This window comes from Papio anubis, unplaced genomic scaffold (assembly GCF_008728515.1).
Source record: "Papio anubis isolate 15944 unplaced genomic scaffold, Panubis1.0 scaffold53, whole genome shotgun sequence".
Lineage (NCBI taxonomy): Eukaryota > Metazoa > Chordata > Mammalia > Primates > Cercopithecidae > Papio > Papio anubis.
In genome coordinates, this window is record NW_022165509.1 from 56,182 (window position 1) to 200,360 (window position 144,179).

Sequence of the window (144,179 nt, forward strand, 5' to 3'; positions counted from 1 at the left end):
TTAGGGTTTTACAGTTTCACTTTATAAAGCTTACATGACGTTTTTACCAACATCATTTACTTTACCCCTAACAATAAACTTCACGTTAAACATTATCTCAACATTACTGAAGAGGAAACTGAAAGTTGGAATTGTTCAGAGCTCAAAGCTGAGCCAAAAATCAAAACTTGTGCTCTTTGTACTTACCCTTGTAAAATAATTAAATAAATGTAATACATGGCTTAATAATATTCATAATTTTTGGCAGTGGAATCTAGAATTCATTCTTCCCTGATTTTTTACCCAATCTCTCTCATTTCCTCCTTCAACCAGAGAATCACCTCTTAATCACAACAGGCCTTTCCAACCCGTGTTTTTCCCAATTCTTCTGAAGTACAGGGATATCTAAGACCAGTCCCCCAGGAAATTCCCCGGGTTCTTGACGCACAGTGACTTGTGCTATCAAGAGGTAAGAGAGGAAGTGCTCAAATCAAGGCCAAACTCTGTGCTGCAGTACGAAGAATTTTGGCTTTCTATCAAGCCCTCAAGGCTTACGGTCATTACCAGGAAGCCAACACCTTCAGTGGATAACCACACTCCTATGGCTTCCAATCAAGGGCAGCCTGCTCCTTTTCCAGAATGAAGACTGCTTCAGTCCCAGAGCCCTGGTCCTAATCTCCCTCAGTTACAGAGCACACGTGAGAGACTGTTTGGGTAAAGGATGTTGTGTTTTTCTGCCTCTTTGCAACTTAAGGAATATGAGAGGAAGGAAAGTGGTAGAGGGAACTCAGGAGGCCGGATCAGAAATTCAGTCTTTGCTGGAAACTGCCCCAGATCTCACTGCTAAAGTGGGATCTTGAGAGCCCTCTGGCATATTAAATATTCATCAAAAGCCAAACACTATTTTTTCAACATTTGACTGAATAAAAGTATAAATTTGTCCTATCTCTACTCTTGGATTGCTCAGTTATACATAGCACTAAATTACAGTTTTAATGAAGTCAGTTTAAAAGATGAGGAAAAAACCCTTTGTAGTTTACTCCTGCCTTTCATTTTCTCTTAATTTAATCATAAACTAAAGAGATTCATAAAATGTTTATGGAGAGTAATAAAGTCATATTTTTAATACAAAGGTTGCTTATGTAATTAAGCATACATTCTATGACATTCTATGTAAGTTGAAATGGTTTGCATGAAATTAACAAATACTTAATATCTATTTTACTTCTCTCTGCATTAATGACAAATCATAAAACAAAAAGAAAAGAGAAGTAAGTTCCTGGCAATGTAAGTACCTACACTTCGCAAATTGAAACTGCAGATGCTGCTAAAGACTTTATCTTTTTCTTGGAAATGTTCCATTAAATTTAATTAGATTTCTCATTTGCTTTCCTTTTCACTCTGTCTCTCGACCTCTCTCTCTCTCTTTCTCTCTCTGTTTTTTTCTCTCTCTCCTCTAGATATTAGGAGAACACTATATAAGTTGTTTTAAAATGACCCACATAATATGAATGAAGAAACAAATCACCATAAGAAACAAAAGTGCCCATTTTGTAATCCTATAACTATTACATGATAAATTGTCTTGAACATGCTGCTACCTCAGAGCACCCTAACCATTAAATAATATCGTGATGCTTATGATATCCATAGTCACTTTTCATAAGTTTTCCTTTTCTAAATAAAATGGAAAACTCTGCTTAAATTATTAAATTATATCCTATATATTTCAGGGTTTTGTGTTTTTTTTTTTTTTTTTGTAAAGAGAATTGGAAGTGATCTAATCTTTTATTGTTATAGTATTTTATCATCTGGCTGTCAAGATGTGATTCTTTTTCCTCTGAAATGATCCACTCTCTTTTATGTTTCATGTTAGCATTTCAAATCAAGTAAAATGACATGTTCACGTTGTCCAAGAAAATTGAGAGAAGCTACTGAATTGTATTTCCCCAAGTTCATTTACACTTTAGCAGCAAATCTTGATGATCAGAGCCTAAGGATGCCTAAGTTTACATGGAGTGGTAATGGTTAAGCAAATTGATTTGGGTAATTTTTCAACCTCATCTACACCACACTAAGACCAAAGTTCTCTTAAAATTTCTGAAATAATGATTTTTATATAGTTTCATTAAAAGTTTTAAAAGTATCTATCAGCATTTTCTGTAAAAGTGTCAGGCTGAAAAGATATCACTAAACAGTCAGCTCAAAAAAGATAGTAGATAAAATATGATGAATTGCCACGTCTGCGTTTCCTATGTTTGCAAGCCACCAGTAAGACTGCATGATTTCCAAGTTGGAGGACAGAGTCTAGGAATGTGAAGGATGAAGGGTTTCTTGCGCAGTTTCTCCTGAGCACGTGCGCCTTCAGAAGGTAGATAGGCTAACCCGCATCACTGGATAAAAACTAGATTTCCTCTTACTTTTTCATATGTTTGTGGCTCAGGTAGATTTTGGTATTTTTCTGAAAAAATTGTTCCCCTTGTCTACTGAGGTAACTGTGTAATAATTTCCAGTTTTCTGCTGGGCATCACTTCATGGACACTATGCCAGCCCTTTAAACTCCATTTACCCAAAACCATACTCAATTATCCCCCATTAACATTTTCCCCCTCATGTTCCTTTTATCAAAATTCAACTTTTCTTAAATTTGGCCAGACTAAGAAACTTGGAAAAATCTCCCACATCCCCTACCCTGACACTCAACCATCTACCAACTCTGTTGTGTCTTCTGCTGTATGTTCCCACTTTTCTATTGATTTTACTTCCATTAATGTTATCTTCTGTCCTGACCCCTACACTAGCATTCTTACATCTGAAACCTCTTGCTTCTCCAAGCTGTACCTCCTCTGGCTTGAGACAGCTTGAGAGCTGTCTCTCACTCAACAGCATTACAATCATCTTTTCCTAAAAAATCTGTCTTCTAAACACATGAGGAAAACATTCAAACTCTAACACATGCCAATTAAGGAACTCGGTACAATGATCTCCTCCTGTCTTTTCCATCACATCTCCTGTTACTTGCCTCCAAGAACACCAATCATGGCCCCAGTATACCATGCCCTATCACCCTCCCCTGATTCTGCTGCCCTCTCTGCCCAAAGTACCTCTGTTAGAGTTTCTACCTGTAGACATTTATCTTCCCATGTGACTCAGCTTATAGGCCCCCAGGTCATGAAGCTTTTACAACTTGCAGTATTACGCATTTCCCCTTGTCCTATACATCCAAAGTACATTTTCTCTACCTCTGGGTTTGGTATTTACAATATTCTGCTACATGTGATGTTAACTCTTTGCACATCTGTCTCCTCAGTCAGGTTGCATGTTCTCTCACTTGTTATTCCATCCATCAGAAGTCTCCTGGGTTACTATCTCAGCCTCTAATTCTAGACAGTAATGACACAAAGACCTAGTTCTCTCTCTTAGGGAGCTCTGTCTAGTAAGTAATAAAACATGTTAATAAAGTTACATGGTGAGATAAGTGTAATAAGGAAGTCCAAAGGGCAAAGAATAGGGAGACAGTGTGATAAGCGCCAGACTTAGATTCAGAAGACCCAGGTTCAAGGTCTGGCTCCGCTATATAACTGGGTTATCTTTATAATAAGCACATTTCCCGGTTTCAGCTTTCTCATTTGCAAAAGGAGCACCCCTACCACATAGTGCTCTATAAGGATCAAAATTAAATAGTAAATTTCCATTTGTGCCACCAGATCTACTCTTAATCCTTTCTTCCCTTCTCCCTAGAGGTTGACCATTAAGGGCTACATCAATGGGCCTCCTTGCCCTTTGTCTTCAAGTGAGGTTGAACGAATGAAGAGCACCTGCAGGGGATCAGAAAGAGGGAAGAGAATGGGTGGTGATATTTATTTCCCCATCCCCTTCCTGTATGTCACCCCAGGATGAGAGAGTCCTTTGACTGAAAGACACAGCTGCTGCAAGTGGGTCCTCTCTACAGTCTTCATATCTCCAGGTTCTGCTGGAGCAATTACCTCCCTCATCTGGCTCCTTAGGACCTAGAGGTAGTAAAGGCCCCAGAGTACAGGCCCTTATAGTCTCCCTGTACTCTACCCACACCTTAATAAACAGTCCCTTTAATAAAGGCTTCTTAAATTACCAAAGTCAAGTGTGCCATCTGTTCCCTGCCACAACTCTAAATGATAAAACTGCTTTTGAAATTTTAAGTTGCTGTCTAAATGCAAGGTATTTCTCATTTATCTCTGTGTAGCACTTTACACAAAGCAGATTGCTGCTATTAATAACAAATGGCGAAATGAATATATGCAAGAATGAATGAGTGAAGGATCCTGCCCCCTTCCACTTTAGTTACAGTCTTATGCTGGGGATATATCCTTGTCACCTTGATTAGATTTTGTAATGCCCTGATTTGATTTGGGAGGTCCCCTTTTCCCTTGGAACTCACCGTCTCTTAGACTATCTGCAGAAATGTCAGCCCTTGTATATTTCTAGTGGTTTAACTTGAAAGGGCCAACTTTGTTTCCAGTTTCTAGAAATATCCCCCTTCTATAGGCTGCACATTTACTTGATATCAAAAATAGGTTACTTATTTGTTTATTCATATTTTTTCTTCTTCAACATAAAAACTGGCCAAAACAAAGTCAAAAGCAAGCAAATTGATTGTTCCTTTACTACGTGAGAACCGAGATCATATTTAAGGAGTCAGTAGTCCAGACTGGGGTAGTTTTCTCAAAGCACAATAAATAAACATCAGGCAAACAACTTCCTCTACTGCCCCCTTTTACAAGCAAAAGCCTAGCCAATGACTGGGCAATTGGATAGCCTAACCAAAAGATCTAAACAAAATAAATCACTGGATTCAAAAGAATCCAGTAGCTTGATATTTATGAGGAACTGAAATAGTGGCTAATGGATTAGCTTTTTATATTAAATTAATTTATTTCCATCAATTATAAATTATCCTTGTCTCCTGAATGCTCACCTACCTCAATGATATAGGAGACAAGCGTTTCTTCTTCTTTTAATATGACAGTTACTGAGGTTGATGGCTTACAAATGAGAAACCGACCCCTGGAAATTGTCTTCAGAAAACAAATTTTTGAGTAAACATATTTAATAGTATGCCTTGGAACTGAGTAGGTATTATTCATTAGCAAATAATTGCATAACTGGAATTCTTAATTAAAATTTGTGATGAGAAATAAATCTGTTTATTTTATAATTATGACCCAGAAATTCAGAACGTATTGTGCTAGTTTATGAACATAATTCCAAAGATTTTATTATAGCAAAAGAATTCATAAAGCCTTAAACAGAAACTCTTGGAGGAAAAATACACACACACGCACACACACACACACACACACACACACAATGTGTGCAATGATATAGTGGCAATAACATTTGAAAAGTCAGCCATCCAATACAACTATAACCAAAATATTCCAATTTAATGGGTGCGTGATATTGTTAAAAACCTCTAACCAGTTCTTCTAGACCTTTTTGGATTTTCCAGAAAAGCTCTCAGCCAAATAGGTTTTCATTTTAGCTGTACTGTAAGTGAAACACAAAGGCAGACGATGGCAAATTCTACGAGGCTCCTGTTTTAAGCTTTCCTTAAAAATATAAATTTGAAGTGATCTTTTCAGCATATATCACAATTCAAACTTCTAGAAGACAGCCACCAAGGAACATACACCCTAGCAATTGTCAAATGAATCAGATAATGTTTAAATCTAACTTGGTTGCTGGGGCCAACCTACTAAGAAAGTTTGTTGTAAAAATGTATAGGCCTGAATTATTTTTACTTGCTGGCTGGCAATTGATTAGGTTCGAAGGCCAGAAGGGTTTGGGAACCAGAACTTGGGCAGTACACTTTGTGGAACCAAACAAAAGTTAAACACACTAAGTTTCTCTTAAGCCTCCTTCTAGGACATAAATGAACCACCCCCCCACCCCCCGCCCCCGTAACTGGGACTGGTGGAGGGAGCACTTCTTGCCACTTCACCACAGCTTAAGAGGGCATTTTGGACTTTAGACAACCCCTATTATTAAAGCTGAACTCTAACAGTGTATGCTTTTGATTTTTATCCCAGAACATCAGCTTCTTCCTGTCCCCAAAACACACACCACCCTTTACTCCCTTGCATATTAGCAGTGTAATTTTAACAAATTCAATATATTAAACGTTAATAAAATGTCCATAATGGTAAACATCCTATCTGAGAAGGCAAACAGGAAAGAAAAGATTGTTTTCATTTAGTGCCTTTTACTTGGAAAGATGGAAATTACCCAGAATTCTGTTCTCTTTTCCTTAACCAGTAGGTGGCACTAGTGGTTTCTGGCAATGAATCAGCTCTCTGTACCTGTAATGTAGGGGTTTTTGTGTGTAAAACATTCAATGATTAAGATTTTGGGGAAGATGAGGAGGGTGTGAACATATGGCCCTGAACAGTAATTGAAACATTTATAGCTTAACCAAAGAGGTTTATTTTAATATAAATTTGCATGGTATGAAATAGGTCTTATTATTATTTACAAGTGATTAAGAACAGTTATATGAATAATAGAATGTATATAATATACAGAGGTTTAAACTATGCTATGAATCCTATCACAGATGTCCTTACACTGGATTTTATGTGACACGCAAAAATTATTTAAAATTTTGACATGGAAGCACACATTTACTTGTAGTCTAGCTTTGAATATCTGTGGGTTTTTACATTTATTTCCTGTGTATCCAATATATAGTTTTTAAAACTTGTGCTTATACCATTTTTCATAGAATGGTATACTAGAAAAAAAGTAAGGATTGAGGGGCAAAGAAACCTGGATTAGAATCTAGGCTACCACCTACTAGGGCCGAAAACCCTAATAAGATAGTTATTTTAACCAAGCCTAGGTTTCTTTGTTCGTAAAATGATGTCTGTCTCAAAGAGCTGTGGTGAGAATTAATACTACTGTATCTGGCCAGGATCTGGGATGAAACAGGTATCCAGTCAGTTCCTTCTCCTTTTGTCGGTTTGAATTTTTAAGGTTGGCACAAGCAAATAATAATAATAATAATAATATTAGGTGGGGAGGATTTGTTTTTAAAAAACAAGTTTTAAGTATATAATTTTAAAAGTAAATAAACTATTTTAATTCTCTACCACTTTTAATTAGTTTCATCATCTCTCTCCTTGGTTAAGACATTCTAATATTTGACAGGTATTATTCAGCTCCAATCCTTCAAGGTCAGACGCTTGGTTACTGTAAATTTGTAGAGAGAAGTCTGTCAGGAATTTGGAGTCTCAGTTCTTTTTTGTTGGGATGTAAGCTGGCATTCCAGTATCCTGAGTATTCCTTTTCAAAGTACAGATAAGCACAATGAAGTGACTGACTGAGTTGCCAGCTTTTTGTATGACCCACCCTTCAAAAAGTTGGTTTTGCTTCTGTTTGTTCAAAAGATCTTTGATAAAATGATGATAGTCTTCATATCGCTTGTCTGTTTGCAAAAGAGCTAGTGTTATTAAAGGCTGTTTGCTGTTCATCTTTCTTATGGAAATAACAATACTTTTTTAAAGCCTGATTCTTATTTGACTTGGGCACTCAGTGTCCTTCCACACAGTGACACCTACAGAGTCATTAGCAAAATTAGATAAGTAACTGATTTATTAGTTCCATAAATGCACAGTGTATTCCCTTTACTCAGAGTGTAGAGCAAAAATTATTCATGCTGAGGTAGAATAATCAAAATGACTTTAAAAAGCACATTTTTATCATTCTAAACATATAAGCATTGCTATGGTGGTATACTATCATAGTACATAATAATAGAAATGAATTATGTCAGTAAAATCTTGAGGCTTAAGATTTACTGTGATAAATATTTTTCATTAAAGTGAAATATCTTGGCAGAGTCACTTCATATGCAGACTATTGACACAAGGAGGCCAGCTGTGCCTGTGCAGATGCCGAGATTTGGGTCTATATTATTAATGACTTATCATGTCATGGAGAGCTTAGATTAGTTTTGAAAGCAATCCCTTGCCACAAAAGCACTTTCTATAATGTGCAAACGCAAGGAATACTATATGTGCATTCCAAATTAAAGTAATCACAGAAGCTGCAGCAACCTTTGAAATTTCAATACCTCTTTTTATTTTGAAACATGAAATTCTACATCCTAAATTTTATTATTCATTAAAATTCATACAAAATGTTATTTCATATCAACTGGATAGTGAGTGGTGTGTGTATCAGAATTAATAGACATATATACATAGATAAGAAAATGAAGGAGATGGAATGGAACAAAAATGTATTGCAAACCTATTGTGTAGCACAGACTTTTGCCCTTAATCTCACATTTAATGTGAGGTTGGATTAAGTTTCGAATTCAATTCTGCGGGATTCCAAGATGCTGCTGCCTTCAGAGAATCTATAAAAGCATTGTTTAATATTTATTCAGTGCTTGCTTTGTTCCAGGTCAGATGCTAAACACTTTACATGCGTTACCACATTCCGTTTTTATAAAATCCATTTGAATATTATTATCATCATCCCTGTTTTCCAGATGAGAAGACCGAAGCATGTGTGGCTAAATAAATTATCCCAAGTCACAAGTCTAGTGAGAGGAGGAGTCTGGATTTCAATCCAGACTAATATTCCAAAGACTTCATTATCATCTATTGCTATTAACTATGACTTCACTATTCACTACTATTACAACTAAGTAAGGGGTAGAATTCAACTCCTACTTGCTTACTACCTCTGTGATATTAGGCAATTCGTTTAAACTCTCTAAGCTTCAGTTTTCTCATCTGTAAAAATGATAATGATAATAATAATAATAGTACTTACCTTGTGGTACTGTTGCAAGTTAATATTTGTAAAATGCTTAGAACAGAGTTTGGGTGCATATTAAGTACCGATGTTTTGTTTAATAACTAATAGTTAAGAAGTTGTACTTTCTGATGACTGATGAACTTTTATTAACAATTACACACACAGATTTTCTGTAATTTTCAGATGACTGTTATGCTTCAAACTAGACTGTAAACAAAATGACTACTTTCCACTGATGGGAAATGTATGTAGATAATGTTTAAGCATAGTCACTAACCATGTAAAGCGTTGAGCCCTTTACAATTTCTTCTGGTGAAAACGGTCAATTATCTCCATTCATCCATACGTTCCTTCTTGTACTCATTTAACATTCTCATGCCAGTACTTTGCTGAGTCCTGGGGACACAAGGTGAATAAATTGAGAAGAATCCAATCTAGAGCTGACGATATTCTCTGGTTTAGCACATAAGGGAGTGTGAGAAAGTCATAGGTTCCATTATTAGATCTGTTTAACAGGTATTTATTGGGCATCCATTAAATGCCAGGCACTGTGGTAGGCACTGGGACTGTCTAGGTAAATAAAGATTTCTGTTGTTAAGGAGCGCCGAGTGGGGAAGACATGCTAAATCGATAATTCCCCTTCAATTTACTTAATTACATAAGTGAACTGGTTAGGGGAACACGGAGGAGAAGCACTTACGCCCATTGCAGGGGCTAGTGGGATGAGGCAAGTTTTGACATTTAAACAAATTGTTGGCTAGAAGTCAAGAAAAGCAGAAATTAAACTACATACCAATATGGGGATGGAGTACCCAGAAAGCAGAGACACCGTGAACCAGTGTGGCACAGTGGTCAACTGCAAGTTTCTGGGTAATGCTAGCATCTAAAGCGTAAGGTAGGGAGAGTGGGGAGTCAGGCTAGAGAAGCAGGCAAAGCTAAAAGGTTAAAAGTGTGTAAAATCAACTGATGAGCCCAAATGCTAATAAACCACAACAATGGTAGCTGCATAAAGACACTTCTTAGACTTCTTTCCACTGAAATCCAAATAAAAGGAGCGCTGTTTTCCTATCAAGATTCTTGGAACCAGGGAAATGATAAATGCTTAAAAGTAATATTTTGGACTTGACCAAAAGGTAAAGGATACCATTCTTACCATGCCACAGTGAAGAGCCTACTTCCCTACCTCTCACCCCCAGCAGGCCAAATATAGGGATTGACTGTGAGGTCTTCACTGATATGTAGACTGAAAACATGTCTAATCCATGGCTTGAAATGACCTACCAGCATATCCTTCTGCAATCTAAAAGTTTCTTTTTCCTGGATTTAGGAACTCAGTCTGGGGCAAATTGCACTCTTCGGGTGGCACCCTGGAAAGCTGGTCATTGTGGCATTTTAGCAAGGAATTTAGGAATCTCCAGAATTGATTTTTTTTTTTTTTTTCATCTTTGCTGCTACTGCAGACCCAGGACAACTCAAGAGCTTTCTGTCTCCAGGTGGGTGGTGATTTGATTCCTCATCAAGCCAATGGCCACCCCCTTGCAATCTTTATGCAATGCACAGTATCCTCTGCCTGCAGAGAGGCTTGCTCCCTTGATGGAGAAAATACAGAATAACTGGACGCCAGGAAACAGGCACAGCTTTCTGGGTCAGAAGTTGGCTGGGGAAGGGCCCTGACTGCCAAGTAACTTGCAATGATGTCAGAGCCCAGCACAACCAGAAAACACCAACTAGCCAGCCAACAAAAGACCTAATAACAGGAAAAAAATCACAGAGCTGTGTTGCCAAAGCTGTTCTTTCCGCCCCCTACTCTTTTCTTCTAATTGGAAGAACAGCAGGAAAGAGTCTATATTTTAAAAGACTCCTCATCCTTCTCTCCCCTTCCTTCCTTGGCTTACACAGTGTTAACTAGGGAGGGAACAGTTCTCCGGATGAATCCCGCAGCCGTTGCTGGGGGTGTCTTTTTTGAGTTCCTTTTCAAGGCTGTCCTTGGAAGTTTCAGAAACAACGAGGACCAGGGTATTTTTCCTAAATGTAAACATGTAACTGTGTTTGGGAGAAAGCAGGAACCATTGAGGAAAGGAAGTCCTTTCTGCGTCCCTCTCTTCTCTGTTTCACGGTAATTAACCATACTCAAATGAAAATTAAAAGTTTGGCGGAAAAAGCTCTCTTCTTTCTTTTTCTTTAAACAGGGGCATCATGGTTCATTCTAGCCATTTAGAGCCCTCAGTGATCCATAATTCAACTGGAAATTAATAAAACACAGCCCGTTCTTGGAAATGAAGTTTGAATTAAAATCCTCTTGTTTTGGAATAGGTGACTTTTTTTCCCCTTTCATTTGTGACAGTCAATTTTAAATGATGCCACTTCAAGGACATTTTCATTTCTCCCACAACATATTACACGAAACACTTGCCTGTAAAACCGGCTCATTAGCCTGCAAAATTATACTGTACAGAATGGCTTTCATTCAAAGTAGAAATGGGATTTTTAGTAGGCAATTTCTGTATTTTATAAAGATAAAGCAATGTTTGATTGCTTCTTCCCAGCTGTTTTGCTTAGTGGTTATAAAGAGAAATGGAGTGGGGGGAGGTAATGTGGGGGCGGGTTTGTAAAGATGTGCTTAAAAAATAAATCTTACACTGAAAAACTAAGGCAGAACTTCACGAAACAACTGCGTCCGCAGCTCTCCTGGGCTGCAGTGATTTGTCCTCTGGGTGTCTGGAGGAAAGCTCTGAAAGAAGTGAGCGAGAGGGAAAAAGAGGGAAAGAGGGAGGGAATCGAAAAGGTTGCTTCGCAGGCTGCAGCACCCACCGCGAGCTGGATGACTGAGACACTGGGAGTTGCTGGAAGGAGCAGCTCCTCAGAGGTGGGGAGAGGGAGGGTGCGCAGCAGAGCGCCGGAGAGGAGGGACGCGGAGGCCACCGAGGGGTCAGCAGAGCCGCGGCGCCAGGGTGGGGGCCTCCAGGCGGCGCTGGCCACGGCTCACCCGCGAGGGCCAGCGCGCCCGGCCGGCCGCGCCTCCTGCCGTCCGTACCCGGGGGTGGGACCCGCGCCGCGAGCTGCCTAGTGCGTGGAGGGAGCCAGGCTCCGGCTCGCCCGATGGATTGACTTGGAGATGGATCGAATTACACCATTTGCCGTGCATCGGTTTGTTTTGCTCCTGCTCTGTCCGGCGGCGGCGGCGGCGGCGGCGGCGGCGGCGGCTGCTGCTGCTGCTGTAAGGGGTGGTGGCGAGTTTCAGGATTCTATCAAGAAAGGCAAGACCTAAGGAGACAGAGGGATATCTATTTTTACAATATTTTTCTTTATTTTTTTTCTTCCTTGCGCGTGGCAAGCTTTTTCTTTTTTTTTCTTTTTTCTTACCAGCCTCCCCCCAATGAGGTAAGACCGTTTTCAACAATTTGCTAATGCTCTTGTGGCGCCCGCTGGGGGTCGGAACCTGAGATCCCGTATCGGGTGTGTGTGTGTGTGTGTGTGTGTGTGTGTGTGGCCAGTGGACGGTTGATTTCTTTTCCAAGCTGCTCTCTGCCTGCCGTGTAAGGGACGCGCGAAGGGCTACAGAGGTTTGGCGGACGCGTCAAAACTGGCAAAGCTGGCGGCTTAGGGGGAGGGGCAAGTGGACTTGGAGGCCCTCCTCCACTGTGCACCCCCTTGGAAAAAAAAAGCGGAGGGGGCACCAAGTAAAAGTTTCTTGCCAGGCAGAGCCAGCTCGGCGTCCCCTACACATAGTTGGGGGGAGCAGGGGTTGCTTCGGTGCCGGGCACGGCGTCTCGAGCCAGCCGGAGAGAGCTGAGCCAAGGCCGAAGGAGCCGCCTGCAGGCTTAGCCGCCCCTCCCGCCCGTTGGCCCTGGAGCGGACGCTGGGACGGCCGGGGTCTGGCAGCTCCGGCCCGGCTAGGAGCGGGCGGGCGGGCGAGCATTATTCGCCTGCGTCCTGGAGAAGGGGCGCAGCGCTGCAGCTGAGGCCGGAGCAGCCCCTCGCGGGCGCAGGATACCTGTCAGTGAGCCCCGGGATTGCACGGCCCCCGGGTAGTGCTTGCCGGCGAGGGGCAGGGACTCGGGTGACTTGGCCACCCCCATCCCCAGCCCCCCGGGCCCGGGCACCGGCTCCGGCCCGGAGGGCGGCCACTTCCCACCGTCCCTCTCCCCCTGCTGGCAGAGCGCGCTGCGGGCGGACTCACGGGCCCGGAGCTGCCCACCGCCCACCCCACCTCCCACCCGGCGCCCGGTGTCTCCTCCCGGCCGCTCTCCCCAGCAACTTTCCGTGCTTTGTTCCCCGGCTGGAAATGCTTTACGGAAGCGTCTTGGATAGGGTCTCCGCCAGGCGGCAAGAGCTCGGTTCTGAGATGTGTTACGTTCTCATCTCCCCATCAATTATGGATGGAAACAAATAAGGAAGAGTCAATTTTGCATGAGCCCCTTCTCCGGCTGCAAGAGGCGTCCTGCAGCCGGGAGGGAGCCGCCGCTCGCGCCGGCAGCCGCTGGCAGGGGCTTGGTGAGGAGGAAGGTAGGGAAACTTTTATTTCCCGTCTTGACAGCGGCGGTGTTCTTCCCTGGTCTGCAGAAACTGACACAGCAGCCGCCTTCCTTGGGTAATTTAGGAAGGCTTGAAGCTTCCTCTGTCGTGTGTAATTCTTGGATTGAAATGAAAGGTCATAAAGGACTTGAAAGTGTGGACGAGAATTGGGTTTGAAAAATTTGTGTTCCATCCACTCTTGGGACCACTGCTGTCAGGTGATTGTTTAAATCCTGAACTTGTTAAAAGGCGAAATGTCAGGGAGCTGGCGGGTCTGGGGGTGTGGAGGGGGACTGAAGTCCCGGTATAAATCGCAGCGTTTGAGGAACTTAAGGCAATACTCTGTGTTCTGGGGTAACCAGTCGGTAACTGATGTTCCAGCATCCCGAGCCCTCAGCGCCGTCAGCTGGGTGATCTCACACAGAAGGCGCAGCACATCGTTACTATAGATATATAGACTTCGTCAACAGTCATTGGACCTTCTGTCTGCCACTACAGCGGGGCTTTCCTTTAAAAATAACTGTAGTGTTTCCTGTTACTTGGGGTGAAAGGGCAATGAGTGGGACGATTTTTCCCCAAAACTTCTGGCCATTAAGAATTTTAAGTCTGTAGTAAAAATTATGGGTGCTTTTTAAGGTTGCCCTTCCCCCTGCTTGATATTTGGGGCTATGAAGTGGATTCTTTTGTTGATTCCAAAGCTGAAGTCCCAGGGAAAGGTCTAACATTTTTCTAAGCTGGTTTGATCTCTGTCCCTTAGAATAGGAAAAATACTTGTTTGAAGAAAATTTTCAAGGTTTCTTCCTTGTAGTATTAAGAAATCTCATCTCAGACCGCTCAAGGGAAGGATTTTACTATCCTTTGGTGGCTTAAAACAATAGGTTTTGATACCGGTTTACTCATGCTGTTAAAAAATAAATCCCCTTACTCTCTTAGGTGTCTAACTCAGGAAATTAAGTTGTGTGTAGTCATGTTTAATGTAGTGAGTGACAGGCATATTCTGTCAAGCTGGCAGATATTACACAAACATTTACTCTGGTTTAGATAAATAGAAATTGCCAGATAAGCCCTGAGATTTGGGTCTATATTACCATGAACCTAAACATCTAGAGATAAATAAACCATAGCTCAGTCATAGCTGAGTTTTGTTTTTTATAGTTACTGCCTGTGCTTTGTTTGGTTTAGGTCTCTAGAATGTACTTCCAGAAAGACAGTTAAATAGATAACCCCAAGGCTTCCAAAATGTGTTGTTGAGCAGCCTGTTTTCTTCCATTGGCACATTTTGTTAGATTAACAGCCAGCAACTATTTCTTACTGCATCCTACAGAATATTCCTACCTGGCCTTATTTCTAGTAGGGATGCTATATCGATAACCTTTTTTTTTTTTTTTTTGGAACGTTTCTGTGATTCAGGAGAGTATGCCAGAAATATTGTGACTTCTTCATCACCGACAGCTGGTTAACTTGAGTTTGATTTAGATTTGTGGGCATTCTGCCCTCTTCCTCTTCTTTCTCTCTTTTTTTCTTTTGGTGCCCTTTAATAGCACCATCTGGTCATGTCTCCCCTGGTTTGATGGGTTGATGGATTTGAAAGATGGCTGTGATGTAAATCCCTTAGTCCTTAGAGTGAGGGCAGCTTAGAAATCCAGAAGACTTCAGTTCTGTTGCTTGCTGCATGCACAGAAGGGCTCTGTCCAGTAACTGTGATTGGGGTAAGCAGGCCCCTACATCAATGTCGGGGTTTCCATTGCTTGAAAGGCCACAAGCAAGTAAACAGGAATCAGAGCCTTGATTCACAAAGATGGCCATAATTGCTAAAGACTTACTGAAACTGGAGAAGTTCTTCACTTCTTGCTGCTCCATCATAATAAACCTTGGTAATTAGCTTAGTCATTGTTCTTGCATGTGAGTTTCACTAAGATACAAAAAGTGAAAAATGCATCTGAAATAGGGTCATTTTTCATCCTTTTGATGCGTTTTATGCAGAGTTAAGAGCCTGGCTGAATGCCTAACCATTAGTAGTGTAACCATAGGAGGTGAATTCTTTCTTTGGCATATTGCGAGATAAAATATTGTCTTTTATTTTAATTAATAGACTTCAAGCCTGCATATTCTAGATGCCTTTCTAGAGGAAGCAAGAAGCGGTTGGGGTATGCCAACCAGGCAGTATTTATTGAATATTTATCATTTGCAAGGAGCTGTGCTAGCCAGTGTTCCAACACCAGGTGAGCCAGATATGTTTCTCTTGTATTTTCAATTGAGCAAAAATAAAAAGAAATAAAGGATGGGAAAACAGACCTTTTGACAAGAAATGTAGATATGCTCCTTTCTTTAGAAGTGTAGTATTTTATCCTAGAGATTTTAAAGCAAGATTGCCCGTATCAGATACTTGCAGTGGTGCAGCCTACCTGCCTTTAACAGTAGTGAATGATTCAATGTACTGTTAGTGTAATTCATGCATTGGATCTGTCCTTAGAGTGAGAGATCTCACTTTCTGTGGCTCATGTGAATGGAGACTTAGTGTTAATATCTACCAAAGCTAGTGTCTTAGGTTGCCGCTGATCCTGTGAACAGCTGCCAACTTCCAATTGGGAAAAAAAAAAAAAAATGTTCTGATTTATTCCCATGACACACGGAGAGAATAAAAATCACATAACTATTTTAAACATACCATAACACTTTCTAGTTGAGGTGGCTATTGTCGGGCAGAGTTTTCCTCCTCACACCCTGACAGCACTGGCAGTGCCACTGACAATTGAAGCTGCTTGCATTTCTCCCAACAGGAAAACTACTAGACGTTCTTACTTTGAAAAACAACCATTTATGTAACCAAGGGCGATCAAATCAGTGGTCCACACAGATACCACATGAGGTGTACTTATTTCTCAAACTTTCCTTTTCTATTAAGCTTTTGTTAACTCACCCAGATTAGCATTTTAACAACCCTGAAGTGAACTTCTGCCATTCTCTCTACTTGGACACAGTATGTAGATCATCCATCATCCCGTCCTTGGCTACAACAGGCTGCTGGCTCCATCACCATTTGGAGCTACACGGAATCCATCCGACTGTGAACAGCACAGCTGGCTACAGCAATTTTTTCTTCCACACCACTGGCAGTATTGTCTGGCTGTGGTAACTAAAGTTAACACCCAGAACGGGAAGTTTCCATTGTTTAGCAACCTGTCCCAGGCCCCTCATCCAGTTCTGGGGTGGCACCTGCTGAAAGACCCTGCCACTTTGCAATCGTGTGTTCCATTTAAAAGGAGGCTTGCCCCAACCTTATACCACCACAGAAAGATTCTTGAGGCTTGTAAGATCAAACCACCAGAATCACAGAATTAGAAGGAGTCATTCAGCCACCACTCATCTTACACCTTCAGAACTTAAGTCTACTTGAAAAGGGGAAGAAAGGAATGAAGTAGCCTTCAGCCTGTGATCCCAAATGACTGAAGACAGAAAAAGACCTACCTAGTTTCTTGGTGAACTGAGCATGTTATTGCTATATCCCTTTTCACAAAGAACATGCAATGTACCTAAATATGGGGCCCTTGTCTACTAGTGCCCAATACTTTCTGTCACCTTTTTTTTTGTTTTGTTTTCTTCTTTTTACTCAATAAGATATCTGTTATAGTGGCCATTGCTTGTTAAAGCAAGAATAACATGAATTAGCTGGCTACATCTGTAGATTCTGTTGCCAAACTTTTTTGTTTGGATGTTTAAACTTTCATAATTAGGAATCTAGTTTTTGGAGATTGATGTGTCAAGGGGAGACTGCCTCATGTTGGGTGTGAGTTAGCATGTAGTCTTCTCTCCATAACATTTACTAGTGAAATCAGCCACAAAACATCTGAAGGATGATGGTGACGATGATGGAGGCTGAGGAAGAAGAGGAGAAAGCAGCAACCACAATACTAAACACTTGATGTTAGCTTACTAAATTCTAGGCACCATCCTAAGATCTTTATAATATTGATTATATCATATAACGCTCAGACAGCTCTATAAGGTGAATTATGTTATTATTGCTGCTTTATTGGGAAACAAAGTGAGGTACTGAGAAGCTGTCATTTCCCTGAGGTTACACGATGGAAAGGTGGTAGGGACAGGATTTGAATTCAGGCTTCCCGACATCTCAGCCCACTTTTTCCCCACTGCGCTGGATTGCTTCCAAGAACACAGACCGTCCTGCAATTTTCTGACTTCCTAATATTTCTGACATTTGTTTTTCAATGAAAAAGTCATGATTTGGGGGAAGATTGCATACTGAGTGAAATGATACGTACACTGTGGATATGCTCTTGAAGCACCATCTTTTTTCTCATCTAAATCATATTGTTATACTTTTTAATTTTTTTTTCCAATTGGCCATATAATTATTACACGCCCTTCTTTTCAAGCATCCTAGAACGGTATCTTCTCCCACCATTTTTCTCCATGTTAGGCTTTCCTGTCCAAGATTGCAGTGGCATAGGACAAATGGTAATATTCATCACTCTCCACCAAAAAGTGCTTCTGCGTCCGGGTGCGATTGACATTCATTTCCCTGATCTTGGCAGGTGAAGATCCATTACGTATCTTTGTCCCATTTCCCAGGAGTATTTATGGGCCCCATCAGCAAAGACAGTGAGAGCTGCAGCTGTTCAAGCATTAGTGACACCAGTATGGAAAGTGTATTACTGAAGTTAAAGTCTCTATTAGATTGTACTATACATTTTTCTTAGTTATGATGGAGGGAAAATCTTTCAATCTATGTGAGTAATCACATACATTGTTGAGAAATTCTCTCTCATGCATCAGCATTATTTTTTGTTCTTTTTAATTCAGGATCTCTATGAGAGGAAACAAAGGGAAATATGCATGACCACTACACATAATACTGAAATGTAAGGTTCTCAACATATATTTACAGGAAGGAATATGGGTTTTTAAAGCCCAATATGTTGGTACATATATAATAAGGCCTCAGGAAGATCTGCAATTACTTAGCCTATTATTGGAGTCTGTACTTAAAAATAACGTCAGGAGATTCTACTCAGCTGAGGAACTGGCACATGAGAACCAGAGCAGACGAAGCTCTTTGAGAAAATAACACTTCCACTCCCCAGGAGCAGGCTGTCAGGAAAGCAGGGACTGAGATTCCCCTCTCCATTGGCCTACGCCTCACTTGTTATTATAAGGGTCTTTGCAAGCTTTTTTTTGGTCTACAGAGTTGTCTTTATTTATCAGTAAGTCCTCAAGCCTCCTCTGGGTAATTGGTGGATCAAATAAAGATGTTTTTAAAAGCTACAGAGGGAGAAGAGGAGGCAGAAGAAGGAATAAAGAATGTTGCAGTTGTTCTTGCCATTGCTGGCACTAACATTTGTTCATTCGGCTAACTTTTACCCTGGGTCTACTCTGTACAAGTGGGTACAGAGCAGGAGAGGGCTCAAAGAGGAGCATCACACAATTCCCGAGGTCAGGGATCTCACTGAGTGCTGTAGGAAAAACAAGGTGTACAAATAGCTGAAATGCTGTGTGTTTTAAGTGCCAGAAAAGATATACACAGTCTTAGGGAAATTGAGAAGAGTGAGAGGTTATTTCTGGTGAGGGTGATCAGGGGAGGCTCTGTGGAGTCACTGATATTTGAGCTGGTTCTTGAACTAGGTAGGATTTGGACAGGTGGACAGTGAGGAGTGGTCGGCGGGGGGGGGGGGGGGGGTGTTGAGAGGGAGGGAATTCCAGGCATACAGAACAGCTTAGGCAAAAGCCCAGGGGTGGGGTGGGAGTGAGGGTCTAGATCAGTTGTCCATATTTACGCCCTTACCTACGACAGACTTGTAATTCAGGTGTGAAGAGGCAGTTTGCCATACAATCCACAAATATTTATTGAGCATCTCTGGTCTACTATACTTAGCCATTCAGCAGATGGCCCTACGGCTTAAGCCATCAGAATGAATAGGATCAATCTTGTGGCAATTCACTAGATTGCTCCGTGATCAGGACTAAAACCCGCACATCAGCTGCCAACTGGTTCAGTGATACACATGAACGTTGCAAGGAATAAGATGATTTGCCTCAAATTACCCAGCATCGAGTTCCTCTCATAGAGTTGTTTAGCAGAACCAAACTGGAAGGCTGTGGCTTCATTGGCTTCATCTTTTTTCTGAAACTTGAAAAGGTTCTAGACATAGATTCTATAATAAAGAATATGTTGCATATGTATATGAGGATTTTTGGAGGGGAGATAAGGGAATGTGAAGATAGGAAGTGGAAGAGAGGACAGACACAAATTGAAACCATGCTCATATGAGTTGGACTCTAGTTGCTGCTTAGACTGCAGGTTCTTTGAGGCTATATTGCGCGCTCATCACTGTAAGTTAGCAGAGGGAGTGACACGTAGTAGATATGCAGCAAGTGTTTTAATAAATGCACTAATTGAGTTTAACTTTTCATTACATTGCAGATATAGCTTATCATGGCTGGTAAATGGAAAGGAATGAGGTTGGAGCTATGACAGCCTTTTCCTAATAGAGAAAGGGGAAATGACTTGGAACGTTTTTAATACTTCCTTTTGGAAACTTTCATTTTAGGGTTCCCAGGAGGAAATCATACCTCTTTCAGGGCCTGAGTCTTCCAGATAAACTCATCTGCCACTAATGGTCCCCAATCCCCCACTTTCCCACCTCCCTCACCTCCCTTTGTCCTGCCATACTCAACCCCCTCACCCAAGATAACCTGTTTGGACATTAGAGTTTCCAAGCCATCGTTAACCCTTTGATTAACACAAAGTATAATCAATCCATTGTTAAGTTTAATAGTGGAGGTAATAAGCTTCATGAGAGGAAAGACCAGAAGTTCTGTGTAGTGTAAGTATGCTTATTAAAACACATAATAAAGGAAAAATAGAATGAAAACAGTTACATTAGGGAATGATCAAGTCAATTGCTTTGCCAAGAATTGCTCCAGTGGTTCAATTTTCTATGGTATATTTAAGTCTGTTACAAGTTAATCGTTATATGACAGACTGTGTTAGAGACGAATCTTAAGTCTGAAGAATCACTGCCAATTAAAGATCAATCAGAAATTATAAAATAGGTCAGTAGGGAAAAAGGATTAAGCATATACAAATTCAATATTGGGAACTTCTCAGGAATATTCGAGTGACATAAAGCAGATAACCTGTTTAGTTTAGTAATTGGTCTGGCTCCCACCCAGTTGCTTGTCGAAGTGAAGGGCAGGCTGCCTCCCCCTGCGCAGAGCACACTTGCCTACAGACAGGATCTAAAATAAACTGGCCTGGTTCAACTAGACTAATAATAACAGCTAGCACTTACTGTGTGCTTACCATGTGCCATGGCACAGTGCCTAGCACTTCAAATATGTTATCTAATTTAATCCTCACTCTACCTCTGGGAGTATAGGACTAATAGCTAACCAAGAGCCAACATATATTGAGTGCTTGTTATGTGCCTGATACACTTTTAAGAACATGTATTAAATCGTTTAATCAGCATTCTTTGACATGAGTAATATTATTGTGAATATTCTCATTTTGTAGAGGAGGAAACTGAGTCATGGGTGATGAAGTCATTTTCCTAGGGTCAAACAGCTAGTGACTAGTGGAACCAGGGAACTTGGACCCATGATAGGCAGTGTGAGTAAGAACATGAGCTCTTGGAGTCTGCTTGTTGTGGGGTGTGAGTCTTGGAGTGTGACTCATATGCTGTGTGATTTTGAACAAATTACATCACCTCTCTGAGACCCATTTTCACCTTATAAAAGGTGGATGATGATGGTGGTACCCACCTCCTAGGGGTATTGTGAGACACACATGAATTAATATTTGAACAGCACTTATAATAGTGCTTGGCATGTAGTGAGTGCTATAAATATATCAGTGTCTGTTAAATAAAAATAAATGCAGGCTGGCTTCAGAGCCTATGCTTTTAGCCCTTGTACTGTGCTATCTTTTCACATGTGATTTTATCCTATCTCTTTAACCAATATATGTACCTTAAGGCCAGTTCCACAACAGCTACCCTGCACTCCCACTCGGTATACTTGCCACACATTCAGCCAAACTGGAAAGGGGAATTTGGAAGGAGAGGTTCAGTGGACTGGAGATTTTACTCTAGACCTTGGCACCTTTTTGAAGATCCCTAAGCCTGAGGTCAGCTGTTTCAGAATTGTGGTGACAAAAGCCTGGCTTCCGCTATCGGTTCTGTTGAAGGACAAAATATCGATAATTAGCACATGTTCTATGCTGGTGGCCCCAGGGTTGTTAAAAATGTGAATAATGTCATAAAAATTTAAGCACACTCCTGACCATCTCTGTCATCACCCACATCTTCAGTCTCTACCAGGAGTCTTCAAACTTTAAATTTCATCACAATGATATAGGGTTAAAATGCAGATTCCCAGAGCCCCAACACCAGTGGGTCTGTTTTGCTGCATCTGGAATGAAGCCCAGTAGTCTGCATTTTTAAGGAACACTTCAGGTAACTTGTGCCCATTGTCCCTTCACCACATTTTGAGAAATGGTGCTTTAGTTTAGTCAGAGCTCCTCAAACATCAGTGTGCCTACAGATTGCCTGGCATCTTGCTAAAATGCAGATTCCCATCCAAGCAAAGTGCTAGACCTCAGGGTTACTGTTGGCAGGCCACTCCGTAGTAGATCTAAGACCTCTTGCCTACGGTGCGAGGAGAATGATTATGAGCCAAAGACATCCCAGCTAGCTCATGAAAGACTAAAGAAAGTAATAAAATCTGCTCAGAGCTAAAGTGGCTTTCCCCCCTCCCACCCTCCCAGTTTGCAAAAGATCTTTATAGCGAACAGAAATTTTGAAAGAAAAAGGGCACTCACTTATTTCTGCTGACTGGCCTATATCATTTCATAAATGAAGTCCTGGGCCAGTATTCATAGCAACAGTTTTTGATTTAATGATAAACTGAGATAAGGGTAATCAAACTTCATGCTTCAGGGCATAAGGTGATTGCCTGCTGCGGTCAGGATGGAATTTTTTCCCTTGTGCTTTGCACAATTGACTAGATGCATTAGAGAGAGTGCTCAAGCCGTGCTTGGAAGAGCTGGAGGCCCAGCAGAAAGCTCCGCTGGCTGAGATCATATGGGAAATGGTTTGGGTTGCGATGAACAACCCCCATCATCATTTGGCTTTAGCATTTTTATGTCATATTAAGATTCTGTGTACTGTATGTATGTATTTCTATAAGCCACACAATGAAGCTGGGAGCATACTGTATTTGGAAGCAGATGCCCTGTACTCCAGCCCTGGCCAACAGAATGAGCTTCTGAGTTACTTAGGGGAAGCACTCCCCACATGGAGACTCAGTTTCCTCACCTGTGGATGCCTTACTGACCCTGCACAATTATAATGAGCATTAAATAAGACAATATGGATAAAAGTGCTTCATAAAAACCAGATAGTTGTTGCTCTAGTGAAAAGTATTATTATGATACAATGAAATATACTTTGTGGAATCACTTTATTATAATCAGCCATATGTAAATTCACACTCTGTGTGGTGACATCATAAACATAATGACAGCAAACATTTATTGAGTTCTTAATCTGTGCCAAGCACTGAAGTTTTATTTACATTCTCTCATCTAATGCTCATGTCAGCCTTTTGGGGCACATACTTTTACTTCCTATATTATAGATGAGGACACAGATGCTCAAGGAGCATCACTTAGCTTCCAATCGCTGTTGTAACGAATTTCCACAAACGCACTGGCCTAAAGCCACACAGATGTAGAATTTTAGTTCTGGAGGTCAGAAGTCTGAAACGGGTTTCCCTGAGCTAAAATCCGGATAGCGGCTCCAGGACAGAATGTGTCCTTGCCTTTTCCAGCTTCTCAAGCTGTCCTCATTTCTTCACACGTGACCCCGTTCCTCCATCTTCAAAGCCAGCAATCCTATGACTGAGACTTCTTCCGTAGTCACTTCTCCCTCTCCGACCCTCTGCCTCTCTCTTCCATCTTCAAAGAACTCTTGTGGTTAGCTTGGGACCATTCAGATAATCCAGGAATCTCCCTATTTTAATATCCATTACTTAATTATAGATGCAGAGTCCCTCTGGCCATGTAAGGCAGCATATTCACCCATTCCAGGGATTAGGGCATGGACATCTTTGTTTTTAGGGGTGTGGACGTTATTCTTCCTCCCACAGTGAAGTACCTTGCTAGGAGCGTGCTACCAGAGTCAGAATTCACACCCAAGGCTGTCAGTTCAAAGTCCACCATCTCAACTACTCACTATAAACCCTTCAATGTAATCAGTGAAGGAAAGAATAAAATTATAGAATGTGAGTGGTGAGGAAAGCCCTGTTGCTTTGAGAATAATCCATTGGGGACTTTTAAATATAATCATCATAGTATTAACAACACAAACATTGACCTGATCTTCAAGTCCTGCTTTGTACTAAGCATACTACGTGGAGTCATTCATTTATTTCTTCTCAGCGTGTATATTGTTTATCCAATTAACCAGATTTACAGGGATCCCTGAATCCATTTGTCTTTCACTGGATAACTGAAGGAACAAGGAGCATTTGGGGGGCCAAGGGACCACTTTGGAGGTCTATAGGAATGTGTTTTGATGGAACTACTACTTCAGCAAAGGGTAGTTGAAGAAGGATGGCAGGGGCAGTTGGGCCATCATTTTCTGGCTCTCACACTGCCCCTTGGCAGATTGGATGGGGTTTGTCAGGTAAGACCAGCCCACTCCATCCACTGATAGCCAAGACCATTTCCAGCCTGTGAGGACTGATACCCACAGAGACCAATCAGACAGTCAGGAGCCTGTATTCTGCTAGGTTTCCAAAGAACTGTAGAAAGTTATCAGAGATCCCTCCCTCACTCTCTTACCCATCTCTCCCGCTCTTCTCTTCACCACACACTTAGCTAATCTCTGAGGTTTAATGTAATTTTCAAGTTCAAAATGTGTGCTCATTACTGAAAAGGCTGTCAGAGCAATTTGAAAAAGGAGTAGGAACACAGAGCTGAGAGTCTGGAAAAACACAGCCTAGCTGAACTGTTAGACAACCAGATTACCTGTGGACAAGGACTGGCCTTGCTAGCCTTAGTTTTCTCCTTAGAACAAAGAGAGGTGGTGATGGGCGGGAGAGAGTCTATATGACCTCCAGAGTTCTTTCTAGTAGTAGGATCCCTTCATGCTATGTTTATCTTCCTATTTTAATCCCCTAGGCAGTACAATCACATACCATGCTGATTTTAGAAAATATGAATCTACTTTATGAACCTGCACGTAGCTACCTGCAAAAAGAGACAGACACACAGATAGTCCAACTTCTCAAATTTATTATTGCCATTTACATTTTATAACACTTTGCCCTTTTCTTTTGGGATCACTTAAACTTCATTGCTGCTAATATAGTTTTTAGACTCAATTTTCAGAAATACATAGATAATATTTTCAGTTAGCAGTAATTGCACCTCATTCAGCTCTCTGGGGTTGATGCGTTACCATTGCACAATTTCCCAGTAATTTTCAGTTATATCTCCAAAGAGCCACCCTGCCCCTCCCTGCCATTGAATACATAGAACTGAGAGGGCAAATGAGTTTCAAAGTAGAGAGCCAAACCTGACTTACTGGTAGTGGCTGTTGCAGCTTGTGCTACAGAAATTTGTAGGCCTGCATCCAAGGTCAAAGAGAAAGAGAATGCCTTCATAGGTTGGCAGTGTTCTATGAAAAAGGGAGAGTGTATGGTAGCCCTCAGTGAGCATGGTCTTTGTACAGGTTGATAAGTGTTTAATGCAGATGTCATCTGAAGTGATGTCCCAGCTAGCTGCAAGAACAGAGCTTCAATTATCTGATCCATGGGAAGGCAGATAAGTAACTTCCAATGCATAAAAAATCTTGGCAATTATTACTTTACCCAGTTCTTGCCATTTGATTTATTTTGTTGCCTTTTTCCTCAATTATTCCTGCTATCTTTAACCATCAAAGATTCAAAATATATGGTAAATGATTGTGCTACTATAGATATCGCCTTCACTCCACATATATGTATATGTAAGTATGTACGTTTGTCCATGCTATACATAGGTATATGTAAATATAGACATATATAAAAATATAATACACCACACATGTGCCCCTACAGAGATTTTAAATGATAGTCTTCAACATCAGACAGACGTAGGTTGGAAACCGATGCTGTTTGCTTAACAGAGTTGAGAAATTGGGTATATCACGAGACCTCTGAGTCTAGTTTCCTTTTCTGTAAAATGGAGAAAATATTCTTAAAGAGATGTGATGTCAGTTAAAGATAATGCATGGAAATTGACCGTCACAGTTCCTAGAACACAGTAAGGTGCTCAATCATGTAGGGTTTCCATTGTTAGTATGCTTTGGACTACAAGTAAGAGGAAACCTAATTTAAAATTGCTTAAACAATTAGGGTCTTATTAAGTCACATAATAAGAAGTCCTGAAATGTGATTGCTCCAAAGTTGGTTAATTCTTTGGCTAAACAAAGTCATCAAAGACTAAGGTGTTTTCCATGTTTCTTTGCCATTCTCAGCCTGTTAATCTTCTCCTTTGCTAGCTCCTTTCATGTTCCTAGTAAGACGGTACACTCCAGGTGAGAATCCAACAGATCAAGAGACAAACTCTCCCAGGAAACCTTTCCTACTAACAGATTTCCCCAGGCTCTCATTGGATAACGTCATGTCACCTGCTCATGTATGAAGCCTAAAGCAGTCTTGGTCAGGGGAATGGGACCACTTCAGTTGACCCAAATGGGAGAGATTGGCTTACCAGTGGATACATAAACAAAATCACCACTTTGTTATAGAGAATTATACATTGTTATTTATACCATTGTTATTTATACATATTACCTATACACAGTGTACATTAAACACATTTGTGAATGTGCTTAAACTATTCAAAGTTTGGTGTTTGGCCAGCAATATTTTTCTGCATGATTTGAAAATTTTGCATACTTGGAACAGAACTTGAATTTGATTAGGTAATTTAAAAAATAAAAGATATGACATTGTAAGAAAATGCTACAAAAATGTAGGCAGGATTCATAAAACGATTTTACTTTCACTATACTTTCATATTTTTTTTTTGCTTTAGCTTCTTTTAAATGAGAAATAAGATACCCCTGCCAGATTAACACTTTGAAACATCATAGTAAACACAAGCCATAATTATGAAGGCACTTTTATCTCTTGAGAGGTGGAGACACAAATGCTAACTCGATTCTCTTCAACTCTGTAAGACATTTCATGATTATAAATTCACATTTTCTCATGGTTCCTACTTCAAAAAGCTCATTAACCCTTAAAGCTCTAAAGTTAAAGATTTGTAGTATTTCTGTTACATGTGATAAATTCTGTATCTACTGAGGACACGTACCCACTCACTTTTTTTTAATCCTTCTTATCACTTAATGAAATACACTACAGACTACCTGAGTGGAACTCCTGGCCTAGCTCTGAGTCTCCTTCACCCTGTCCTGTTTAACCTCTTTTCCTGGTACAATAATACAATAAATCAGTCCTAAGACATCATAAAATACGGGTGAGGACGCTTCTCCTTTACCTCTCTTTGTACAGCTGATATTTCTTTGCAAGAAGCTGTAAAAATTAATCACCTAAATTTTCAATATTTGAAATTTCTACTTTCAGTGTTTTATAGTTGCGTTTTTGTTCACCAAGGTAAAACTTCACTCAGGCTTTATTGAATACAAGTCTTGTTCCTTAAGGGAAAGCAATAACCCTTGCTTTGCTACTCTCTCTATATTCAGTTTGCATAATTTTCCTTCCCAACTGTGCATCCTTGTGAGTCCAGAGAGTCTGGAGTTCAAATTCTGAGTCTGCCACTTAACCTCACAGAGCCTAGTTTTCCTCACTGGAAAATTAGGATAGTATTTCTACCAAATAGGGATGTTATTGGTCTTCAGGAGGACATATATGCAAGGCACTTAGCATGGTATCTGACATAAACTCAGTAAGTTATAGTAGTTTTGGTTTTTATATTTACTATTTTCAAATCAAGGATGTTTGGCAATATACGAAACATTCTTTATGAAAGGCTTATGGATTTTATACATGGATTGGTTCCTCCCCCAGAAAATGTATTTGCATGGCTACTTCTAAAAGCATAAAGAGACAGAGAAAATGTAAGAACAATTCTGCATGTGGCATTTCTTGAGCCCATCAGAGCACAGAAGCAGCACCACATATATACACGGCCACTCATTATTGAAGCTGATTCTGGAGACTTGTTTGTGGTGGGTTGGGAAGGTTTATCATGTTGTGAAGTGTTTTCAGATGATGAATTTTGGAACTTAAAGGATGAACTAAGTACTCATAGTAACTTTCTGGATTAGCTCAACCTGACCCTCAGTCTTAGTAGTAATTTTTAAGATGCTTCTAGGTATAGAATCATCTTATTCACTTATACATTTATTCATTTATCCATGCAACAGATGATTTTAGAGCATCTTCAGTGTTCACAGAGCTTTTCTTCCCCTTTGCTTTCAAAGCATCAAAGGCCAGTAAATCATGGAACAACTACATGCAGCATCAGTTTTCCTGGGTATGTGACCTGCAGCTGCACTTGGTCCCATGCTTGGAATGTTCTGCTGTCGCCATCTTGAAATCCTTAATTTTTTTCAAACAAAGAGAATCCCATTTTTATTTACACCAGGCCCTGCGAATCACGTAGCTGGTCCTGACTTCTTTTCACCAATGACATTTACTCTGTATTGAGCTGAGTAAGCAGACATGAGTTGAAAAGAACCATAGACTTTGGGTCTTGAGTTTCCACAGTGTCTCATACTCAGGAAGCTACCTAACTTCTGGCCCTTGGTTTTCTCAGCTGTAAACGAAGGCAGACTACACATAGTCTCCAAGAACGTAGCTGGTAATCTTGATACCTTAGGAGAATGAGACACAGGTAAAATAATGCCAGGCCTGGGTTTGAATTGTAAGTGTGGTGACTCTACTTTCAAAACTAGAAATTACGGGGATTATGGGCATTATGGGGCCAAAATAAAAATGGAAATTAGCACTCTTCTTGAGAAAGTTGAGCTGTGTAGTTGAAATCTTTGACTTCTAGCCTAGGCCTACATGCAGTTTGGTGGTTTTTAAAATATAAAATCAAATTGATTGAGCACTGGTATTATTCTGCTCATTTAATTTGGATCTGTCCTTTCTTTTCTATAGATTTAATGCTAATTTCCCAGGGGAGACTTAACTCACTCCTGTACTTTTGCCACACTTAAAAAAAATCTATAGCCAAGACCTTAAAACTCTAATATACAAATATTGACATCCCTGAGGATCTTCTGATTTTCAGCCCAAGAAGTTTTGTGTGTTGGGAGATCATAATAAAAAATATGTTGCCAGCCCTCTGGCATGGGTGCTAACCAATCAAAACAGACCCCACAATGTGGTACCAAGTGATTGGCAGCCCTACAGTCTTACATGTCAACGATAACTTTTAGAGAAGGCACTACAGTATAGTCATCATGGCCCAAATATCTGTTCTCCAGTGACCCAGACTCTCCAAGATGCAAGAAAGAGGTACCACTAAACACAGTGAGTCTGTATTGATTCAGTGTGGGAACCAAGATCTCTCCTAGTTCAGTCAGCTTGCACCTCTGCAAGCATTGCTGCAAAGTGCGTGTTAAAAGTTATAGCTCTTCAATGGCAGACACAGACTTCAGATACACTTGTTTTTCATCAACTTAAGGTCATGGACAAATGGAAATGATAAAAGACATTTCAAAGAAAACAAACAACTTCAAATTAACTGAGATTCCGCAATCATTTTTAGATACACCTTCAGTTCTGCTTGAAGCCATCATTTCCTTGAGCAAATTTGAGATCACAAGAGAATGCAATGCTCAGAGTGTCTCTAATCACCCGCCTAAACATTTGCATCATTAAGTTAGTCTCTCCACTTTACAAGCCTGCTGTCGGCCTGAAGAGATGGAAGAGATGGGGAGCTTTTCCATAATGGTAAAAGTCCACAAACAACTCCAGTGTAAGTCACAGTATCAAGCCAATTAAGATCAAACCTGTGATGCTTAGTTCTACACATTTCATCACTTAACTATTAAGCAATTTTTACTTTGACACTAATCAAGAGGTGTTAATGCAGATTATTTTAAACAACTCAAGTGATTTAGGGTGTGTGTAAGAGACAGAAGGAAAGAAAGGGAGTGATTGTCTTTTCTACTTTCCAGAGCTGTCTTTGGGCCTCTTAAAATTTGTTATCCAGTTTGTGGGGTTTGTTTATTTATTGACTTAGTTTAATTTAATTGTGTTTAATTTATTTTTATTTTATTTTGGTGGAGAACATTCTGACTTGAGTCTGTTGGTCTGTTTTATTGTGTAGCAGTAGGCTGTTTAGCTTAGAAGCCTGCTAAGAAATGAGGGAGTTTACATTTTAGCTCCCAAGCCCCTAATGGTTGGCTAACTAATGTGTTTACATTTGTATTAGCATTGAGTGGGCTGATTTGGAAAGAGCCACAGAGATAAGAGAAGTCTGACTCCTCCTTGCCATAGCCCAGGCAGAATTGCGGAATCACCCTTATCTGCTATGATTATCTTATGACTGAGAAAAATGCTCAATGTGACCAAATTTTGAAATAGATTCAGTGTTCCAAGCAGCTATTTATCTTCAAAGTAAAATATAAACAAGTCATATGTAGAAATTTGTTTGTGAAAACACAGATTTACTGTTTTGCTACATATTCAGATAGGAATTTACTTAATGCTTAGTTTGTTGCTTATTTGGATGGTGGTGATGTAGGGTGATGACTACAGCAAAGAGCAAGAAGGCTGGCACAGAAAATGTCCTTACTTCCTGCTGTCATACACACAGGACTTTAAGCGGGATTTTGGAATTTAAATAAGCCAGGTCTTCATTCTCCATTTCTCTGTGCATGTTTCAGAGTTGAGGAAGATCTTAAATGCCAGTATTTGAACAACTGGGATATAAATGTTTTTGGCTTTAAATATTCAAGTACACAATTGCAATCAGTTTTTTGTTTGCTTTTACTGGTGTAGATTTGACCACTGAGAAGTTTAAGCCAGGTTTTCTTTCTCCTGTGTGACTGTAATTTTAACTTTTAATACAAAAGACAATCCCTGTAATACCAGCACCAAGAGAACAGCAGTGAACAGCAGTGATTTGGAATTGGCATGGATCTTTGTGAAAATCAGATTAAAGTTCACTCTAAAAATAGCAATTGCTATTGCTAATTTTACTTTAGCACTTTATATTTCAGAAGCTTAGGAAGGAAAAAGTAGGAGGTAGAAAGGAAAAAGTAGGAGGTAAGAAGGAAAGAGGGAGCAGAAATTATAATATGCTAATTTAGCTGAAATCTCTTAATTACCTTCGTGTTTTCATAGCGTACACCCACAGTACAAATTAAACAAAACATAATCAAGGACTTGTTCTCTAGGAAGTTATCCTCTAGAATAAATTACATATTCCAAAAATCATATCCCATAGAACCCCAGTACTAGTTCTTGATTTGATTCAACAGACAATAACTGTCTTCACCAAGAAAAGGAGCTGTTTATTTGGATGGAAGGTAACTTAATGTTCTTTAGTGGAGCATTTTCCCATGCTCCCTTTTTTAAATGTTAAAAAAATTATAAAGTATTACTTTTAAAGGGGAAAAAATCTAAAATAACTTAAATTTTTAAAAATCTATTTCCTTCTAGTATTTGTCTATATGTATCTCCAGTTTTATAAAGTTGTGATCAGTGAACATACAACCTTATATTTTGATTTTTTTTCATTCCTAGTATTGCATCATAAGCTGAAGATTACTGGTTTTCATTATTATTATCTGAATGATTGCATCATATTTCATGAGGCTAGTGTAATATACTTTTAACTACTTCTCTGTGTTTACAATTTTAAGCTGTTTCCAGTTTGTTCACCATTATAAAATAAGTTTCATTTATTTCCTTCCTACTTTAGATTATTTGCTAAGGGTAAATAACCAGAAGTAAAATTACTGAGTCAAAGGTTGGTTTTGAAAGTGTGTGTTGTGTGTACGGGAGCATGTGTGTTACACATTGCCAAATTATTTTCTAAAATGATTGTACTAATTTACCCTGCCATGTGCAATGTATTGATTTCATCCCAACTTTACCTGTATTAAGTATTATCTTTAAAACAAAGAAGCTAATTTCACCAGTGTAAAATTGTACCTCCTTTGTGACAATTTGCATTTCTGGTATTGCTATCAAGAAGGCTGATTTTTTTTTTATTTCTTCTAAAAAAAGAGGGGGGGATACATGTGCAGAATGTGCAGGTTTGTTACATAGGTATTTGTGTGCCATGGTGGTTTGCCGCACCTATTGACCCATCCTCTAAGTTCCCTCCCCGCAGCCCCCATCCCGCAAGAGGCCCTGGTGTGTGTTGTTCCCCTGTCTGTGTCCATGTGTTCTCAATGTTCAACTCCCACTAATGAGTGAGAACATGCAGTGTTTGGTTTTCTGTTCCTGTGTTAGTTTGCTGAGGATCATGGCTCCAACTTCATCCATGTCCCTGCAAAGGACATGATCTCATTCCTTTTTATGGCTGCATAGATAGTATTCCATGGTGTATATGTACCACATTTTCTTTATCCTGTCTATCATTGATGGGTATTTGGGTTCGTTCCATGTCTTTGCTATTGTAAATAGTGCTAAGAAGCCTGATTTTTTAAGACTGGGACAAGACATTTTAGGGACAAGTTTCTACTGTTTGACACATAGAAAAGCAACCTGAAGACTATTACTAGGGAATTGTCATAACATCTGTATTCTGACCAAAGACTCTGTTTCCCTGCAATATTTCCAGCTCTGACAGCTAATTTCAATCTTCAGCTGGACTGAGAGGAAAGAGCAAAGGAAGCAGGATTTCAGGATTAAGAGAGTGCTGAGGGGATCCAGGGAAGGATTCATTTACCCAGCCACCTAAGAAACCATTCCACAACCTAGTGCTTAAAACTACCAAGATCATTTGTTTAGCCCTGAATCTACAATGTGGGCGGAGCTCAGCAGAGACTCATCACTACTCTGTGTAGTATCAACTGAGGTGGCTCCAGTAGGTGAGGGGGGGTTCAATTCTAAGGTGGTCATTCTCATGGAAGGCCAGTGGGTGCTGCCTGTCAGCTCAGGGCTCAGCTAGGGCTGAGAGCCATAGCCTTAGTTCCTCTCCCTATGGGCCACTTCATGAGGACGTCTTACAAGCACTTTGACTTTTTCATACTTCATTAGCTGGGTTCCAACAAGTGTCCAGAGAAATAGGAAGTGGAAGCTGCCCATGTATTAAGTCCTGGGCCCCAAACTGGCATAGCATCACACCACCACATTCTATTATTCAAACAGTTGTAGCCCAGAATCACAGGGAGGATATATACACCCACTTCTGAATGGGAACAATATAAAAAACACTTAGAGACTGTGTTGTGTTTATAAACTGCCATACAGAATTTTCAGCCCTTTGAGAAGCTGAAAAACTAGATAGTTGGAGCACAGTGGGCTAGTAGATATTATAGCACCAACCTCCACCTCTGCTTTCCAGAGTCCAGCGATGGGTTCTCCATTAACCTAGTCTACCTTTTCCACAACAAAGAATTCGGCCAACTGTCTCTTGGACTGACTTTTGCACTGTGGGGAATCTGCAGTATTCCACCACCCCCCGCCCACACAAGCAATCAGGTCTCAGGGCTTTTAATCATCTGTGTAGTTGCTCTTTCCTATTAAGATAGATTTTAGAGGTGGGTCTGAGCGTGTGATACATCTCAAGAAGAATAATGACATGAGGCATATTTGGTCCATGTACACTGGCAAGATGCTTAACTTCTAATGTGTTGACAGCCATATGTATGAGAATCCCACCTGATTTCTGAGTGGTTGATTTAGGTGTCTCTATTACTAGGAAAAGGGAAATTATTTGAACTGCAGTTTCTTGGTCCAGTCTTCCAAAGAATATTCCAAGAGACAATTTGGAACATAGAAGAAGATGTTGAAATCATCAGAGTGGTCTTCAGAAAAGGTTGGAATATGACAGGGCAGGGAACACAGCAGAGAGGAAGCATAATGAGGCTAATAATAATGTCAACACAATAACCATAATAATAGCTAATACCAATTGTACTTATTTGCATAAGTTTAAGTTTTCCATATATTAAGTCTGCAACCCTGGAAATAACCATTTTAGATAGCTTCAGTTATTTTCTACTTTTAATAGATGTGAAGTGAAGTAGCTTTTCCAAGATCAAACAGCTAGCGGGTGGTAAAGCCAAAATATTCATAAAGTAGAGCCTGCTTTCCCATTGGTTTATATGAGGGTGCTTATCCTCCAGTGTGGTGAGAGGATGACCATCATCCAGGAACTCCCGAGGGTGTCATGCATTGCCACTCCTTTTTCAGCCATTTTGTGGGGTTGGGTTACAGTATTTTTGTTGATAGTTGAAAATAGAAAGTAAAAAACATGGCCAGGCATGGTGGCTCACGCCTGTAATCCCAGCACTTTGGGAAGCCGAGGCAGGTGAATCACGAGGTCAAGAGATCGAGACCATCCTGACCAACATGGTGAAACCCTGTCTCTACTAAAAATACAAAAAGTTAACTGGGCGTGGTGGCATGCACCTGTAGTCCCAGCTACTCGGGAGGCTGAGACAGGAGGATCACTTGAACCCAGGAGGTGGAGGTTGCAGTGAGCCGAGATTGCACCACTGCACTCCAGCCTGGTGACACAGCAAGACTCTGTCTCAAAAAACAAAACAAACAGAGAAATGTAGACAAGCCTTCCAGAGATAGAGACTTGCCTTCTGATGTACTTCTCCCTCATATCCACTCTCCCTGGTCAGCCAGATACTTAAAAGAAGGGTTTCAAAGGGAGCCTCTCTTTAACTCGGAAGGGTCCAGGAGCCAGAGGAGCGAGCCGTGGGCCCTCAGTTTATTTCCAATCTAGAGCACCTGAGCAGGGAGGTACCCAATATACTCTTCTCCCTGACGTTGGGGTAGGTCCCTGCTGCACCACTGCCCTGTCATGCCTGGAAACAAAGGCTTCAAGTTAGGTCTAGGATGATAAGGAAGAGGCCTCTGACCACTGAGGTCCCTTAACTTCAAAGATAGAAAGGTAGGAGGAAGAGGTGGCAACCAATAAGGAAGACTTAGGGAGACAGGATCCTCGCTAGCTCCCTGCATGAATCTTCTCTTGTATTTGACTTTTTCATAGAAACTTTTACTTATTTATTTTTCTGACACAGTTACCTGCTAGACTATTAGTCTAGAAGGGGGAAATAGTGCTGTTCATGTCTTAAAATAACCATCAAAAAATCAAGCTAAAAAACTATGACAGTATTCTTATCTTAATAAATTCTTAAGTTCCTCTTTGTCTTCTCTGTTCCTTTTCCTCTGTGTTACCTTTTTCTGCTGCAGGGATTAAGATCACAGACATTGGAGTCAAACTGACTTAAGCCCCATTATTTAGTTTTGTGACCAAAGGCAAATTACTTCATTTCCTCATCTGCAAAATAGCACCAACCTCCTAGGGGGTGCTTAGCATAATGCCTGGTGCTTTGTTAGCATGCAACCCTGGCTTGTTATAATCAGCTCTAATTTTCCAGTCTGCGACATCTAAGTATTACACCTAATTCCAGGTGTGTCCCATGAAAACAAAATAAGAAGGCCGGGCACGGTGGCTCACGCCTGTAATCCCAACACTTTGGGAGGCCGAGGCGGGCAGATCACCTGAGGTCGGCAGTTCGAGACCAGCCTGACCAACGTGGAGACATCCCATCTCTACTAAAAATACAAAATTAGCCGGGCATGGTGGCACATGCCTGTAATCCCAGCTACTCAAGGCTGAGGCAGGAGAATTGCTTGAACCCGGGAAGTGAAGGTTGCAGTGAGCCAAGATCGTGCCATTGCACTCCAGCCTGGGCAGCAAGAGTGAAACTCTGTCTAACAAACAAACAAACAAACAAAAACAAAATAAGAAGGTTAGCAAGCAAACTCTTCTCTTAGTAGAGCAGGCATGTGAAATATTTTCTATTTGGGCCTGGGAAGTTATTCCTACTGACAAACCATAGATCCTGCCTTCTAGGAGTTCACAGTCTAAAGAGGAAGACAGGAGGTAGAGGAGCAATTCTACCCACTGTAGCAAATCCACAGTAGAAATGGATAGAGTGTCCTGCGAGGAGAGCAGAGAGAGGGATGGAGAAGGTCTCAGAGTGGCCCTGGGTCCTAAGGATGACTAGGAATTTGCCAGTCAGAGGAGCTGCAGAAGGTGTTCCAGGTGCAGAGAACAACAGGAGCTAAGGGCAGGAGGCCTCAGCTGAGCTGGCCACTCACAGAGGAACTGCAGCAGTAGAAATAAGCTTGTGAATACTGATTTGAGCAAAAGTGTAAGCGATGTCAGTATAGCAGGGTGATGCAAACTGCGACTAAATAAAGCAGTGATAATAATACAACTTCTTCGCACTTGTATAGCACCTTTACAATTTATAAAGTATTTTTACTCACATTTTCTCACTTGTCCCTTTAAAAAAAAACCATGGTGAAAGAGGGAGTCAGCAGATGCATCCTTACCTCATCTCAGAAAAGGTGAGGTAAGGAGGGAGGAGGGAGCAGCCAGCAGTGCTGGAGGGATCCCTCCTGTCCTTCACACTGGCCTCCATTCCCTCTTCTCCCTTGGGCAGCTTGGATGCTGCTGAAAGACAGTAAGCAGAAGGTATAACCGACCCACTTGAGATAGAGCCTAGGGCCTGGGGACTGGTGATTAGAGCACCCCATAAACCAGGCCAGGCTGCGTCTACTTCTTGAATGTCCACTGATCTGAAGGCTGTCTGGGACTGTCAGCACACATGACATGAAAGAGGCGGCTCTACCTCTCTCCCCAGCTTGGAATAGATGCAGCCCCTCGGGAAGAAACCCACAGGTCCCTCCAGTTCTTTCCCCCAGTCCGGCTAGAGCGCCTTTCTTACTCTGGTTGTAATCCTACCTTGTCCCTGTATCCTTCATACAAAGGACCCCACACCCTTTGTGTTTCCTGGTTTTGTAATCCTTTCTTTTTTGTCAAAGAGCTGCAAGTCTCTAGAGTGAGAGTAGGTGGGGAAAAGGAAAACCAGTCACACTTTTCCCTCCAAAGATAATGAGGCTAATTTCTCTCAATCTTTTCACCAATGTTTAGCCTGTTTACGTGTCTACAGAAAGCAACATTCTTTTTTCTCTGTACCTCCCCAGGATGCCTCCTGTGATTAGAATAGAATTTGGGTCTCTAGGTCCAAGGCATTGGTCGATTTAGGAAATGGGCCAGACAATATCACTGGCTCACTGCTAAGTCCTATATGTCCTTTCCAGCAATTTCAAAATCAAGGGAAGTCCAAATCTCACTATGGTCACATCTGCAGCTGCAAGGACAAATGCCTACCAGAAATACTGCTACATAATTTAATGCTTAATTTAATAATTTAATGCATAATTTAATATGTTGGTGTGTGTGTATGTTCATTACTGGTGATTGTGGATGACCTGTCATTAGCAGTTCACCATCAGTGGGTAAAGGGCTCTGTGGAGATTTTTCAACTTTTTTTTTTCCTTGAGAAGGCACAGGGTCTCACACAGAAATTCATTCAACAAGAACTATTAAAACCCTGTGGACTAACCACTTTTTTTGGGAGTTTATTTATGGACATAAAAGACAGTTCCTGAACTCAAAGAAACCTACAGTGCAGGGGAGTAAGTTATGAAAAGAAGGAACATACTATCATGTGATATGTGCTCTGATGAAAGTGAGCCCAGATTTTCATGGCCGAAGAAGGAAAAGAAGGAAAATCCTGGTGGGAAGTGATTTCTCATGAGGAATCAGTCATGAAGAGGAAGGGACAAGAAGAGCACTCCAGGTAGTGATGGGGACAGCACATCCAAAGGCAGAAAGGTAGGAGAAGCTGAGTTTGCACTGGAATGAGGGGGTGCTTTACCATGCCCAAAATATAGGGTGTTCAGAGAAGTGGCATCCAGACGCTGTCCTCTGGTCCCTCTTGGCCTCATAGTTGTAAGACCAATGCTGAATGTCACTGTGGAACCTAGTTTTGATTTTTGTCAATGCAAATCCATTTTGAGCCTCTCTGAGATTAGCCGTGGAGGTCATAGAGCAGTGGGCCTGGAGACACATAACCCAGAAGCCTCTTCTCAGCAGTATGACCTCCAGCAGTTCTTTAACTCCTTGTCTGAAAAGCATCTATTTACTAATTCAGCAAATATTTGCCAAGTAGATAGTGAGTTCCAGATGCTATAGTGGGTAATAAAGATAAAGTATAGAACAGACAGACACGACTTCTGTTCTCCTGAAGCTGACACGAAGTTCAGTGGGGAAAATAGCTTCTGCCCTAAGCCTCTTAAGGGCAGCTTTAAGGACTAGAATAGATAAAACATATTTGCTTTGAAGAGCATAAAACACTGTAAGTGAAAAGCTCTTCCCCCAAACCCTGGTCTAGGCTGAATATCGATGAGAGCTAGGCACCCCAGTCCCCACCCACACACAGAAGTTTATTAAATCTCAGCTGCAAAGTACACTGGGAATGCAGAGAGGGGCTAAGAAACCATTCAGAGGTCCTGAGTGTATGTGAACTGAGCTTCCCACAGCACATCGTACAATTGTGTCTCCTTTAAGGAGACACTTAAAGGCCGTATTTCCCAAGGCCACATGGTTGTGGGGGAAAAGTGCACCCTCTGCCATTTCATCTGGGACGCCATCAGAATGCCAAGTCCACATTCGTAAGTGCCAGCGGAGGCTCGGTCGCTGTTCAAGGCATCAGTCAGTTTGTAGTACAAAGCCCATTTGTGGTTCGGCGTCACAGATCAGAGGCAGCGATCGCAGCGCTCTCCTGTCTCAGGGTACAGAGGGAGCACATGTACTTTGTATCCTAGGCAACGGCAATGCTACAGCAAAAAACTTAGACATGTGAATTGGGAGGAATTTTACTTTGAGTAAAGAACCGTTTTCAACCCAGGCACCAAACTCAGAATCATAAAATGTCACAACTTGGAAGGGGCCTTGGAGATCACCTGTGTTCTCATTGTATAGATTGGGAAACCGAGGCTGGAAGAGGCAAGTTGGATTTCTCATGGTCTGTCGGATCCTTAGAGGCTGAGTTAAGAGTAGAACCCAGATTTTTTACCTCCCTGTTATTTCCAGGTGTGTTTAATGTCTGGGATAAGACTAACATCCTCCAAGGTGATTCATAAGGAAGGTGAGAATAAATGTAGATAAGGGTAATATAATAGTGTTTGAAGCATAGTTATCTCTGGCATTAGAACCACACACCCTTCCTCAAGGTTGTACCTTTTGCCTTGAACAGGCTTCCTGGTACTCACCTCGTCTAATAGTGATTTTTATGGTGCTTACCATGTGCCAGGATCTCTAGTAAACTCTTTCAAGAACTCCTTCAGTCCTCAGCAACTCTATGAGGCAGCTGCTAGTAGTGTGATCCCGTCCCCAGTGTACAGGATAATGGAGGTACCAAGTGGTGAACTCGCTCACCCAAGGTCAGATCACTGGTTGCGCAGCAAAGCTGGGGCACCTACCTGGGTAGCCTGGCTCCAGAGCCACATTTTCTGCCCCATACTCCACTGCCCAACGCTCCATCCCTGGCAGCAGCAAGGGCTGAGTTTGCTTAATACCCTCTTGGTCTTGCATCGATTTAGTAAAAATTAGGAACTGAGATTTTAAGAACGTGCATGGATTGACCTAAACTCCCATTTTGCCTCTGTGGACCCAGAGGTTTCAGAAGTTCATAGTCCATCAGATATGGAGCCTAGACAAAAGGCTGCAGGCAGGCACAGGTGTACTGACTCAGGCTTAGCCTGGGCCTTCCCTGAGCTTCGCAGGACATAAAATTCACCTGGGCTGTTTATTATTCTCATTCTTGGTCACAGCTCCATCTTTAGTCCAGAACTATCAAATGGAACCTAAATGATCATGGGCCACATTTCCATCAGTAGGACAAAATATATTAAAAAATAATTACTTTGTAATAATTATGAACTCACAAGAAGTTGTAATAATAGTACAGAGAGTTCCATGTCCCCTTCACCCGAGAAGTACATTTTGAAAAACAAGTTAGGATTGACTTACAGAATCCTGATAAGGTTAATGCTCTAGATCCTTCTGAGCAATCAGTAATCTTTCTCTGCATTTGTTAGAGACGGGCAACTGTTACTGTACTTTCAAATACAGAAGGCAAATATTAATACAAAGGCCTTATTTTTGGTGACCGAAAACCAAAGGACTTGGGACTAAACATTCTTGGCTTTTAAAATTTCACTTCTCTTCCTCTGGGTCGTTAGAGTTTTAACCCTTCTGAAAACTCATCACCAACTGTTTTAAAGCATGACATCACCTGAGAACCCCTGATGAGGCACTTTGCAGAATATCAAGCCTGAAGACATGAGCCTTTTAAAATAGAATGAAATCTCGTTGTTGGCAGTGAGGCTAACATAGATCATTGAACTCTGTTGTGACATCTGGGTTCTGCACTGGCTTCGCCACTCCTGGATCGTGAGTCTCTTAATTTATCTGCTTGTCCTTTGTCAGACAGGAATAGGAGCAGCAGCCCATCCTCAGTCCTTCTTTGCCAGGGTATTCATTTCTTTGAAAGCCTGAAAAGGCTCCATGGAGTACATTGAAAGCTATGGCTACACGGTGGTTGCATCAGACAAGTCACTAGCATCAGAACAAACATATTCTACTTCTGTCATCCCAGCCCAAAGGGCAGAACCAGGCATAGACCCAGGCCCTATTATCCTGAGCAGACTGTCACATGCAGGCCATATGGCAGCCTCAGCAGGTCATCTAGTAGAATAGGCCAGTGTTCCACAGCCAGGCTGAGTCCTTTGGCATCTGGGTCATCCCTTGGAACCTTGAGCCCTTCCTTTGTCTAGAATGGCTCCTTTTCCTGGAGGCTGAAGGGGAGGAGCCTGGCCTGGCTGGGATATGTGTATGGAGCAGATAACCAAAAAAGAAGGCTTTTAATTTCTCTTGTCAGTTAGCCTTGAAAGCCCTTCAGTTCCCCTGAAAAAAGGAGACACCATTGTTCATTTCTGCCACAACAATCTCCTGCTGCGTGTGTGTGTATGTGTGTACATATATACACACACATTACAAATGGTGTAAACGACATACCATACACAAATACAAAATAGTTTTGTATTTTTAGTAGAGATGTGCTTTCACCATGTTGGCCAGGCTGGTCTCGAACTCCTGACCTCAAGTGATCTGCCCACCTCAGCCTCCCAGATTGTTGGAATTACAGACGTGAGCCACCGCGCCCGACCTAATTATTGAATTCTTATCAGGCACAAGGGGTTTGGCTACATGCTTTACATAGGTTATCGCATTCTATATATATATATATATATATATATACATATATATATATATAGTAGAAGGTTCCTTATGCATTATATTTTCACAAAGCAAGTTATTATCTTGATATCTTAAGAGGCTGATATATTTTGTCATCTTCCTGGATAGCAGATTTTCTGCTTATGTATCAGGCTCATATTCTCATTAGTTTCTTGTATTATTTTCACTTTTAATGAGGATTGTTTCTAGGACAATTTTGCTTTAAAATGAATGTTATTCAATTTGAGTTAGGGCAGACAGGCAAAAACTTGTAGGCAAATTGTCGCTAGAATTGTGGTCCCCAGAGCAATGGTTCTGATCAGAGGTCAGATCCTGGGATTCTTGTCCAGGTTTGCTTAGAATTGGCAAAGACAGGTTAGATCCTGTTTTCTGTCCCTTCCTACCCAACTCTTGTTAAGTTCAGTTCCTTTTTGAATTATTAATATGTGACCAAAGTATTACTGATTCAGATATTCATGTGCTTTGCTTTAAGAAAATCCAGACTTAAAGTGAAAACCTTGCATAAGAGGTTTTTAATTTTCAGAAAACTTAAGTCGACAGCTTTATCATGTACATAAAATATAACTCAAATAAAATTGACCCAACTTTGAGTAAGACACGATTTTAAGAGCAAGGCATTAATAAGGATCACCCAGACTTCCATAGCCTCAGCCTCCCCTTTCTTCTCTCCCATGGTATCTACTGCCACCTGCGTTTTTTTCTCTTCTGTCAGAATCCAGCATGTTCTGATTCGCTGGGTAAGATCAGATCTTATAAATGTCTTCATACTGGTTTCTGGCTTATGGTATGTTCTATCGTTACTTAATTTATAACTGGAAAAAAGGCCATTGGCCAAAGAAAAGAATTTCCCATTGCAGAATTTCAGGCATAACCCAGCCATTAGTCAAGCTGATTTTCATTTTATATTTGTTTGTTAGGTAGTGAAGAGTCACATAGGATCCTTCTCTGCCAGTCCCATATACCCACTCTCTAATCTCAGGAATAGCCCTGCTTTTCTTCCCTTTGCTCTGGGAAAGCTGCAAAGTAAGCAGGAATTTCAGTAGTGGAAGTGGGGTGGTTGACAGAAATCATTTAGTTATTTGGCCTGTGTTGCCCATTTCTGGTGCGCAGTTTGTTAATGATGGGTAGGTGTGAAAAGAGGCATCTGTTGCCTTTTATAGAGAACCTCTTGGTTTTGCAGCACCTGAAGCTCATGAACTGGAGGCTAATGAGGATGCCGTGCCAGTGCTGCAGGAGAATGATGGTAGACTCAAGATTTGCTGTTGGGTTGATGGTGGAGAGCTGTTCATTTTGATGTGGCCTGTGTGCCACAACAGAGTCCTGTCAGTGTTCTGCCTTCTTTCTTTATTCCTCCATTCATTAAGTATTTACTGAGGACCTGCCAGGTGCCAGGCCCTGCGTCTGATCCTGGCAGTAAAGAGGAAAATGATCCCTTGAGTAGCACAGCCCAATAGAGAAAATGTGAAAATCAGTAACATTGCTGTGGAGTGATAAGTTCTGCAATAGAAGTATTTATACAATATCATAGTATGACTAGCTGTCCTGAACGGAGCAGTGTGGCTGAAGAGGGAAGAATGAGAAAGGGGAGAGGGCCAGGTAAGTTTTGAGCTGGTGAATAGACAGTTTTCAAGAAGGACATTTTAGAAAGAACAGCGTGTGCAGAAGACACTGCTTTGGGATCCAGGTGGGGACGTATCAGTAGGTGAAATGGAGAAGCTGGCAAGAATAGAATTGTGACGGATCTTGTAAATCTTGGAAATGAATTTAGACTTTACACATAGGCCTTCAGGAACCATTAAAGTGCTTTTAGACAGGGATGTAACTTGATAGCATTTGTGTTTTAGAAAGATCATTCTGGTGGCATTGTGGAGAATGCACTAGAAGTCTAGGAGAACAGAAACCAATGAAGAGTCAATTCTAGACCAATGAAGAGATAGAAGCAATGGGACATACTGACAGGTTCAAAGGAGAGGATGATGGAGAGGGGGCCGTCTAGGAAGACTCCCAGGCTTAAAACACAAGTGCCTGAGAAGGATATGAAAAATAGCAATAACAATAATAATAGTTGTAAATCTTTTTTTTCTTTTTCTTTTTTTGGAGATAGAGTTTCATTCTTGTCGCCTGGTCTGGAGTACAGTGGCACGATCTCAGCTCACTGCAACCTCCGCCTCCCAGGTTCAAGCAAATCTCCTGCCTCAGCCCCTCGAGTAGCTGGAATTACAGGCACACACCACCATGCCTGGATAATCTTTTTATTTTTAGTAGAGATGTGGTTTCACCATGTTGGCCGGGCTAGTCTCGAACTCCTGACCTCAAGTGATCTGCCCACCTCGGCCTTCCAGATTGCTGGGATTACAGACATGAGCCACCGCACCCAACCTAATTATTGGATTCTTATCAGGCACAAGGGGTTTGACTACATGCTTTATATAGATTATCTCATTCAATCATCGTAATAATATTAGTGCTATTATTATCCTCATTGCAGCCAGGAAAACAAGAAAGTTTGAAAGTGAAGTAACAGGCCCCAAGTCACATGGCTGGTAAATGGTAGTGCTTACATTTGAAGCCAGGTACTCCGAGCTCTAAACCTATGCTCTGCAGGAAATTCAGCAGGAGGAGACATCAAGGCAAAGTATCTTAAGTTCAGTTTTAGACTACTGAATTGAAATTGCCTATATTTTACCAAGGTCAAAATATCTAGCGGGGAGTTGGACAGCTGGATTGGAAGTGAGGAGTGTGGTGTGTGCTGGACGTGTGATCTGAGATTAGGGAACTGGTGGTAGTGAAGAAGGTAGGTGTCATGTGAGCACATCTCTGGAGACCCGGGATGGAACTGGGAAGAACGATATCCAACGGGCAAGCATGTTAAGACAAATTTGGGAAGACGATGAAAAGGAGCAGCTAGAGAGGTGGGGAGAACTAGGGGAGTCAGAGGTAGAGTTTGAAGATCGGATGGAATGACCAGTGAGATTAAATGCCTCAAAGAGATGAAGGAAGATTTAAAATGAGGATTGCCTTGGATTTGGCAATTAGGTGGTTGATGCATAGGCATTGAAGTTAGGCTAGAGTAGGCTACAAATAAAATGAAAAGTGAGAAAATGGAGAATATGGACTCAGGCTTCTTTTCAAAGAAGCCTGGCTGACAAAGGAAGTGGGAGAGAGAGAAAGCAGAGGCAGCCTCAAGGTCAGGGGAATGGCAGTTTGTTTATGATGATAGTGACTCGAAATGCTTGGATGTTGAGGAGAAAGAACCCTGGAGCAGTGCGAATTACACCAGGATGTGTATCCCACTAGATAGGGGAAGTAGGAATCCCTCTAGCTGTCAGGAGAACATGGATTCTTAGAGAAAAAACAGGTTTCTACAGTTGTAATTTAGCAGCCCGCTTGTATTGCATAAAATCAGTCCAGATTGGTGAAGTGACTTGTCTCTGGCCACCTAGCCAGTCTGTGACCCCAGATCTCCTAGTTCTTGGCCTCTTTCCTCTCTCGCTGCCAGTGTCGGTGGGAGAAGAATCATCCCTGATTTGTTCCTCATGGTGTGAGTCTCCACTGCTCCCATCAGAATGCACATCTTCACAGATTCTGATGTGTCAGCAGGGCTTCAGCTGTGTGGAAGGTGAGTCACAGAGCTGCTTCATCATTTCCTCCACATGCCATGGGGCAGAGTTTTAGATGGTTAATTATAAAGTGTCAGTAACATAACAGTGCTAGAAGCCTCTTCCTCTAACCTGGGAACTCACATTCCCAGAAGGAGGAAGGGTCTCAGAGTCAAGGGCCTTTCAGCAATCTCCTTATGGCCCACAGTGAGAGAGGATGTATGTATTTGTTCAGACGTGGCACCTGCACACAGAACCTGTGTGCATGAGGTAGGGGTGGGAATGGGGGAGTAGCAGTGGTGATTTCTTAAATGGAAAAGCCTCTGCTCCTTTAAAACACCACATCAGCCAAGAGTTACTTGGTGAGCCTGGAGGCAAGGAGCACCCATGCTTTTCAGAAGGGCCCAGGGTAGCCTGCCCCAGCTCTACTTAGGGGTCTCCTGGAATCTGTTTATATATAGTGATGATTAATAACCTAGTCGTCTTAGCACGCATGGAAGGTGAAAGAAGGCCTGCAATTCAGTGGATATTACCTTCTTCTATTCCAAAGCTTGTGGTGTCAGCCAAGCTGTTATACCATTCTGATTAAATACTGACAGTGATCATTAAGCTCTAAAGCCCTGCCCAGAACACACTGCTTAGAATCTAGGCACACGAATGCTATATAAACCTAAACCTCCCTTTTATAGTTGATCTTAAGTTATAACCCTCCTTGTCTTGGTAGGCTCCAAGGTATAGCAATCAACGTGCTTCTCTTTGCTCGCTCTCAACTTACCTAAACCCACTGCTCCTTTTTTGTTTAGTCTCAGGAGGCTCTCGTGATCCATAGTTGGTAAATGGATAATTCCTGTAATGCCAGGTGCCATCATTCTCATTGACTACAGTGTGAGCAGTGCCCCCTGAAATGTCCTAGACTACAGAGTGAATGGTGCTCTTTGTACCACAGATCTAGTTCCACCCCCTCTTCTTCCTTTAGTTAGTTACAGCATTCTCAGCTAAAAGAGTCCACGCTCTTGGGAAGTGGAAGTGCCGGGGGCCCATCCCCCCTGGGTCTGCTGTCCTCTGTTGTTTGTTTAGCGGTATTAAATCAATCTAAATTAGACTGGAGTCCAAAATGCTAACCTTGCACTAAGAGATTCAGCGGGGATGTGGTGATTCAGGACACGTGGTTCATTCTTCTGTTTATTCCTTTTTTCACAGGTGATTCACAGTTGTCTTGGGAATTGACAACTATGAGATATACTTGACCCAAGGGACTGAAAAAATCTTCCCTAGTTTCTGAAAAGTTAGAGGGACTTAACTAGGCCAAGGACGGGAGGCAGAAAGGGCCATCTAGAGGGAAAGCAGGAGCAAGGCTTGGTAGGTGGCATGACATATTCCAGGGCTCAAAACAGAGGCAGGGTGGTAGAAGCACAGGAAAAAGAGGGATAGAGGCCCAAGGTGAGACAGGACTCCTTGTGAGAGGGGGCAGGACTCAGAACCTGAAAAGCCTTGAAGGCCACATTTAAAAGATTTGGGCTCCATCCTAGGAGTAATAGAAGGTTACTGGAGGATTATGAGATGCCGTGATTAGGTATATATTCTGAAAAGATCATTCTTGTTGTATCTAGAAAACGAATGGGAGATAAACAGGCAGACAGAGAGGTGGGTAAACCATCAGAAGAATGTGGTATGAGGAAAAGCAAGGAAAGGCGGTGTTTGGAAAAGCTGTGAACTGTCAACTGCATCTAAAGCTACTGAGCAGTCAAATGAAATAGGACTGGAAAATGTCCATTGCCTTTAGGTACCTGTAGATCATCAGTCTCTACTGAGAGAGGAGCTAGAACACAGAAAGTAGAAGAATGAGCAGGAGGTGAGGAAATTATAGCAGAAGAGCAAAATTTGTTTCAGTGCCAGTAAAGAGCAGTGAAGACCCCGGTGATAGCTTGAGTGGGCTCAGGGCTACAGAAGGTATTTTCCTTTTGTGTGTGTGATGAGGGAGACATGGACACATTTCAATGCTGATGGACAGTATTTAATTGGTTAAGAGTTACAGAAAACACCAAAAAGAGAGAAATATAATCAGCGTCTTTTTATTCCAGAAAAGAGTGAAGAGATTGGATTTAAAGTGTATGGGGGGCCGGGCACAGGAGCTCACACCTGTAATCCCAGCATTTAGGGAGGCCAAGGTGGGCAGATCACTTGAGATCAGGAGTTTGAGACCAGCCTGGCCAACATGATGAAACCACACCTCTACTAAAAATATAAAAATTAGCTGAACGTGGTGGTGCACACCTGTAATCCCAGCTACTTGGGAGACTGAGGCAGGAGAATTGCTTGAACCCAGGAGGCGGAGGTTGCTGTGAGCCAAGGTTGCACCACTGCACTCCACCCTGGGTGACAGAGCAAGACATTGTCCAAAAAATAATAATAATAAAATAAAAATTTAAAAAAGCACATGAAAAAGAGTTGATGTATTTGGCAATGGGAAAGGAGAAAATGGAGGAAGCTCCCATGTTACAGCTTTCATGTTCTATGTGAAGTAAGCTGTGGGTCAGGAGGAAAGAATGTAAGTGGCAGAGTATGGAGACAGCAGATCAGGGCCTTAAAGAAAGTGGGAAGTTTACATTTATGGATTTGGGGAGTGGTCTAATATAATTGAGAAACATAGGATCTCCATGGAGTTTTTGATGCTATTTGTAGTTGATGACAAAGAATTCTGTTCTATTACTAGCGACTTGTCCCAGAGTGTGGTTGTCTCAACTAGTGCTCAGCTGCTCTGGGGAAGGTGCAGAAGGTGAGTGGCAGAGTTCATTCGAGGTTAAGATGTTGCAAGAAAAGCTGACAAGGACACAGAGGATGGAGAAGTCAGCAGCACAGGCAGAATAATGGACATGATCGACTATTGACTATTGTACCTAAGATGGATAAAGAGGTATGTCAAGATCAGAGAAGACTAATGACCAGCAGAGAAGAGAACAGTTAGTGGGCTGAAGGTCCTGATGAGAAGAAAGTAGAGCAGTATGAGCAAGCTGGAAGAACAAGAGGATAGCATCAGAGCACACAATGCTTTACTTTATGATTCTGAGGCGGAAATCCCCATATGGAACCATGGGCTGAGGCCGGTGAAGTCTTTGTAAAGCTAGAGAACATGACTGGGAAACTATCAGGTAAAAGAGAGGAGGAGGGGCAGGACTTATACCAAAGACTTTTTGTAAGATCATGGAGGCCCAAGGTCTGGAAGACTCATCAGGAAACTAAAAGGAAGCAACTCCACATTCAGATCCTGAGGCAGGAGGAGTAGGAGAGTCTAAGCAGATCCTCTTTGCATAGTGACATCTTGGGACGAGAGCTAAGGGATAGCTTTCAAATCAACATGGTTTCTCTCTGGGTTCTTTGGGCTAGTGATAAAGTAGGTCTACCCCATTTCTACATTCTCATTTCCTTTGAGCTATCTAGTTTTCAGGAAGACAAAGACTGTGTACCACTTTCTCCATCTGGGATTTGTTAATTTCAAATTTGGCTACTATGCTGTAAACATAAAAAGAACTTGTGGCCAGATATGGTGGCTCACGCCTGTAATCCCAGCATTTTGGGAGGCCCAGGTGGGAGAATCACTTGAGGCCAGAAGTTCAAGACCAGCCTAGGCAACGTAGTGAGACCTCATCTCTACTAAAAGTACAAAATAAATTTTTTTTAAGTTGAAAAATTTGCATTAACCTTCCTATAAATTCCCCTGCCCAAAGAACTCGCCTTCAATATTTCTTTTAGTTTGTATCTGGTAACAACAAATCTTTGAGTTTTTATTTATATAAAACATCTTTATTTTGCCTTCGTTTTAGAAGACTATTTTTACAGGTTGTAGAATTCTAGGCTAGAAGTTTATTTTCTTTCAACAACTTAAAAATGTCATTCTATGGCCTGCTGGCTTCCATTGTTTCTACTGATAAGTCAGCTGTCTATATTATTCTTGCTTTTTGGAAGGTAATATATCTTAGTGTTCAATATTTTAAAAATTTTTCCTTGTTTCAACATTTTGAGTATGATGTGTCTTAACTGTTATTTCCTTATATTTAGAACTTCTTAGAATTTCTTTCATGTGTGGCTTATAATCTTATATCGGTTTTGAAAATGTGCGCAGCCATTATCTTGTAAAATATTGCTTCTGTCCATTTCTCTCTCTGCAGTCTCAGGGACTCCAGTATGTTAATTCTTTCACAAAATCCTATGTCTCTTACTCTCTTGTCTGTCTTTTTCAAACTTTTTGCTCTCCATATTTGTGTCTGATAATTTCTATTTGTTTGTCTTCTTACTCACTAATCTTCTCTTCACCTCTGGCAAATATGTTGCTAAACACATCTATTAAGAAGATGTGTTATTTATTGTGCCTTTTTTTTTTGAGACAGTCTCTCTTTGTCACCTAGGCTGGAGTTCAGTGGTGCAATCTCAGCTCACTGCAACCTCTGCCTTCCCGGTTCAAGTGATTCTTCTGCCTCAGCCTCCTGAGTAGCTAGGATTACAGGTGTGTACCACCATGCCTGGCTACTTTTTGTATTTTTAGTACAGAAAGGGTTTCACCATGTTGGTCAGGCTGGTCTTGAACTCCTGACCTAGTGATCCACCCACCTCGGCCTCCCAAAGTGCTGGGATTATAGGCATGAGCCACCGCGCCCAGCCTTGTTGTTGAATTTTTATTTAATTCTCTTTTATAGATTCCAGTTCTCTGGTGAAATTCTCCATCTTGTCATCTTTTTTTCTTGGATAAAAAAAGCACAGTTATTTTCAAAACATATATTTGGTAACTCTAATATCTGGGTTACCCGTGGGCTTATTTCTATTGTTTTTTTTTTTTCTCTCTCTCTCAGTTGCAGTTTTTGGAATTTCTGATAATTTCTACTTGAATGTTGAGCAATGTATGTAAATAATTGTAGTCTCTGGATGATGTTATCTTTTTCTCAAGAAGTGTTATCTTTTCCGGCAAGCAGCTGGAGTGGGAGATTATATCCATTCAGTCTGGGACTTAGCTTACTGGATTGGATTGGAATTTTTGTAAATCATGGTTTACCTCACATTTTTCTCCTCTTCTAGAGTGTAGCTTGTCAGGGGGCAAGATGATAGCCTTTGGTTATTTACTGGTACTCCCTTCTTGGTGGGTCCAAAACTTGTGACTGCCAGAAATTTGACTTTTCTTTATAGCTATACTCTCATTTTTATAGAGCCTTAAGCTCTATGAAATTAGCAAACATAAAATTATAAAAATGTAACAGTATAATATAAATATAATATATTATGTATAATAATATAAACGTAAATATTATATAAAATCATCAAATCTCCATAAGGTAAAATCAAATGCTGAGTTTGGGGCTAAGCTCCATGTACCTCCCTTTTCCCAAGTATCCTGTCACTCACGCCCTGGTTATTCTGGCAGCTCTGAACTCCCATTAAGAGCTTTCCTCATCATATTTAGTATTTAACATTAACAGTGTATGGGAGAAGTTCATATAAAATACCAAAAACTGAATAAACATACCTAGTCAGGCATTCTTGCTCTCTGACTGTGTCACAAACAGGAATGACTTCATGTAGGAATGTTCTTTACCCTAAGCTTGCATGTGAGGAAGACGGTTTCCTCTTTTTAGGAGGCCTGTCCCTCTGTGAAGCTGTGCCTTATCCTCCAAGAATGCTCCTGTCATTGTTAGGACGGTATACATAAACAGTTTGGCAAATATCTGTACAAGATGAAGGAATGAACGTTGCTTTTGTTTTCCACCTTTTTGTGAGACAGGACGTAACCAGAATAGACATGATGATATTCACTAAAATTTACTAAAGACTTACTGTGGAGCAGGCTCTGTGTTAGATGCTTCGTACCGATTATCTCATTTAATCCTAAACAGAGCCTATGAGGTAATAAAGATAGTTCTTCCCATTTCATATTTGATGAAACTGGGGCTTAAAGAGATGAAGTTAATTTAAACAGGGCCCAAGAGCCAGGAAGTAAATGGCACAAACAAGTTTGAACTCAGATTTTTCTAATCTTCAAGATCCATGTTTTTTTCCCAACATTTCATCCTGCTGCTTGGCCTGCCCTTTTCAACATAACTAGTATCATGATTTCATTGACCCCTGGACTCCTGATACGTCTTCTTATATAAAGTCAGAGCTAAGTAGTCTGAGGGATTTACATGCAAAGACATCCCCTTTCTGGTACATTGCTTTCAGGTATTTCCAGATTCTTCCCTCCCCGACCCAGCCTTTGAAATATGTATCACATTAAATGCCTCCATTTGTAACTACTATGGCAAGTCTGAATGTTTTTTTTTTTTTTTTTCAAAAATACAGCTTTATGCAGAGACAGGAAGCAGTTAGTGGTAGGGCTTTATTTTGGGAGGATTAGAGTGGTAGGGGGTGGGGCATGGGGAGAAATTGCTTTCTGCAGTGTCAGATGAATGAGTTATAGGAAATGATAGCTCAGCCAGCAGCTTGGTGCTTGCTAGTGAGTCAGCAGTGATTCCATCCTCAGCCCCAGTGCTGGGATCACAGCTGAGAGACACTCTTCCTGTTCAGGGCTCCTCCCCACCCACTGTCTGGGACATGGAGGCTCTGCTTACCTGATGTGAGCCATTCAGTTACCTGTCACGGAGGAGAAGGAGACACAGAACAATCTTTTTGTTTCAATGCAGATGTTTCTGCACGTCTTTGGGATTAATTGGTATTTCTAATTCTTTTTCCTGATATCCAACAGAAAGATTCAGTGACTTTCCATCTAGAGAATGATGATGTTTGGGACCGGTGTCAAAGCAGAAGCTAGTTCTTAGGGCAACATTTTATACTTTTATACTACTTCAACTTTAGAAGGTATTTATAAATGATCAAAACAGTATGGAAAAGCAAGACAGGAAGACACTCCTTCAGAAAAAGGGGTAAACAAGGAAAAACCGTCTTGTCAGGACAATGGAAACCATGTAGAGGTAGTAAAAAACTAGAACCAAATCATTGTGGTTGTTGGGGTAGGATAGTAGGATTATCGGTGATTGCTTTTTTGTTTTGTTTTATTACTTTATTTTCCAGGTCCAATACATAGGCACATGTTGTAAAATTTATTCTATAAGTAGTCCTTTAGTGTTTTAAAATAACTAGTTGTGAAAAATAACTGGCCAAATAACTTTAATATTTTAGGATATCTTTTCCCCAAGCCCTGATGAGACTCTTAAAGTCAATCTAGTCATACCCAGGATTTTCTAGTAGGAAATGGGTAGAGAGGTCTAACTTTTCTCAGAATTTCCTATGTGCCAGGCATTAGCTTCCTTTTCACTCTAAGAAGGTGCTATTATCCATATTTTACAGATCAAGAAACTAATGCTCAAAGAGATTGAAGGAACGTTCCCAGGCCAATTGTTAGTATGTGGTATAATTTCATCCATGCCCAAGTCCTACTGACTCCAAAGTCCACACTCTTTTAACTTTAGTACAAAATGATGCCACCACAGTTTCCATTCCACCTGCTTTTTGTAAGGCAGTTTAAATATGTTAACATACTGCTGGTTGATCATCCACAAAAAAAACTGTTGCAATATATTATTCTCTTTTTGAAAAACTGGGACTCTAAAATTCACATATACTTGACTTGTACTTTAGTTAGAGAAATATTTAGAGCATTGGATAGCATGCATATCTGTGTGCTTCACCTGAAGTCCATAAAAAAGGCACAGTAAGCACCTGATTTAGTGGTTGGACTCCCCTGGAATTTGGAGTGACTCTCATGATCTCTCCTAAAGTTCTTAGATACGTAAGACTGATGATAAAGTAAATGTTTTGTTGTTCAGAACAGTAGCTGGAAGTGACAGTTTTGGTTGAGGGAGGGGTGTTATTGTTGCAAAGTAGAACACTTACAGCTTCACAAAAATATCCATCTCATTGGCCCAACAGGGCCCTCATTTATCTTTTTGATAAGCTAATAACATTTAAAGATCTCTTAAATTTTTTACTGTTATTATAATGCAATTAATGCTGTGTTTTGATGGCTTTATTGAGGTATTGATATATAACAAATTGCATGTATTTAATGTACAATTTGATTAAATTTAACACCTATGAAACATCACTTCAATAAAAATGATGAATATATCCATTTTCCCAAACAGGTTTTTGTAATGCTGTATTTTTGAAGGAAAAAAAATTCAGTCATTTATGTTCCCCTTTCCATTTGGTGAAAAGGAGCCTGGACAGGGACCCAGATTATGTGAGTCTGGACTCCAATCTCGCCTTAACTAGCCCCACACAATTCAATGAGCCCTTTAATTATTTTTGGCCCTTGGATTTTCATCTGAAAAATGAGGGAGTTGGACTAGATGGTCCCTAAGGACCCCTACAGCTCTGAAGTTCAATAAAGCTAAAAGGACTGGTGTACTTAGGGTATTGGTTTGTGTCCAAATGGTTTTATGTAAAAACGTGGTCTTCCCTAGTGGCCTGGTGTCAGCTGTGCCACTTCATCCCTGCCTTGCTTTGCTTGATTGGTTATCGTGGAATCATTGTATTTCTTTTAATTCCCTTTCACACTGATTCAGGGTCATTCATGTCATTGTCTCCATGTTGGTCTTGCTAAGCATAGGGAAATACTCGACTTAAGAATTTAGAGCTAATGCTTGGGTAATGCTGGGAATTTGGCAACACCATAAGCAAAGAGCTGAGGAGGGATTATGACAGGATCATCAGCCCTCTGGCTATTTTTGAGGCAGCTTGAGCATTTTATGGGGGGCAGAGACAAGCTGTATTAGATATATTTCAGGACTGGGGGAAGGGAAGAGGATTGGAATTTAATTAAAATTCTCATCCCAACTTTGCCCATCTTCTTGCCAAGTCAGCAGCTAGCATTTCTGTTCATGGTTCTGGTGACTCTGCTGTGATGACATATGATTACCTCCAAAATTCTTGTGAATTTGCTGAAAACTTCAATATGCTCGACCAGATGCTTTAATCAGGACTGGCATGCTGCCATCTTTTGCCTGTGTTTTTGGCGATACCTGATCTACCACTGCCAGCATTCCTGGTGGGAAAGGGGATTTGGAGGGAGCTGATGGTGAAAACTGAGCTGATGACAAACAAGAAACCTATTTCATTGCAGCATAGCGATCTTTCCAAATTGCTTCTGTTTTCCAGGTAGCTCAGTGGCATTTCTGAGCAGGGGCTACCCTGACTTCACCTTGGCCCACCATGAGGGTCTTCCTGCTTTGTGCCTACATACTGCTGCTGATGGTTTCCCAGTTGAGGGCAGTCAGCTTTCCTGAAGATGATGAACCCCTTAATACTGTCGATTATCACTGTAAGTCGTCTCAAGAACAGTCTTCTATTCTGAGAAGGAAGCTTTTCTGTTTTTCATTTTCTAAGCATGTTCATTTTCAGAAAGAGGCAGAGATTTTTTATGTCTTAAACATGAATTTGCATCTGAATTTATCAGTAATCATGTCCTAGTGTTTGGAGAAAACGGGACAGTTTTGTTGGGTGCTTTTCTATAGCAACCCATATATAGGTTATATATGTGGAGTTAAAAGAAAAAGACCATTTGCTGACATTCACTGCCTTTTATTCATTTATATTCAAGACCTTAAGAGAGGAATTTAGTTAAAACCCTTCTACAACAAGTATATACGGCTAATCAATGCTGTTTATTGATCCCTCAGCTCCATAATCCTGAATGATGGTTTAGCCCATTTTTACTTGCAGATTCAAGGCAATATCCGGTTTTTAGAGGACGCCCTTCAGGCAATGAATCGCAGCACAGGCTGGACTTTCAGCTGATGTTGAAAATTCGAGACACACTTTATATTGCTGGCAGGTAATTTTCCTTTCATTGGTTTATTAGATTAAAATTCTTTTCTCTAGTGGTGCTTGCATTAATGTGTCTAGTTCATGAAAAACTAATATGTGATTGTGATCAAAAATTGCAAGTAGCCAGAAATATTCACTGAGAAGAGTCAGTGTTGTGTACCAGGAACAAAATACAAAGCTCAAGCCTTCAGCGGTGCTATTTTATTACTGCCATCAAGAAATCATACACCATTCTTTTTTCCTAAAGCAGCAGGGAAAAAAAACCTTTCTTTATGCGTTTTTAACTTAGAATTATTCAAGCAAATATCAGAAATATGTCTATGCTAATACCAAGTAGCAGTTTGACCCATGCCTGGAGAGAAGAGCTTTCTTTGCTCTCTGACTACAGTGATGTATAAAAGCATCTCACTAATGAAAAAGTACTCTTTGTTGACTTTGTTTGAGACAGAGAAAATCCAGATGATCTCTAAAACACAATAAAGGCAGATCTGTAAAAATAAAATAAGAAGCAGCTTAACATTTTTATGTATTCACATGATATGCTTTATTGCCTTATTTCCAACAGGGATCAAGTTTATACAGTAAACTTAAATGAAATGCCCAAAACAGAGGTAATACCAAGCAAGGTGAGCAACTGTAGTTGGCAAATTTATTTACATTCCCTCTGAACCTGATTAATTTTTCCACTCCCTCCCCCAAAAATGTTCCCATTTAAAAACTGAACTTTGATTTTGCTTGATTAATACAGAAACTGACATGGCGATCAAGACAACAGGATCGAGAAAACTGTGCTATGAAAGGCAAGCATAAAGTGAGTTAAACAGACAAATGTTTGCTAGATTTAGTCTTTCTGTGGGCTTGATACCACAGTGCCAGCACGTTTGAATGTCTGATATTAATGTTACTACTACTTTCTTTAGGATGAATGCCACAACTTTATCAAAGTATTTGTTCCAAGAAACGATGAGATGGTTTTTGTTTGTGGTACCAATGCATTCAATCCCATGTGTAGATACTACAGGGTAAGTATACTTTATGCGATGTGCTTCTTTTGATCAACTTTTCTCCCTTCACTGGTATGCTGTTAGAGTTGAAACCTTTCTGCTTTCCAGTAATTTGTTTTATCTCTAGTGCTATGAAAGAATAAAGACAGAATTCTTCAAATGGAATTTTAATACAAATAAAACAGTATTGCCTTCAGACAGGCACATTGAATAGATATGACACTGGCTATTTATTTTTCTTTTGTAGTTGAGTACCTTAGAATATGATGGGGAAGAAATTAGTGGCCTGGCAAGATGCCCATTTGATGCCAGACAAACCAATGTTGCCCTCTTTGCTGGTAAGATCCTCTAGCCTAATGAATATAAATGATTAATGACATTGAAGGCAAAAAAGGAATGTAATGGAAGAGTAAAAGTTAATAACTTGGATACCCACCTTGATCTAAGTGTTCGAAAGGCTAAAATCTATGCACAAATTTCCAGAAAAAAAGAAGAAATTAAGGACAAGGATATTTCAGTGCACACTATAAGTATTATGACACCCTGTTGTTAACTAGGCCAGTGACTCCAGATAAGTTGCTTAACTTTTTGATGCCTAGATCCTTCATCTGTAAAATTAGATAATCCCATGGCTGACCTGTCACACATTGATGTGAGTATCAGGTGCAGCCCTATTTGTATAGATAATGGTAATACCGGTGAGAGCACTGCAAAGGGCATAGCACGCTACTGAAGCAAACACACTGCGGGATAATTATGGTTATCTTACCAAAATTATAACTTTGGTTTCAGATGGGAAGCTGTATTCTGCCACAGTGGCTGACTTCTTGGCCAGTGATGCCGTTATTTATCGAAGCATGGGTGATGGATCTGCCCTCCGCACAATAAAATATGATTCCAAATGGATAAAAGGTACCTTTGAAGAGCAGTGTCGTGGGGTCACCAGGAGAGTGGATGGCCCAAGTGGGGACAGCAGCCACAGCCATCGAGAGGTTCAGCACATGACTTTATATTGTTTATTTAGAACACGTAAACACTGCTTTGGTTGTGAACAGGAGCATTGATAGGGAATGAGGAGACTAGTAGCCGCCTAAGGAGAGTAAGTTCATCCAGGTGTTTATCCCAGGTGACCTCAAAAAAAAAGCAGGGGGAGATTTCATCTCTGTGTGTACCAATTTGTCTAACCTTCTAAATGCACATAATACTATTTGCCATTTACCCATCTTGGAAAGTTAACAGAGAGAATTGATTAGTCCGTATGAGAGCCATTTTGTTCTTCGGAGTCTAGAAATCAAGATTTTTTATTTTCAGTGTAAGAGGTTTTCTTCCCTAGTTAAATAGGTTAATGAATAAATCTGTTGAAACAAAGACCTTTGCTGTAGTTCAGTTCCCTGTAGGTCTTTTTACAGTCCATTAGCTGACTTTAGAGACAACGGGTTCCCTGAAGCTTGAACACACCCATATTGGGACTCCTCAAAATCATTGGCAGATTGGAGTTCTTGTTGGCTTGAATGTAACTGTGCAACATCTTTCAGTCATGCCTTGCAGTCGGGGTCTTATGCTAATTGAATTATCCTTTAGGAACCAGTTTGTTTTTAATTTTTCTTTCAGAGCCACACTTTCTTCATGCCATAGAATACGGAAACTATGTCTATTTCTTCTTTCGAGAAATTGCTGTCGAACATAATAATTTAGGCAAGGCAAGTGTATGCATTTGGCTTGAATCATGGACTTGTACTGCATGAAATTGAGACCACTGTGATAGAGTTAAGGATGCTCCCTTGGCATGTTTTCCAGCTCTCAATTCAGTGTACATAGGGCCAACTGCAGAGAGGTGGGTTGCTTGTCATGAGAATAATTGCTGGAAAACATCTGAACAATAACCTGAGTGGGAACACCAGCCTTGAGTTTTGAGAAGATTTCCTTTTTTTTCCTGCAGCCACAGAGAGTGTTCTACAGGTACCCTTGAGCTATGGATGCTTTTTTTTTTTTTTACTCTTTAGAAAATCATTCATAGTCTCTTCTTTCTCAGTGTCAAAAGGCAGGATAGAAAGTAGGGACCCCATTCAATTTTTAGTGTTTCAGTGAAGGCCCATGTGATTTTAAAGTATTGCAACCCCTTCTATGCCAGGTTGAAAGACGACACGTTTCATTAACAATACAGGAAGCAGAGTTGGAGACCAAGTGCTAGAATGGTTTTCATTCAGCAAGGCAGATAGACAGCTCACTCCTTGGGGAGGATGTTTAGCAAAACAGTGGCTCTTTTTTTTTTCCATAGGTGAATCCAGTTTACCTTCTTACTGGACAGACCCCTAGAGAGAAGACTGCTAGATTCTTTTGAACCAGATGTATCTTTAGCATTTTTTGTCCCTCCCTTAAATAGCATCATTTTGTTTCCATTCCTTTCCATGCTCACAACCCCATCGCTTTGCTTCTGTCTGTTGGGCAGGCTGTGTATTCCCGCGTGGCCCGCATCTGTAAAAACGACATGGGTGGCTCCCAGCGGGTCCTGGAGAAACACTGGACTTCATTTTTGAAGGCTCGGCTGAACTGTTCTGTCCCTGGAGATTCGTTTTTCTACTTTGATGTTCTGCAGTCTATTACAGACATAATACAAATCAATGGCATCCCCACTGTGGTCGGGGTGTTTACCACACAGCTCAACAGGTGAGCGCAGGACCCCGGCACTGCAGAGATGTTCTGCACATGCCTGTCAGAACCAAGACAGGCTCCGTGTCGCCAGCCTCTTCCTGATGGTTTTCTTCCTTTTCAGCATCCCTGGTTCCGCTGTCTGTGCCTTTAGCATGGATGACATTGAAAAAGTATTCAAAGGACGGTTTAAGGAACAGAAAACTCCAGATTCTGTTTGGACAGCAGTTCCCGAAGACAAAGTCCCAAAGCCAAGGTAAATAAAAAAGTCGAAAAGGGTTTTGTCTTGAACAAAACCCTCCGGTCGCTGGAAGAAGCCCTCCTCAGGGAGCAGCTTGGCCAACCTCCCACACCAGGAAGGGGTTTGTCTCTCTGCAGCATCTCAGATGGAGCCAGTGGATATAGCCTTGTGACCTGCAAGCTCATGAGTGTGAATGGAGAGCCCACTGAGTTCAGGGGCATAGCATTGCTCCTTTAGTTTCATTCACTCTCCTTCCTCCCTTGACCTCTTCTCTGAGAATATGCACTTATTCCTTAGATACAGTACATGGTGTGGCAGGGGCAGCCAAGAGCATAAAAGAACGCTGTTTTCCTTTCAGGCCTGGCTGTTGTGCAAAACACGGCCTCGCTGAAGCTTATAAAACCTCCATCGATTTCCCGGATGAAACCCTGTCATTCATCAAATCTCATCCTCTGATGGACTCTGCTGTTCCACCCATTGCCGATGAGCCCTGGTTCACAAAGACTCGGGTCAGGTGAGATCGTATGGGAAACACTCCTTCCTATCCAACATTTTCTCTGCCCGTTGGCCTCCCCTTCTGATCTGTGCTGCCGCCTCTCGTAGGTACAGACTGACAGCCATCGCAGTGGACCATTCTGCCGGACCCTACCAGAACTACACAGTCATCTTTGTTGGCTCTGAAGCTGGCGTGGTACTTAAAGTTCTGGCAAAGACCAGTCCTTTCTCTTTGAACGACAGTGTGTTACTGGAAGAGATTGAAGCCTACAACCATGCAAAGTAGGTGTATGTTACGAGAATGCCCTTCAGTACTGCTCAAAAATTTCCGGCGTGTATTTCATCTAGTCGTGTCCTTTTGGCCCTCTAAATTAGCCATGGTTTGGCATAATAGTGTTTTGTGTTTTTTTCTCATTGAAATAAATCTTGGATTTGTTTTTTTCCCGAGCCTACTAGGGCAAGGAGGGTGAACGGTTGATGAGTTTAAAAATCATTCAGCCCTTGTTTTTCACCTGTAGACTATGAGAACATTTTAACAGCACCTCTCTTATCTTGCAGATATATTCCAAGATGCTACATGCAGCAGACAGTTGTGAGCTTGCATACACACACACACACACACACACACACACACAAATATACACGCACATACATACACAGAATGTAATACTAGTTAAGCATTTCCTTCCTATCATAAATATGTAAGAGAATATTTAGACCATTTTTAAAAAAACAAGAAATAAAAGAGAGAAATGGAGCAAAGGGGACTAAGGAGAGAACCAGAACCATCTAACACAGGAAAATTTAAATGCATTAAAACACGATCCTTTTTATTTCTATAGTCAAATGTGGCCTTCACAAATGCAATTCATTTCTATCATCATAACAGGAAAGCAATCTTTAAAAACCCTTTGTCCAGCCTGAAATTTAACCAACCATGCAGAGAAGTAGAAGATGAATCACGTAATTATTATTTCCCAAACTATGTACTTGCCTGGTTTGTTACCAAGAATATTCCTTATGATTTCCCAGCTCTCAGTAATTGCTAAACCAAACCACACTTGACTGACTAAACATATGGCTTCAAAATGTATCCCACAAAATAGGTGCAGTGCTGAGAATGAGGAAGACAAAAAGGTCATCTCATTACAGTTGGATAAAGATCACCACGCTTTATATGTGGCATTCTCTAGCTGCGTTGTCCGCATCCCCCTCAGTCGCTGTGAGCGTTATGGATCATGTAAAAAGTAAGCTCGTGTTTCTTTACTTACCCTGGGTCTTGCAGCATCAAAACCTTTGATGATGAGAAAATCCGAGTTACATTCTGTTTGGTGTTATACAGGTCTTGTATTGCATCTCGTGACCCGTATTGTGGCTGGTTAAGCCAGGGATCCTGTGGTAGAGTGACCCCAGGGATGCTGTAAGTACACTTTCTCATGTGAGCTAGGATGAACTATCCTCTCCAGGGTCTCTAAAGCTAGAAATTGTGGAAAACTTCCAATTACACTACTTTTTCTTTCTTGCTTGCTTTCTTGCTTTCTTTTTGTTTTTTTGTTATGGAAGAAACAGGAAAATGAAAACCAGGAGATGTGAGAAGGAAGGGCATAATAATACTTAAGGGAAATGGTAGACCTAATAATACTTAAGGGAAATGGATGGAGAGAAAAAACCAATTCTAGTCTGTTCTCTTAAACATTCTAGTTCACTAGTTTTTAACAGAAGTAGCCATTTTAGCAAGTTATGTTAAAATGTTTAATATTTTTTTTCTCTCTGCACATTCTTACTAATGAGTCTGTGTTCTTGGTTCTGCTCTGGTTGTCACTTGTGTTCCTATGAAGGCTGTTAACCGAAGACTTCTTTGCTTTCCATAACCACAGTGCTGAAGGATATGAGCAAGACACAGAATTCGGCAACACAGCTCATCTAGGGGACTGCCATGGTAAGACAGAATCTTCCATTCCCACCTGGAGCTTCTTTTTGACCACCTTTGCACGTGGACATTATTTTACAATCAGTCTTTTTAATGACTCAGGACACATACCACCTAGCATTTTAACTTAAACTTCGCAAAAGCTGAGCTGTTTGATCATGGGGATACATTAGAAAAGAGGCTTACTTTTTTTTCCTTCACCATTTACAATTTTGTAGGAAATCTAGAGAGAGATAGTCTAACCAGTAGGTTAATCTTTTTAATTTATAGTCTTTTTTTTTTTTACTTTTTTAGTTAATTGGAATTCATAAATTTTTGCTTTCTTTTGGTTACTTTTCACTGATTACTTGTTCCTTTAATTCTTTTAGAAATTTTGCCTACTTCAACTACACCAGATTACAAAATATTTGGCGGTCCAACATCTGGTTAGTTTTTTTTAATTTTTTTGAATTAACAACCTTTTCTTTCCTTCAGTTCAGCATTTTCAGCCCCTTCTCCCCTCCTTTTGCGCAGTTTGGCAGCCCTTCATTTTTCCGCTTTGACTCATAATCCCACTGATGGTACCAAAAGACTTTTCTTACTGAGCACTTCACCCTTGTATAGCATGTTAACACTTCATCATTGACCAAGCCACATCCTTTAAGAAAATTCAAATGGGCTAACATAGACTGCATTCCAGCTGCACGCACGCCCACCCAAGCTTTCTTCTTTCTCACCTCTTTGCATTGTGAATGTTTCTTCTGGTCATCTGTATTTAATGGATGGCGGAATTTCATTATTTTTCCCCATCTCTCCTCACCTTTCCTATGACCTAGTAAACAAATACACATTTCCCATAAATGTGTATTTAAAAGTTTTAGAGATCTTTGAATGGTTTGCGCTCATCCTGCGAATCTTTGAATGTTGTGGTCTTGGTCGTGTGAAAAAGGCTTCAGTGGAATGAAGCTGATTTTTGATGTATTAAGATGTTCAGTGGGCTCTCCAAGCCTCTCTGTACCTGTTTTGGAACCTTCTTCTGTAATCGTTGCACCAGTCAGAATTGCAGTCTCTGAGGTTTTAGCCTAAAAGCGTAGGCTTACATTTTGAGGGAAAATCTATTTGGAGGAAATCAGTACTAGACATGCTAAAAGGTTAAGTTACTCCCGGTCCTATTGCTGCTTCTAAAACTCACCAGCAATTCCTTTCCTCAGGGGGAGAAAAAGATGGCAGACCTTATGTATCAGAATATCCTCGTTCAGTTTGTAAATGCCATTGCCTTTGCATTAGGTTCTGCTAACTCTTTGGAAGAAACTCCCCAGCAGTTTTGGAGAGTACAGGCAAAGTCTGTCCCTCCTTCGGTGTTTTACTGTCGGGGGCAGAGCCTCAGTGTAGTGAATAATCTACATATGGACAGGAGGCCACTAGTAACAACCTCTTAGGCAGAGCTGGTTTATCACATCCAAAATCAAGTCTCTTCATAGACTTAACCAGATATTTTCTGACAAAATTCCATCATAGCTTCTTCCCCAATAAAGACTATAGATTTTCTAACCATCTGTGAAAGTGCTTTTTAGGATGCATAAAAAGAAATGAAATGATGTCTCACAAGAGAAGGAAGAAACAGCAACTAATCTGCCCTGGGAATTATATTACCTTTTTCATGAGTGTCATTAGTAACCACAGGGGCTTTCCTAAGAGCCTTTCGAGTATCTTTAATTTTGAAATCTGCTTAATATGTCTTTACTGTTAATTTTCAGTTTTCATTCACTCCCTTGAAAGGAAAGAATTTGATGTAGCTTCCTCAGGCATGTTTTTACAAAATCCTAGAGCAAACGTTCTCATGAAATTTACTCAAACTTTATTTAAAAATGCAACAGACCAATCAAAAAAATCTTGACATTATCCATATTAATAAAATCTGTTTGCCACCACAGACATGGAGGTATCTTCATCTTCTGTTACCACAATGGCAAGTATCCCAGAAATCACACCTAAAGTGATTGATACCTGGAGACCTAAACTGACAAGCTCTCGGAAATTTGTAGTTCAAGATGATCCAAACACTTCTGATTTTACTGATCCTTTATCGGGTATCCCAAAGGGTAAGGCCTCAGCAGGGACCTCATCTCTAACTGCATGGAAACCTGATCCTTAATATCACTGAGGAGTATGTGGTTCTCCAGAGGTGAGCCTCACTGGAGCTTCTGCGGTTGTACCTCCACCGCCCCTAGCCACAGTCTCTCTGGCTTTCTGTGGTTATATCTGAGTGCATTCCTTAAAAGATAAAAGAGGTGGAAAGCTGTTGGAGAAAAGGCTGCTGAAGCAGCCACTCAGACAATCTAATCTGTGTTGATTTCTGTCTGAAGAAGCAGAGAGCGTGCTGGATTTCAGGAAATTTCAAGGGTCACCGCAGCAAAAAACAAAACTCATTAATTGCAAATATCCTGATATCAGATGTTTTGTCTAGGAACCTTTCCCAGCCTCTTGTTTAGCTTCCATTCAAAATGCGATCTGAAAAGGATATGTGAGATGCTAAGTTGCTTGAATGCCACAAGCAATAAAACATAACAGAATGCTTGTCCATAACTATCATTTTCAGCCTGTAATAGGAGCAGTTATAAAATAGCTGCCTGTTGAGTTAGCTTATTAGATATATTACTCTAGGAAAAAAAATCTATTCTTTAGTGCTTACTAAACTATGGTATCAGGTTTCCAATCAGTTTTTATGGCAGCGCATTGTCATTTATGATTTATATCGGTTGATTTTCATTTTATATGTTTTCGTTGTAAACAATTTTATAATCATTCTTCATTCTTCTTTCTGCTTTGCTTTCTTTAGTAATACCATTTTTTTCTCCTTTTCTTTCTTGGTCTTTCACAGTGCCACTGAATTCCATAACATTAATTAAACATTAATTAAAAACAACTAATGTTCAAAGGCCTTAGCACTAACTTAAAGCAACAGAATCTTCAAAATCACTCTGACTTACCTTACTCTGGGATAGCTGTGTTTATAGCATGTAACAGACTTGAATACCTCTTAAACTAACATTTTTTAATTAATTGTTAGATGTCTGTGGTTGCATTAAAAGGTTAAGTTTAATTTCAATAATTATAAACTAATTTGCTCTTCTTTTTCTAGGTCTAATTTAAATATTTTCAAATATCTTCGGATAATTTGACAATTTTCTTAACTAATACGTAGTATGTTTCCTTAGACTGTCTGGATTTCTTACATAGTCGGTCATTCAAGAGTGCTTCACCCCAAGATGGAATGAAAAAAAAATTCAAGCAAACATGAAAGTCTCTTTTTATAGCTAATAGTGATCAAGCAGATATTTTTGGTTTGTGAACAAATTATGTGTTCTTATTTAAGTTAGTATAATTTTATTGGGATATTATTTTAGCATAATATATATTTATGCTAATTATTACAGTTTCCTATATCCTAACAGCTACCTTTTAATCTTGAATTAAGAGAAAATTATGCCACAAAACATATAATGAGTTTAAGGTTAGCTATTCAGAAACTATGCACCTCTAACTATTTTTTAGATCGAAACTCTTATTAAACTTTCTAACATATAACAACTATTTATGAGGGATTAGAGGAAAAGAACAGAAGAATACAGATCAGTGGGAGATTACAGTTATCCTGGCATTTGCAGCAATCCTGTATGTCTCTGGGGATCCTAGTTTGATTAAAGACAAAATATACAAGGAATTTTGGAGTCTACTTGACCCTCCAAGCTAAGCATACGAACCATGTGAAGGTCTTGTTGGCTCACTGAAAGCCATTTGCTGTTTATTATTATTGTTAAAAAGCACCTCATTCACACGTCCCATGTGTCTGTTGCAGGTGTACGATGGGAAGTGCAGTCTGGAGAGTCCAACCAGATGGTCCACATGAATGTCCTCATCACCTGTGTCTTTGCTGCTTTTGTTTTGGGGGCATTCATTGCAGGTGTGGCAGTATACTGCTATCGAGACATGTTTGTTCGGAAAAACAGAAAGATCCATAAAGATGCAGAGTCCGCCCAGTCATGCACAGACTCCAGTGGAAGTTTTGCCAAACTGAATGGTCTCTTTGACAGCCCTGTCAAGGAATACCAACAGAATATCGATTCTCCTAAACTGTATAGTAACCTGCTGACCAGTCGGAAAGAGCTCCCACCCAATGGAGATACTAAATCCATGGTAATGGACCATCGAGGGCAACCTCCAGAGCTGGCTGCTCTTCCCACTCCTGAGTCTACACCCGTGCTTCACCAGAAGACCCTGCAGGCCATGAAGAGCCACTCAGAAAAGGCCCATGGCCATGGGGCTTCAAGGAAAGAAACCCCTCAGTTTTTTCCCTCTAGTCCGCCGCCTCATTCCCCATTAAGTCATGGGCATATCCCCAGCGCCATTGTTCTTCCAAATGCTACCCATGACTACAACACGTCTTTCTCAAACTCCAACGCTCACAAAGCTGAAAAGAAGCTTCAAAACATTGATCACCCTCTTACAAAGTCATCCAGTAAGAGAGAGCACCGGCGTTCTGTCGATTCCAGAAATACCCTCAATGACCTCCTGAAGCATCTGAATGACCCAAATAGTAACCCCAAAGCCATCATGGGAGACATCCAAATGGCACACCAGAACTTAATGCTGGATCCCGTGGGATCGATGTCTGAGGTCCCACCTAAAGTCCCTAACCGGGAGGCATCGCTATACTCCCCTCCTTCAACTCTCCCCAGAAATAGCCCAACCAAGCGAGTGGATGTCCCCACCACTCCTGGAGTCCCAATGACTTCTCTGGAAAGACAAAGGGGTTATCACAAAAATTCCTCCCAGAGGCACTCTATATCTGCTATGCCTAAAAACTTAAACTCACCAAATGGCGTTTTGTTATCCAGACAGCCTAGTATGAACCGTGGAGGATATATGCCCACCCCCACTGGGGCGAAGGTGGACTATATTCAGGGGACACCAGTGAGTGTTCATCTGCAGCCTTCCCTCTCCAGACAGAGCAGCTACACCAGTAATGGCACTCTTCCTAGGACGGGACTAAAGAGGACGCCGTCCTTAAAACCTGACGTGCCACCAAAGCCTTCCTTTGTTCCTCAAACCCCATCTGTCAGACCACTGAACAAATACACATACTAGGCCTCAAGTGTGCTATTCCCATGTGGCTTTATCCTGCCCATGTTTTTGAGAGGATGATGTTGTAAGGGTACCTTAAAACAAGAGACTTGCTTGTATTTTAAGAGAACCAAGTGGCCAAAGAAACTCTTTCTAACTTTGGCAACATCAGAACTCGCCACATGTAGCTACTGCAGCAAGGCTTCTGTGTACTTGCCTGAAAACAAAGGAAGGTGCTGGTCATTCCATTTCTTTTGTTTGAAGCTAAAGAGATGTGTAGCTCCCAGGGGCTACCTTACCAGTATAAAGAGCTGATAACAGTACTCAGAAGAATCTGTGAACAAATACTTGAAAATGGGTTCAATGTTGACTGCCATTATGTGTGGTCTTCCCATTAAATGTGAACGTTTTAATATGTATGCATTCACCTTGCCTCTTGCACAAATGTCGAAAAAAGATGGTAATGTCTCAAAGAAATGAACTTGTAAGATTACCACGCAGTTTGCTAAAAATTCAATCTTTGACCCAAGCTGTAGCATTTTTTTTTTCATGTGTGGCATTTTTTTCATGCCACCAACAAACTTGTTGCGTGTGTGTGTGTGTGTGTTTGTGTGTGTGTGTGTGTGCTGTACCCACTAGGATTTGTTTAGGTGCCCATTGCATCTTTTTGTGCTATGGAGTTGTTTACATTGAGCATGACTGAACGAGAGACAATACTGCTTCCCACAGGAGTCCATTGCGTTCAGCTTTGAAAGAGGAATAGAATCGAGGCTCCTTTGACCATCAAAATGATGAACTTTACTTAGGTGGTACCCAATGCCAGAATGTAAGAGTTGCAAGTGATTTTGTGCTGCTATTCATTAAAACTTCTATTCCAGTCTTGCCAGCTTAAGGAGATCAAGATATTAAGAGGTATCCTTGATTTATTTTCCAGTATTCAGTAGTAAAATTTTCCTGTCCACTGTGAATCAAAGCCTGAGTCACTCTATTTAACCTTAGACACATTAATAAGGTTTTATTTTTATTGTGTTTGGTTTTTTCCCGCATAGTAAAATTTCTCCTCCTTTAACTCCTCCTACCCCCCAAGGTAAAAAACAAAAAACAAACAAGCAAAAAATAGAAGACGAAAGAAAGACATATGAAAGGAATTGTAATTGGCTTAACAGAAACAGTCTGTGAAGACTAACAGTGGTGCAATCATGTTGTCTGTGTTGTGTTATGTGAGAATTTTCTCCTAAGTCATGCAGGTAATGACAATATACTGTAAATACCACATGTGAGTTTACCTGAATCTGTGCATTTTGTGCCTTATTCATGAGAATGATAGAAGTACTAAAATCTGTCAAGTGTTTTCAGTATAGCACATTATTTACTGAGTGCCAGTTGTAAATGTTTTTCAACCAGCACCTGAAAAAGACTCTTTTCAAAAAATCACAGAAACAATCTAGAACAATTAATTGTTAACATAATCCAACCTCAGAGCAGCATTACATTCTTTGCCATGATAAACATTCCACTCCTGCTTTCCTAAGGATGAAACAGTGATAATGTGAACTCAAATGAGGTTTCCTGGGTAATGTGACACCTGCAGAAACTATAGAGCGTCATTTATGCGTAGTTTGGCAGAAACCACTTACAGTTGATGATGCGCAACCCTGCTGACTGTTTCAGTTAATATGCTGCAGACCACACAGTTGTTTAGTGAACCAAATCTAGAAAGTACCAAGGCAGAGGAATGCTCCTGCTGTAGTCAGGCAAATGAGTTCGACTGGATTTCTTTTGACAATACTGTTGGTACCTATTACTTTGGGGAGGACAGGTTGCAGAAGACCAGATCATTTTTATACAGAATGTGAAATACTGATACAGCTATTCTTTTTTTTTTTAAAGAACATTGTTTTATATAGAACATGATTTCCAGTGATCCCTGGAGGCGCTAAAGCTAAGATTTCTGTTCTTGAAACACTTCAGCTTTGCAACTAAAATATTACAGATTAATAATAAATTAAACCAACCAATGATAAACACTACTCAGTCCACCAACAACAAACGTGTTTGAATTCACCTTACCAATATTAATCCCAGCGTGTGTAAAACGGAACAGTAACTCTATGTGACCCCAGATAACATTTTGTAACATTGTACTTCCTTGTAGTTTGTAATGTGAGTTCAATCAGTATTTATGTTGAAATTTCTAACATGAAATCTAGTCTCTATCCTGATAATTTAATTTTTAAATGCTTTATCCATTTGTGCAAAGGTAAATGCAGATTGTATCTTTTTTAATGGTACGGCATAAAAAGTAACCCTCAAGTGAAGTGGCTCTATACTGTTTTATAGAGTACTTTAACATGTATAGATATCTTGTAAACTTGTATTGTGGATGTGTAAATAATACGTACTTTGGGTTTTTAACACCGCATGTAAAGTCAAAATAAAATATACAAATGATTATATCTTGCCTCTTGATATTGAAGAGGTTTATAACGTATTAAATTTTTTAAATATTTTCAAGTCAATCAACACTGCTAAGAGTTGCTTTTAAAATCTGCCAAAATATTCTTGGAACAGTTGCTCTCCAGTCATGGTTGCACTACCATTCTCTCCTTGGAAGGCTGGTACTGAAGGTCAGAGCCCCTGAGAAAAATGAGAAACTGCTCAGAAAACCAGCTGAACTGTACTGCATCAACAGTCAGACGCTTTAGGCAAACAGAGGTGGTTCACATTATCCATAGATCTATCTAGTTCCACAGACATTTTTAAAATTCATGATTTGTTTTCCTGCATGAACTATTTCACATAATTTCAGTTCAAAATTATAACTGGCAAACAGGGTTCCCGTGAACATTTCTTGCAATTTGGTATAAGGAGTTTCTCAGTTCCCTTGTTTTAAACAAATAGAATAAATTAGGAGCTATCTAAATATCTAAACATTGAAATGGAAGGTAACAACATGATTCTACAGCTCTTTCTTAGCACCTAATAAGTTGGTGGCTGCTGTCATTGCTTCTCATGGATATTGACAGTGGCAAGCCACTTCTGAGAAAGACAACAGGGGTGCTTGTAGGAATCCCTGCCCTTTTGGTTCTAGCTGCTACTCCTGGCCAAAGCCCATCTGCAGCTCCCGTGTGGTCATGTTTTCTCAAGGACCTTCAGCAGCATCTTTGCTGAACAGCAGAATGGCCATATTCCTGTCTCGAGTATTACTCTCCCTGATAGTGTCATCTAATTAGGGGTGCTGCATTTCAGTATAATTTAGTGGTATCAGAAGTCCTTGTTTATTCCTATCATGGCATGCAATACTCCAGAGACATGAGGAAAAATTTGCAGGAATCCTTTTGTGAGAGAGACAGACCAGTGGATGACCTATTTGCCCCATTTCACAGCTCCCAGTACCACAGGTTGTGCCACCAGCCAGAGAGCCTGACCTCGGCCTTCCAAATGACCCCATCATTGGCAGGAAGTCTGTGTAAGTCTGCACACCATTATAGTGCTGGAGAAGAGGGTGGAAGGTGTCTCCTATCTCACTGACTTGCCGAAGTCAATTTGTAACTCAGATTTTGAACAAATGGATGAAAGAAGACACAAGGGAAATGCATCTTCAACCTTGTCTTGCTCTGTCGCCCAGGCTGGAGTGCAGTGGCAGGATCTCGGCTCACTGCAACCTCCACCTCCCAGGTTTGAGCGATACTCCTGCCTCAGCCTCCCGAATAGCTGGGATTACAGGCACCCGCCACCATGCCCAGTTAATTTTTGTATTTTTAGTAGAGAAGGGGTTTCACCATGTTGGCCAGGTTGGTCTCGAACTCCTGACCTCAGGTGACCTGCCCACCTCAGCCTTCCAAAGTGCTGGGATTACAGGCATGAGCCACCACATGCAGCCTCCTCCTAGGCTTCTTTAGCATTGCATTATCACTCATTTGCATTGCCTGTTTCCATTAACTTGGTGTTTATTATACCTACTGCCTGTTTACTAGTTTTTCTGAGTTCAGCGACTTTTTTCTCTTCTAAAAAATGCACCTTTCTTTTCTCCCTTATAGAAGTTCTTAGCCTTATTCCATCATAGACATTTTTGATAATTTAATGAATGCTATGGACTGAAAGGCGCATTTCCCTTTCCTCTCCAGGACATTTACAGTCCCCTAAAATCACATCTGTGAATCCTCAAGATAAATGCTCAGATCCCATTTGAGAGACATAGGGTAAGGGAACTTGGGATTTTTTTTCAAAGGGAGCACATAAAACCAGAGAGTAATGGGACAAATACAATAAACTAACCAGGACAAGGCACTGTGCTCTGGTTCCAGAAATTCCATCGACTAAGCACTTGGTTACCCTGGGAAGGGGCAACTTTGAAGCCAGATGCAACACTTGAAATGCTGATACAGGCTAAGAAGAGAGGGCATCTCTTCTTCTGCCAGGTAGTGTCATGATGACCCAGGTGCTGGTCTGGCACTAGGAGGACTCAGCCTCCTGCCATCAGAGAGAGATCAACTTTCTCATCTTCTCCCAGCTGGTCTCCTTCATCTGCTTGTCAGAGGAGGGAAAAGAACAAAGTGTCCAAAGCAGCCCTAGGTCCGGGTCCAGGGAGCTGAGTTCTAATCCTCACCCCATCACTCATCTAGTGATTGAGGGCACTCCACCTCTCCTGACTTTGGTAAAGAGATGATTTGACATCCATTTCTCTGACAGTTCTATGGTCTCTGTCAACTCTGCAATTCTATTATTTTATGAATGCTATGCTTAACTATTACAAGTTCAATAGCTTGGTTGGTAGTATGTTTATGGATGCATGAGGCCTGCTTCCTGTTAGATATAAGATATATGTGAGATTAACAATAAGTTATGACAAACAGTGCACTTTAAGCCATTTACCTTGGATCTACTAATATATTTGACGTTTACACTTTTTGCATATATAACATGTGAAACACTTAAATCTCTGCCAGTGTTGCATTTTTTATCAAGTAGATGTGATATCATAAACAAAGAAGAATGGAACTATAATAAAATCAATCTTTAATTCTTGAGGGGATGGAGGGTGCAAGGCTAGAGGGGGAGGTAATGTCTTGGTCATTCAAATAGTGAATCAACTAGAATTCATATGTAAAGAAAAATAGCATATTTTTAGCCCCTGTCTTATAATATAATTCTTTTTAAAAATTAGGTATTGATTACTGGTTGATAAATCTCATTTTAACATGCACTTGAGTACACTTAGCCTCATATGCAGGGTTTGGGTAAAGTATGAAAATACAGCGTTATATATGCGCTGTTACTTGTGAGCGTTCTTCGTTAGTGTGAGATGGACCTACCCAATGCTACTGTAAAGACTGACTTCTGACCAGTTAGAGCAGTGGTAAGAAGGACAATTTGTCAGTGTCAAGCAGCCCTGTGCAGTGGAATGTTCCATGCTGATGGAGGTTCTAAATCTGTGCTGTACAACCTAGTAGCTTCGCGTATGTGGTTACTGAGTATTTGAAATGTGGCCAGTATTTGTGAGGACTTACTACACTGGGCAAAGCCATCTACAAGGCCACCCCTGCTGCTGCACCACTGTAAGAGGTCAGGCTGTGGCTCTGAATACAGCAATTCCATGAGGTATTTAACTCTGATTAAAAGATAAGACATGCCTTGTACATTTTGTGTATCTACCCTGGGGCTTCACAGAGAGTTGAACTCACAATTGATCGCCCAATCAATCACAGATCTAGTTTGAGGTCTGTTTTCTGATTTAGAAACTATAATAAGCACATCCATTGACTGCTAAAAAGCATCAGTGCTTGGCTTATGTGGACAGACTTCTCTTACATTTTCCTGGTGCTTTTGAGCCCTATTCAGTTAATCCCCAACATGCCTTTTTTTTTCTTTTTGAAAGGGATAAGATTGTCATTCCCATTTTCAAGGTACAGAAATTAAGATGAGTGTGAGTGTGACAACTGTGGACATGTAAATGACAGTCAGTTCAAAAATCAGGGCTAATTCACATTCTCACACTCATGCCCGATGCACAAGCTAACACCCTCTGCGAGACGGTTGAAAAGGGAGTATCGGTGTTCAATCAGTGAGGATGGCCTCTCTCCAGCACTTCATGTATAATGAGGAGAAACAAAAAAGGTAGAATAATTACAGTATCCAGGAATACGTGCCAAACTTCTAATGAAAAACAGAACATTCAGTGACATCAGTCACATGCTGAGCCATCATAATGAACATGCCAAATCAATTATTTGAAAAAACAATCCATGGGCTGAATTGACAAGGTGTAGGCTGAAAGCAACCAAAAGGATGCATTCAGAGATGCTACAAGAAACTAACTTGATGTGTCCAAATGGTACCCATCTAGGTTTCTGGGCATCTTGCCAGATCTACACCTGCGGACTGGCAGAGAGTCTCTGGGGAGAATTTGTTTATTTCTTACTTTGCAATTTCTTCATATTGAGCTGTGGTTGTATATTGGGAGTTAAACACAGTTACAGTTTTTCCACTGCTCCCTATGGTTGGGAGATCTTTAGGAGTCGGACTATCTTAAAGAATGTTTTCTGATCATTTGAGCTGCCTAGCCTTTTGTGAGCCATTAGAGTAAGCACACAAAAAAAACATCTGTTGAAGAAACAAATTTGGTAATCGCCCCAGCATCTTACCCTAAGTCAGGTGGCAGGGCCTTGCCAGACATTTGCAACTGTTAATGCTAATAAGCATAGTAAAAGCATATAGACCTTCTTAGCATTTGCAAATCAGGTTTTCAAATAAGAGGATTATAGCATTCTTTAACCATTCTCAAAGGAGCATTCCATGGGTTTGGGAGACAGCTTTGGAAAGTATAATAAAGAAATGGAACCCTTGGAGCACTTTTGCAAATGTGAAAGTTTAGAGAGTTTTAGGGAGCATTTGGGGTATGAATTAGGCTCCAAAGTTCAATGACATCTCAGGTTCAGAGATAGAGTCAGGCAGTTTGGAGTTTTGTTGGTCTGTATGTTACTGGAGTGACTCATAAAATTGAGATCAATTCTTAAGATTCAATCTGATCTGATGAGAGCCTCTTCTGGCTGCCCAGTTAAGGCTTCACCCTGAAAAATTCCATCGGTTTTTCAGGACTTACTAAACTATTATTTCCAACTACCTATGGAACTCACACTTCATAGAGGTAGAAATGATTGACATCATGTGGTTTGCTTAATTTGCATGAATATCATAAATGAGAGAAAAGAGCAAAACACTAAAATGGAAGAAAACAATAGAGTTCAAATTATTTTAAATATGTGTACATATATAGGAGTCTAGAAAAAAACATACAAAAATATTAAAAACCGCTTAGAATCATTAAAACTGACATATTTTGAAACATGCTTCATTCAAACACATTTTTGAAAATTCTCTGTACATTTTTATTCTAACTTTGTTTTAAAAAGGAAAAAAAACTCCTGGAAACAGCCCCTGACTTTGTTTAGTTATCTAGTATCAAGAAAAGATGAAGACTTTATTTACCACTGAAAACAAACTCCCAAAAGTTTTATTTTGCTACAAGGAAGGTATCAATGATTATGATCGACCTTGACGTTCTTTGGTTCCTAGAGTGTCTAAATAAAATGTTTCTTTCTTTTTTTTTTTTTTTTTCCTTGAGATACTGGGAATAAACCGATGAAATGTGGAAATTATAAAAAACCAAAAGATAGAACTCAGGACAGAACTAGGACCCAGGCAGAATAGCCAGGCAATGGCAGAGCACGGTGTGGGTACATGGCTAGCGTCCAGAGGAGGAACTCAGAATGGAGATGCTGTGGCAGGCAGCCTGGGCCTTCTCTGTATCTCAAAGGGCAACCACGCAAAAATCTGGAAAACCCCATTTTTTCCTTTGTCTTTTCTTTCCTAGATTCAAGAATAACAGAAAGCAAGGAAGCAGGTGAAAAGAGAGCAGGTAGCTTTGAGGACAATGAGATTATTATGGTAATGACAACTTGGGAAAATATGAAATAATTAGCAGAGCAAACTCCTCTCCTCTGTGACAGCATGCCAGTTAAGGATGTCAGGAAAGCCACACCCCTTTGCAAAGTTCCCTGCAATTTCTCCCCTCCCCCTACTTTTTAAAAAGTAAATTTTCTCAATTTCACAAGTTCTCTTTTAGGAGAAGCAACTCTGCTCCTCCTTCTGTTGTAGCTATGGACTACCTTAAGGAGAGAGATGTTTTGGGGTAATCTCAACCAGTCTAGCCAGGCAAAATGGAATTGGCATTTAATGGCCTGGTTGTATGTCATACTATTTCATTAGGGTTTCCATAGTTCCAACTTACATCAAGAATGTCAATACCAAGACCACTCAATAGGAAGATCTTGTTTCCTGAAAATGAGCCTAGGAATCAAAAGGCATAAAGCCACCATAGAGAAAATTACCCCCATTGTTGAAAAAAAATTAAGTTATTGCATAACTGGACATGTCAGAGGCATTCGAACCAGAGCGACTCCATTTTGAGTGAGGGCTAGGAAAATGAGGCTGGGACTTGCTGAGCTGCATTCCCAGAAAGTTAGGCATTCCTAGCCTCTAGATATTTACAGTTAAGGGAACAGATTGATAACGTTTACTAAACAGACCCAGACTTGGGATTGTCCTAATAGCCTGATATCTTGAGAACAAAAGCATTCCTAATTTTGCTTGAAAGATAATATATCGATTCTTACGAAAATTAAACCTTTATCAAAAACCTTTGTAGCAGAGCACATCTCCCCATAATATTTTTTCATCATATATATGTGTGTGTAGATATATGTGTGTGTATATATATGTGTGTGTGTATATATGTGTGTGTATATATACACACAAGCATTGGACCTAGGGTGGACGTGTTCCTCCTACTTTTGGAAGCACCCTACTCTGTCTATGGAGTAGCTGTCCTTTCACAACTTTACCGTCGTATTTTATTTTATTTTTTTGCGAGACAATAAACTTTCCTTTGCTTTGCACTGTGGACTCGCCCTGAATTCTTTCTTGCAAGAGATCCAAGAACCCTCTCCTGGGGTCTGGATCGGGACCCTTTTCCTGTAACAGACGTGTGTCTCTTGGTTTTAGATTAGTCACCGACTGCCAGGGAGATAGCTCTGGAGTTAGAATGCTTCTACTGTACATATGAAATCTCCCCAGTTGAACAATTTCTAAATCTCCAGCATCTACAATGTGTACCCTGGGAACACTGAAAACACATTGGTCACATTTTGAGACCCCTGCTGCACTGGGCCTTATACACGTTTGGTGAGAATCAGGCCAGGCCCTAGCCTAACAAAGTTATTGCCCTGAGCCAGCATTGATGGTAGCCAAGAGCTACAACATTTTGCAGTTTTTCGCTTTGAATCTTTTATGCCTTTGCCAGTGATATTATCTTTTGCTTCTTTTCCTCTCATGTTTATTTGAACACCAGTATATTTAGGCAGTTATTTAGAAGACATACAAGAAAGATTCAGGTTAACTATGTTTGACAGAAATCTATAAGATAATCCCTGTATAAACGTGTCTAACAACTATTTGGTTTTGTTCACATCTGATTAAAACATAACAGGAAAAGTCACCGTTCATAAAAACAACACAACAAAAATTCTTGGCAGAATGGTTGAGTTTTAGAGCTTTGTGAAAAAACTCCCTTTAGTGTCGGAATAAACACTGAAAAAGGAAGGCAGGGAGTCTAGAAAGAATGAATTCCCCTTCAGCCCTATAATTAGGATCCTTCCACCATGTGAGTGGCAAAAAGCATGGGGAATGTGGCATGTTTGGAAATGTAAAATATCACTCTGAGGTCTTATATTTCCCTCAGGAGAGAAGGTAGCTTCCAGAAGCTTAGGAGGGACAATTAATTACAGGCTTTCATTGGGAAAACAGAAAGAGAATGAAGGATCTTAGAAACTAAACGGGAATGTCAGAAGACCCTGAAAACTTCTCTAAGAGCAAGCAACTAGTTGAAAGACAGAAGGGCACGTAGAGAACATTCTGCTTCATAACTACATTACCCTGACATCCCAAACAACAAAGTATGAGGGAGGCTAGGAAGCTCCGTACTCATGCTTAGCTGGACTCTTTGGTAAATGTTGAAGGAGATAGAAAGGAAAGTTGAATAGGAAGGAAAACTGGGAGAAGCTGGGGAGCAATGATAACATTTCAACACTAGTAAGCTAGGTACCTAAGTGTTTCTACACACTTAAAAGGATTGTCATAATATGCAACATAATATTATTTTGGTAAATAAATAATGACACACTTCCATTCTATAAGTAGATGTATATTCTATGATTTATATAAGCATTGAGGAAATTATTAAAGGATAAACACCAAGTGTTAACGTATGCTACTGAGTAAAGTGCAGGAAGTCAAAATGGTAATAACAATAGCAGAATGTGACAGGGAGGATGACCACAGTAAAGAGCGTGTATGATATCATCCCATTCCTGAGTACATACCCATATCTACATCTATATAGACACACAAATACTGTGTCTTTATATCAGGATAAAGAGATGTGTGGAGGATCAGCATATTTGGCTGTCTACCTACTAACCACCCACCCACCTATCCCTGCTCTAATTTGCTGAGAGTGGTCAGCTCCACCTACAGAGCCTGAAAATGCAAAATACTTCCTTTTCCAGTCTCTCTTACAGTGAAAGCTTAGACATGCGACTCAATTCTGGCCAGTAGAATCCGAGCAAAAGTGTGGGAGGGCTTTAAGGGAGGTTGTCTTTTCTAAGAAAGAGGGAATACATGAAGAAAAGTCTGCTTTCCGGTAGTGGAAGCAACAGATGGTGCATGGATCAGCAGCTGCCATCTTGATACCACGAAAGCAGGCTAGGGGAAAGGTTCACATGCTGAAGATGGCATAGTAAAGAGATTGAGTGCCCTCAAGTCCTTAATGGCTATGTAGAGCTGCTAAACTAACCAACTTTGAAGACTCTCAGGTTTGGATTTCCTGTTACAGAAGACATGAATGCTTTTGTTTTGTTTTGTTTTGAAACGAGTCTCGCTCTTTTGCCCAGGCTGGAGTGAAGTGGCGCAATCTCGGCTCAGTGCAACCGCCGTCCCCAAGGTTCAAGCGATTCTCCTGCCCCAGCCTCCCAAGTAGCTGGGATTACAGGCACAAGCCACCATACTAATGTTTGTATTTTTAGTAGAGACGGGGTTTTGCCATGTTGGTCAGTCTGGTCTCGAATTCCTGACCTCAGGGGATCCACACCCCTCAGCCTCCCAAAGTGCTAGGATTACCATAGGCACGCGCCTGGCGAATGTTCTTCTTGTCCCATTGTTGGTCAGGTATTGCTTCTTCTAGTCAAAAGCACCCTAACAGATAGAGTAAACAACATGTTCAAGATGGTCATCTCATAGTGGATGAATTAGGAGGGAAGATGGGGTGAAAATCTCCACCTCTCTCTTATCTATTTATCTGTCCTGTATAATTTGTTTACATTGGTGCTTTTCAAGCCTGGTTGTACATTAGAATCATCTGGCGAGGTTTTTAAAACCACCAAAGCCTGGACTAGATCCCAGAATAATTAATCAATTAAATTAGCATCTCTAGGGTGGGCTCAGGCATTGGTATTTTAAAAGTGGTCTCCAAAAGATTTTGATGTACAGAGTTGAAATCCCTTGCTCCGTGTTATGTCTTCTCTATGTATTATACAAATGCTCATGTGTGTATTTATCATCCACCGCTACGAAACAAACTCTTGTATTAGTTTCATATTGCTGCATAACACATTAGCACCAACTTGGAGACTTTTAACACTCATTTATTAGTTCACAGTTCTGTAGGTCAGAAATGTGGGCCGGCTGGACAGGGTTCCCCACTCAGGGTTGCACAAATCTATAATCAAGGTGTTAACTGAACTGTGCTCTTATCTGGAGGCCCTGGAGAAGAATCTGCTCACAACTGTCTCAGACTGTTGGTAGAATTCAGTTTCCTCTGATTGTAGGACTGAGGTCCCAGTTTTCTTGCTGGCAGTCGGCAAGGGCTGCTCTGACCATCCAGAGGCTGTTTTACTTCTTGTCATGTGGCCCTCTACATCTTTAAGACAGTAAGGCCATATCAAATCCTTCTTTTCTTTTTTTTTTTTTTAAAGGAGTCTCACTCTGTTGCCCAGAGTGCAGTGGCGTGATCTCTGCTCACTACAACCTCCATCCCCCGGGTTCAAGCAGTTCTCATGCTTCGACCTTCTGAGTAGCTGGGATTACAGGCACGTGCTATCTCACCCAGCAAATTTTTTGTATTTTAGTAGAGACTGGGTTTCACCATGTTGGCCAGGCTGGTCTTGAACTCCTGACCTCAAGTGATCCGCCCATCTCGGCCTCCCAAAGTGCTAGGATTACAGGCGTGAGCCACCATGCCCGGCCTCAAATCCCTCTTATTCTTCATATCTGTATGAGCTTTTATTCTGCTACCAGCCAGAGAAAACTTGTTGCTCTTAAGTGCTCACTTAAATATTTTATAAGATCACATAAGGATCCTATTAGAAGGTCAACGGACTTGGGGCTTTAATGATATTTGAAAAATCCCTTCACAGCAGTACCTAGATTAGTATTTAATTGAATAACCAGGCAATGGGAATCTTAGAAGGGCAATCTTTAGGAATCTGTCTACCACAATACCCTCAAATTTGATGGCTGACAACAATAACTATTTATTTCCTTACAGTTCTGTAAGTTAACAACTTGGCAGGGCTCATTTGGGAGAGCTTACCTCTCCTCCACAGAGTGTCGACTAGGCTTACTTGTGCATTTGCAGTCAATCTGTTAGTAGATTTGTCTGTGAGATTGGCTATCCCCGATGGCCTCATATACCTTGGGTCTTGGCTAGGACATCTGGGACAGACGGATCTGTATTGTCAAATGGTCTCTTTCACTGTCTCCCTGTGATCTCTTAACCTCAAAGAGGCTGCCTAGACTTCTTTCAAAATGCAGTGTTCCAAGAGAATGAGAGAGGATGCTCCCAGGCCTCATTAACAAGAGGCTTGGAAATCACACAAAATCACATCTGCCACCTCTTTTTGGTCAAAGCAAGTCACAAAGCCAGTCCAGATCAGAAAGTAGGGGAAATGGACTCCACCGCTTGATAGAGGAGCTGTAAAAAGTGTATAGCTGTATATATCACAATGAGTAATCAATATTTATGATGATATATTAACAAAGAGGTGTTTGAATGGTTTTAGAGGTGCAAAAAATCATGGGTAGATGGATTTGAGTTATTCTCAGCTATAGCCCAACATAGTTCAGTTGGTTCTGACTGAGAAAATCCCAAGTGATTAACTAAAATAGCATGTTAAGGTGTGACCATTAGATGCCAGCTATTCAGATGGCCAAAAACAAACAAAACAATCTGCTTCTACAAGTTTAACTTTTCAAACCTTAGAGTGGCTACAAAAAGCTTACAATTTTAGGTCCAGCACTTTAAAGAGCATTGTTTCTTTCTCAGAGGGATGTTTAATAAATGAGAATGGGAACATTTCTCTTTCTTAGTTTGAAGATAGTCTTGTTGTTTGCGATTAAGAACATGGAAGATGTTTGAGACTTTGCACTTTACAGAAATGACAAATAATTGAGCACATTTAGCTTATACTAATCTCATGAGGACACATTGTCTTCTAAAACTGTACAACACCTTTAGACCATGTAAGCTGGGTAAAGTATATTTGTTTCCATCAGTAAGCAATAGAATTAAGGCAACCATACCTATGTTTGAACTTAAAGCCCCTTGTTCATTGAAGTTTTCACTGTTACTTTTTGAAAACAACAAAAGCTTAGACATACATCAGATTTATCATCAGAGCAATCCATCACTTAACCATCAGAATAATCTTTCTAAAGCAGCCTTGACCACTAAATCACTCACAGATTACTTAAAATGCTTCAGTCATCCCCTATAGGAAAAATAATAAATAATAAAATGCAACATCCTTAGTCTTATATACAAGGCCCTTCCCAACATGACTTCCCTGTTGGGAAGGCGCTTACTATCTCCCATCCTTTCCCTAAATCGGCTTAGAAGACAGGATTGTTTATTCAGTGATTTAGTTATTCATTCCTTCAAACAAGTATGCATTGAGGGCCTGTTATGGACCATATATAGTCTTCTAGTAGCTGGAAATTTAAAAAATGATCAAAGTATTATTTCTCTCCACAATGGAGTCAAGGCTTATTGGAAAGACAAAGATAAAATAATGAATGGCAACTCGAGTACATTTTGTATGATGATTATTCTTTAACCCAGATACCCTTTTGCAACTATTCATTTATTTAATGTACATTTATTGAGTGTGTACTGTTGAGCCTCATGAGAGCACCCAGAGAAATCAGTGGAAATGCCTTGAGCTTAAGTTTTCCACTTTAACTGGGCTTTGATGATGAATAAAGAAACAAAAATGAAAAACACAGAATAGGCCAGGACAGTTTACGTATCTTTTCTTAAGCAGGGCCAATCCATGCAGAGGAAGGGTCTCTGGTCTGGGTAATTGCATAGCGTGCTGGAAAGTACCGCTGCTCTGTCACCAATGAGAAAGCACCTGGCTCAAGAACAAGCCAGGTTGTGTACATTGGTGGGGCTGGGAAATGAACCAGTTGTTGCCTGAAACCGGTGGTGGCAGACATGGCCTCTGGTCTTGGAAGGACAAAGGACAAACTCACATTCTCCAAAATCTGTCCCCCTTCTGCTTTCTCATGTTTCCTGCCCCTGGTTCTTGGGAAATGGAGAGAGAAGCAGTAGAACTGGGTTAAAGGGATAAAGTAAATAAGCATTGCTCTGGGATCACATTGTTTATTTTTTTCCCATCATTTCCCATCACGTCAAGTGATCCCTGGGATAAGACTGAGTGAGAGCTTGGGAAATCTAGGTTGAGCATGCATTTCTGACATTCCACAGAACCCCACTCCACTCCCATTTGCCCTTGCACTGAAATGCTCCACTCATAAAAAAGGACCACGGAAAACAAAAAAGAGAACGTCAACAAAACAAGGAGAGAGAAGATACAAGTTAAAAGAGGAAAGGAGAACAGCATGAGGGTGAAGATGGACAGATTCCCAGAAACAGCAAACTCTAAATCTCCTTCATGTGCCAGAGGCTCCAGTCAAACTAAGATTTCTCTTTCCTGCACATGCAATCAGGGTTTTTCAATCACCAGCCATTTGCTTCTCCCGTTTTATTCTCTCCACTTAAAATGTGCTTCTGCCCATCACTGCTACATGTCTGAATATCCTCTCTCTCCTTTGAGGTCCAGGGCACACACAGCCACCTCCTCTATGGCAGTTCCTTTGATCTGTCGGCTGGTAGCAATCTGGCCCCTGAGAACTTTTTAGTCTTTATCTGAACTCCTCCTATGATCCGTAAGACTTCTTACATTTCAATCAAATTACGTGCATACGTGTTGTTTCCCATTCTTGACTGCAAGCCTATTGCTGGAAGACTCCCTAACTAACACACTTTTGTGATCCTCTATAGTGCCAAGCTTAATCCTGAACATAACAGACCCTCAAATAGCTCAAGGCCAGCGGACTGAAGGTTTTAGCTCAGTCCGGCCTCCCTGCCTCCCTCTCCACATGGCTTTCTCTGCCTCCAAGTGCCAGTAGCCTCACTCTCCTTTCTCTTTGGGGTCTGCAGTTGGTCATCACTCTCTGCTCTTACTGGATCCCAGAGAATGCACTTCCCTTCTTGTTTCCCTACACCCCACTGACAGTTTTATAAATTCTCTATTAAACTCACTCAGGCTATCCTCATTTGCGTGTGTTGTCAGTTTCTTGCTCAGATCCTAACTGACACAGAATTTCGTCAATGGCAACAGTTACAGCTACTAGCTGTTGAACCACTTTATATACATTTTCCTCTTCTTTGTGTTTACAATAACTAAGAGCTGGGTACTTTTAACCTAATTTTACTCTTGAGAGATTCAGTGAGGCTAAATAATTTATCCAAAGTTGCACAGCTTATAAAGTCTCAATTTAAATAGTACCTTCTCACAAAAGACCTTCCCTACTTAAAATAATCACTTTCTCCCTACAGTCACTCTTTATCCCCTTCATAAAACACTCATCATCATCAGATATTCTCTTATTTGTTGGTGTATTCTCTACTTGTCTTCTCCAACCAGAATGTGTGTTCTGCAGAAACAGGGCTCTGTTTCCTTCATGGCTTTATCCTCGTATTTGACGTTCAGGAAATATGTGTTGCATAAACAAGTGATTCTCCACCTTCAGTCCTGTGCTCTTCCCTCTACACCATGTCATCTGTCACAATAGCCTGGGATTATTTCCTTTCCATTTGCATCAACATCTTCAAACCCAGAGTAGAGATCAGTCAACTCTATCCATATCAAATTCATATTAACTCTTTGTACCAAATTGAGTCCTAAAATTGATTTTGATGCCTTCAAAGGAAAATTAAAGAGCCAAGGAGTAGTGTGTGTGTGTGTGTGTGTGTGCGCGCGCGCACGTGTGTTTGTATAGGGGTGGGGGAGAGGCAGGGAAAAGAAGTGGGAGGAGGAGGAGAGAGAGGGAACAGGAGGAGACAGGGAAATTCTCCAGGGCTGCAGCTGTACTGAGAGCTGTTTGTGGGCCTCTGATAAGGAGCAACAGGCCTGAGCACATGCAAGGCCTGGTGAATTGCTGTCTGAATTGCATTAAAGATTGTAGTCCTCTGGTAACTCACAGAGCAATGCAAAATCTTCAAAGACCTGTGCCTTAAAGAAACAACAAAGTAAAACTAGTCATAATTTAATAATAAATAAATAAATAATAAATACATTTAATAAATAACCCTGCAAAAATTTAAAACCAAATAACTCACTATTTTGAAAAAAATTAAACAGGAATACCATAGGTAGTGTATATTCCATAAACACTTTACAATCTATTCTGTTTCAGAAAAAGTTTCACATTCTCTATTTAATATACTGCTTGTAATTATACGATTTCACCTTTAAAATATGTTCACATTTCACAATTTCACATTTAAAATATTTTAAAATTTCAATATAAAAGATTTCAAGTTCTTATAATCTTTAGTCATTTTCAAAACAATCAATTTTGGACATAAAAATTATTGTCCATTTTTTGTTCCATAAACTACTCTTTCCGCAAGAGCTGGTCCCTGCCCGCTGGATGTTTGTATGAACTCTTGTTCTGAGCTTTCTCTGTTTAGAAAGGACAGGATTAAGTTAAACTGTCATTTCACCATTGTCTATTCTCTGTTCCCCACTTCAAATTTCCCATGTACATCATTATAAGGGCATTCCCGGGAGTTTTCCAACAATCATAAACTGTAGTTCTCCAGGCTGCGAGTCCTAAGGGGAGGGAAGGAACCTTGCCCAGCACTCAGCAAATTAATGGCACTCAAAACTATCAGGTCGTCTGGCTGGGTGTACTCAGGGCTTCCTCAAGAGGCTAAACAACTCCCTTCTATCATATTGTTTTCTTTCCATATAAAAGAAGTTCTTGCCTGTTGGCAGACTCATAATTTTGATACTGTGTTAACTGGATAACTACAAGAACCTGTTGCTCCTTAAAAACTGCTTCTTAGAAGACTGGTACGGTGACTCATGCCTGTAATCCCAACACTTTGGGAGGCTAAGGTAGGAAGATCACTTGAGGCCAGGAGTTCATGACCGGCCTGTGCAGCACGGCAAGACCCTGCTTGTACAAAAAAAAAAAAATTTTTTAATTAGCCGGTGTAGTGGCTCACACCTGTAGTCTCAGCTACTTGGTTGGGAGGCTGAGGCAAGAGAATCACTTGAACCCAGAGGTTGGAGATTATCAGTGAGCTATCCTCGTGTTACTGCACTCCAGCCTGGTGACAGAGCAAGACCCTGTCTGGGGAAACAACAGCAACAACAAAAACAAAAAACTGTTTCTGAATGAATATGCAAAGGGGGAATTAAGCCCCTGCAATTAGCACTGACCAGAACAGGTGTTTGCAGGGAAACATCATAGTTTCAAATGAGAAAAATGGGACAGGAACAGACCTGAGCGACTCTGTCTGTTCATACATAGAGTGATGAAACCAATCATTACTGAAAAAGGACCAATGGTTAAAGATGAACACCACACCTGTGTAAGTGATAAGGTGACTCTTTAGCAAACCTAGGTAATTTATATAAAGGGTTGTTTTTATTCTTGTCAAATCTTTATTTGTACTGTACCTAAAATCCTTGTATATTCCATAGAGATATTGTTCATCAGAAATCCTTGAAATCTCTGAAGTGACCACATTATCATCATTTTTGGAGAGGAAGAAACTCCACGTTGCAGATGTCCCAAAGATGGACCATGGCATCTATCCCTCACCCTGACAATGAGGATGCAACTCAAGAAGGGTCACATACTGCTGAGGATAACTTGGCTTTTCAGGGAGTCTCTGGGTTGAGCCCATCTGTATCAGCAGATTCATGGCTATGCCCAGATCTCCAGGGGTGGTTTTAAAATGGGGAGCCTCACAGAATCTGCATAAAAATTGTGCCTGTCAAAGTGATTTGCCCTCTCTTGAAATAACATCACTTTGTGTTTGGGCCAATAAAACTTTAAATTTTTTCTTTAAAGGAAATAAACACAATAGTGTGTTTTGAACTGTCTTCTTACATTATCTTCCAAACAAATTCTAATCATGACCTTGAGATGAACGCATTTTATGTCCCAGTTGTGGATCCAAAAATAAGTTACCAAAGAATGGGGATGCAAAGAGTATTACATAGAACATCGAGCTCAATGAGTTTTTTGTTTGTTTGTTTGTTTGTTGTTTTAATGCAGCATGGTGTAGGTTGATGTGCACAGGACTGGGGCTCAGGAGACTTGGAGCTAGTTTCATATTTGCCATGCAAGTTTACAGTTTCAGTTTCCCAAGAAACAAGAGGTTGCATCAACTAAGATCACATTTATTTCATGTCTTTGCTCTTGTGATAGTTTTTGCCGGCGGGTGAGAGGCTCCAAAGCCAGTGTGCCTGCAGTTGCATCATGATCTCTGCCACTTATTAACCGATATGCTGTATGAATTTGCCCTCTGCCAAAGACTAAACTATACTGTATCCAAATCTGTTCAATGGAGTCAATAACCATATGCATCTCTCTTAGGGGACTTGTGAAGATTAAACTAGTGTTTAGGCAGCATTGGCACTAATAAGTACCCTACAGATATTAGCTATGATGTTTTACTTATTATTATTTTGTCTTCATTAAGGAAAGCTAAACAAAAGCTTCTCATGGTGAGGGGAACATTCAGGCAGAATGATTGTAAAAGTGCGCACACAGGCATGGGCTTGACTAGTAAGGTTTTTGAGTAGGGGCTTCCGTTTTCTAATACCTGAATGATGAAAACATGAATGTCCTTGAAATGCTGCACAGGCTTTCACAGATGCAACCTTCTTCCCAGGAAAGTCACTTCTTTCTGGATAAACAAGTCAGGCCCCATCCAGTGGCAGCACTCCAAGTGAAGCCTCTTTTTTTGGTGTGATAGGAGTCTGAAATAAGCATTTCAATTAGATTCATTAAGACAGTTATTACTTGGTAATTGAATAGCAACAGATTGCAAAGGAACACTTATTGAGGTCTAATAAGTATGTAGGAGAGAAATCTTCTCCTTCTGTAATTCCATCAGCTATAAACCAGTGTAATTAGATTCTTACTAACACATTGAAATTGAAGGGAATGTTGAGGCATATAATTGGCACTTAGGAAGATACCTGTATTGTGTTAGGGTGCCTTCCATTTACATACTTATTAAGTGTCAGTTTAAGCTGTTAAATAATTGAGACTACTGGACAGTAGTAGGTCAAATAGTTAAGCAAGAATTAAATTCTTAAACATATAATAAATCAGGGTCAGATATAGCTTAAAATACAAAATGCAACTTTATTGTGTCCAAAACTTTGCATCAATACACATACTATTTTGATACTTCTCATGAACAAATTCAGGACTCTAAATTGATTTTCTCAAGTATAATAGGTACATTTACTTATTTACTCATTCATTCATTCAGTTGCAACTATCCTTTGAGGAGCTACTATTTGAACAAAAAAAGCAAGTTATTTGCCATCAATGTGATGATGGAGATAATGGTTCTATATGAAAAATCTATAATTGGTCTCACAAGCAAAGTGTGCTTGGAGAGCAAAACCACAAGAAACAAACAAATTATTTTCATATTATCTGTTTTAAGTGGGACACTATTCTCTCTAGAATTTCAATTTCTCACCAGTGATACAACTAGGTATTTGCACCTCCTAAATCAAAGTACAAGCTTCAACAATGGATCCTTATTTCTCATTATTTTCAATGCAAAAAGATTACCTGGTGCTGAGTGTATAGCAAGTTAAATTAAGTACTTATAAAACCTCATATAACATTTTGTAATTAAAATGTATGTAATTGTTGGAGAACTTATCTTTAATTCAGTTACATTAATAAACAACCAAAATGTGAATAATCTAGTTTATCTTTTATTGAAACCAATCATGAGAAAATATAATTTCATTTTAAATACAAGAGTCTACCCAAATCCAATCCCACAGAAAATTTATAGGAAAACACAGGAAAGCAAAAATTGCTGCATATATGTGGTTGTTGTGAATGATTCAGATTGCATTTGTAAGACAGAAGACTCACTCGATAGACGACTGGGGCAAAGTGCCACTTTTGTTACAAAAGCCCCCATAAGGCAAAGAAAAGCCAATCATTACTACCACGCCCACTGCTACACTCACACCAAAAACTAGGACTGGATTATATCCATTTTTTATGTACTTCTAATGATCGAACCTTGCCAGAATGTGTACATGTTGCTAAAAGTTGTGATTGCAACATCTTCTTCTGTCCCCCACCCCCTTTTTTTTTAGCTTCCTACTTATCTAGGAGAGGACAGAGAAGCAGAGAAAATGTCTTCTTTACTATTCTGGCACCATTTTGATTTTATTATCAGAGCCCTGGTAATATCATCACCTTATATTTATACATCCAACTCCTTATCTAGCAGACCAACCTCTCCCCTCTCCCTCTTTGTCACAGATACCATTGTCTCCCTCGTCTTTCATGCCCACTATCATGGGCCTGCATCTGACTCTACCCTTTTCTCCCTGTCGCTAAGAAATGGATGTCACTAAGCCTTGTCACTTTTCCCCTATAACATCTCTAAAGCTCCATCTCAGCTCTCCGTGTCTCTAAAACCTTTACCTATGTTTTATCCTGTGTGAAGACATAAAACGAGCTTATGTGACAACAAGGGATTTATCTTAAACATAAGGGAGAATTTCCTGACCATGAAACACTAGAAAAGGCTCCTGAGAGAGTCTGCTGCGATGTTTAAAAATGAGAGACTCACTTTGGACGGGAATAATTTTAAATTTTCTGAACTACTCATCTACTTACTTGGGATCATTCTTCTCTCCCAGATGCCGCCCTCATACCCCAGTTCCTTCAGTTCTTATTCTTGCCTTCATTATTTCTCCCTCAACTAAGTACATGATTTTCTTTACTGCTGATACCTTAGAATTTCCTTACAGATTCTCATGAACATTTTGCTAAACAATCACTTCAATGACTATTGTAATAGAGGCTAACATGTATTAAGCTCTCACAATATGGCAGGCCCTGTCATAAGTGTCATAAGCACTTTGCATACATTATCTCATTTAATTTCATAACAACCATGTAAGGCAGTTATTAGCATTATCCCAATTTTCCAGTTTGAGGAAATGAGACTTAGGTTAAACAACTGGTACAAGGTTACGTGGTTATTAAGGGTAAAACCTGCGTTTACACGTAGAAAGTCTGACATCAGAGTCCCTCTCTTTTAACTTTCAGGGCACCAAGAAAGCTACTTTATTAAATTTCAGGTTTGTTTCCAATAGAGCAGATGTTTGCTGCTTACCTATCAAGTATTCATTCCCACTCTTTTTTTAAAAAAAACATTACCCAGAATTTTCATGGAAAAAAAAAAATCACTCATCCCCAAACTGTCCTGAGTACTTGTAAGAAACGGAAGTTACTCAAAGCTCCAACCAGCCCTTGTTGGTTGAAGCCAAACGCGACATTCCACTTCCTTGTCAGTTATAGCAGTGGGCATTGACGTGTCTGAGCCTTGCAATTCTTGCTTAGAATGCTGGGATTGAGGTGTTCTTTCCATTGCTGAATGTGAAAAAGGAAACATGCCAACTGCTACTGGCATCCACCTATGACCACAAGAAGAACCAGTCTTGAGATAAAACTACTATATGCTCAGTCTGATTGCTAGGGAAATATTTATTTATATATATAAAAAGGCTACCATCCAGAAGGCAAAATGGAGACATTAAAAGAAACTGGTCGAGTTGTTTCAAAGCCCACCTAACCTTTGCATTTCTTCTAATGCAGCCCAGTGAATCTCCTTTATTGCCTTAAGACAACTTGAGTTGGGCTATTTCAAGGGTAGAAATGCATCCCTGTTTGCCTTACACACCTGCTGTCGTGGTGTAACTGTTAGTAGTGCTTCCTTGCACTCTTAAAGTGTCCTCGTCTGTATAATAAATACTACAGCCACCCTAGTTTTTGTGTAACTAGGAACAAGTCCTAATGAATGCATTCAATTCTTCATCCAGTTTGATTTTGTTTTTGGGCTTTTGGAGAATACCCTGAAACTTGATATGAAAAGATAAAAAAAAAAAAAAAAAATTAAGCCCCCGCCACTCTGATAAATGAGTCATGGTGAATTTGACACATCAAATTTCTGAACCCTTTTTACTTTTGCCCAGCTAAGAAAAGTTGTCTTCCTGCCCAGATGAAAAGGTCATCTGAGAATCTGAGATTCAGTAAGTTCCTGACTGCTATAAGCCACACCTAAACTTAGCTGATCACTGCTCACAAGCATCTATGCCAGAAATCTAGAAGCATCTTATCCACATTCATTTTGTCAGCAGGTGAACACTAGGCTGTTTCTTGCTGCTCTATAAACAGTCAAATGTATCCCTTAGAATAGAAACAACTATGCATCACTGAACATCATATTGATGTCCTCAGCATAGCACATCAATGCAGGCACCCTGGGAGCCAGACAGAAAAGGTGTTCTTGGCATCCGACTCAGAGCTGGAACGGTGTACTAAGTTAACTACAGAGTCCTGGTAGGAACGCTAATTTTAGCAGGGAAAGAGAAAGAGAAAATGAGGAGAAAATAGTTCTAACAGAGACTAATAATTGAGAACCTTGGGATTTATTCTGAAATGCAGCACAGGGTTTAGGATGTGAGCTTCGGGGAAGAGAAAACATAATGATTACAAAGAAAAAATAAGGAAGACTAAAGTAATTTAATTACTCATGCACTTCCCATCCTTGAATGATTCCTTCCTCTCAAATTCTAAGAAAAGCTTTGAAAAGACGTACTTTTTTCTCCTGATCAAATCTCATCTCCTAACCTTTTATAAAACTTTAAAATAGCAATCGTGGCAACTAATAAAGTACATGTAACAGGGTGTCCCGGCTGGGCAGAGAATGGAGCTCCATTATTTTGAGTGTACTCCTTTGCATGTAGTAATTGAATCTAGTAGGGGAAAACTTGAAACTCATTCAATGAGGCTGGTTGGTCTCAAGGTCCTCACAGATCTGCACCCAGTGGAAAGAGTCTGGAGTGGAGGATCAGATGCAGAACTGCTCTTAAAAGGGGATGGGAGTTCTGGCCACAGCCTGGAGGACCCTACAATATTTGTCCCTAACTAGGGCTCCAGGAATCTGTGTTGCATAATAAGGTATTCCAAAACTTGATAAGTTAAAATAAGGATCATTTTATATGGGTCCAGAATTGGCTGATTTCTTTGAACCATGTGGAGTTGACTGGGGTCCCTGGTATCCAAGTGGTGACTGGGCTGGACTGAAGGGTACATGGGCTTCACTCCACATGTCTCAGTCCTCTTCCTCTCCATGGAGCCTCAGAGCCTCTCCACAAAGTTTCTCAAGCAGGGTACTAGTCAGGCACAGTGCTCAAACAAGCCAAGGCAGTGGCTACCAGTCCTCTTAAAGGCTAGGCTTACATCTGACATAGATTCACTTGCACTATACTCTATTGATGAAACACTCACAGGCCAGCCCAGATTCATGGGGAGAGCAAATAGCCCCCACCTCTCCAAAAGAAGCCTGTGAAAGAACTTGCTACCATTTCTAATCTGCTGCATCCAGCTGCAGTGGCAGTGTGTATGCATGTGTGCATGCATGTTTATGTACCTTGAAATGATTATATATCTCTAAATACTTGAGAGCTATTCATGCAACCTTGCTCTGGGAGCCTAACTTCCTTTCCACACTAAAAATGAAGTCATTTTCCCCCTTTTACTTCAAAAGTATTGCCCTAGGCATGTCTGGTACACCACTTTAAACCTCAGGTAGTGAAGAGATAGTCACTGTTATAGTGATGTGAGCAGATATCTGCCCTCAGAACTCTGAGGAACTGCTTGTCTTGGATTACTGATCCAGGCTTAGATCTACCACCTAGAGAGAAAGAAAGAACTGGATTGCTAATTGCTGTGATATTTTGAGGCTCAAGCTGAGTTTCTGCAGGAAATCCGGCCTTCCACCCTCTTCTTCTGACTTTGCAAGAGTGGTGATTAGGATCACTGGCATTGGGGCTTGAGGTAGGCTTCCAGTTTCATTGACATGGAGAACAGCTAATGTTCAATTCCTGCAGGATTTGAGGAACAGTAGTAGAGACTGGAGCCATATTCTAGAATCCTAACAGTCTCTCTCTAGAAACATCAGGGCAAGGCTTCAGAGTCTCCAGGAAATACTGAGTACAAAATTGAAAAGCAGGCCAGTCACAGTGGCTCTTGCCTGTGATCCCAGAGCTTTGGAAGGCCAAAGTGGGAAGATCACTTGAGCCAGGAGCTGAGGCTGCAGTGAGCTATTATTGTACCACTGCACTCATGTCTGGGCAACAAAGCAACAGCCTGTCTCTTAAAAAGAAAATAATAAGGCATAACAAGTCCAATTACCCTGGAGTGGGATGGGGCATGTAGTTAAATATTATTATATTTATTAGCTAATAATTTATTATTATATATCATTAGCTAATGATATTTGGGTGTTAAAAATTTGTGCTTACTGGCTGGTAAAGCCTGAGATAGGCATGATACACACACACACACACACACACACACACACACACACACACAGAGTGAAAAAAACATTAAAGTAAAACATCAGCTAGCTATTGATACCTGACTTACCAAAAGGAAAGATGAACACTACGGGAGAGTGATGCAAAGTAATCCCTTTTATTCTGTTCCATCTACTTTACTTCACTTAAACAGTTTGTGTTTCAGCCCCAGTAGGGAGTGGTAGTAAGTATTCGTGAGCTCCAGTTACGAGGCTTTTGTAGAGGTCCCTGGGGCATCCACACAACAGTCCTGCTTCATGCTGTAAACTAGGGCTGAGCAACCCTAGAATTCCTTTTTTCCCTGGGTTGTAAGTGCTTAAATTGTAGATCTGAAACTTGAAAGGAATGGAAATGCTTAATGGAAACATCATGTGTAATCATTTCTTGCTAGTGGCCTTTTCTGGTTTATTTCTCAGAAATATGAATACCATATTTCACTATAAATGGTACTTTCATGAAGGGGAGAAATTATTAAAGAAAGAAAAGCTATTTGATCATCTTATTTTAAACTTCACTTCGAATTGTGGTATAACTCACTGTCTCTTAATAAAGTGAAAACTTTTAATAACAGTTGTGAATTATAGTGTACTTGAGGCAATGCTGTTTAATGTTTGCTTTTCTTCCCCATTTTTAAGATAAATTTTTCATACAAAAAATTCTGTAATATTTAGAGGTATTATTTAAAGACAACAACCGTAGCACTGAGAAAAGAATAAATTGAGTTAAAATGGTCTTATTAAATTAGACAGGTGTGGTGGTGTGTGTCTGTAGTCCTAGCTACTTGAGGTGGGTGGGAAGAGGTTGAGGTGGGAGGATTGCTTGAGCCCAGGAGGTCAAGGCTGCAGTGAGCTCCGATTGTGCCACTGCACTCGCCTCTCAGTGACAGAGCGAGACCCTGTCTCTTTAGTAAAAGAAATAAAAGATCTTATTGACTGTCTTATTGACTAAATGTTCCAATGTACAGGAGGGCACATTGAAAAACTGTAAATGTGTGTGGTGTATGTGTATATGTATTTGTGTGTATGCAGGTATACACACATTTATACATATATCTAAGAAAATATTAATAACCAATTTAGCCACCCCTTTTATGAAAGTAAATTTCTCAGATAACGTGATGAATAGTTAATTCATCTTTTGAAAAGAAAATGAAAACAGGAAAATATTGTTATTCATCATATAGATAAAATTGGACATAGAGCATATCCTCAAATCATTAAATTTGTTTTTGAAGAGTCTTGTAATAATTAGAAATATTAAGTTCACCATAAATGGAAACTTGGGGGTTTCTTTCACTCCATCCTTCAGAAACAATAGGTACTTTTTATGTGTCAGGCTCTGTGCTGAGTGTCAAAAGAATTGGGGATGAAAAGTTGAATAGAACCTAGCCCTTGACCTCAAGCTAACAATCTATGGTAGGAAAGAGGCAGAAAACCCTTACAGTGCAGTGAGATAGGTAAACTGATAAGTACAGGAATAGGAGCACCTCCAAGGTATGTCTGCTATGGAATATGGATGTGGTGCTGAAGAATGAATGGCAAATTCTGTGGAAGGTGATAGTTTTTTGGGTGGCAAGAAACGTGGAAAGATATTACAGACCTGAGTAGGATCTTAAAGTATAGCATACAAACAAGGTACGGAAGAGGGCAGAGGGCAAGAGGCTGTAATGATTCAGGGAAGATGTCATGATGCCCTGAATTAAGGAAGTACGCCTACTAGAATGGCTAAAAATAAGAAAACTGGCCTAAGAAAGTTTTGGAAAGGATGTGGAAGCAACTGGAACTCTTAGATGCTACTGGTGGAAATGTAATTTAGGTGTAACCATTTTGAAAGGCAATTTCAGAGTTTCTTTAAAAGTTAAATATTTCACACATAGGTATTTATCTAAGAGGAATAAAATCATAGAAATATTTGTACACAAATCTTCATAGCAGCTTTGCTTGTAAAACCCATAAACTGGAAATGACTTAAATGTCCATCATCAAGTGATTGGATAAACCAACTGTGGTATATCCACAAAATGGAATGCTACTAAGAAATTAAACAAAATGAATTACTGATACCCACACATGAATGAATCTCAAAATAACGAAGCTGAATGGAAGAAGCCAGACAACAAAGAGTACATACTAAATCATCTCCTTTACAGAATTTGAGAATATGTAAAATAATCTATAGTGAAAGCAGATCAGTGTTTCCCTGGGGATGTGAAGCAGATGTAGAAGGAACGACAAAGAGGCACAAGGAAACTTGGAGGTAATGATTATGTTCATTATCTCAATTATGGTCATTCCTTTCTAGCTGTAAACATGTATCACATGTATCCAACAGTACCCTTCAAATATATGATATTAATTGTAGGTCAATGTTGCCTCAATAAGGCTGTTAATTTAAAAAAAAAAAAAACTACCTGGCAAGTGGAGATACAAGTTTGCAGCACAGGAAAACAATCTAAATTGAAGGCAGCAATCGATACGTGAATAGTCCTTAAAAACCTTGGATGTAGATGAGTGTAGATGAGGGAAAGGAAAACAGAATCCTGTGGGAACGCCAACAGGGGACTGGCAGAGCAAGAGGACTCACGGTGAAGGCAGGGAAGTCACTGTCAGAAACATCTCTTTATTTCTTAGGTTGCTGTCTTGTTTTTGTCATCCTTTCATACTTGGACAACCCATAGTATAATTTTGAAATCTGTTCTCCAATGCTTTTGCTCTCAAGTGAGGAACATAGACTTCCCAGATGGGTCACTCTGCCTACGTGGGACACTGTCTCTGATCTTGAGTGAACTATCTCCAAATAAAAAATGAAACCAGGAGAAAAATTTTTCCTTTTCTTGGGCAAATCAGTGATTTTATTGGTTAAACCTCATTTCTTCCTGTTTCACATGACACCACAGACTCATTCATTACCTGTAAGGTGTGCAGTTTGAGTTCTGCACCTTGAACTACTATGGCAAGAGTAGAAGCAGATAGCCCTGATTCCTCCCCACAGCATCACCTGCTGCCCCAGCATGCTGGAGTTATGGGTGACCCAAGCACGGTCTAAGCATGAGTCCACTTAATATGGCATTTTCCAACCAGCATAGTTAGGTGTTTGTTGTTGTTGTTGTTGTTGTTGTTGTTTGAGATGGAGTCTCACTCTGTCACCCAGGCTGGAGTACAGTGGTGCAATCTCGGCTCACTGCAATCTCTGCCTCCTGGGTTCAAGTGATTCTCCAGCCTCAGCCTCCCAAGTAGGTGGGATTACAGGCGTGTGCCACCATGCCCAACTAATTTTTGTATTTTTTTAGTAGAGATGGAGTTTCGCCATGTTGACCAGGCTGGTCTCAAGCTCCTGACCTCAGGTGATCCACCCGCCTTGACCTCCCATAGTGCTAGGATTACACGTGTGAGCCACCGTGCCTGCCTCATAGTTTTTAACATTCTCTTTGGCATTCTAAATATTATAAAAATAAAGGAATTGGCTGGGCATGGTGGCTCACGCCTGTAATCCCAACACTTTGGCAGGCTGAAGCAGGTGGATCACCTGAGGTCAGGAGTTTGAGATCAGCCTGGCCAACATAGTGAAGCCCCATCTCTACTAAAAATACAAGAATTAGCCAGGCGTGGTGGTGCATGCCTGTAGTCCCAGCTACTCAGGAGGCTGAGGCAGGAGAATTGCTCGAACCCAGGAGGTGAGGTTGCAGCATGCAGAGATCGTACCAATGCACTCCAGCCTGGACAACAGAGCAAGACTCCGTCTCAAAAATAAATAAATAAATAAATAAATAAATAGATAGATAGATAGATAAATAAATAAAAATAAAAATAAAGGAATTAACACAGAAATGAAGATGGCAGTCATCATATCTCCTGCCATCATTTTCTTCAATTTGTGGAGGATCTATAATGTATGAACAAAACAGATAGGGTAATTGCTCCCTAAAGCTCATATTCCAGTGGTGATATACACAGGAACAAAGAAAAAGAAACATTAACAACATGATTCCAGTACCAATAGGCCTAGAGAACATTATAATATAAGGTTGGTATAACAACTTGCTTCAGATTGTGTGGTCAGAGGAGGGTCTCTCTTTGGACAAAATCTTTGAGGTCTGTTCAAAGATTAGGCTTCAGTAGAGAAAGTTAGCCACCTTATCCTCCGGGGGAAGAGAGTTTCAGATGGAGAGAAGAGGCCACAATGAGGCCCATTGATGGGAGGAGTCCATGGGGCTGGAGTAGAGTGAGTGAGTTGAGAAGTTTTCATTCATTTAATGAATGAATAGGAAGACATAGAGGTAGAGAAGGAGACAAAGGTCAAAGTTCATGATGTTCTGTTTGGATTTTGAGTGTTTTGAAATTGGGAAGGAGAGAGATTACGGTGATAATCTCAGAAGTGATTTTGAGAAGATCACTCTGGCTTCTTTGTGAAGTGCAAGACTGGTAGTAGGGAGGCCAGTCGGGGACAGCTGTAATCTAGAGATGGTGGATCAGAGCAGTGTTGATAAACAGGAAGCACAGTGTGCACACCTAAGACGTATTCTGGACAAAGAGCTGACAGGCCTTGCTGATGGACTGGATGTGGGTGTGACGGAAGGAGGCATTCAGGAATGACTTCTGCCTGGGATTTCAACATGAGCAACTACATGGGTAATGATGCTTTATCCTGAATTGGGAAAGTTCCATGAGGGAGAAAAAGATTCTGGCCCGGTGGAATGATTAACAATTCTGGTTTAAATGAGTTAAATCCTTCTCAGGACACAAGACCTTCAACTGCCTCTAACTTCATTGCCTTTTTTGTTTCCAGGGTCAAGGAAGCAACAAGAAAAAGCATGTTAGCCACCTAGATTGACACCTAGGTGACAGAGGATCAGGAGAGCAAAACTCAGACACAGGGCATTGGATCCCATACCAGGAACCCAGAAACCAGGGGACACAACAGAGCTACAGGGGAAAGCTGACACGGATCAGGTAAGCGCTGGCAGATCCTTGGGAAACAGGCCAGGTTGACAGGGGATTGCAGCATGGCTTAGAGGACAGAGAGGAAAGAGGCATGTCAGAATCAACATGGAGAGGCCAGTTATGCCCAGACAGATGTCCTATACAACCTTCTATAAAATATCCCATATTTACCTGATGCAGCTCTAGGGCCACCCTTCTGAAGGACATAAGATCTACTGGAGACATAGCTTATCCCAGTTATCCCCTGCCCTGACGTTTTTACAGAGAGACACCTAGAACCGGCTTCACAGATATCTTTTCCCACTGCCACATGCAGGCACACTGAGAGACATCCCCTGTGAAGCTTAGTGCACCCCTTTTGAAGCCGTAAATCCCAGGTACCTCTGCAGGTCAGGTGCCTAGAGGGATTCAAAGAGCCTCTCCTGCTCTCCCACCTTCCCTCAGGTGGAAGGTGCTGGCAGAAGAAGTCAGCATAGACTATAGGATATGATCAGCTTAATGGGCTCTGCCACAGCACTGAGACCTGAGGCCTAGTGTGCTGGCAGAGGAGTGGAAGATCTGTCCATTCTAGAACCCTGCTGCTAAAGCAGAATCCACAGACCAACAGTGTTGGGCTCACCCGGGAGCTGGTTAGGAACTGCAGACTGTGTGGACCAGTCACCTGGGGGGCTTGTTCAATGCTGGACTCTAATTCAGGAGGTCTGGGACAAGTCCTGAGAGTCTGCGTCTCTCCCTGGTGACTCTGCTGCCGCTCATTCTACAACAAGCATGGCACTAGGACACCTGGTCATTTCACTGCGGGTTACTCTCTCCATTTTTAAGGAAATGTTTTTAAAATTGGAAGACATAGTTAGGTATTCTTGGGAAATCCATCTCATTATTCTAGGGACGAACAATGCTGAAGTCAGGGAGGGCAGGGGAGTAACAGTAGAGGGAGCAGTGGGTAGAGAGGAGAGAATTGTTAATAATAATAGTTGGTCTGAATCCAGCTGTTTATGCATGAATCAGACTTGTGCATGTCTTCCAGCAGTCAATTCTTTCCATCTCTCAGGTGCTCTGTGTTTTTGTATTGTTACTATTGGTCATTATCATTATTATGGCAGTTAGGATATAAGACAGCTCCCCTAGTTACTAACTGTGTGACCTTGGGCAAGTCATTTAACCTCTCTGAGCTCCAGCCTTCTCATCTGTAAAATGGGGATAGTAATTACCCTCCCTCCTTGAGTGGCTGTGAAACTGAAACGGAGTTAAACAGAGTATGGGTTTAAGCAGTCATGATCTAGTGAGATGTCAATTGTTGGTACTGCTGTTAGGTATTATACTACACTGACACGCTTGTCCCGGAGCGGACTTGGATGCCTTTTCCTCAAGCAGAAGAGAGAAATTGAATCCTTGATGTTAAAATACAAAGTCTATAAATGGGTCAGAATAGGGGAATTATTGGAATAAAGTGAGCAATTTGTCTGAATTAAGTAGGTAACTACTTCTAAAAGTTTGACGTGCCTCTGAGAATACATCCACTCAGCGGACTGTGGAGAAGGATTTGCCAGGTTTGAGTATCCTGACCTTACTTTTTGTCCTTGTCAAGTGATAAGACCAAAACTGGACTCTCTTTCAGTGGCCCAGTAGCCAGAGCCTGGTCCTGTGCCTGGCTCATGGAAGTCACCTGATGCCAAAGTCCTATGTCATGCTGCTGATTCAAGTGCAAAGAAATGATGCTATCAGAAGAGGATAGAAAAGAATATTTAGGAACTAACAAGAAAATGAATAGGCCTAATTCATGTCAATATCCCATTACTTCTTTCTATTGCTTGTTAAAATTTGGAATAGAAGGGAGGAAGGACAGGGAACTAAGATCTGATTTATAGTACTCTACAAGTCCATTTTAGATGCTATTATCCCATTTAATTTTCACAACAACATTATGGGTTAGATAAAATTTCCACTGTTTCAGAATTGAGGAGACTGAAGCTCATACAGGTTAAATTACATGTTTGTCTAAGCTCACACAGCCCATAAATGATGGGGCTGGGATTCAAACTCAGGTCTGGCCTGACTCCAAAGCCCATAGTCTTTCCATCATATCTTGCTGCTTCCTGAGAAAGACACCAATTTGAGACATGAACAGCAGCTACACAAACAGTGTCGATACACCGTGGGTTCTCAAAGCTTTATGTAAGGCAATTGCTCTCAAATACTAGCATGCATCAGAATCACCTGGAGGGCTTGTTACAACACAGATTTCTGGGCTTATCCCCAGGGTTTCTGAATCAGTCTGCTTGGGGTGGGGCCAGAAAGTCTGCCTGTCTAACAAGCTCCCAGTTGACGCTGATGCTGTAGTCCGAGGACCACACTTTAAGAACCAGTGGCTTATAGAAGTGGTTTCAAACTCGGCTGCACGTGAGAATCACTCTGGGAATTTAAAAATGTTACTGTCTAGGATGCACCCCACATCAATTACGTCAGAATTTTTTTGGGTGGGACCAAGACATCAGTGATTTCTAAAACTCCTCAGGTGAGCCAGGAGTGGTGGCTCATGCCTGCAAAAATAATCCCAGCACTTTGGGAGGCCCGGGTAGGAGGACCACTTGAGGCCAGGAATTCAAAACCAGCGTGGGCATCATAGTGAGACCACATATTTACAAAAAAAAAAAAAAAATTAATTGGGCATGATGGTGCATGCCTGCAGTCCTAGCTACTTGGGAGGTTGAGGCAAGAGAATTGCTTAAGTGCAGGAGTTCACGGTTACAGTGAGCTGTGACTGCACTGCTGTACTCCAGTGTGGGTGACAGAGTGAGACTCTATCTCTAAAAAGAAACAAAAAACTCCCCAGGTGATTCAAATGCACAGACAAGTTTGAGAACCTGTGACTGATGTACGGACATGACGATCCAATCAGTGGATTTAGCTGAACATCTGTGAAATATTGATAGACTGTTGTTCTTAAAGTTATGGTATAGGGAGAAGGAGCAAGACTGTTTTTTCCGGGGAGGCTTCTTGGGTGGAGAAACCCACTCAAAATCTATGAATGGGAAGTTCAGTAAGAAAAAGCTCTCCTTTACCACGTTTTCTGTTTCCTATTCCATTTCGAAGGAAACCAGTAGCCTGCTGACTGTCTCCAGCCTCTGTGAGCCACTTCTTTAGAAACTCGCCTGCGTTCAGGACTGGAGCCTGTGGTTTAGAAGAAACAGTGCAAATCAAGCTTCATTGCGGTCTTCAGCTCACAAACTAAAAGTAAGCAAACTTGATTATGCTAATACCATGCAGTGCAGCATGACAACAGCCAAACTTTGTGGTAGATTTAAAATCAGAAATGTATGTTGCGTTTTTTTTCCCCCAATCTTGCAATCTTTCCCTGACACACTATTTCCCTGCTTTTTTGGTCATGTATTAGAAGCTTATGGGTTCTTAATTTTTAATAAATGAGATATTGATTTGTTTTGCAAAATGCTCCAGCAGGTAAACTTTAATTGACTGTTCCTAAAGACCCAGGCTATAAAAACGCCATCAGACTCCACAATTACACTTTAAGCGTTTTTACTTTGGAACTTCAGGAGATGGTAAAAAGCATTCCTGCCTCAGTGGCATCCTTTGGAATCATTTGACCTCCTTAAGAACAAAGCTGTGTTCATTCCCAGAGGAGCTGTCCAATAGAACTCTGCCCTCTCACATCCCGTTATTTCCAGAGTGACTTTTTCATCTCAGACATTTCAGCTTGACTTGCGGGGGGTAAGAGGGGGGTATCTTTGCTCTGTTCAGGATCACACATTAGGGAGGAGAAAAAAAGCAGCAATTTTCTAGGGCATCTAGAAGTCAACTCCTTCATGCCGATCAAGGAAAGGGTGAGGTTTCAGAATGTAAAGAGGTTCCTAGTGCCTCGTGGCCAGCTCACTTCAGCAGATCTCTCTATGAGATACTTTGTAAAATCACATCCTTGCTTTGCAACTTATTGAAGTGGGTTGCTCATTGGCAGCAAAGAAGGGAGACAGAGGAGGTGGCAGGTCAGAGGGTAGGGAGGATCCTCTGAGCACTACATTCCAGACTCTGCAGCTGTATTCTCTGTCAGATAATTAAACATTAACTTTTGACACTAAAATTTAAAAACATGACTATTAAACTAATGTATGAGGCCATCAGGCTAAACAGGAAAGCCTATTTGTAGTTGCATTCTTGGTCCTGGGGCTATACCTTTGGGTTTTGAGGCATGGACTGACATGTGCGTTTTTCAAAATATGGCAAAACCCAGGACTTAAAGCCATCAGTAAGTCCTAAAGAGTTTATGAATCAGTTCATTCAGGAGGTCCCACATTCACACTGCAGTAACATTCTAAGTGGCCCTCAAGCCGTTCCCAGCCAAATGCTCTACAGACATCCTGAACAGATTAGTGCCAGCATTTGGTGGTGGGTACACATAATTGCCTACTTACTGTTTCCTTAATTTGATTACTATCTTCCCTCAGTTTGGCCTACCTGCTGTAATAGCGGTTATCCTGTCAAAAGGAATTATTTCATACTGTGCAAAGATTCCATCAGGGCAGCATATGGTGCTATGCAAATAAGTAAGGATGCTGCAAATCACCTCAAGTGGAACCTGAACGGGATGACATTGGCTGATACCATCAAGCCGGGAAACCTCAATTAAACAAACTGCCAAATAATCACTAGCCCCTGGTAAGTGAAGCTGATATGATTTTCTTTGTTTTCCCACATAGACACATTCACTTTTATATATTTGTAAAAACGATAGCTGATTATGGAAAAAAATTCATGCAATAAGGAGTACAGAGCAAAGAAAGGAAATCATGGGGAGGCATCCCAGCTAAAGAGCCTGTCACAGAGGCTTTAGGAAACTTTAGGGACCATGATTCTGGCTAGCTATACACAGACGAAAGGAAGGAGGTCAGGAAGCATTTTCACAAAAAATGAAGTTACTGTGCAAACTATTTTTATGAAAATATATTAAGCTTCATTTATCTAAATGTTAATAATGTATAAGCAAATAAAGTAAGATAAAGTATAATGGTCTTCACATAAAAGTGTTTTAAGTTTCTAAAAGATGCCTACAGTTTGAAAGAGAAGATTATGGACAACATTAAGAGACAGAATAATTTTTTTGTAAATTCCCTATTCTGGCCGGGTGCTGTGGCTCATGCCTGTAATCCCAGCACTTTGAGAGGCGAAGGTGGGCAGATCGCTTGAGGTCAGGAGTTCGAGACCAGCCTGACCAACATGATGAAACCTGTCTCTACTAAAAATACAAAAATTAACTGTGCATGATGGCACAAGCCTGTAATCCCAGCTACCTGCAAGGCTGAGGCAGGAGAATCACTTGATCTCAGATGACAGAGAAAGACTGTCTTGCAAAAAAAAAAAAAAAAAAAAAATCCCTATTTTGACTTAGGCAGTGATTATTGATCCTTGCAATAAATTATAAGGCAATTAACACACAGCTCTCTCCATCTGATGATTATTATTGGTTCTATGCTCTACGGTCTGGCTTTAACATTTGTGAGGTTGTAGCAACGGTAAAATGAAAACTTACTTTCCCTATGCCTTAACATTTAAATGTTATAAATGCTAACTGTTAAATGAAATACACTTTATCCTCCTACCTTGACAAATATACCTTTATAATTACAAAACTGAAAAACACGTGTATGCGTAAAATGATAGTTTTTTTAACATGGTTAAAAGTTGGGAAATATTGTAGAGAAGCGAATATAATTATTTTTAATCCTACCGATGTATTTCAATGTTTCAGTAATAAAATGAAGATATACATAATTTACCAAGTATTACGTATTTATTTTTTGTACTTTAGAAAAATCACATATTATGTTTTTATAATTGAGATTTTAACATAATTTGTTTTCTACTGGCAGTAATAAACCAAAGCATTCAAAATAAAATGTAATTTTCATATAATACATGAATATGTTTAAAACCAAAGTGTAAATTAAAGTAGACATATAAATTAAAAATCAAAATTATTTTTCATATGGATTTTCCCCTGAGTTGTCAGTTGTGGTTTATCGTTGAATGCTGTCACTTAGATATTTTTTTCTTGTAGTTATGATTTGCTTGAATGCCATAAGATTCTTGCCTTGTAGTGTGAGTTACTTGGATATAGAAAATTTCGTATCTGTTTTTGGCTGACATAGAGTTTTGCATAGCCAGACAATAAGTGCCACATAATATCTTATTATTACTACTAAACTACTAACATCTCCATAAGCTTTTCTTTGATTATATATGAACTTTTTTTTTTTTTTTTTTTTTGAGACAGAGTCTCTCTCTGTCGCCCGGGTTGGAGTGCAGTGGCACGATCTCGGCTCACTGCAAACTCCGCCACCTGGGTTCACACCATTCTCCTGCCTCAGCCTCCCGAGTAGCTGGGATTACAGATGCCCACCACCACGCCGGGCTAATTTTTGAATTTTTAGTAAAGATGGGATTTCACCATGTTGGCCAGGATGGTCTCAATCTCCTGACTTCGTGATCTGCCCGCCTCAGCCTTCCAAAGTGCTGGGATTACAGGCGTGAGCCACCGCGCCCGGCTCTCTATTTGAGTATTTTAAGACTCCTTTTGTTTTGTATCACGTAGGAGAGGCAGTATAACACAGAAGTTTAGAATATGGACCCTGAAGCCAGATCATTGGTTTCAAATCTCAGCTCTGCCACTTATCTCAATGTGATCTTGGATAAGTTACCGAACCTCCTTGTGCCTTGTTTTCCTCACCTATGAAATGGAGACCTACTTTCATAGGGTTCTTATAAGGAGTAGGATACATAAGATAAGTCATATATATCACGTATATGTGTCTGCCTTCCATATTTATCATTTTGTTGCTATTACTTTATTTTTTAAATTCAACATTAAAATTAAATTTTTATTGTTACTTAAGATAATTTCGTCAAGTGTGTAAGCAATGGCTCTGACAATGCTTATATCCAATGTTTTTTCTACTTTTTGTTTATGTGACCTTCCTCTTTGCAATAGTTCTATTCTCTCTTCCATTTCTTTTCTATGCTCTTCCAGCTCAGTTTTCAACTTTTTAAGCAGTCTTACCCCATCTTTTCTTTGATATTCCCATTTCTTTTCTTTTTGAGCTTCTTTAACTTCAGAAAGTCCATGCCATCTTTCATTTTTCTAAGACTCTAGGGCACTAGTTGGTGAACTCTTCTGCTTTCTGTGATAATAAATTGACTTGTACTTATGTTAGATACTCTACTCAAAGTAACTAAGTGTAAAGGGGTTTGCATTTGCTCATTGCACTGAAAAGTCCTAAGGCAATGTAGCTTTGGAAACATCTGAGATCTCCACTGTTTCTTAAGCTCTTTACAAGTGGTAGCCATGATGGTTGCTCTCAACCCAAGACTCACATTCTACTGCTTAGCAACCCAGTTAAGAAAAAAGCATCTTTTCTCAGAGCACTGATAGAGAAATTCCAGGGAAGACTCTGCTTGGCCCAGATTTTGTCACATGCCCATTCTTGAAGGTATCGTCTGACTAGGCAAATGGTTGTTTTGATTGGTCAGATTTGGGTTACATACTTCTGGCTGGAAAAGTAGGGGAAAGGGATTGGAGTCACATGAAATGAGAGTGGGTTAGTTCCCAGCTCAAAAAGTGGGTACTACCAGTAAATTTAGGAGAAGGAACATGTTGACTGTGTTCCTTTGCTTATGTTTCTTCCCTGGTTTTTCACCACAAGAATCAATGCCTACGTTCTACATGGGTTCTCTTCTGTTTAATGACAATCTTTGAATGAAGCTGTCTCTACTGAGGTCAGCTGGAATATCACCTAGAAGCGGAGGACGAGTGAATTGGCCAAGTTCATGGTTTTAGTCGGAATGTGCTATCTTGATGATTCTCTCACTGAATTTGCTACACCTCCCCAGAGGTAAGTCATTCTTCTGTTTTCAGTAATTCCACCTTCTGAGAACACAAGAAGTCAGTGAAGTTCACGGTAAGGCACCCAAATCTCAAAGACCCAGTGTGTGATTATTGCTTCCCTTTCTCTGTCATCTGAGCATATTTCTTGCAGTCTGCCTTTCATAACAGACCCTTGCGTGGGCCTGAGCACTTTTTCCTTTATATCTACCTATCACGTTGATGAGGAATTAATCCATATTGATACATTTCCTCACTATTCTGATGACCCATCCAGGCCCCTAGATTGTTGAGCAAACCTTTTAGGATTGTGACATTGCTTAGATGCATATCCAGCCAGGCATGATGGTTCACACCTGTAATCCCGGCATTTGGGAGGCCGAGGCAGGCAGATCACTTGAGGTCAGGAATTCAAGACCAGCCTGGCCAACATGATGAAACCCTGTCTCTATAAAAAAACACAAAAATTAGCCGAATATGGTGGTGCACACCTGTAATCCCAGCTACTCAGAAGGCTGAGGCATGAGAATCGCTTGAACCCAGGAGCCGGAGGTTGCAGTGAGCTGAGACTGCACCACTGCACTTCAGCCTGGACAATCGAGTGAGACTCTGTCTCAAAAAAACAAACAGAAATGCATATCCTTCCTATAGTTTAGAGTACCATATATTGGTTTTTAGTGCTCTCTCACATTTTATCACAAACTTCATTGTATAGTGTACTAGGTGTCTGTCCCTTGTAAAAAATTGCCCCAAAACTTAGAGGCAAAAAACAATAAATATTTATTATGCATAGTTTTGGGGAGTCAGAAGTTTGGGAGTGGCAAAGGGTCTTTATCTTGTGTCAAGGTACCTGCTGAAAGGGCTGTCATTTGAAGGCCTGATGGAGCTGAAGCATCCACTTCCAATACGATTCACTCCCAAGGCTGTTGGCAGGAGATCTTAGACCTTCACCACCCTAGCCTACCCATAGGCTGCCTCAGTCCTCATGCCAGGGCAACTGGCTGTCCCCAGTGCCAGTGATCCAAGCACACAAGCTAGAAACCACACTGTCTTTTATGGCTTTGCTTCAGAAGTTGCACTCCATCCTTTCTGCAGTATCCTTTTGGTTACAGAAGTCAGCCCTATTCCATGTGGGAGAGGATGCTAACAAGGGTATGAATCCTGGGCCAGCTCAGAGGCCGCCCACCACAGGCAGATAGTCCTCATGGTTTAATAACAGAAACAGCTTCAAGGCTTTTCTCAGTCACTTAGTAGCTCTTTTTGTTATTATAGAATGGGCAGACAATATATCAAAATTTGGAGATAAATGCAGTGCATATCCTGGAGAGGACTAAAACAAGTTTCATGTAAAACCTGCACCAGTCTGTAGGCATGCCACATGCAGAAGCAGGTCCCTAGCAGAGACTGAGAGTATCCAAGTTTGGAGTCACATCCATCATATTTCCCCATAAGCAGAAGAGAAACTAGAGTCTCACTTGAGTCAGCATTCCCTCTTTCTCCTTTCAAATCAAGTTCTAATGTGTGATCCTACCTACTGGAGGCTGCTGGCTGAAGGGACAATTCCCTGTCTAAACACATGTTGTGTTTCCCTTCAAAACTGGAGGCCTGAACACCACCCATCAGCTTCCAGATAAAGTTCCTTTTGACCCCATATCTGGCCTGCACATACCATCCACAGGCAGGGACAGCCACAAACACCCTGTGGAAACCTCCCCTCTCAGCACCTTCCCCTCCCTCGGCACCCAACTCCCTGCCCTCCCAGGTGCCTTTTCTGTTTTCTTTTTTCACAGATCTTGTTTTCAGCTAGCTGTCATTTAACTGTCAACAAATTTCCTGGAGGCATTACCTGATAGATTATACACACTTAACTCACTCAGAGGCATTACATTTTAATAAGGCATATTTAAGGCAAAGATGTATTCAATACCCAAAGGAATACATCCTAAACAGTGAATTTTAAGCATCAAGGCTGAAAAGGGTACTAGATAGGACAAGAGAGAGATTTCGTAGTTAAGAGGCCCTAATCATTGCTTTTCCAGTCACTGGCCACTGATATAATTTGCTTTGGGAGCTTAATCTTCATCCCTTTGTCTCCTATGTCCTTATTCACAGCTTGATTTCCAAACCCAGAGCTCACATACCATTTCTCCTCCAGAGTCTGTTCCAGCTCTCCTGGACAGCTACTCACATCCATTTGTGCCTTGCCCTGAGAAATGCCTCTCCTTCCTATCTCTCTGCTTTTATTCCAGTGGTGCCTTCCTCATCTTTCTTCCTCCCTTCCCTGAATTTCAAAATTTGATCCATCTTCTAACTTCCAACATAAACATCCTCATCTATAAAGACTTCCTCAAATTCTCCCAGGCCAATCTCATGACATCTACCTTCCAGTATCTCCTCCCAACACCCCCTTCCCCGACACCATACCCTTTGAAGGCTTCAATGGAGCACAAGCTTCCGAGAGGGGGAGGTCACCGTGCACCGTTGCTCCTGCTCAGCTTGGTATACTTGGCTCCCAGTATGAGCTTTAACACTGTCCCCAGTGCCAGTGATCCAAGCACACAAGCTAGAAACCACACCGTCTTTTGTGACTTTGCTTCAGAAATTGCACTCCATCTAGGCACCTAATAGAAGTCTCATAGGTGTTTTTGTTGGTTTTTATTTTTTTAAATCAATACTTACAGTTTCTGCCATTAATTAGCTGTGTGCTCTTAGTCAAATCATTCCCATTTCTCTGGGCCTCAGGGTCCTCCATTTTAACATGAGGAAATTGGACAAGGGTATTCGTAAGGCCTTTCCAAACAATGAAACGCAATGCAAGAGGTTGGACTTCATGTCCCAATCTCTCTAAAGTGAAGAATTCATATTTTCTTCACAGTATGATAAGAAGAGTGAGTTTGTTTTTAAGAGTACTATTTACACATGTTTGTACAAATCAATGAACATTCCCATCTCTACTGACTCATATGGCCTGGAACGCAAGTTCACATACCAAAGAGAACTGAGAAGGGGGATGAGAAGGGGAATTTATCAAGGTAGGAGCACCACACCTATTTTTACTCCATGAGTCTTAGGCAAGGTCAGCCTCCCCCTCTGCAGAATAGGAAAGTTCTGGATGATTCTCTGAACAGCATGGGGTCAAGGATGACTACAAGTCATCAGGTGTCATCATACCTGCCTTTCTCCTGGATGTCTTTGCTTATCATTACAATTGAAATGCAAGAGAAACCCTAAAGGAAATGTGAAGCTGAGAAGGACACAGCTCTCTCACCGTGACCACAGAAAGTGATAAGCACAAACACATTCCTCTGATGGTTTCACATCGTTGCCTATTCTGTCCAGCCCTGATGGGTCTGAGCAAACACCCATTTTTAAGACAATAAGAGGCCTGACATTTGTTGTCTCTACTGCTAAACCTTTTTCAGCTTTTGCACCCATGCTCTGTGCCTGGGGTAGACTCTGTAGATGCCAGACCCAAATCCCTTTAACTGGCTGGTGACTTGACTTTACCTGCTGTGAGGGGTAAGTGCTACTGGCTCACAGCTTCCCCCTTCTCCAGATAACTGCCTTCAGAGGACAGGAGCCATCTTGCCAGCATCATTCCCCCAATGCCCACAGCCAATGCCTAAGGGACATGGGATATAAAGGCCAAACTCTTATAAGGAGATAGCTGTTCTGTGTGGTGTGGGCTCCAGAACTTTCCTCCCATGGATCAGATTAAGACTCGGCCTCACCCAAGACCAGATCCTTGCTATGCTTCTCCCACTGCCCTCTGCTGTGTCAGGCTCTGCTTCTAAGGAACCCAACCTAATTTAGCTCATCTCTCTTCAGTCTGTGATTCCATAGAACCCCCTTGTAGAAAAGCTATTTTCACTGGCAGGCAGACTGCTTTGCTGCACAGCTGCCCTTTGGAGGTTTTGTGTAATCCTATTAATATTTGTCTGTGGTTAATTTATATTTAAAGGGCTAGTGGGTTTCTGGTAGTAACATCTGTAGATCACTGGGAGGAGGAACCTGAGGCAGCATAGACTAGTAGAAAGAGTATGCCTTGGCATTGAAGGGAACTGAGTCCAGCTCTACTCTCAAGGGTCATTTTGACCAGGAGTCAGTTGATGTATATCTTGGGTCACAGTTGACTTCTCTGTCAAGTGGAGAGAGGGCAGAGATGAAGCCTAAAGTCTCTTTATGTTCTGCTGGGTATTCTAGGACTTTAAGATTCATATTCTTCTCTCCATTTTCATCCAGAAGGAACATGCAGAAAGACATGCCCTTATGCGGGAAGGGTACATGTGGACAGAGTGGACCCTAAACTCAATTATCTGTTTCCTATCTCCAAAGCAGAAAAGCCACACACATACTTTAGTGATATTTATTCAGCACATAGTGCATTCAAAGAGCTGGTTTTAAATAAAATGGTTTAAGCACCTGCTTTTTGGTGGGAAGCTGGCAGCAGGGCTTCCTCATTTCACTTTGGCAACCACTCAACATCTGCTCTCCTTGGCTGTTTGCATTCATAAAACTATGTCAGCGTCTGTTGCAAAAGACAAAACCTGCTCAGATCAGTGCAGGACTCATTTGTAAAAACGAAAGTGCTCACTGAATCAATCATAGACCACATTGTTCATTTGAAGAGTGGAGACTTCACTTGCTCTTCCTTTCCTTTTAACTTTTCGAAATGCTTTCACATTTCCTTCTTCATCTGGTCCTTCTGGCAGCATCATAACACACTATCATTTGTATTTGGAAGGAAACTGAGGCAAAGTGTGGTTGTATGACTTGATTTTTAAGTGACCGAGAGTTAACATCAAAGCAGGCCCAGAGCACCCTGTTTAGGCTCTCAGCTGCCTGAATTCCTACCACATCACACTGTCCTTCAAAATGGTCTAGAGTTTTCCTCAGTGTTTCTTAAGAATTGTGCACAGGAAGTTTTCAAGGCGGGGGGATAATTGTTATAGAAAAATGAATGGTTTCCCATGGCCTAAGTTTGGGAAATGCTGCAGTAAGCAGGCTTCTTTACAATGAGACATCTTGGAGCCTTGGATGCTGCTGAAGTGTTCCAAGATTAGGCATTGCATTTAGGATTTCCAAACATACTGGACCACACCTCCCTTTATTCCCAGATCACCTTGCATCTTGGAAAGCATTCCAATAAGGCAGACTCACTGGTGTATATGATACCCACAGTTTGGATATTTGGATGATTTCTCGGACCAAGTAGGCATAGTCTGCTATTGCAACTATTTCAGTGATCAGTAATCTAATAGCTTGGTTTTGTTTGCATGTTTGTGTATGCATGAATGCTGACAACCCTACTTGTTGCAGTGTGAGGAGTGTCATCTCTAGTCCTTTGGCTTTGAAAAGGTTGCCATAAAGAACATACTGATCACTCTCCTGTAGAACTAATTCAAATCTCAAACCCTCTCAAAGTTTTCAGCAGGCTAACGGGGCCTTGTGACTTCCAACAATCTAAATATTCAAGGTATAGCAGTTCTGACACAGCCTGTAATCTCTTGGTCTTAAACTTAAGACTTATTCAAGCTCTTTTTTTTCTGAAAATCTCTACAGCTCTCCAAAACAGATTGACATCCATCTATAATTACAAGCACTTAATTGCCCATATATAATAAAATTTCAAAGACTGCAATTATCTCCTCCACATAGACATATACCTCTCACAATTCGAAACCAAGTACCTTTGTTGGATTCAGATTATGTATTAATACTTCCCCAGATCACTCTGCCCTACTTGTCCCTAGGTCTTGGATTTTGCTCAGTGGAGATCCCTGGCTACGGTCTCCCCATTTCCTATCACCACTGGCAGCAGCTCAGGCATCCTATACAGACCTTACTGGATCCATGAAAGCCTGGGACCTCCTTATTTTGGGGAAGTGAATGAAACCAACCATGGAGCTGGGGATTAGCCTTCTCCCAAACAGGTTGAGTAACACAGGCTGCCAACAGAGGGGAGGAGGGGGTAATTACCTCAGTGAGAGTCCTGACTAGTAAGAGGTAGGAGGCAGAAAGAAGCCAACAGGAAAACTCTACTCCTATCCTCCTGCTGACAGGTAGTTCTGAGGTGCAGTGGTTCCTCGTGCTACCTCCAGAGCCCTCCAAGCAAGTGGCTGTGTGTGTGTGTGTGTGTGTGTAGCTATGGCTGGCTCAGAAACCACCACCTTTGACTTACTGTGTCAACTTCCCTTGACTAACTCTTTATGCCCTGGACTTGTATCTCCCAAGGAAGCATTAACATTCAAACTCTTCCTTAAGCTCTGTTCTGGGGAACTCAGGCTAACGATTCCATACATTTCCAAGAGTTTTCTCTGTTTGTAAAGTTATCATAATCATAGCTCATGTATACCGAACCTTACTATACAAACTGTTAAAAGACAATACCTCCCACTGCCCCCTGCATGAAAATAAAATTGTGATAAGCCACTGCCTGTAACACATTGTTTATTCTTATTGGTGCTAAAGTAGATCTATTTCAAAGTCTTTTCTGTGGATGATAGATGTAAGTGCTCATTAAGAAAATAATTATGCTCTAGACAAGAATGCTGCCGGATTTCTTACTGTTTAAGTAGGACTAGCTCATGATTTTCTACCCCAATCCTATTCAAGGGATAAAATGTATTCAGATAAAGAGGGGGAATAGTATATGTGCTATATTATAGAGGTTATAGATTGCACACAAACCTAGGAAGAAAGACAGATTCATCTAATCATACATTTTAATAAAGCAATTGAAAAAAGTGGTTAATTCCCTATCCTTTTCTGGCACAATCATATAAAACTAAATTTGTATAAAACTTGATTCTTTCCTGGGGCCTAGATAATCCATAGTTCCCTGGACTGGAGATGAGACCTTTTCAAACCCTCATCTGGACAGATGTTCCTATAAACATAGATTATTTCCATGAAATGCACTTCCATTGGCAAGGAAAATCCCTGTCTTCCCAGAGGCGATTGTGAGAATCAGGAAAAACAGAACAAGCTGTGCTGCAGTAACAAACAAGCCAATTATATTAGTGGCTTATAACAGTAGGAGCTTATTTCTCACTCTCCCTACATGTCCATCAAGGGTTGGCAGGGCCTGTAATCCAAGTCATCCTCCCTTTGGCAGCAGCAATCACCGAAACCATCGCCAGTCACCTTGGCAGGTAAAAGAAGTGTGAATTATGTAATAACTCTTAAAGCTTCAACACAGAAGTGACATAATCATTTCTTCCCACATTTTAGTGAGCAAAGCAAGTCAGATAGTCAGATGGCCACACCTTATTTCAAAGGAGGTGGGGAAAGAAATAGTTCTACCAGAAGTCCTAAAGAAGGAGGAGCAGAATATTTGCTTACAGCTCTAATGACTGGGGCTCTATGCACTGTCACTAAAGGAAGAACCTATCCTGGGAAAGACGGTCAGTAGAGCAGTTTTGCCGAGTACAGCTTGCCCTCTCTGAGGTCGCTGTAGCTATCCAGATGTTCTCTAATATTGGAAGGTGGTGTGCCACAGGTGCATGACACACTACCACCTGCTCTGCCCCTGACTCAGGCCACCTAGTGTAAATGTGTAAACACTTGTCTAAAATCCCCATCTAAGAGAGAGGCAAATGGAGCTCTTCCTCTCTGGGCTAAGCAGCTTGGATAGGGCAGAAGTAGAAGCCTGCCAGCCCCATTGTGGGGCAGGATGGTATTCAGAAGTCATACCCTGACATATCACCCACTGTGCTGAAGGTTTACATCTCCTGTTTCTGAAACTGAACCCTGCCAGTAGAGGTGAACTCCCTAATGATTTGGCATCCAGAATACATCATCTCCAGATTCATCAGCCTGCTCTGGAAGGCTTTGCAAATGCAATCCCCAAATCCTCTGCAGAGAGCATCCTGTCAACCTGGGAGTTGGCTTGTTTTCTGTGGTGCTTTCTTAGCAAAAACCAAAAAGCTATTTTCCAGAGAGTTCCTTTGAATGGTTCCTATAAATCAAAGACGAAAGACATTGTGGCCAGAGGCCTTTTAAATAAATTTTTGGTCTTTCTTCTCCAACCTTTTAAAAGACCACATCTTCAGAAGCCATTTTTAAAAAATCTATCTAGGGCTAAGTAAAGAATAATATAGAGCAGAGATAGAGGAGAATTTTCCAGAAAAAAATAAAGAAAGAATAGAACAAATCATAAAGAGTTTTTAGATATAGGAACCTAGAAGCATCTATACCATTAAATGGGGCAAAGGAGAAAAGCACATTTCCCATTTTCTCCTCTGAAGCGATTCCCCCATTATGCTGTCCGTGTGCCCAGAGGTTAGTGCATTAGCATGACCAAGCTCCAAAGGTCACATCTCCCAACTCAGAGCCTCTCTGGCTGCTTGGAAAGCAGGCCGCAGTTTAATGAGACAAGTTCCCCTTGGAGACTTCTCTCCCCTCGAGGAATTCTGTAAGTGCTTTATATAAAACAGTAATAGGATGGTTCAGCCAGACTCTCTGGCTCAGATACACTAACTGGTGCTCCCTTTGGGAAGAAGGAGCAGGTAGCCGAGTGAGAAGACCATTAGGACTGACTGCGCCCTGTGAGCTAGTAGTCCCCGAAGCCACTTTTCTTGCCCCTTGTAAGCATGAAAGGAAGTCGGTGAAAGGCTGATCAGAACAGACTTCCTGGTGGGAGATAAAGCTGTCCATGGACAGACTCTGGATGACAATGGGCAGAGAGTGATTTAGTATCATGATTACTTCTGAACAGAGGCTACACGCATTGGGCCCAGGAAGCCCAGTGGAGCTGCAGGGGAGTGACCAGTGAGAAATCCACTAGGCTGGACACACACAGGACAGCTGAGCTGCCTACCCTGGCATTAGGAGGAGCCAAGAGAAACCTCTGGGTGTGCCTTAGCAACACCTCCCAGAGCTCTGGGATGCATCCGATAAAAGATTCCCATCTGTGGAGAATTTCTCTCCTCTTTCCATACACACTTTACCCCTGTCCTCTGAACTCATAGATTTTTAGTTTACTTATGACTCCGGGCTTCAGGGGTACCTGAGCCTCTGCCTTATTTTTATTTATTCATTTTTTCCTGACAGGTTGGGAATGTTCTTGAGATTTACTAATGACAAATCAACAACTGGAGTTAGGGAGAAGTTAGTGAACGCCACGAGCAGTGTCAGAATGAAATCAGATCTGTGGTGGGACTTGAGATGGAACTTCGTGAGGCAGGATAAGGAGTGGCCTGAAAAAAGCTGTGCTTTTCTTTTACTTTCTTTTCTTCTTCTTCTTCCTTTTCTTCAATATATGGTATTGATTGAGATCTCACTGTCAACTGCATCAAATAAAAATTCTATTCAACCCGTGGACTAATTTTAAGATACGTCCACAAATTATTTGATATTCTTCCCTTTATGAGAGTTGGAGACTAATTCTCCTCTGCTTGAATGTGGGCTGGACTTCATTACTTGTTTCTAACAAATAGAATAAAGCAGACGTGACAGTGTGTGACTTTAAAGACTAGGTAACAAAGCTTATTGTGGATTCCTGCTAGTTTTCTTTCACTCTCTCACTTGGAGCACTCATTTTGGGAGAAGCCAGCTGCCATGGCATGAGGACCCTTGGGCAGCCTGTGGACAGACCCGCTCTGTAAGGAACTGAGGCCTCCTGCCAACAACAGCCATGTTAGTGCACCATCTTGGAATCAGATCCTCCAGCCTGTCAGGCGTCATTTGCTGCAGCCCTTGTCAGCATCCGACTGCAGCCTCACAAGAGATCCTGAGCCAGATCTCCCAGTTATGCTGCTTCCAAATTCCTAACCCACAGAAAGTAAGCGTGAGATAATATGTATTTCTTGTTTTGGGATGATTTGTTATGCAACAACTAAGATAACTAAGACAACTGGGATTGTAGTTCCTATCACACAGACAGTGGCCCGAAGTAAGTAACAGATGACCAGAGTAAAGTCTGCACCACAGTGTTCTCTAGTTAATGCCACAGTTTATTAGCACTAGCTTTTATAAAACACTTTGAAAATCTGAAGGCGGCGATGCAGGGGGTGTGGAAGAAAAATGAGGCAAAAGCTTTCTGGTCTGTGCATGGTATTGGCCAAATGAATTTGTTATTTTAGAGCATCACAAGGTTTGTTTCTTTGTGCCTTTCCCTGGGTCATGTGAAAAAGTCTTCCAGTTGACGCTGTATTCAAAGCAGTGGTTACATGTTCATCCAGTCATCATTTTAAAGTAAATTAGAAGACATGTTTTTCTATTCTGTATTTAGACGTTAGACTGGCTAAATTGGAGCAGAAAGGAAGAGAAGGAAAGCGGGGAGAAACGAGTAAAAATGAGAAGTATAGTTTACATTAGCTTGTCTATGAAGCACCAAAAAAGTCACGAAATTTCATATTTTAGCAGCTAGAGAAAAGGTGTCCTCCTGCAATTCACGTTTTTATGAATTTTATCGCTAAGCTTTTCATACCCACCTTGATTTATTAGCCTTTCTCAGCATTATATCTTATGGACCTGACAGAAGAACACAGTGCGATGAAACATCTGGTAAATTTTCCCAGATCCTATTATGAAATATCTTCAATTTTCAATTCAGTGAAAAGTAAACAAGTCATTGTCTTCCCCAGAAGTGATTCACTTTGCTGTCAGAACCCACGGGCTGTAGGCGATAGAGCTTTCAGAGTCCTTCCTCGGGCCGATGGGCACATGGGGCCCCATCTTTTGCAGTCCGGGTTAGCGGGAGGGGTCAGGAAACTCTTGGATGCTTCACCTAAACAAAGACATCTGCTTGCTCAGTGAATGGGTCATTTTTTAATTTTCAAGTAATGTGCTTTGTTGTTGTTCAGAGGTCACTTATGAATTGACATTACATCAGCAAATAGTAATTTGCTTAATTTCTGCAAAAATACCTCGTTTCATTTCCATTCCAACTTTTCAACACACACACACACACACACACACACACACACACACACACACACACCCCATGGCTAGGCTTGAAAAAGACAATGCAGATAATGTGGCCACCTACAGCTGCTTGTTGTATTACATTGCCAGCTTCTTTCTCAAAGGAAAGCATTCCAGCAGATCTTTCTGACAGCAGTCTGTCCTGGACTTAAATTAAAATGCACATTTCTGAAAACTTTTTATTCATTAAACAGAAAACGATGCCCAATAGCTGGAAAAGATACTATCAGCTTGGTATTTCAGGAGATTCTTTTTTCAACAGGCATGTTTATAGACATAACATATAGAGATACTAAGCAGATACACTTGACTGACAGACAGGGAGGCCTGAACCATAAGGACTTCAAACAAGCACGTACTAGCTTCAAGTGCACTGAGCATCTGCCAAGAGACTGAATGACTCAGAACCAGATGATTTTATAACAACACATATGGAGAAACTGAGGTCGAATGTGGGAAAGAAATTTAGTTAGCGTTTCACATAAGTGATATCAGTGTGGTGCAAACAATTCAGATGTTAGAAAGTGGGGGGAAAAAAGGCAAAGATAAATGCTTCCAAAATTTGAGTGGGTTGGCTTGATTCTGAAATCACTGCAGCAACTCCATTACAGAGGCTCAGAAATGGTCCACAACAGGACATCTGAACTGTGGCTAGCATCTGATCCATTCGAATCGTCAGAGGCGGTCTCCACAGTTCACAAAGATAATCTCGATGATTGAATCTTATTAATATCACCCATGTCAATTACAGTGCTGGCCACGTAATACGCATTCAAGAAATGTTTATGCAAGAAAGGGTGGAATTGTTTTCATCATTTTGGATCATACCTTCTACATCAACTGTGTACTTCCTGCTTTTCTTCTTCCATTTGAAGCTGAATGAAGACAGAGGGGGATCCACCCCTCCCTAAATCTTCCTCCTTGAAACAAATGAGCCTGCTGGAAACCCTGAGTCTCTGGCACCATTGTTAATACAGTTTCTCTGTCTTTCTCTCCTTTTGATTTCACCTTAATAAGCCCTAAGCCTATTAATGCTTGTACCTGGGGAAGCCAGCAAGGGGAGAAGAAGGAACACCACCTGCATTTTGACCTTCCTTTTCTCCAGGAGCCAAATTATGTTATTTTTGTAAAAGCATCCTCCTTTTTTTCCTAGTTATCTCTCGGAGATGATGGTGGGTCTCCTCCGTGTGGGGGCTGCTTATCTTGGTGGGGGTCTGGTGGTGGACTTTTAAAGCTGGTCCAAGCTGAGCTGGCTGTCTGCAATTCTTTGTGCTATGTATTTACTTTTTTAAAAAAAAGGAAGAATCTATTGCTGTCTCCTCTGGTGTAGCAAATGTGAGTGAACATTTTCATTTTCAGCTCCAGTTTCTTCATCCCTTGCAGTGGAAGAAAGACAGTAGGCCAGGAAACTCAGAACTTCCCAGGCCCCACACTCATGCTCAGCTTTATGGTAAATATTGTAATACTGCCCCAGGAAAGTAGGACACAGGCGTGGGAGAATGTCTAAAGGCAGTCTGAGTGCGCTCCAGTCAGTAGTATTTTCTTCTATGACAAATAGTTATCCTTTTGGTGAAACCTGTTTAAAAATGCGAATCCAGGTTTGTTATAGTTGGCCTCAGCCAGCAAGCCTGCAGGCCTGCCAGGCCGAGCAGCCATGTGTGACCCTGTTCCTTGAAAACAGCTTCACCCAGGGGTCAGGCGTCTTGTGGAAGAAGGGTTTGCTACATTATAAAACCAAGGCAGTGGAGGCCAGAGCTAAGAGCAAGTGGCCTTGGAGTTTTCTTATTTGATATGAAAAAATTGGCAAGGCCTATTTTGCGGGGAGATCAGGGTTCAAAAAACAGTGGTCAGGAAACACTGGATAAGGCTAAACTTAGTGGTACAGAGAACTTTGATTCCTCCACCAGCCTCTTCATCTGGGATCAGATAGGAGAGCTGGTGTAAAAGCAAGCAGCCAGCGGTAAAGTGTTGAATATGAATGTGCGGGCTCATCATGGGCTGGCTGCTGAGTGGGGTCATCTTTGTGGCCAGAACTGCTGTCTGTTAGCTCAGTTTGATTGCATGGGCCTTGCTGGCCTGGAGGAAGCAGTGACAGAGGCAGACCCATGCTTATCCAACCTCAGTGCCCATAATAGAGAAAAATTAAAGTAACACCTGAAAAATAAAAAAAGAAAAACAAAAAATGGCGACACAGCCAGGCAAGAAGCAAATGAAGACAGGATGGCTCTGAGCTGTGTACTCTCCTTTTTTTCTTATTGTAGGCTAAACTATGTTCTATAGAATGCTGAACTTCCACAAACATCTAACCTAAATATCCCCTGTATTAGGAAAACAAAGTCAAATTTCATAAAAAATGAATTAAAAGGGAGCCCAAAATACTATTTTCTGAAACTGAAGGCAGCTTTTTGAGTATAATGAGTAGGGTGTCTATGTGTGCAAAGATTAAGAGTGAGGGCAGGTAGCACACTTTTATTTAAAGGATTCCTGGTTAGGGAGGTAAGGGTATGGCCAAGAATGGGATTCTTAAGACAAGAGAACCTAAATTACTGTGCACAGTAAGGCAATAATAACAAGAACTTGCTGTCATGTGAAATGAGGTTTTCGTTTCCTCTGTTCCAGTCTCAGTAACAGGGTAGGGAAGAGAAGAGTGGACAGGAGATTCAATGAGGAAAGCATAGGTCCCAGCAGTAAGATGAGGAAGCCAGGGCCCAAGGAAGGTGCTCTCAGGACAGGATGATGGGGATGTGCCAATACTGAGAACTCAGCAACTATGACGTTGCATAACTGCTGTGGTTTGAATGTGTGTTCCCCCAAATTCATGTGTTGAAATCCCAACCCCGCTGGGATGGTATTGGGAGGTGGTACCTTTGGGGAGGTGATTAAATCACGGGGCAGAGCCCTGATGAATAGAGTTAGTGCCCTTATAAAAGAGACCCCAGAAAGCTCCCTTACCCCTTCCACCATGTGAGGTCTCAGCAAGAAGATGGCCATCTATGAACTAGGAAGTGGGTCCTCCCTAGACACCAAATCTGCCTTGATCTTGAATGTCTCGGCCTCCAGGATTGTGAGAGGTAAATATCTGTTGCGTACAAGCCCCTGAGTTTATGGTATTTTTGTTACAGCAGCCTGAACAGACTAAGACAACAAATGCTACAATCACTCTCCGGCTTTCCTCACACCTTAAAAAGAGCTTGAAGAGCCATTAAGTTTAGGATCCACCTGGTGACGAGGCTGCTTTGGGTACACTGTGCTCACACTGCAGGTCACGGGGACCCAGAGGCCAGAGAGGACTGAGAAAGTGAGCCAGGTTGGGAGAATGCTGTCAGGTGATACCAGGACACATGGGGACCATCTAGGAATTCTCAGAAATGTCCCCCAAAACAGTCAAAAGCATGGTCATCAAAATGAGGAATGAGCTGAAGCTATCTTACTTTAATAATTAAGCCAAAGTGAACCCAGAAGGCTGGGAATTGGGAAGACTGTGTCACGTGGCCACAGACACTGCTCATATTGATGAAAAACATAGAAACCATGTTGTTCTGTGAGCACAATGGTGCCCACGTGCACACCAGGATAGACAAACACCTAGTTTCAGAAATGCTGATTCGGCTGTCCCTCCCGTCTTCCATAATTCCTGGCCCACTTCCTCATCTCCCTGCCTCCTCTCCTGTAATCTTCTCCTCACATCTCCCTGGCTGTGTAGCAATTAGCAAGCCTGGCGGTGCAGGTCCTGCAGAGCCTGGCGGCTACACCGTCAGTCAGCAGCTTTGTGCCAGCCAAGGAGTGTGGGAGACTGTGATGATTTATTGAATTTATTGTTTCTACTAATATGAGTAAACAGGCCAAACTACTTTTTAAAAACCAGAAGTGAAACTACTTCTCCCTGGAAATCATTAATATAAAATAAAATGATTGGTGGAGAGCTTTAATGTAATATCATGCTAAATGTATAATAGCACAAGGTTAAATTGCTTTCTGCTATCTGTTCTTTTTGTCTTACAGTCTAACACTCTGTATGATATTATCATTAAACCACATAAAATGTTACTTCCTCATTGTCCTGAGATTTGAGTAAATACTTTATTTTGGTTCTTTAAGTTGTTATTTTTTTGGGGGGGGGAGTGGGGGTGGGCGCTTATTTCTATTTTTAAAATTTATTATTACTGAATTAAATGTACATATAAATAATGAGCTTAGAAAAATATATTCACCCGTGAAACCACTACCCTAATCAAGGCATAGAGTATCTCCATCATCCCAGAAAGTGGCCTTATGTTCCTTTCCAGTTACTCCTAACCAAAGCCATCCCCTGCAAGGTCACCACTGTTTCCATTTCAAAGGTTAGTTCAGTCTGTTGCCGAACTTCATATAAACAGGAGCATACTGTATGTAGTCTTTGGTGTCTGATTCCTTTGCCTCACAGGTTTTTAATATTCATTCATGTTGGTGTATGCCCCAATGATTTGTTCATTTTTATTGCTGAGTCCTATTCCATTATATACATGTAACACAATGTGTATATTCATCCTACTGTTGACGGACATTTGGGGAGTTTCCAGTTTGGAACTATTGTGATTAAAAGCTGCTATAAAGGTTCTTATGCAAGTCTTTTTGTAGGTATGTTTTCATTTGTCTTGGGTAGGAGTAGAATTGCAAGATCAAAGAGTAGACGTATGTTTAACATTAAAAGGAACTGCCAAACAGTTTTCCAAAGTACTCACAACGTTTTTCATTTCTACCAGCACAATATGAGAGCTCTGGTTGTTCCACATCCTTGATGCCTTCTTTGATGGTAGCCATTCTAGTAGATGTGAAATGACATTTCGTTGTTGATGTAGTTTGGATGTTTGTCCCCTCCAAATTTCATGTTGAAACATGATCCCTGGTGTTGGAGGTGAGGCTTAGTGGAGGTGCCTTGGTCATGGCGGCAGATCCCTCATGAATGGCTCGGTGCCCTACTTGCAGTAAAGAATGAGTTCTAACTCTATTAGCTAATGTGAGAGCTAGCTGGTTGAAAGAGTTTGGCATCTCCTCCTCCCTCTCTCTCTTGCTCTCTCCCTCACCATATGATACGCCTGCCCCGCCTTCACCATCCACCATGATTGTAAGCTTCCTGAGACCTCACTAGAAGCAGATGCCAGCACCACGCTTTTTGTACAGTCTGCAGAACTGTGAGCCGAAATAAACCCCTTTTCTTTATAAATTACCTGGCTAGCCTCAGATGTTCTTTTACAGCAACACAAAATGGACTAACACAATTACAGACTTAATTTTTATTTCCCTTATGATGATGTTGATCCTATTTCCATGTGATTATTGGCTATTTGCATATTTTGTTTTGAGAAATCTCTATGCAAATTTTTTTCCATTTCATTGTTGAGCTATTATCTTTTTATGTTATGGTTATTTATAGATGTATTTACACATTCTAGATAAAGTCCTACTATGTTCTCCAGTCTGTGGCTTACCTATTTATTTTCTTAACAGTACTTTTTAATGAGAATTTTTTAGTTTTGACAAAGTCTAGTTTATCAACTTTTTTCTTTTATATGTAGCATTTCTTCATTTCCTCTAGGCAATCTTCACTTACCTGTTTGAGTGGTTTTTCCGCTGAATCTTAAACAAAAAATTTAAGAAGTGTTCTCAATAATAAAAATGCCAGATTACCTATGATTTTAAATATATCTCTTTATTTTTATTATTTTAATTTTAGTTGCCCAAATGCAGTGGTGTGCTGGTAAACTGATTTCAGGTTGGGCAGGGGAAGCCCTGATTTATAGTATTTGTCAATTTCCATGGTGTGCATACTGCCACCATGGCTGATTTTAAACTGTGATTTAAAAACTGGCTCACAAAATTCCTGAATATTTGACAGTGGGCTCTCATTAGCTATTATGAGCCCCTCCAGCACACCACTGCAAATGTCACATGAAAACATGTGGCCAAAGATAAACCCTTAGGGAAACATTGTTTCCAGGAACACTAGAAAGATGCCATGTTTTGAGAGACACTTGGTCACCCAAATTGGAGCAACAGTGACCATGACTGACCTCAGAGTCAGATCTGACTTCCAGCTATGGTTCATATACACAGAAGTGCAGATCAGAGTGATGGGAAAGCCAAAAATTCAACACTGAAAATGATAAACCCACTGTCCTGGTAAATTAGTTTAAGAGTAGAGGGTCTGCTGATACTCCAATTACTGATAAGATGAAGAGGCAACTATCACCTGAAAATTCTAAAAGGAAACTGTATGGGAAACTGGAGGACCTCATAGGCTGGGGCAAGAGAATAGACACTGACACTGCAGACAAAGGGAGCAGAGTAGAGACCGACAGGGAACGACTCAGGAAGCCTCGGGACCCACGGATGTATCTTCTACTAGTAAGTTCACCCGGAGTAGGAATTGAACGTTAAACCACAAACGCCAGTGAGAAGGTAAGTGGATATGTATCATCCACCCCTGCTGTGGCGAGGGACACGCTGACGTTACACCACAAGAAAGGACCGTGGGCTCAAAACACCTTTGAGTAATAAGGAAGAGTCTCATACATTACTTTCTTTCCATCAAAAAGATAAGAAAATTCATAGTAATCTCCTACCATGGTAGTAAAGAAAAAGAGGCGTTTCACAGCAATCATTCTGCAACGAATTTTCATATTAGAGTGGGGAAAGCCTAGAGATTTACAGCTGCATATGGTTCTCTGTAGCAGCAATAACAGAAATAGGGAGCAGGGAACATATTTTGAAAAACCTATATTCTTTTAAAACTAAGCTTTGACCAATTATAGACAGATTTGGACGCATTTCCAGTTTAAATAAAGTTATTTTATGAAATATACTATATGTGCATATATATACATATATTTATATTTAACTTAGTTTAAATCGTAACAAAATGAATCCACTTATACTCACTAACGAGCTTATATAGTTGTCCTTCTGTATTCATGGGTTCAGTATCTGCCTGCAGATTCTGCAATCCACAGATTACAAATATTTTTTAAAAAACAATTAAAAATTACAAAATTCAAAATTTAAAAATAGTACAAGAACTATTTTCATAGCATTTACATTGTATTAGGTATTCTAGAGATGATTTAAAGTATATGGGAGGATGTGCATAGGTTATGCAAGTTCTGTGCCATTTTATATAAGGGACTTGAGTATGGGGGATTTTGGTATCCACAAGGAATGAATCCTTCATGGAATACCAAGGAACAGCTGTATAATAAAACTTCCCTAGTGCCAGTACTTGATATTCATCCCTTGATCCAGTTTCCCCACTTCCCTCCATTCATAGAGGAAACTTTTCTTCATTTCAGGCCCCAGTGGTTTTCCTAACTCTACTATCTGCTCAGTCATGAACTAAAAAGATGTTGTTGTTGTTTTATAATTTATCCCACAGTTTTATGTGTCCTATATTAAGAGATATTTCTTTCACACTAGTGTGTCAAATTTTTAGAAACAGGAAGTCTGTATATTTTTAGGATCACTAAATAATAGGCTTGTAGGGGATCTGCTCATCAAGGTGCCCCCACCCACGTGCTCTTTCTCAGAGAAGCTGCCCCACCCTCTCCAGCACAGCAAGCTGCAGAGCCTTGACCTAATGCACACCCCACTCCTGTTTACAGCTGATTACATGAAGCTTAGACACCTGAAACAAGCAGGACTTGATAATAGGAAAATGGAGATCTAAGTAGCTCATCTTGGCTACTGGGTTTAAGAAGTTATGTAGGACTGGGGCTGAGGGTACTGCTTTCTCTCATATTTACTCTCTTCTGCAGAGAGGAAGGATGAAGGGGAGGGACTTTCTAGTCTAACTCCCTCATGATTCCTAGTTGTACTTCTTGCTTATTGGTAATGTGTGCTGCTTTTTTATCTTTTCAATGACTGTATCTTTTTTACATTTTTGTTTGAAAAGTTTTAATGAGGTTCTGTTTCTTAGGAACTAAGTTTCTCTGATAAAGACAAGCTCATGTTGGCTTGAGGAGAAAGAAAATTCTGATAGAAGCTACAGTGGCCCAATGTGAGAATACATGAGAGTCTAGCCAGGAAAACATCAACATCTTCGAGCATTTCCAACAGAGAGGATTTAATGCAGGAAGCTGGTAACCCACGTGATAAGGGAGCTGAGCACCAGTCAGAAGATGATGAGAAACCCAGAGTTTAGCAACAGCAGGAAGTCACTATCACACCTAGTCTAGAGGGACAAAGAGAGCAGGGGGTGTTACTGGAACCAAAGGTTTGGGTTTTGTTGGGGGTTGGGGTTCTGGAACCATGAAGGGCCTGTCTGGTGAGAGATGGAACCAAGACAGAGGCATAGCTACTGCCAAAGAAACCATCCATGGCACAGTGTGAGGGGAGAAATACTTCTGGACTTCTTCCTTTCCCCATTCTGCAATTTTCCTGTTAGTGTCTTCCACTAGGTAAATTCAGCCAGAAGCCAATTGACCCTAAGTACGATAATGTGGAGAAGAGCAGAGAAAGGAAAGAAATGAATCTAAGGTCCAGGACTGGTACAGTGTAGATGCAAGGCATTCTTCTCTCTTTGTCAGCAGAGTGAAATAATCATGAATATCATGTATATGGAAACAACTTAAGTGGCCAACGACAGGTAAATGGTTAATTGGTTATAAAATATTATGTGGCCTTTAAAAATAATATTTAAAAGAATCTGCAATTATATGAGAAAACATATAGTTGAAGGTTATGTAAAAATTTAGAAAAATATTACATATAATTTCAGCTACTTAAATTTATGTAGAAAACAACTGCCAAGTATGTATATCAAAAGTTAAATATTGTTCTATTTTAAGATAATAGATCTTTGTATTTTCTTATTTATATATATTTTTTGTATTGGGAAAATTATCAACATTGAGCATCTATTACTATTATAACTGGAAAAGATTATCTGTATCACCACTTGGAATATGGAATCCACCGGGGAAATGAACACAGCTCCCAGGAAGTTTATCTGCCATTTGGTGACATGACTATTAGAAATGATAGTCATGATGCTCTCATCTTCCTATAGTATTTTGCATTTTATGAAACACTTGTACTATTTTTTCTTTATAATCTCATGAACTAGCTTTTCCTGTCTTGCAGAGAAAGAAATAAAAATGTTACAAGATAAGACTAGTACTAAAAGTGAGAGCCAAATTCGGAGCCTTGGTGTCCCTTGCCAAAGCACTCTGGGAGTCAGTACTCTTCTCCAACTACTTCAGAGTTTCCTCTTTCAAGACACATGGTAGGAATATACTTTTCCACTTCCTGGGAAGTGTGGTCATGTGATGTGCCTTGGCCAATGAAATAGCAGCATAAATAATGTGTTTTACTTTCTGATAGAAACTTAAAAGCTGGTGTACAATTAGTAACAGTCTCTTTCTACAATCATGGTCATTGTGGGAACACATCTAGAATGAAACCTCCATAAGCCTCGGCCTTTGAGAATCCCATCCATTCACCTGCTTTGGGCAATAATATAGCACGAACAAAAAATAAGCTCCATTGGGCTAAGACACTGAGATTTCAGGGATGTTTGTAAAGTCTAACCTAACCCATTTTGATCAAAACAGAACTTATTTTCTTCACAGCACTAAAATGTGTATCTGATATTTCTATTCACATCCAAAAATAATTGAGTAGTGACTACTTGTATAAACAGTCCATATACTGTACAAAAAATAAAAATATCAGAGCAGAATAGTCAAAAATATATGTTTTATTTGTCTAGAATAACTTTATAAGTGATACAGAAGTAATTGTGTAAACTCAAAAAGAGATGGAAATAACAAATGTGGTTTGGAAAAAATCTCCTAGGCACTACTTTTTTGCTTTCTCTTCCTCTTCTCTTCTTTAAAAAATGTAAATTGGTTTCCTTCCTTCCTGTATCAAAAAGCCATTAAGGCAGACCCAAATATGTAGGTGATCTGAAGTAAGCAGGCTCAAGTAGGGGTTGGGCTTGCAAGCAAGGAGGGGGGCAGCCAGGTGGGGTCAAGAGATTGATTACATACCGGAAGACTTAGGTAGTGGGAACACTGGGTGACAGCTTTCTCACTGTCAAGGAAGAGAAGTACAAATATGAAAAGGAGAAAATTTAAAATAGACCCTGTGGTATTGGATTGGAATTGGAAGTAACAGTGAGAATTCATGATTTTCACTGCAGTTGAAAAGTAAAGAATGAAAGAATGAATACTATCTACATAGACACACACACACACACACGACTGATCCTCAGGTGTCAGGGGAAGAACAGGATATGTCTGAAAGTGAGTCTGGAAAACTTTTTGGGACAGAAAGTAAGGAAATGGTCAAAGAACGATGAGGAAATGCCCGGAGTTCACATACATAGGGTCTTTTATTGACCAAACTTGGGCAACTTGAGCATCAAAATAAATAATAAGAATTATTTATAATCCATTGAATTAACTAGAAAGCCAAGAGTCTAGACTGATATGAATAAAGAAATGAATAAATTCATCAGTGAAAAGGGAAAATTCTTCCTTATGACAGGAAGCCAACTAATAAATGTAGAAGGAATGACAGTATTGGAAAATAACCATTTAGCAACCATCACAATAATCATTAATTTGGACAAGAAACATATTGATGAGTGCAAAAACATGTGGTTATTGACTTCAAACTATACTACAAGGCTACAGTAACCAAAACAGCATGGTATTAGTACAGAAACAGACATAAAGACAAATGGAACAGAGCAGAGAACACAGAAATAAACCCTCACATCTACAACCATCTAATATTTGATAAACCTGACAAAAACAAGCAACGAGGAAAGCATTCCCTATTTAACAAATGGTGCTGGGAGAACTGTCTATCCATATGTAGGAAATTGAAACTGGATCCATTCCTTACACCTTATACAAATATTAACTCAAGATGGATTAAAGACTTAAATGTAAAACCCAGAGCTATAAAAACCTTAGAGAAAATCTAGGCAATACTGTTCAGGACATAGGCACAGGCAAAGATTTCATGACAACAACATCAAAAACAATGGCAACAAAAGCAAAAATTGACAAATGGGATCAAATTAAACTAAACGGCTTCTGCAGAGCAAAGGAAACTATCATCAGAGCAAACAGACAACCTACAGAATGGGAGAAAATTTTTGCAACCTATCTATCTGACAAAGGTCTAGTATTTACAGTTTACGAAGAACTTAAATTTACAAGAAAAAAGCAAACAACCCCATTAAAAAGTGGGCAAAGGACATCAATAGACACTTCTCAAAAGAAGACATTTGTACAGCCAACAAACATATGAAAAAAGCTCAACATCACTGATCATTAGAAAAACACAAATCAAAACCACAATGAGATACCATCTCACACCAACCAGAATGGTGATTATGAAAAAGTCAAGAAATCACAAATGGTGAGGCTGTGGAGAGAAAGGAATGCTTTTACACTATTGGTGGGAACATAAATTAGTTCAACCATTGTGGAAGACAGTCTGGTGATCCCTCAAAGACGTAGGAGCAGAAATACCATATGACCCAGCAATCACATTCCTAGTCATATACCCAAAGGAATATAAATCATTCTATTATAAAGATTCATGAGCATGTACATTCATTGCAGCACTCTTCACAATAGCAAAGACATAAAATCAACCCAAATGCCTATCAATGATAGACTGGATAAAGAAAATATGGTACATACACATCATGGAATACTATGCAGCCATAAAAAGAAACAATATCATGTCCTTTGCAGGGACATGGATGGAGTTGGAAGCCGTTATCCTCAGTAAACTAATGCAGGAAAGGAAACCAAACACTTCATGTTCTCACTCATAAGTGGGGCCTGAACAATGAGAACACGTGGACACAGAAAGGGGAACAACACACTGAGGCCTGTTGGGAAGGGGCGGGGAAAGGGAGAACATCAGGAAAAGTAGCTAATGCATGCTGGGCTTAATACTTAGGTGATGGGTTGATAGGTACAAGAAACCACCATGGCAAATGTTTACCCATGTAACAAACCTGCACACATACCTCAGAACTTAAAATAAAAATAAAATAAACCTTGGCTGGGAACTTAAAAAAAAAAAAAAAAGAAACATGGGTAAAAGCTAAATGAGGAATGGGATTTTACATTGTGTCAAAGTACAACCCATATTATATTTATTAATAACAAAGAGTAATTTTACAGTGAAGAAATCTGGCAGGCACCATTTCAATCAAGTGATCAACCTTAACACCACCAGTAACATGACAGATATCGTGTGCCACTTGAGAGAAAGCATTGCAAAGATCACAGCATTTGTGGTATTTCCTCCATAAAACATGTCTTGTTTTTTTTTTTTTTTTTTTTTTTTTTGAGACGGAGTCTCGCTCTGTCGCCCAGGCTGGATTGCAGTGGCCCGATCTCGGCTCACTGCAAGCTCCGCCTCCCGGGTTCACGCCATTCTCCTGCCTCAGCCTCCGGAGTAGCTGGGACTACAGGCGCCCGCCACCACGCCCGGCTAGTTTTTTGTATCTTTTAGTAGAGACGGGGTTTCATCGTGTTAGCCAGGATGGTCTCGATCGCCTGACCTCGTGATCCGCCCGTCTCGGCCTCCCAAAGTGCTGGGATTACAAGCTTGAGCCACCGCGCCCGGCCAAAACATGTCATTGATGTCTAATCATGAGGAAACTTTGGAAAATTCAAATTGAAGAACATTCAACAAAATGACTAGTCTACAATCTTCAAAAATGTCAGGGTCATGGAGGTCAGGGAAGACTAAGGAACAAGAGCACATGGGAGGGTTTTGTACACTTTTTGCAACTTTTCTCTAATTTGGAACTGTCAAAATAAAATATTAAACAAATCTCTTAGCACGGCACAATAGGTTCACAGCAGCCACTAGAGGAGGGAGGGTCCAGTGGAGCAGAGGGGGGCACTGTGCCAGAAGAGAGGCCTTGAGGCATCGTCAGCATTTCTCACAGTATCACCCAACAAAATCAACCCTCTTGTGAACTTCCACTGTTCCATTGCAGTGAGTGGGTGATGGGCACTAACAGTCTTGCTGGCTGGGTAAAGATGCTTTCCAATTTCTGCAAATTCCCCATTTGGAAGAGTCAGATAAGATAAGGGAATTCAGTGAGTACAGGCCAGGGAAGCAAGAGGAGAAGGGCACAGCAGGCGAATGAACCAGAGTCCAAGAGAAGCTGCAATCCAAACCGCTAAGCAGACAGCAGCCCTAGTGAGAAAAGCAGGAGCACAGAGGACACATCAGTGGGTAGTGTAAGAGCTTGCAGCTGGGGATCCCTGCAAAGGAAAAGAAGGACAAGGTAAGGGCTGGGAGGCCACCACCAGATAGCCAGGGTATAAAACTGGGGGAAAGCAGGCCAGATCAGAGAACCAAAGCGAAAATATGTAAAAACGAAAGACAAAAAGTAAAAATATATCAAGCTGATAAGAAGCAAAAGGTCAGCAGGGCCTCAGAGATAGGTGGATTATTTATTGGTGTTAGAAAGTGAGATTACAGAAAACTGAAATAAATTCTGTGCCTGAGAGTTTATGGGAAAGGCTGGCAGATGGGAGACAGAAATATAAATTCCAGGAAGAAAAAAAAAAGCACAGCTAGAAAAAGCAAGGGAGTGCACATGTTGATAATATAAAGATTATACTACCTGGAATGTGATAAAGCATCAAATTTGGAGAAATCATAGCCTAGTGTTCAAAATTGGCAGGGAAAAAATAGCGACACTTCTCTTTAAAATTGCATCCTAAAGACAAGAAGCTGTTCTTACTCTGTAAAGAGATGAACATGCTGTGCTCAAAACATCATTCTGGAATCAGAGGAAGTAAGAAGAAAGAGGGAAAGTCTCATCTGACATTCCTAGTCGGGAACCTCAGTCTTCTGATCTGACTGGTGGGAAGACACACAGAATTTACCTCCACAGCCTGAGGGCATTCGTCTTAGCATCCTTAGTACCTGATACAAGAGCCAGTCACATGGTAGTTGCTCAATACGTTTTTTGTCACTATCTGAAGATTGAAAGTTTCCCCCCAAAGGATAAAAGCAAATAAAGAAAAAAGGGAAGAGTCTATTATTAGTTGAGATCTCTGGGAGAGTACCAGGAATAAATAATTATGGAGTAAACAGTTACATTAAGGCTACCTTTTAGGATTTCATTTTAAAACATTTTGAAACAAACTTGCAAAGATTTTAATCAGCAATTTACCACCATAAATGGTTCCTGTAAAACTCCTAGAAGATACCAATGAAAGTACCCAGAACAACTCCTACACATTCTTCTGTGAAATGCATTTCCCTGGTCTCTTTCCCCCTCCACCCACTTGAGTCAGGTGGTCCTAGCTTAGGCTGGAAGTCATACTACTGGGATATCCAGATGTAGCATCGCTAGTGGTAGCCCACCTGCAACTGCTCAGCCTACTCCAAAGACTCCTGCAGACAGTTGCCCTTCACACTGACTGCCTGCTGTAGTCCCTGCCTAAGCAAGAGTCTGGCTGCAGAACAGGTCCAGCCACAGTGCCCAGGCAGCGGAATGCTTGAGCGGTAGTGTCCCTAGAGAGAAACGTTCAACCAGTGAGAATGGAAGATGATGGCTTAATAGCCCAGTGTCTACACCCTCCGCTGGGGGCAATTCTGAGATGTACTTCTCACAGACTCAGAGGGTCCTCAGCATGGTTGAGCTGTGGATGCCAATGTCATTACCAAATTCTGTACTGATCCTCTTCCTGCCTCACCGCTCCACTGCTTCACAGTGCTCTCTGGGACAATGCTCCCAAATTAACGACTTGCATTCAAACCCTTATATCATAATCTGCTTTGGGGGAGAACCAAACTAAGACATCAAGGATGAGAATGTAACCTAAACAAGGGCAATCACAGTCCTGCCTTGAATGTTTTCAGATTAGAGCTAAGGGAATAAAGCCTCTTCTTGTTGGAGAATCTGGGAAAATGAGAATAGTTGCTGGTGATAATCAGGGTTCCAGTTTGGCAGAGAAAGCTGGTGTATCAGTCCATTTTCATACTGCTGTAAAGAACTACCTGAGACTGGGTAATTTATAAAGGAAAGAGGTTTACTTGGCTCAGAGTTCCACATGGCTGGGGAGGTCCCAGGAAGCTTACAATCATGGCAGAAGGGGAAGCAGGCATGTCTTACATGGCAGCAAGCAAGAGAAAGCGAGCATGTAAAGGATGAACTGTCAAACATGTAAAACCATCAGACCTTGTGAGAACTCACTATCACAAGAACAGCATGGGGGAAACCACCCCCATAGTCCAATTACCTCCCACCAGGTCCCTCCTTCGACACAAGGGAATTATGGGGATTATAATTCAAGATGAGGTTTGGGTGGGGACACAGAGCCAAACCATATCAGCTGGTAGGGGTGAATGAATTTGTATGCCCACTCAGGTGTATTACATTATACATTCTCAGCAAGATCAGTAGGAAGTGAGGGGTTACTTCCCCTATTTCTCTAAGTTTCACTAGAGACCCCAAGGCTCAATTTTAATAAAACAGATGTCAGAAACCCTCCTCCAACCCCATTTTATTGAGTTCCTCAGCTCAGGAGATTTAAAACACATTTTGCCAAATATAAGTTGTATAGGGAGGAAGGCGAATAATGCATTGAGGGTTCCAAAAGTTGTAGTGCCTTAATGAGCCACCACTACACACCCACTAGAGCAACTCAAGTTAAAGTGCTGGTGACGATGTGCAGCATCTGGGACTCCTAAACACTGATGGAAGGGATGTGAAACAGTACGACCACTTTGGAAAACAGTTCAGCAATTTCTTAAGATGTTAACTATATAGGCATCATGCAACCCAACCATTCCATCTCTAGGTATTCATCCAGAAGAAATGAAAGCATATGTTCACACAAAGACTTGTATGTGAATTCTGACAGCGGCTTTATATGTAATAACCTCAACCTGGAAGCAACCTAAATGTAAGTGTGGTACACCCATCACCCGTACAATGGAATACTACTCAGCAGTAGAAAGGTACAAACTTTCCAAACACGAAATAACCTGGACGAATCTCAAAATAATTATTCTAAATGAAAGAAGACAAGTCAACCCTCCCACCCCCGAAAAACAGAAAAGCAAACCAGACTGATTTCATTGACACAAAAATCTAGGAAACACAAAGTGAGGAAGCAGATCAGTGGTTGCCCAAGGACAGGGGTCAGGGAGGCATGGAGCACAGAGTGGCATGAGAAAACTTTTGGTGTGATGGATATGTCGTTATCATGATTGTAGTTTTGGTCATGTGTGTTTGTGTATGATAAATCCGTCAAATTATACATCTTAAGTATGTGCAGTTGTTTTGTACATCAATTATGCTTCAATGAAGCTGTAAAAGTGCTAGTACAGATATTTTGAGAGACAGTTTATGTGCCATATATTCCCTCATAACCTCCTCTCTGAGGACAGAGGTACACCCCCCTCTTTTTCAGCTAAGTGAGAAGGGCTTGAAAGGACCCACTCAGAAAATCTGATATACGTCCTCTGGAATTTGAGAGATGAAGAGGATGGCACCTAACCTACACCTAAAAACTTCTGAATGCTCCATCAGCCTAAGGGGGCAGAAGAAAGAGAGAAGAGGCCTGCATAGGAGATGGATGTGTCTCCACCAAAGGTAGGTAAATGAGTATTTCTTGTGGTCCAGATAAGGACTCTAGAGAAAGGAGCCAGACTAGGTCATCTTGCAGGAACTATACAGATAAATACTGTAGGGCGACATAACCCAACAGGCTCTATATGCTATCTGCCCCTAACAATTTTGAGGCCTTGAGGCCCACAGTATATAACTCTAAACATTAAAAATTGGGCCTGGCACAGTGGCTCATGCCTGTAAACCCAGCACTTTGGGAGGCCAAGGCAGGAAGATTGCCTGAGCCCAGGAGTTCAAGACCAGCCTGGGCAATATGGTGAGATCCCATCTCTATATAAAAATAAATAAATAAATAAAATTTATACATAAAGCTAATTAACATAAGTAAAATGGGTTCCATCCCCTTATCTTGACAGATATGCCTTCATCAGTATCTTGAAATCTAGGTTTGCATTTAGACTCTTCAGTCATCACTGTATCCTATACTAGAAAGTGATGTGCAGAGAGCCCAAGCTCTTCATTTTTGGTCTCTTGGCCATGATGAAGAGCCATGTAGTTCTTCTCCTCTTCTCCCCCAGCTGACTCCATCCCTCATTATGACAACACTTGTAGCTACCCCCACTGCATGTCTAAGCTCCATTCCATGCCCACAAAGAGCCACCCACTGGATCAGGCGAATGGACACCAGAAGCAGTCTGCCTTCGGGAAGAGGGACACAGGGAGAAGCTTGCTCAAGCCTTAGAAGCAGGTTCAGGAACACTGGGCAGGAGATTGGGTTCCAGGAGCATGGTCTGAAAGTGAGGAGAGTGTTAGACCATGTGCCATGTGCCCCCGGCTCCACCAACTCCTTGCCCCAGTTCCTGGCTCTACTCAGGAGTGGACGGTGCAGCCTGGACTCCTGAAAGCCTTGGGTTGATGGGGTGCTGTCAGTGTCCAGTGGGAGACAGCACTTCAGGGAATTGTAGTCAGAGGCCTCATGGGAAAAGTACCTGAGGAAACCACAGACATATCCTACAAGCAAAAGAATCAGTACATTCACATTGGCCACACTCAGAAAATACAAACCCTAGGGACCAAGGGCATGGTGCACTTTTTCCTGTTACAGTCTTTGCTCCTTGGGCTCAGTCCTTTCAAGGAGGAGGAGGGGGAAGAGGAAGACAAAAAGAACTGCATGCCCTCCCTGCCCTTGTACGTGTTTCAGCTCGAGATGGGGAAACATTTTAATTTGGATGAAGGTTTAGGGTTTTGTTATTAGGCTGAGCTGGACATTTTATTACTTGAAAGGAATAGCAAAAGCTCTGGATCCTGCAGAAGATTTGACTAGAGGGGATAACTGTCAACAGAGCGGTTTTGCAAGAGAGTGATGAAGAAGAATAAAGCTTCTTCCTACTTCATCTGTACTGAGTTCAGCCTATTCTATGTATTTATATTTATCTGGGAGGGGGGGATACCTGATGATGATCAGGTCCCTGCATCCGACTGTCCCTCTCCGTTTTTGCCTGAAGTAGAGTTGGGGTTTGATCTCTTTTATTCAAAAGGATTATGTGAAACCCAATCTGTCTGGCTGAAGCAGGCTATAAATCTGCGGGTCTCGTACCCATTTCTAGCCACTCTTAAGAGAGTACTTTATGAATTTTCAAATAGACTCTGACTACAGAGAAGAAAATAAATGATTTTGTAGAGAAAGTTTTTTTTTTCCTTTTTGTAAAGGCAAAATAAAAAGCTATGCCCTTCTGATAAAAAAGACTTTCAGGGAAGGCTCAAATTTAGGAAAGACAGAATCTTGACAGTCATGGAGAAGAGTTGACCATCCTGAGAAGCAAGGAGGCTGTCAGGGCTATCAGTTAGACTACCTTGTTAATGGGGAAACACTGGAAATTGAGGTTAAATGACTACACGGAACTAGAGATCAGATTGTCCTAAAGTCACAAAGCCATCGTCATAGCATGATAAGCGAATGATGCAAAGAAAATCATTCAGGATGAATCTGAAAGATACACTGTATTATAATCTGAGGTTAAGAACATACTAGACTATAACAATAAAGGGCACAGGATTATAGGCTAAATGTGTCTTTCCTTAAAAACTGTTTTCCAAGTGAAACAAAATCAGCCTCTTCTTTCTCAGTGATTTGACAGGGGAGTTAAACCAAATCTGGAGAACCATGCTGGCATATACTGATTACAAAACTTCTAGAAATGCAGGACTCAAATAAATGGTGACAAGAAAAGCCACTGTGAGAACAAGTTTCATTAAAAACCTAAAATATTAATTGAATTCACTCAGTAAAGTGGAGAGCTCTCAACATGAATGAAGCAATAGAGAACCCAATCTTCCCTTTCTCTTTCGGAGCAGAATTCGCTCCTTAGACTGGACTGGCTTTGTTGTCCTAAAATACAGCTCTGACCAAAAGACTGGATGGAAGCTGCTGAGCAGATGGTGCCTCAGCCTGCTCTGAAGTTCTGAGGTGGACTGACTTCTTGGGGAGCCATGGATGGAAGGGAGATGAGAAAAGACATCAGAGAAGCCAAAATCCTTTGCAGGATCACATGGTGGCCCTCCAGGAAAATCCTTTATTAGACAGGACCACGAGACACTAAGGTGGAAGGAATTCCCTCCTGCATCTCTGTTCTCAACAAGCAGTTACTGAGCAAAGCACTATTCTTGGTGCTCAGGCACTGTTCCAATCTTTGAACGCTAAGCAGATGTCATTGTCACTGATGAAGTGTGTAGCTGAATCACAGTGAGAAGAGGAAGGCAGACAGTGAAGGCTAAGATGAAGACAGAAAAATGGCTTTTCCCTGTCTGCTAAGAAATTTAAAAATTAAAGTTGGAGTATTGGTGTGCATGAATAGTGTTTGCTTTGCAATCAGCATTGATTAGAGAAGGACCTTCTTTGCATTTTGAGGCAATTTTTTTGTTGTTGGCCTTTCATTTTGGGTGGCTTACTTACTGCAACACAGGGTAATGCACTAGATAAACTTTTGAAGTTACTCCAGATTTTAAATTCTGTGTGCTTATGTTTTCTATTTTGCCTTATTTTTAGAATGTTTCTAATCTGACATATGCCTGTTTAACTGCATTAAGCAACTTGAGGACCAAACAATAAATGAATCACAGCCTCTGATTTTAAAGGAGTCATAGATGGAGATAAAACAAGGGCCCAAATGACATCCTATTTTTAAATTGCTTTCAAAAAAAGTAAAAATGAAGGACAACAGAAAACTACTCCAGACAGGTAATCACAAAAGTTGTAGTAGAATGATTGCAAACATTTTTCCAAGTTTTTATTCATTTCTCCCCACCCTTTGTGATGTAACTTTGCAGTTTCTCCCATAGAATGGTAGAGTCAAATTCCCTAAGCCTTGAGTTGGCCTTGTGACTTGCTTTGGGCCACAGAATGCAGCAGAAGTGATGGTGTGCCACCTGTCAGCCTAAGCCTCAAGGAAATGGCAAGGCCATTCCTTCTTTCACAAACCTGTCTCCACCATGAGACCGATCCTAAGTTAACCCACTACAGGATGACAGGTCATGTGAAAAAAGCATAGTCGTCCCAGCTAAGGCCATCCTAGGCCACCTCACAGCCAACCAACCCCTTACATGTGAGAGAGCCAAGCCAAGATCAAGAGACCTTCCTGCCATCACACAGCTGTCTTCAGATCCATGGGTGAAACCAACTGAGATCGTAAGAACCATGCAGTTACCTTGTAGGCAAAAAATAAATAAATAAATGTTAATTGCTGTATGTTATTAAAACGTGGTTATTTGTTATGCAGCTTTATTGCGACAATTGATAACCGATACCCAAGGCTTGATGAGACAAGCATCTTTGAGCAAAGCCATGAAGAATGAGGAAGATTGTATCAGGGAGTTTAAATAGAGGTCCAGGCCAAAATAACATCAATAATACCATAGAGTGAGAAAGCTGAAGGTATTTTCACAGAATGGCAACAACCCAGTTTAATGAAAAGTGTTCAGTATTTGAAAATGACTCCTATCATGGTATCAAGTAGAGGAAGTGATCCAGAGAGTGGTCATTCTCTAGATAAGCTGCTCTATTGAAAGAGGGTTCGTTCTGACACTGGGCCCCCTAAGTGCTGGGGCTATGGAGATACAGATTGCACTCCTCACTGGACTGGGCCAATAAGTGCAAGAAATGGAAAGAGTCAAATCTTGTAATTGCTCCTGTTTTAACACATGCTTCTGAGCAGGGCAAGAAAGGAAATAGTTTCTTGAAATGAAAATAACATGATTGGATGGTGGAACGGAGAACTGGAACGAGTGAATACAGGTGTTTTAGCTGAGACCAATTTTTTATTTCACTGAAATTTAGAAGCATTCAAATCAGATTTTTGTATCGGCTTGTTGTTCTGCCAAGAAATTAAATCTAGGAACTTGCAGGTGTTACTGAGGTGCTATCAAATTGGACTGCCTCAAAAATCTTTGGGGAAGTAGGTGGCATATGAATAATCGATACATAGCTAAACCCTTTTTAGAGAAACTGGAAGGAAAACAAAAACACAGTGTTGACTTCCTCATATTGATTGTTTGCTTTTACTTTACGTTCCCCCCTCCCATTTCCTGTTATTGCCAGGATGCTAGGTGACCTTTCTGTGTTTAATTACTCAAAAGAAACACACAAGAAATGAATGCCAGGGGAAAAGAGCATTCTCTATCCCTGAATGTCTTATCAGAATAACCACCCCCATGCTCTTTCTTCTCTGTGTAGGATAAGCGATGCTTGTTTGAAATAAACAGAAAATAAAATGGAGAAAGCATATGGCTGTAAGGCCAGAGAAAGCGGAGCACAGTGGGGGACAACTAAGCACAAACATGTTTCTCCAAGTAAAAGTCTCTGTGTCATTCTTTGGAATACAGTGGTTCCTAAATGGCACATTCCTGGGAATTCTTAAAACAGAATTCTCTTAAAACAGAACTCAGACACTTCCATCGGGGACTCTGAATAATTAGATCCAGTTTCCTTGCCCAACTGTATGGCTATTCCCAACCTGGCTATTGCATAGACAGAACCTCTGATATAAACAATGCTGAAGAGAGAAAGAAAGATGCTTCATAGGTATTGCTACTCAGTCAAGTGTCACACACCACTTTCTCCAACAAGCACAGAGGAAGTAATATTAATGTCTTCCCTCATTATTTTATTTGTACCTAATGCCTTTTGTGCCTAATAAAAGCTATTTTACTGCCCTGGATTGTTTTCTGATTTAGTGACTATTTTATTTCACTCTTATGAGGCTTGATAAGAGGTGCAGGGAATGACGCAGGAGAACTTCAATTTGAATTATAAGATGTCTCATTTGCAGTTTGGGCACCGAGACAGAACGACTCGACTCAATTTCACAGCCCTCAAACCAGAGTCCACACTGACAGTGAGGCAGTTCAGAGGCCTTGAGGGGGTGCATGTCAGGGATCACCATCCAAATCTATAGAGAAACAACTTGGAAATTAAAACCTTTCACTGAGAGTTAAGAGAACAAAGCAGTGTGGGAGGGGATGAAGTGGCAAAGAAAGGGATTATGTCTGCGTTAAGGACTCTCATACTTGAGATATTCATCCCTATCATGCCATCTTTCTAAGAGCAGAGGGTGTGAAAGGGCACACTTCAGTGTGCATGCTTAATTAGCCATCTCAGTGCTGTAAGTTGAATGCTTGCATCTTCCCAAAATTCATGTGTTGAAATCCTAAGCCCAAGATGACAGTAGTAGGAGGTGGGGTCTTTGTAAAGGTGATTAGAGCAAGAAGGCAGGGCCTTCATGATTGGGGTTAGTGCTCTCATAAAAGGGATCCCAGAGAGCTCCCTCACCCCTTCCACCATGTTTGAGCAAGAACTGCGCAAGGAGACTGCCATCTAGGAACTAAGAAGCAGGCCCTCCCTAGACACCAAATCTGCCTTGATCTTTGTCTTAGTCCATTCAGGCTGCTGTAATAGAATATCATAGGCTGTTTATAAGCTCCCCAGTCTATGATATTCTATTATAGCAGCCTGAATGGACTAAGACTACTCAGTGACTAACCCAGATTTATGAACTTCACCAAATGGACACCAGTCACTGCATGGCTCCCCAGGCCACACTCTGTTAAACTCAGACCTAAACACCTAGTTGAACTACTTCATATTACTTTCTCTTTGCCTTAGCAGATTAACAGTTGAGCTAAAGGAAATGAACATCCTCATCTTTCCTGCACTGGACATTTTCTCTGGGGGTACCAGCCACTGGAGGAATGATGACCATAGGGTTTCTTGATTAAACTCATGATCTCAGCTCTTCTGGTCACAAGACCTAAAAGTCGCATCTTTAAGTGCTAGCCTGAGAACGACGCACATGTCAAGATTGCTCAGGAAATGTGACTTTCTTATCTTGCTCACAAAAAAGGCATTGTTGTTAAAGCCGGTCAACAAAATTGATTTCAAGGGCTGAGATAGTGATTTTTCACCTGTGCCAAGAGAGCAAGTACTTTTTTCCCTGTCTTTTTTTTTACAGACCATCATTTAACTTTGCCTATAGAAGTCAGTGTCCCAGTAACCTCCTTTGGACATGTTAGAAATGGTGTTGAGAATAGACTTCATAGTTTCTACCTTCTGCTTATCACCTCCCCAACGAACGCCCCCTTGTCTCCAATTTCTACGTACAAGAATATCGGTTTTCATGTCTCAGCTTGAGATCCTTGATTTAAATCTCTGATTTATTTTTATTCCTGTCCCCAGTGCCAATGTGGGAGAGTTCAGACATGTTTTCATATTCACTGAGATGTCAGAGAAATTAAAGAAGAGACAGATTTTTCATATCAGTCAGTTAAAGACTAATTACAACTGTGCTTTCCAGCAAACCAGTGATTGTAGGCTAATTTTCGGTTATGAAACAGAAACTGAGGTTAATGAGGCTAATTGTGTTTACCAGCATTTTTGAATAAAAGAAAAGAAGCCAACTCAATTTTGAAGAGACTTCTTCGTCAGGAACAAATTGGGGAAAATTGCTACAGTTGTATCAGCATTTCCTAAAACTGCTAAGTGCCATGCTTGGGAAACTAACATCCTTGAACACAAGCTAACAGTCCAGAAAATCAAGTCCTTAGACAGTGAGGCTTTCCTGATCCAAAAGGTATTGCTGCATGACTGTGATAGCTGAAATCTTGAAAGCAGTGCCACACAGAGACATTCAAGTGGTTAGCCCTCGATTCTGTCTTCTTGGGTAAGGGGGAGAGGCAGGAGGAATAAGCATATGTTGATGTCTGATAAACCAATATTTTGGCTTTGCTGACTTCTAAAGCTTGAAGGAGGTGACACAGGAACGGAACCACCTGAGAAGAATGTTGCTTCCAGCAGGAAAGTAATGGGTAACCCTGACACCCCAAATGTGAAGTCACTGCCTCGTGTATTGGGTTGCTCACAAATGGTAATCCCTACTTCCCAGCAATTCCAACCAGCAAGAAGATTGGCTATAAAAACTCCTGGGGAAAATCATCAATCAAGAAACCAGAGTTTCCTAAGGCCATGAACTGCCACCAGGTAACAGTACAAGCATTTTTTAAATACCGAGTTTATGGGGAAAAACAGAAATGAAAGGCCAACATTTCCCATGTGGGCCCTATCAGCTTGGTGTGAAGGCTCCTCCTCTTTGATTATGCTAGGCCATATGGCAGAGTTAACTGTGCTCTAGGAGAGATTGATATGTGGCCACCAACATCAGATTACTTTAGTTCTAAATTTAGGTTTCAAGATCTCAATGTTTCTAATGAGGCCCCTGTAGAGGATCCTTTGGAGGCATTAGGCAGACTCTAGTGGTACAGTAGCTTTAAGAAGGACAGCAGTATTTTGAAATGCATCACTATTTGGGTTGCTCACAAATGGTAATCCCTACTTCCCAGCCATTCCAACAAGCAAGAAGATTGGCTATAAAAACTCCTGGGGGAAATCATCAATCAGGAAGCCAAAGTTTCCTGACCTCAGTCATTACCAAGACTATTATAATTCTGTACAACACACCCTGTTTTAAAGGATATCTGGGGTCCTTCAACTTCAGATTGTTTGAAGTAATCACAAGCTATTGATATTTGTAATGATGGTAATATGTCCATGATCCAGCTAGGACTAATGAAGCACAGGACGTATGCCTGAAGAATACAAGAGAAAAAGATGACAGGGCTTGCACTAAAGGAGTTTACTCTCTTCCAGGGAGACCAATCCCACCCACAGTTGACAAAATTGGGCATGAAATAAATTGTATGTTTTAAAGGATGGTCACATTAGGTGTAATTACATGCCATAGTACAAGATACAACATGTGGTAAACACAGTCAGAAATCAACGATAATTCACATTCACCAAGGCTCTGTTCAAATGCAATTTCTTTTGCAGTCTCATCCCTCTAGTCACTGTTAGTCACCTTTTCCCTTGTCTATCTAACTAGTTTTTTCTTTAAACCATAAGCTCTTTGAGCATAAATATCCTAACTTGCCCTTATATTCTTCATAGCACATAATAATGACATAAAATATACATTCAATAAATATTTACTAAAATGCAAATGAAAAAAGGGAAGATATTTGTGTTTTCTAGAGGTTACTGGGGAAAGTGTTATGGAGAATATAAAAAGTAAGCCAGAGCCACAAGAGCTGGAGGGAGATAAATTTAGGTAAGAAAAAAGAAGTTGATTGAGCACATACAGAGAAAGTAACAAACTTGTTTGAGTGGTAGGGGTGGAGTGGGGATCAATAATGAGAAATCTGATGATAGATGAAGAGTTGTCATAGATGAATGCAGAAAGCTGAGACAGAGTTTAGAGAAAATAGTTAAAGTATAAGAAGCTTAGGTTTGCCAAAATTCAATTCATTGATCCTTTATATCCTTTTATGAAATGCATGAAGGTGTTTCTGGGATGGGCTTATGTGAGCTCAGAAAAATGTTTATGACTGTGAGCTTGCAAGGCTGGATGTCTGCTGCACTGGTCCTTTAGAGGCTGGAGTAGTAACCTGCTTAGGTCAACAATGGAGGTTCAGAAGTAACCCTATGTACAGGGAATGCTTTTCGAAAGTCAGGCCAAGAAACTATTGTGGGGATCCAGGCTGTGTCTGAATGCGCAAAGTATCCTGGCCAACTCTGATTAGTCTAACCTGCCTGGCAAACTAACATGGTCTTGGCTCTTAGGATCTAAGTACTGGCTCTCCAGACTCAACAAGGTTAATTAGTCGTTTTCCCCTGTGGTAACTTTTTGGATATCACAACCTGTGCAAGGCACATATTTTCACATTAGATTTTTCTACTCGCTCATAGGATCTGCAGGCTTAGTCCAGAAGAAAACAAGCCTATGGCCATTCTGGTGTGCAAAGACTGCAAAATCATCTAGGGATGGTGGGCTGGCTACTTTGTGGTCACAGGCCTGAGTGTGAACATCCCTATTCATACCAAGAGCCATTTGGTCACAATAGGGCTTTGAGGGCACTTGAATTCTGACATTCTACCCAGCAATCTCCAGAGTTCTCCACAGCAGATCCAGGCCATGGGTAGTTCACAGTGGGCACAGAGCCTCAACTCATTAACATTTTATGTGTATGAGATAACTGCATCTTGTTTCTGAATAGAAAACTAGTACAGAGTGGCACCCAAATTTCCCCATGTCCAGGCATTCTATGCACCATTGTTTGCAAAATTACAACAAAATCATGCATTCCTACTATTTTATAACAGGAGAAGGAGGACAAGGAGGAGGAAGATAATTGAGGAGAAGAAGGAGTAGGGGAAGAAGAAGAGGAGGAAAGAGAAGGAGGAGGAGGAGGAGAAGGAAGAGGAGGAGGAGGAGGAGAAAGAGAAAGAGGAGGAGGAGGAGGTCGTCATTATTGTGGCTACCACCACCAAAATGTAGCCTGATTGTTTCTCATATTTTCTAATCCAACATTGCAGAAGACTTTCTAATCTCCATCTTTATACTTAGAATTTAAAAATATCCTGAAGGTCAAGAAAGAAGTAGGCAAATTCCCAGGACAGACCCAGCCCTTATGTTCCTCACAACCTGCCCACTCTTGGCTTTTGCAACCTTGAGTTCAGCTCCAGTCACTTCATACCACCTGTCGCTCCCACACATTCTCTGTGCTTTCCTTCTTTGTTCCCTCTCCTAGGCTGTAGCCCCTCACCCTCTGCCAAGTTCTAGAAGTGCACAGCATTCCTGAAGGCCTGGCTCAAATACCATCTCTTCTGGGAGGCAGGCAGAGCTCGTCACTCCCTCTTCAGCACGCCCACCCCTGACACTGAGCACACTTGTCCACTACCTAATTTGTCATGTTGTCATGAAGTTAGTGTTTTGATGAATGTATCCCTTGCTGCTTTGTGAGCTAAGTAAGGACATAGTATGGGGTTTACTCTCCTCATAGGCTGGCATAAAGTAGGTGTGCAGAAATAACATTTACTGGATGAATCAATGCTTACATGCATGAGCGAGTGTATTAAACAATAAAGTTAAAGAAAGAAAGAGCCCTCCATTTTCATCTGAGAGAAATCCTTTCTAAATAAGACAAGGATAGATTCTTCCATGGCTTTAAACTACTCTTTGGGCATAGAGCTAAAGGCTTTGAACTTAGTCTTAGAGGACTCTGGTAACTGATACGATACAAAGAACTTAGGAAGATATAAAAAGAACAAAGGCATTCTGTTACCTCACCTGAGAACAGAGAGAGAAAATTTTCTGACTTAACAGAATAGACTCCTATTGCTGCATATTTGTGTATATGTGAGTGTGTGTGCACACAGGAAGACACACCTGTGTGTGGGGGGGAGCAGTGTGTGCATATGGGGCAGGAGTCAGGGCATAAGGATTGAGGAACACATGGAGAATATATCTGAGTTGGTAGAGTTAATAACAGACTCTCCACAATTACAGGAAGCACTTGCACACTGAAAATAATATAGAAAATTTGGCCTCGCGTGGTGGCTCACACCTGTAATCCCAGCACTTTGGGAGGCCAAGGTGGGCAGATCACGAGGTCAGGAGATCGAGACTATCCTGGCTAACACGGTGAAACGCCGTCTCTACTAAAAAAATACAAAAAATTAGCCGGGTGTGGCGGCACACACCTGTAGTCCCAGCTACTCGGGAGGCTGAGGCAGGAGAATGGTGTGAACCCAGGAAGTGAAGCTTGCAGTGAGCTGAGATTGCGCCACTGCACTCCAGCCTGGGTGACAGAGCGAGACTCTGTCTCAAAAAAAAAAAAAAAAAAGGAAAAAAAAAATTTGCAGATTTCTAGAAACAACTTTAACCCTTAGTCCTTTAAAAAATAAAAATATGGACTGCTTGTGATTGCAAAATTCACTCTTCTCCATATTATCAACTTCTTTGTATTCTTCTATTTTCAAAAAAAAAATGTTAATATTTTGTCTCCTGGGTTAAAAGCAATAGAATTACTATTTGTCTAGCTGGACTGAGTTCTGTCTTCTCAGAATTAGGAAGGCAAGAGCTTAGCATCAAACAGGCTTAGACCTCACAAAGCCATTCCTGGCAACAAACAGAAAGTAAAATGTACAGATTTAACAATATGAGACGTTGCTATAGTAAGTCAGTATTTACCAGGTTGACTGCATTATGCAGTATAGAAAATTGGTCTATTTGTAAATATTACATAATTTCATATACAATTGTGTAATTATGATTTCATTTTAAAAACAAGCTGCTGAGCTGGGTGTGGTGACGAGGGCCTGTAGTCCTAACTACTCAGGAGGCTGAGGTGGGAGGATTGCTTGAGCCGAGGAGTTTGAGGCTGTAGTGCTCTATGTTTGTGCCACTGCACTACAGCCTGGGCAACAGAGCAAAATCTTGTCTCTAAAAATAATAATAGTAACAATAAAATAAAAATTAAAATAAGCTGCCATCTCTAACATACATTATACAGATTGTAAATAAGTCTAACATGCTTTGGAGGGAAAAATCTCATGTAGGCCTAGTTCATACTAACAAAACTGCAGTCTGGAAACAAGCGGTTAAAGGGATATCGCTTGCCTCAAATGTTTTCACTATTTTTTCTCTAAAATTATTGGAGTAGTTGCCTAAGTTCTCCAATTCTCTATGTATGTGTAGCTATAGATGAAAACTTGTTTGCTCTGAAAATAAAATACTTTCTAAAGCATTTGCTAATGCTTTCTAAATGAAGGTCAAGAAAAGAAAGAAAAATAGTATGTTTTGTTGGAGAAATGTTTCAAGTTGAATTCAATTATAGAACCTCATGATTCAAAGGGACTTCAGGGATTGTCTGATAGAAGTCTTCATTGAATTATCGAATCCTGGCCCAAGTGGACATCAGCTGCTACTTGGCTCTTCTAATGACAAGAAGTGCAAGAGAGAGCATCTCATTTGTTTCCTGAAAGTTCTGATTGTTTAAAGTTCTAAGTACAATCGGCCTCCTGAACATTCCATTGTAGTTCTTTGATCTGGAGCCACACAAAAGCTTCCTTTTTTACATGTGAGCTTTACCCACTACCCTCAGCCTGGAGGAGGATTAAAGTTGCAAGGAATCATGATAATATCCCACTAGGAGAAAATCAGGGCAAGCTCATGGTCAGTGCCAATAAACCTTTTAGGAGTTATGGACCAAATGTCCAAATTCCTATGTTGAAGCCCTAATCCTGAATGTTAAGGTAGGTGGAAGTAATTAGGTTTAGATGAGGTCACAAGGATGGGCCCCCCATGATGGGAGTAATGTCCTTATAAGAAGAGGAAGGCACCAGAGTGCTCTCTCTCTTTCTGCCATGCCAAGCACAACTAGACGTGGCAGTCTGCACACCAGGAAGCGGGTTCCTACCAAGAATTCAGCCATACTGGTACCCTCATCTTGTGCTACCCAGCCTCCATAACTGTGAGAAGAATTGTCTGTTGCTTAAGCCACCCAATCTATGTTATTTTGTCATAGCAACCAAGTAGACTAATGTAAGAAAGAACCTATAAGCCTGCTCTGTCCAATATGGTAGTCGTCAGCCTGCCAATTGTGATTATTGGGTGCTTGACATATGGCTGATCTAAATTGAGATGGGCTGTGGGTGTAAAGTACAGAGCAGATCTCAAAGACTTATATGAAAAAAGAATGTAAAATATCTGGTTAATTTTCTATATTGATTACATGTTAAAATAGTAATCAT

The 144,179-nt window shown here is 40.9% G+C and overlaps 1 protein-coding gene across 14 annotated transcripts; it reads left to right on the forward strand.

The window, feature by feature from the left end:
- Positions 1-11,831: 11,831 nt before the first annotated feature.
- On the forward strand, positions 11,832-68,013 carry LOC101010002 (semaphorin-6D). Of its 14 annotated transcripts, none has more exons than XM_031662280.1 (20): positions 11,832-12,165; positions 15,392-15,521; positions 53,467-53,629; positions 54,031-54,142; positions 54,701-54,761; positions 54,884-54,946; positions 55,056-55,157; positions 55,387-55,477; positions 55,932-56,051; positions 56,751-56,839; positions 57,589-57,806; positions 57,913-58,044; positions 58,388-58,543; positions 58,633-58,806; positions 59,631-59,771; positions 59,867-59,944; positions 60,363-60,463; positions 60,823-60,879; positions 62,368-62,535; positions 64,293-67,460. In XM_031662280.1, exons 3-20 carry the CDS (start codon positions 53,521-53,523, stop codon positions 65,579-65,581), a joined length of 3,261 nt encoding a protein of 1,086 aa, XP_031518140.1. In that variant the 5' UTR covers positions 11,832-12,165; positions 15,392-15,521; positions 53,467-53,520; the 3' UTR covers positions 65,582-67,460. The 14 variants fall into 14 exon arrangements, with proteins under 14 accessions (XP_031518140.1, XP_031518139.1, XP_031518144.1 ...); XM_031662281.1 differs by lacking the exon at positions 11,832-12,165 and adding an exon at positions 12,455-13,290; XM_031662282.1 differs by lacking the exon at positions 11,832-12,165 and adding an exon at positions 13,300-13,517.
- Positions 68,014-144,179: the final 76,166 nt, after the last annotated feature.

Bases quoted from the DNA above. Each gene is read 5' to 3' on its own strand.
- LOC101010002 (XM_031662280.1), top strand. From the start codon at position 53,521: ATGAGGGTCTTCCTGCTTTGTGCCTACATACTGCTGCTGATGGTTTCC. The intron at 56,840-57,588 runs GCAAGTGTATGC...TCTGTTGGGCAG, and splicing joins AACATAATAATTTAGGCAAG to GCTGTGTATTCCCGCGTGGC. The intron at 58,544-58,632 runs GTGAGATCGTAT...CGCCTCTCGTAG, and splicing joins TTCACAAAGACTCGGGTCAG to GTACAGACTGACAGCCATCG.